This window comes from Dysidea avara, chromosome 6 (assembly GCF_963678975.1).
Source record: "Dysidea avara chromosome 6, odDysAvar1.4, whole genome shotgun sequence".
NCBI classification, from domain to species: domain Eukaryota; kingdom Metazoa; phylum Porifera; class Demospongiae; order Dictyoceratida; family Dysideidae; genus Dysidea; species Dysidea avara.
This window is the reverse complement of record NC_089277.1, coordinates 14,573,098-14,691,519: the sequence shown is the minus strand read 5'-3', so window position 1 is coordinate 14,691,519 and position 118,422 is coordinate 14,573,098. Positions and strand designations below refer to the sequence as shown.

Genomic DNA, 118,422 nt, shown 5'->3' with positions numbered 1-118,422 from the left:
GGAGGCTGACTTTCTGCGGATGAGTCGAGAAAATTTTTCGTTCGAGGTGCTCTACCAGCCAAGAGAAGAGAAGCCAATCCTATCACATAAGATGGTAATGAAGTTGAATGTATAAGTATTCTACACACCAAGTTTGAAAGAGCTGCGACCTTTCTAACCATCTGGCTGGCAGAGATGAAATTTTCAGTGTAATGATCTTCAATGATTTTGGTGGGTTGCCTCCTTCCTACTGTTACAAGCTGTCTTCCTAGGAACTTTAAATCAGGGGAAGATCCAGAAGAACATCTGAGGCTTCTAAGAAGTGGTCAAATCCTTGACTTGTAAAGTTAAAAGGCCATTGCAAGCTACTACTCTAATAGAACATTAATACACTCTATTAGAACAATCATGTATATATGGTCACTACATTTGCCATCTACTATTAGTGTAGACAAGTTGCTTAGTTAATAAAAGTTGCACAGTCATTATAATATTATTGTATAAATAACATATATAGAATATAGTTTCAGATCAAAAACCTTGTGTATTGGTATGTCAATAATCCTGCATAACCTAGCTAGCTAGCAACTTCTTCAATGTTTAGCGCAAAGGCTATAGCTTTAGTCACACTGAAGAACACAATTATGTATAATTTGCAATGTTCGAGGTGCATATTGTGCACTTTGATATCCTCATGCAGTGTGGTTGGGTGTTTTATGTACAAGTAAAGTAGTCCTCCAGGGATGGCATCCCAGACATCCTGCAATGTACATGATGATAGAATCGCTACTAGTTTTCACTAATTGTTGACATGTGTAGTTACATTTTTATCCAAAAGCACTTAGTTATAATTGTAGGAGTGCATCTAGCTATAGTTTCATTTGAAACAATGTGGTATATACTTTACAAAGTTGCACAATGTGAATTTATAGCATTACAATTTCCATTTTGTCATTAGCACTCTCATTCAAGGTGTTAAAGCACAAAAGTGTTCTAGGATAGAATCCCAGACCCTGCCATGTATTTGATCTCATGCTTGGACCAGCACACTAAGTGTTGCATTTCCCTGTGTTCTATGTTGCACACTCATCATCTCACTCACATTACTTTGGAAAGCAGTCACCAAAGCTGAATCATCCATGATAGCTGTCAATGTAATGATAGTTCATGGAATGATTGGCAGTATGATTTTAATGCAGGAATAGCAAGGGCGGACATTATTTAAGGGGGTCTAGATTGATGATGCCATGGTATAGCAGTAAGTTGAAGACCAAAAAAGGTCACTGTACTACCTGCTGGCAATAGTTGCCCTCCACCAACTAGACTATATCTCCTTATTTATAACTACATACATAGCTTGCTACACTGCTCCTCTAAGAATACTGTGACTGCTCTATTAGAGTATATACTTCAATCTTGACTGCTCTATTGTAGTATCTAAATTATTGATGCTATTGAGCTAGGCTCTCCATCACAGCTACAGATAACTTTAGGGGGGCTAAGCCCCCCATAATTTTTTCACAGGGGTTGCAGCCCTCTTTCTCTGCTGCCCCTGAGGAATAGACTGTTTTACCCTAAAGTTGTATTAACAACTTTCAAGTGTAGTACAATAAGCACATGCTAAATTTATAATTATGAGCATAAGTAAGCATGTTTATCACTGCAATGACTCCTTCATAATTAACTCTATAATAATTATCTATATATTCAGTAGTTGCATTGTGCTCAATAAGCAGACAAACTGCCAGATCTTTCATTTCTTATTCCAGCTCCTGCATACATTTCCCACATCCTATTAAGCTATATAGTGAGACATACCATATATACTTGTACATTAACCTACTCACATTCTATAGGTCGCTTCAAGAACAAATTGTGTGATTAGTCTATTACATTACACACATGTAGTCTACAGTAAACAATCATACATGTGCATGACCATACACTTAGGTCACATAAACTCAATCATCAGTTTCTAATCCATCAATACTCAAAATATTGTGCAAGCTTATAGCCAATTATTCTTTACAAACTAGTTGGCTGAATTGATACCCCAAATGATTTGTAATGTTACATTTTAGTCTGCTCTAGCCATGCATTTATTAACTTTGACGACAGCTTCTTACAGCTGCACTCAACAATCAATGGAACAAACAATCATTGATATGATAAGGGAAACAATGACATAGGCAGAGATGCAAAATTAATAGATCTAAATGAACAGAAATTTGGCTTTATAAAGCAGATAACATTGCAGTATTTTCAAATAAGTTTGTTATTTTCAATGGGTGTTGCTACACAGAGCAGTCCAATACATATGGACCTGTGACAAGCAGAAATCAATACAACAGCATAAACGTATTTTTTGGACAATAAAATTCACTAATGTGTTCAAGGAATTATTCAACCACGCATATCTCCTTACAAAGTACTTGCAATTAGGAAATATGCCAGCATAATAAAAAGCATAATATACTGGAGTGCTATGCTGCATGATGCTAGCATATTAGGTGGATATTTCAAGCTATAGAGCTTAATTCCATGAAAATAGATTGATACTCTCCAATAGAACAGTCAGTGCATGGATGCTGCAAGCTGAGCACTCAAATGCATTGTAGATTGATACTCTCTAATAGAACAGTCACTTTAGTGAAAAAATCTAACAGAGCATTCACTGATTTAAATGTTCAAAGATAACTGTCAGAATTGTTGCTAACCTAAGACCATAATACAAGCATAATTGGAACATCTGATGAGCATAATAGGTGAAAATTTAGGGAAATTCCTGAAAGCATTTTGGGCAAAATTTTGAGCATATTTTACTCAGGCCTACTTGCAACTGAAAATAAAAAGTTCTTTAATTAGCCCATACAGACACAGATTCCATCTGGATGCATGCCCCAGGGCTCTGAGACAGTACTTTGGGTGTCACTTTAAAAATTAAGTAGTTTGTGATTGCTCTATTAGAATGATTAAGAGCATGTTGATCTTTTGCTACACGAATTGACCACCAAAACTGGGGGACCATGCATGGCCTGTGGTTCCCTGCCCTATTTTCACTACCTGTGCAAAACATGATAAAAGGACACTGCAAAAACATGTGTAATCTATTGGTCTACCACACTTATCAAGTAATAAACTACTCTAATAGATAGTGCTGGGCGGTATTGAAAAAATAGCAAATGATATACCTTCCATAAAATGTATCACGGTATTACGTATTGATGTAAAAGCCACTGGTATTAAAGTAACTGCCATTTACCTCAATAAAAGCACCAAATACCCATGGTAGCTCAGCAAGCCTTAGGAACCAACTACCACTAACAAACTTGCTTACGTAGTTTGGTTAGCTGACTACATCAGCACCTGCCTACAAACATTGTCACATGTCTGTGTACTTGATGTGTACTTCTTAATGGCAAATCCTCAACCCCAGTAACAGTTACATCAGGGGTACCACAAGGAACAGTACTTGGTCCTCTGATGTTCTTGTTGTATATTAATGACATTACCAGAAGTATTTCATCCCCACTACGGCTGTTTGCTGATGACTGCTTGTTATATAGAGTAACTGATTCCCAGAATGATGCTTCCATCCTTCAGCAAGATCTTGACAGACTATCAGAATGGTACAACTTAGGTCTAATGTATCCAAATGTGTTGTAATAAGATGCACCAGATCTCAGTCACCTATCATTCATAACTATAAACTGAACAACCATACCTTAACAATTACTGATAGACATACATACCTTGGAGTACTCTTGGATAAACATTTATCTTGGTCACCTCATGTATCCAAAATAACAGGAAAAGCATCCAGAACATTAAACTTTCTTAAGAGAAACCTAAGTAATTGTTCTACACAAGTGAAAGCAGCAGCATATTTAGCAATGGTAAGACCACAACTGGAATATGCTTCAGTAGTATGGGACCCTATTTATAACAGTGATGTACTTAAACTTGAAAATATTCAAAGAAGAGCAGCAAGATGGGTATTGAAAGATTACAGTAGATACAGTTCAGTTACTTCCATGCTTCAACATCTCTCCTGGCCTGAACTTAAAACTCGACGCAAGATATCCAGACTGCAGACATTTCACAAAGCACTTCACAACCAAATTCCCTTATCTATCCCATCCCCAATGACCAGAGAAACCAGGCAATATCATCAGTACCATTTCATACTCCCTACAATATCTACTACAGCTTACCAAAAAAGTTTTTTCTCCAGAACAGTTCAAGACTGGAACTCGTTGCCACAATTCCTCATTGATTTAAATGACTCTGACTCTTTCTCAGTTAACATTGCTAATTATTGTAGTAATGTACGTGTGTGATTTTTTTTTCCCGAGTGCATCAGCAGTGTGGCTGCTCAGTAATAATAAATAAATAAAGTCTGGTTACTTTCTAAATATGGGATGAAACAAGCCCACAGGAAAGCCATAGTTCCCAGACGGTATGGTGGTATTAAAAAAACAGGCGGTATCAAAACCGGTATGACTTAAATATCACAGATTACTAACAATACCGGTATATCGCCCAGCTCTACTAATAGAACACATTGACAGATAAAACTGTGAAGCTTTACCTCTATCTCAGTCATGAATCAATAATTTCACAAACTCATAGGCCATATACACAGTAGCATTAGGGTATTATGGCTATACCTGCATTACTGAGTTGTTATTTGTTTAGGCAGTTGCACAAGATACATTATTATTGTTGTTAATTTTCGTATAGAAAACCAGGTATGTAAAATGTGAGGTTAATGAGCTGGTCCTGCAATAAAGTGCTCCAGCTCACACAAAATAATTCTCCATAACAAATGAATGGATTTCAAATACTATTAGACTCTCCAGCTCCTGGACTCTGCATTGCTTGCATCATCACAAGGTTAAAATATCAAGATTTAAACGTCCATAAAATGCACACTTGCCAAGCAATCTATACAGCTGTTCAACTGACACAATCAAAAGCAGATGGTAAATGTAGTGACTACATGGTTGTTCTAATAGAATACTGAATGTTCTATTAGAGTAGTAGCTTCCAATGACCTTTTAACTTTAAAAGTCAAGGATTTGACCACTTCTTAGAAGCCTCAGATGTTCTTCTGGATCTTCCCCTGATATAAAGCTCCTATGGAAGACAGCTTGTAAGGAGGCAACCCACCAAAATCATTGAAGATCATTACACTGAAAATTCCATCTCTGCCAGCCAGATGGTTAGAAAGGTCGCAGCTCTTTCAAACTTGGTGTGTAGAAAACTTATACATTCAACTTCATTACCATCTTATGTGATAGGATTGGCTTCTCTTCTCTTGGCTGGTAGAGCACCTCGAACGAAAAATTTTCTCGACCCATCCGCAGAAAATCAGCCTCTGTGGAAAACACAGGCAAAGTTTTACTCACTTTTATGCATGGTTTGGTAGGCCAACAACACTTGATATCACACTCAGAATCTGGGAGTTCTGGACGTCTTCTTCTTTAGAGCGCACGAAATAAAATAAAGATCAATCACGTGAGATATTGTTTTCGAACAGTTCGCACATTCCAATGAATAACATACTAGGGAATTACCCTGTCACTTTGAGGTTTCTATGGGATATCCAACTACCGGATAACAATCTGTGGACAGAAATTTTACGGAAATTGAATACGCCATTCACTAGTTATTTGAAACCATAGTTGTTATAGGCGCTACCGTTTTGCTCATAACTTGAGGCCTGCTGGTTCGATTTACTTACAACTTGGTACTCAGGGAGAACAAAGACTCCTCTATTGAATGGTCCAAACTGAAAGTGCGTGCGTTGTTGTGGTGAGAAGTTATAGATGTTTGTTAAAATAATTGTAATTTTGCTCGCTTCGTGCCACCGCACATCCACTAGAGCCTCTGGAGCCCTTTACCAATAGAAACCACTGAAGAAAACTGTTGTAAATGTTGTATTGGTGGTCCATACAGCTCTATAAGTCTTTAGTTAGCCTTTATTGGTATTAGTATGTTGAGTAGCTCGCCTAGTGTGTTAAGTTCGATAATACGTACCGTTCGATAATAGGCGACTTACTATACAATGTAATAGCATGACAGTGTAACATCTTAAACCTGCTGTTACAGCGTTACTTTTGGTCCTATATCATATGCCTTAGCATATAACGGGTTATTTTCGAATCTTTAGGAAAACACAGGTTCTTCGAAAATTGAAATTAGTGCAGAGCAGCTAGCTATTTTATTTTGCTTTTATGATTATGATTATGACCTATTTCTCTTACATCTAAGTAATGGAGCATATTGTATTTCATTTCATAATGGAACATCTCAACAGCAATAACATCATTAACAAGCATCAACACGGTTTCAGGCCTTCTCATTCCTGTCAAAGTCAGCTACTGCTACTAACGGATGACATTCTTAAAGCTATGGATGAAAAGAAACAAGTAGATCTGATCTTTTTAGATTTTTGCAAAGCCTTTGATAAAGTGCCACATAGACGGCTATTAAACAAACTAAAGCACTATGGAATTACTGGTAACCTTGTTAAATGGATAGAGCAATGGCTGACTAAAAGAACTTTATATTTGTTTCATGTGCTTGTAAATATGCGTCCTTTATTTTATTTTTAATGATACCTTGACTGTCTACTCACAAGTAACTCTAGAAAATCATGTGTCAAGTAAACTACCCGTAAAGTCTAGAGTTCCACAAGGAACCGTATTGGGACCTCTCATGTTTTTGTTGTACATTAATGACATTGATGAAAATATTTCCTCAACTGTTCGGCTATTTGCTGATGATTGCGTTATGTATAGGATAATTGATTCCTTAGAAGATTCAATGTGCCTTCAAAGAGACCTCAGTATCATTCTTAACTGGACTAAAAAGTGGCAGATGCAATTGAACATTGACAAATGTGTAGTATTAAGGTGTACAAGATCAACATCTCCCATTAATTATGACTATAATTTAAATGATGAAACTCTTCAAGTAACAGAACAACATCGATACCTGGGACTTATTTTTCATGAAAGTTTGCAATGGTCGCATCATATTCAAGCTATGTGCATTAAAGCAAACAGATCCTTAAATTTTCTTTGGCGCAACTTAAGTAAATGTAGTAGCAATGTCAAGCAAAATGCCTACATTACCATTATAAGACCATTGTTAGAGTATGCAGCTTGTGTCTGGGACCCTTATCACGAATACTTAATATATGACACAGAAAAAATCCAATGACGTGCTGCAAGATGGGTCCTTTCTGATTTTAGTTGGTACAGTAGTGTGACAGATATGTTGAACTTCCTTGAATGGCCAACCCTACAAGAGAGAAGACGCATTAATAGGTTAAGCCAATTTCACAAAATTGTTCATCAGCTTACTCCTTCCATACAGCTACCATCTTATTTCTTACCAACTCAGTATCCAACTAGACAGCTTCATCAACATTGATTTATTATCCCAGTCAGTTCCACTGTATCGTATCAGAAAAGTTTCTTTCCAAATACTTTAAGAGAATGGAACACTTTACCTAACAATTTTATTGAAGAGCAATCCACAGAAATTTTTACCAACCACCTTGTCATCACACAATAAATAATTTTATGTTTTTTTTTGTTTTTAATTACCTGGGTCAATTATCAGCTATGCTGCCTCGACCCAGTATATAATCATAATCAAAGTATTATGAAGAGGTTAAAAGGCTTAGTAACAATAGACAGTTTGCTGAATCAGGTGAAATTGTCTTAACTGCTCTTCCTAACCTAAAACGGGGCAGGCCACTACTCATGGGTGACACACTAGATAATCAGGTGCAATCTTATGTTTGTGCCACACGTAGAACTGGAGGAATGGTCACCACTACAATGGTTTTGGCAGCTGGTGAGGTTACAGTGAAGACCCACAACAAGAAGCTTCTGCATGATAAGGATGGGGATAAGGCATCTGCAGGGCCTATCAAATTAACCGGATACTGGGCTAAATCCTTGTTTGATCGTATGTGTTTTGTCAAAAGGAAAACAACAACAGCAGCAAAAATAGATCCATTATGCTTCGTTGACCTAAAGGAGCAGTATCTCTTGGATATTAAAGTGGTTGTGGAAATGGAAAAAGTCCCTCCAGAATTAATATTGTTGCAGAGTCACCATGGACGATGGAGGAAATGGTCAAAAAGGGTAGAAGTTGCTGTGCTTAATGATAAATGACAGAGCATAGCTGTCTTTTGTGCTAGCCTTGCGGGTGAATTTTTACCCTTGCAACTAAGACACCAGCCTGTTTGTCAAGATATGCCTTTCCAAACAACTGGAACATACATTTACAGAAGATGAAGGAATACATTTATAAAATGCACATAATATGATTGTTGTTAAGGTACCAGCAAATTGTACAGACAAACTACAGCCAATGGATCTGTCCGTCAATAAGGCTGAAAAAGATTTCTTAATGAAAAAGTTTCAGATTTGGTATTCACATGAGGTAGAAAAGCTTTACAAGGAAACTGCACCAGGAAATTTCACTCCTGTGGATTTACGTACAAGTATACTTAAGCCACTTGGAGCTGAATGGCTTTTCAATGTCTATCAGTATCTATAGAGTAGGGCCCAAACAAACTTAGCTGAATTCGAACATTCGTTCGAACTAACGAACCTTCGAATGCAGGTTAACCAATTCGAATTATGCAATTAAATAGTATACGGAAAGGTGTACAATAATTTCCGTAGCTTAAAACATGGCGTCCACATCTGGAGGAAGTGTGCGTTTTACACGTGGTTCGAGCGCAAGCCTTATAAGTGAATCTCAGACTGAGGAAATCGCTGAAGACAATCGAGAGACTGAAGAGAGTGAAACAGAAAGTATTTCTGCAGGCAGCGAAGGGCCGAAGCCGAAAAAGTTTCGCTCAGACGTGTGGGACTTCTTTACGAAGGTACCTGGTGGAAAGAAAGTGTTGTGTGGATTGTGCAAGAATGAATACTCTTACCTTGGAGCAACAAGTAACTTGAGAGAACATTTGCTTCGTTATCACAAAGAGAAGTATAAACGAAACGAAAGCGGAAGCAACAAAGCTTCCGATGGCAAGGAACAAACTAGCATGGATGCTTTTTTTACTCGCAGCAAGTGCCCGCCATCACGTGCCAAGAAGATTACAGAATTGATTGCATTCATGGTGGCAAAAGATTTACGACCTGCTGCAGTTGTTGATGGGGAAGGGTTTAAGCGACTTTTATCCTACCTGGAGCCTGGCTATGTCATCCCATCATCTGTACACATAATGGATGTTATTCGTCGGAAGTATACCGTGGCTAAGGAAAAGCTTAAAAGAATTTTAGCTGAAAGTGGAAAAACAACACAGTATTCACTGACAACAGATATTTGGACCAGCTTTGCCAATGATGCCTATATTTCACTGACTGTTCATTTTATTGATGAGTGTTGGGAACTGAGGAGCTATACTCTGACTACATATCCATTTCCAGAGCAGCACACAGGTGACAACATTGTGGAGAAATTGAAGGAAGTTGTTGGTGAGTATGAAATCGATGACAATAGCATATTTGCTATTGTTCATGACCAAGGCTCCAATTTCCAACGTGCAGGGCGTCTTTTAGAAGCTGACAAACAGTGGAATAGTTTGAACTGTGCAGCTCATTGCTTACAATTGTGTGTTATTGAAGGACTTGGCATAAATGCTATAGCACAAGCTTTAGCTGCTGCAAAAGCATTGGTCAAGCATTTCCATCACAGTGCACGGGCTACTGAAGAGTTAAGGAAGAAACAAGAAAGTATGAATCAACCTACACACAAACTGGTCAATGAATGTAAAACACGCTGGAATAGTACATTTTACATGTGTCAGTCCCTTCTTCAAAACAGGTGGCCAGTTTCGGCTGTTATAGCAGATGAATCTGTTACTAGGGTGGAGCATAGAAGGCTAGATTTGTCAAATGCACAGTGGGAGCTACTTGGTGATTTGGTGAAAATTCTTCACCCACTAGAAATAGGAACAACTCATCTGTGTTCTGAGTCTACATCATCTATATCATCCATTCTTCCTGTTCTTTTTGGAATTTTGAAGCACTTAGAGGTTAAAGAAGGTGATTCAACAAATATTAGAAGATTCAAGATGTCTGTCGAATCTCAAATTAAAAGTAGGTGGGATTTGAATGACATTGCTTCTTCGGATATCAAAGTGATTGCAGCAGCCTTGGATCCTCGATACAAAGCTTTAAAATTTCTCTCTGTAGAAAAAATATGTGAAGTTAAAACAAAAATAAGACATAAAATACAAAACCTTCAAATTGACAGTGATAGTTCAAACTCAGAATCACAGGTTCAACCATCAATGAAAAAGAAGGCACTTGACATATTGTTTGGACCAGAAGAAAATGATACATCTGTAAGGTTAGAGGATGAAGTAGATTTGTACTTCTCTGAAACATGCACACCTAGGAATTCTAATCCTCTAGTTTGGTGGAAAGCTAACTCATTACGTTATCCTCGTCTCAGCAAGCTTGTAAAACCTCTCTTTGCTATCCCAGCAACTTCAACAAGCAGCGAAAGGCTGTTTTCAGTAGCAGGCTTAACTGTCACTAGACTACGTAGTAGTTTGAGCAGGGATAATGTAAACGCCTTGATTTTTCTCCACAACAACTACAGTTTATTGGTATGATCACTTCAAGTTATATGTGTGTACTTTTAGAATTATGAACTTGCTACAAGATGTCCATGTGTATACTTTTAAAATTGTAAACTTGTTACTGTAAACCATGTGTTAACCAATTTTACTTCAAGTTCGAAAGGTTCGTGAACTTTAAGTAATGAATGTTCGAACCATGAAAATCTAAGTTCGTTTGGGCCCTACTATAGAGTAACAACTCATTAGCTAAAAATGGATTCTGGGGGGCAGGTATTACCAGTGTTCTTGAACTATAATTGTTTATAGGAACAATATTTTTAGTATTGACTTCTGGAATATAAACTGTATTGACTTTTAGGTAGTTACGCATACAATTTAAATGATTGTTGTATTTGTGGTAATCTATCTTGACAGCTAACTATATAACTCAGCAACTTTGAAGAAAATTCAATATAATCTAATTTTACTGCCAAACCACATTACTATACATACAATTCTGGACAGTTCCAGAATAGAATGAATACAATTACAAGATTGCATCATAACCATAAGTGCAAAGTGTGAAAAAATCACAGACAACCTGTCTGGCTACATGTCCCAAGTACTAAAGGGAAAGGTAAACAAACATCTCCTTCAAAACACTGTACTAAATGTGGACACATTGCTTCCTGGTGGAATGGCTTATGGAGAGCCTGTCCACAACAAATAACTGTGGCAAATGTAATTACAAAAACTCCACAGTCTTGGACACCTTGTTGTTTATCAACCTTGGCAACATCATGTTTGGAGACTCCAAACAATTCATGTATGACCACCTGGGCTCCGTCATCAATGCTGTCATACAGGGAGTCATACACCATCACCTTATCTGATCCTTCTAGGTGAACATTGGAAGCAATAATCCAATGGTTACCACGTGAGTAAATTATTTGTAAGCATTGCCTCGAACATTGCTTGTTCAAAAGTCTGTTCACTGGGCTACTTGGAGAAGGTTAAATGTACATTGTAACTACAGCGGCTTACTTGTTATGAAGTGATGAACAACAGTGAGTGACATCTCCGTGTTTCAAAATTCTTGCCACGTCTTAAATTTAAATTGTGGGTTATCTGTAGTGAAATATTTTGATTGAAAATGGGCAGATAGAATAGTGTTATTTGCCACTTGTGAGAAAAGGTTTTGAAGTGCCAACCCCTAGTTTGTATATTTTCTCATATACTATGGTAACTTGTATATGTGACTGGATAGGTATTACATGTATTTGTGTAGCTTGTGTGTCTTTTAAGAACATATATTGTTGTAGTGATGATAAAGGACATTCTCCTGCGACCAGTGTCACCGAAGGTATTGTAACAATGTGTACGTGTATCTAAAGGCTACAAAATACCAAGTTGAAAATTGATTTGACCTTTAAAGAATTAGCCAGCTGAGCATGTGCAGTAAATTTGACTACCCCAATATCCACCTGTTACAATGGATGGAGAGTCAAGTATGAAATATCTGAGCACCAAAAATGAGTGTTCATTTAGAGTAGTTTGATTGATCATGTTAGAAAAGTGTATGCTCTAATAGAGTAACTGAACAGAACTTTGTGATGAGTTTTACCAAATTATGTTTCTCTGGGCATTTTTGTGATGAGCTGGCCTGTACAGGAATAATACTTTATATGTCACAAAAACAATAACCCCATGGGCTATATGACATATTCAAGAACTATTGTTTCTCTGGTTTGATAGGCAGTGCGTTGAAGTACTCTAATAGAACACACACTTAAATTCTGGTTGACAAACTATATACATACTCTAATGGAACAGCCACAGTGTTGCAGTACACAAATGGTATATCTGTATACAACTGTGTAGTTGCAACTGATAAACTAGCACTGTAGTCCACCACCAGCTATTACTCCTTTGCACACTATTACATTTAGAAACAACTGTTAAATTGTAGACTTTCATCATAGCTCCCTATGATTGTGCAGTCAAGATACACGTATTAATATACAAATATATATATACTCTATATGTATCATCACACCTCAGATCAAAGGAACTGGCCAAGCTACATTCAAAATGTAGTCCAGTTGGTGACTTTGCTTGGGCTACATCTGGGCAGCAATTATAATATTATAGACATTAAGGCCAAAATCAATTGTGGGGTTTGATTAATACTCATGTGATTAATATGCACATTTTGGATTTTACTATGAAAACCACTAAGACGGAGAGCATTTTGTCACCCTTGCTAACCTACAAGTTGAAAAAACGTTGGGGCTAAGTGAGAACTAGTGCTATAGCAAGTGTTTCTACATGTTTTCGAGTACTGATAGCATAATATTACTGAATTAACCACTCTACAATCAAGCTATATGTATGTTGTGATGTATTACTAGTACAAGTACAGTACTTGTGTGTTGTGATAACCAAGGTTCAAGATATCCCGGTATCTGTTGTGTATTTCACTTCACTTCTTAGGAACAAGATTTCTACCAAGAACCGGAGCCTGTTATGGCTGGAGGTGTTAGTGTGGCATCACAAATGGCTGGCAGAAAAGGTAGCTAGTGTTTGATTATGTCAGCCATATTGTTTAGCTAATGGTGGTTGTAGGATTTTTACTGAAAGAAGAAGATAGGAAAAAGCAAAGAGAACAGTCATGCACAATTGTGAAGGATGGTAGACCTAAAACGTAAGTTTTAATTATAAACTTGACTGTTGACTTTGTTAATAACCAGTTGTAAGCAGTTTTAAAAACTGACCAAAGTTGGCCTTATTTTCCATTATCTTGCTATTGTCTTCAGCAATGATATTTAATTTTTATTGTGTATAGCCACAGCCAAAAATTCTGCAGGCTTTTCCCTCTATGCATTGAGAGTTTGTCTTTAGCTGCAAAGGTTTTTCTGGTATGTATGTACAGATAGTTATACCACAAGCACGAGTGCTTTTCCTGATATATACTCCCAGGGGTCACCATGTGAAGGCTCCAACTAACATAGTCTTGATAAAGACTCACATGCACGCATGCACACACATGCGTGCGCACTCACAGACACACTCACGCATATATGTATGTAACATGCGATGTTGTTTGATAGATGACCAACAATCACTTGTACTGGCATGGACTGTCACTACAATACTACAAGAGCAGAGCTCAACAAGAAGAGCAGAAATTGTTAAGACACATGATCAAGATAGCAAGTCAGTGACCGACTACACTCACACTGTATGTTGATTATCAATGTCATTTGTTGTGTAGAATACTTGAAGGATTTGAGAAATTACAATACAATGTTTGTTATACTAAGGTGAGGATAGTGAGTGTGCATGTTGTGTGTGTTGTATGTACGTGTACAAGTACGTCCAACTTGTCTATGTACTAATTTGATGTACTAATCCTTTAGTGGTCTAAGTTATTCACTTGTACAAAGATTAAAACCAACATGAGAAAAAGTTCCTGGAAAATATCGTAAAATGAAGTATGTTGTGAAATTTGTACATGTGATATGGTAATTAATTTGTGATTTCTTATAGGATTTAGAAATATTCATAGACCCCACAGGAAATTTTGTAAAATGCCGTAATCTTAAAGTATCTGATCATCCATTAATACCATATTTTTCAGTGGCCAAGAAGGGTCTCACATTCATCTACCTGGGGAATGACTCAATGGTTGAGAACATGGTATGTAATTTAATTGTGTGGTATTAACATGGATACCTTTACTTGCCATAAATTGTCCTTAGGTCAACTTTGAGAAGTTGAGAATGATAGCTTGAGAAGTGAAGAGCTGCAAAATGTACTGTATGAAGCCAATGATGGTAAGAACCAAGTAACTGGTGACTGTTCTATTAGAGTATTTCACTAGTGTACTACACACATAGCAAATACAGTTCACCACTTCATTAACATTAAGTACATTGATAGTACACTTGTGTTCTTCCCAATAGCCTCCACCAGTAGAAGCTGTTATGGTACATCTGGGTACCCCACCCAAGTCATTACACGGTTCATTGAGAATAAAGTTCAAGAGTCCTACAGCTTATCAAGCAACTGTCAATAATCTTAAGAGAGTTTATACTCAGGTTAGCAAGTTGTTAAGATTTATTATATAGCCTGCTTTGAGGTAAAGAATTTTATTCCATAACACAACTGTGATTATGCCAACTTTTATATATTCACAGCATCAAATGAGAAAAAGAGTAAAAGCCTACGTGGAGCAACCTTACGTAATAACTGATGAGGGTCACCTTGATGTGTTGTTTAAGATTTTAATGACAGGTTTGTCAAATTCTAATTAATGCACACTGAATTTAAGTTGCATAAATGCTATGGTTACTTATGGAGTAGAGCAGTGTAATGCCTAACTGGATCTATAAGTACTTTAGTTTGTTGATATTGTTTTAGTTTGCACACACAAGAAATCAGACAAGAAACCAGAGAGTCCATCGGCAAATTGCAGTCACAGAACATCACGGCAAAGTTCCATACCCAGCAGTATACCCATGTCTCCCAAACAGGGATCAGTGTCTTCAGACTCACCTCCACCATCACCAAAAAAAAGAAGACCAGTACTCTAGGTATGTAAATGCACTTTCAATACGTTACAGTATTTAGTATTTCAACATATTTAACATTTCACAGGTCACAGCTCCAAGTTAGGATCACTATTAATGGAGGCAACAAACCTTCTAGCAAAAGAGCAGCTTCTCGTAAGTTCTTATAGTATACCAGCAGTGTGTGCTTGTATAGTATACTGATGTCCCATATATGTAGCTAGTTTAGGAGTAGTGTGGCTTAGTAACAAAGTGAATAGAGGCTGAGTACTATATTAAGCTTAAGATCACACCCAAGTTGAGTTGGGAGCTAAAGAGAACACTAATAACAACTGTAGCAGAAAGTTGAATAGTACACATCAAGTCAACATGTAACAGAATTTACTAAAAAAAAAAAATGAGGCTAGTTGTTAGAGTAACAACATTTTGCTCAATTGTTAGTGAGGAGTAGGCTAGTCTCAACCAGACAAGTTTTTCACGTGACACTTAATATGGATTAGGGATCATAAGCTGACACTTATGATCTCTAATAAATAAGCACCCTGCTGGGAAATCTGTCTGTGTGTATGAGACTATATAATTGTTGGTAAACAGCACAATGTTCTCTACAGCTGATAACATGTATTAAATCCCATTGTGTGAGAGTGTGTCAGTGGAGTGCTGGGTGATAACTAGACAGAGTGGCTTCACTATTGTACAATAAGTTAGTTGCCATCCTCATTGTTATTACACTAGTCCTCAGCTTCACCTCATAGTAACAATGATGTCACCCTCATAACAGGATATGTGACCGAATTTTGGAAAACCGTCGATGTACACACAACAGTACTTTTGTAATAAAACGCATTTAAAAACTATTGGTAAAAAATGCAAGCTCTAGAAAAAAAATTGTGCAAGTTTTTATCGTCTCGCGGTGAGCGAATTAAGCCTCCAATGGATAAATCCTGGGTATCATCGTGTTTGCCTGTTCATAGGGAGTACAAAAATCTTTGTTTCATCTCCATACACAAAAAGATTCCAAAGTTACAGACGTTTGTTTACGTTGCAGTGACGAAATAATTTACCGACGATCATTTTTCCATGAATTTGCCTTCCTTCTTGAACACAGAAGCATGCCTGGGGAAAAAACTATACCTTGGTGGATGCACAAATTCGTGGTGAACACAATGAGCCAAGATTCAATTCCGTATGTCGTTGTATCGGTAAGTTATGATGGTTTATGTAAGCACCTGTAGATTCTTTTCTCGATAGCTTCTGTACATGTCAAATTATTTGCTCGTCCTGCTGTCTAGTGCTGTATTTCCAATGCTGCTTAACTTAGGAAGCTGAAACTTGGCTAGTCCATTCCTCTGTCCCTGTAGAAAACAAAGAACAAATAAAATGCATTTTGAAAATTGTGCTGATATCGACGGTTTTCTAACATTAGGTGACATATATAACTATAACATATACACCATTTTGACTATCACATATAGCATTATTGTGAATTTTGATTTCTCTTTTCTTTACAGCTAAAATTTGGGCACCATTATAATCCCACAGACTTTTTTGAATGCAATCACAAACCATCGAACATGTCATTTGTACATATTAATATACTATTTTATTGTCAGAGTGTCCTTATAGTTGTTATTGTATAGAGAAGAAGATATGTTAGCACTGTTATAATATTGTAATATAATGTACCGTAATTTGCTTTATTTTTGTGCAAAAAATTTAGTGATTAAAATTTTCGTTGTAAAAGTATTTTTGTATGATTTACGTGAATGACTGTTCTATTAGAGTAGTTTGATCCTTTATAAAAAATTTTGTGCAAGAAATGTTCGTACAAGTTTTTGCATATTTTACAACGAAAAAAAGCTAATTATTGTTATTTTGTATACAACATGTAAAACACACACACATACATTCATTTCCTGTTTTAATATGATTGTTTATACTTTATAATAATGTTCTACCACAAGCTTGTGAAGGGCAGACATACACAGTTGATATTAAAATGATTGCGGTTGGCGGCTGGGGGAAGCCCTCTAAAGCTGTGCACGTGATTAACCCGCAACTTTAGTTGGACGTGAGCATGAAGTTGTAGCAGCATAAATTAGACTCCGTACGTCTATAGTAGCACTGAACAGATCAAGAGAAGCCGTACTTGATTAAACAAGTTTCACTCCTTAAAGTGCACATCAGGTAATTGTATTAGTATGTACATTTGGTACTCATTGAACTGATCGGTAGAACTGTATTATTGTCATAATTGTATTGAACTCTCGCGTGACTCGGACGTGGTCACACGCATTCAGCCTTTCTCTCACTCTCGCACGCACGCGTACGCAGTCATCAATCTCACTCAATTCACTCCTTGGCAGTGGAGGCGGAAGGTGGGAGCTGGAGCCCCCCAACTTTCAGATGAGAGTAGTCTCGCGTGGCCAGACCGCTTTTTTCCGTATATTGGGTGGGGAAAAAAGGGTCTGGTGCAACTCCAATAGCTGTTTACTTCTGAGCCGTCCCCACATTCCGGGGACGCTAATTGAATAACATTGGTCACAAAGGAGGTGCCATGACGTCAGTAAAACTATGAATTATTCCTACACTCCTGCTCCGGTTGTGAGTCTTGTTACACGATGAGGATTAACTTTCAAGACGCTACAAAAGAGACATCGGAGCAAATTAAGATTCGTTTAAAGGATAAACAGATCTCTAGTTAACTTACTGACGTCATGGCACCTCCTTTGTGACCAATGTTATTCAATTAGCGTCCCCGGAATGTGGGGACGGCTCAGAAGTAAACAGCTATTGGAGTTGCACCGGACCCTTTTTTCCCCACCCAATATACGGAAAAAAGCGGTCTGGCCACGCGAGACTAAGATGAGAGGGACAGAGCTCCGCCAATAATTGCCTTGTGTGATGTTACATGTGATTAATGTCGTGGTTTCTAAACTGGCAGCATGTAGTGGAAGGATTCATTGTATGTATGTTGTATGCATAGCCAGACCCTTTTCTTTCTTTTGTGTGGGGGCGGGAAAGAAAAGAGTATGGTGAACATAGTATAGCATCGTCATTGGCCTATTCCGAGATTGACTATGCAGCTTTTGGATTGTTCGTGGGTGTGAATGATGTGTTTTGCTAATCGTTGCATCATTTGTGTTCTGTTGCCATAGATATAAAGCACGATCATAGATATACATACTAGTACCTAGTCTCGTGCCCAGACCCCACCCACTGTATTGAGTAGGGTCTGGTGACAAACGCTGGAGTTTTGGGCCCTATGCCATTTTTCTTTTCCCAATCAGACACTTTAATTCAGCTACAATGCAATTTGATAGGCTAGAATGACGAAGATGACTGACTGGAACCATGGATATGAATACTTAAACAATATGGTGGTGGGCCCAAAAATGTAGCCTAAGTCACCAGACCCTATTAACGCAGTGGATTACAGTACTATAATTTATTGTGATAGTTATTGTAAATTTTTTGACAATAAGTGATAAAATGATAAAACATGTACAAGTAGACACCTTTTATATAGTCACAATCAAGACTACAGAAATTCCAAATCTTAAAAAGGTAAGGAAGTACAACTGTACATAAGTGAGTCAAGAGTTTGGTAACAAGTCAACCAGCAGTTGGAAGTTTTTATTTAGAAAAACAAATGCATCTACATTTTCAGGTTTAAGACAGCTTCCTAGATTGGTCACTGTAAGCCCAGCTGTTGAAAACAGCCTTTCACTTGCTGTTGATGTAGCTGGCACACATAAAATAGACATGGCCACTCTAGACAAGTGTTTGAATTTAGTTCATTCATCTTTCATCATTGCAAGGGATTTGTATTCCTGGTAACCACTTTCTCAGCAAAATACTGACTGACTTCATCTTCACAATCATCAAAAGGATCATCATCTCCTTGAAAGATGTCAAGTACAGTTTTAGTCTTCTTCTTGCATGGCGACTGAACTGATGCAACATGTACTAAGTCTGCTGATTCCACCAATTCTTTCATCAGCCTTGTAATCTCAAGCCTAACATCATCCTTCAGCTTGTCATCCAAAAACTTCAAGTTACGGAATCTTGGATCAATAGCACTTGCTAGCACTAGTATTTCAGTAAGGGGTAAATAGTCAAGCCCCCATCTTTATCGTAAGGCAATAGAAACCTTTGTTTTGAACTCCTTAATGCAGGAGGAATCATCATCATTGACTTCCAGCTTCGTAATCAGCCCATGTACAACTGGCAGCACACCAGAAATTGACACATTTTCTTCACTAAGAAACACTGTAGCAACCTCTAGATGCTCCAACACCTTTGACAAATCCTCCAGAATGACCCAATGTACTGGTGACAACTCTAGGTATCGATACTGATGTTATGTCACACTCTCATCATCAAGCACTGCAGTCAGAGGCCACCTGTCGTGCAGTACACTCTGTATCATGTATAATACACTATTCCATGTAGTAATGCAGGCCTGCTGCATCTTCTTCGGTTCAACAGACATTGCTTCTTGTCATGTTTTGAGTTCAGCAGTGGCAAGAGAAATGTGCCAAAAGTGAGTTACTAGCTTCTTTGCTGCACCTAAAGCTTGCGAAATGGCAGTGAGACTCAAGCCTTCCTCAATGCTAAGTTACAACCGATGTGCGGCACAACTGTAGTTCTGTTTATTACCAGTCTCTTCATGCAATTTGTCACCAGCCAACTCCATGTTTGAGCACTGGTCATGTACCACTGATAGCAAGTGTTTCTTCTCCAAATCGTAATCTGCCATCACCTGCTGCACTTTCTCAACAATGTTGTCTGCTGTATGGTGCTCAGGGAATGGAGATGTTGCCAGAACACAGGTAACCATATTCCATCTGCTGGTAATATAGTGACAGGTAAGTGATAAGTAAGCATCATTGGCTCGACTGGTCCAAATATCCGTTGTAAAAGCAAAGAACTCCACCTCTGTTTGAAGGTAATCTTTGATGGCAGCTTTTCCATTTGCAATCGGTAAGTGTCTATATAGTTCAGGTGTGGTAGTGAAACAAACAAATTGTATCTTTTTGGCTACTTCTGACAATTTAAAATGATACGCATGTGATTAAAAATGTTGTATTTTCCTTTATGGAAGTAATAGCAATCTTATTTGTTTGATCTTCGCTCACGCAAGTGCTTTAACTTTGTGGACTGTCTTCCTTGTGGGGTCTAGTAGTTTATGTTGACGTTGTTGTTTGGGGCTGGCATTCATACTGTATCAGCTGTTGCCACTATTGCATTGGTAGTAGCCCTCTAGAGAGAAGAGTCATTGCTGGTATAATAATGACTGGTCACCTTGAAGTTGGGGATCTGTGTAACAGCAATCTAAGTATGCCATAGGAGGTAGGACTGTATGCTACTTTCTATAATTACATGTTAGTATTTCATGTGAACTACGTGCATGCAGTACAAATATAAAAGTGTGGTTTTGTAGGTCTCAGTAGATGTTTAGTTAGCATTTAACGTAAGCTTCAAGAAATCTATGTTGATTGGTTACTTTAACTGCACTCATGGAAAATTTCAGGGAATTATATGCAAGGATACAAAAGTTATGAAATTTCAAAGTTCAAAAATGGGTCAAATTTTGTTTTTGAAAAAGGTACCTTTTTGTAAATCCGGTTACATTTTAGCACAAAACACATCAGATTTTACAGTACCTATGGTGAAAATTATATGTGTACCTACAACTGTATATCTTGCCAAGCTACATGTACATCCAAATCATTAGTGTGAATCAAATGGTTACTGGGAAATAATCTGACTTGTGAACATAGTCTGGCACCGCCTGCCTTTTTGTAAAAAGTAAGTGTGTGGTGAAATACAGATACCATATAATTTCAGAATGAATTCAATTAGACAGTGTATGTAACTGCTGGATACGTCAGATGATTGCCCTTCAACTTGAACAAAAACATTGTGTTACCAAGGTGATATGTGCAGTGGTGTAGCCAAGGGTGGGCCTGGGTGGGCACGTGCCCACCCAAATTTCCATAAGAGAGCGGTGCCCGCCTGATTTTGTTATTACGAACAAGAGATAAGTAGTGTATACCTTGGTAGCGTGATACAATCGTTGTAAATCAGCAGTTGATATTGGTATAAGTTCAATGATTACATCGCGTGATCCAAATAATTTCGGTTGTTTCTATTTAACGCGCAGCATCACGTGATCCAAATTTTAGGCGGTGAATAGAGGAAGGAGGAATCCAGTCTATTTTTTACATCTGGAACATTGAATTGTGAGCAACAGCACAGATATTCTTTAGGTGTTGGGGTGAAGTGACCTAAAGTGATAGACGAAAAGTGGTGTTAAGTCAGTTGGAGGTGATAAATTGCAATTGGTGGCTGAAGTAAGCCATACGATTATCTGAAGAGTCAGGCATGAGTACAAAGAGTTGTGTACAAATATAGATGAGTGAAAGGAGACAAAGACAAGGAGGTGTAATAAGTTGGTTTCAATTTTTAGCTTCTAAATCATTCATGCAGTAGCATTAGACTAGTGAAATAAGCTGCAGGAACAGCAGCGTATAGCGTATTATTAACTAGCTAGTTACATTTATGCACTTTTGAAACAGTTTTTAAACCAAATGTATGTAGAGTCCACTAAGGATGGACTCACATTTTGTTCTAGTTAGTTGCATGGGGTGAAATGTGTGGGTGAGTGTGCCCACCCATCCATGGAGGCCTGGCTACGCCACTGGATATGTGTGTAAACATCATTGGCACGCATTAATTAGCTACCACCAAATCCAAGCAGTAGAATTAATTTAGAATCTGTAATTCACCAGACTCTTACTTTGTGTGAATGGGCGGGCAGCGCCAGACTGTTGTGAATACTCATTAGCATGTTGTACAGAACCACAATCAACTATTTACTCTCATATGCACTGTCTATTTCCGCTCAATTATTATTTTCAAAACAGCTACAGTGTAGATTGTGTAATTTTCAGCAGTTGTGTCCCTGACAGTGGTGAGGAACACGAAAAGTTTTTAATTGTTATGCAATTATTTTCAATAAAGTCATTTCTACAGGTACTTCAACCATTAAAGGAAGCTTTCCACTTTTGTTTGCCTGTAGCTATGTCTCTAGCCTTAACCTATTGTCTTAGCTAAAACTTCAGTGATACTATAACTGCATCTAAAATAGCAAGACATCTACTAAGGCTTGTACTGTTAATTTAATTGCAATGAATTGATCATTCCAAGTCATACACTGATTGTCATTAGGGGTCAGTGAATAATAGCTGGGTCAGCATTGTAAGTGGGCTGGATCATTTGGGTCACATTTTGCCCGGATGAAGTGGATCTTATCCACGTACTTCACTGAATTCCTGGGTTTCACCTAGATGAGATCACATGTGACTATAAGTTAACAAGCTTGATTGTATTCAATATAAATGCAGTTATAAATGCTCAAGAAAGTTACGTGGAGCCATGCCCACCATTCAGGGATATGTTTTACTGTCTGTGCAGGATATGTAGAGCCACGCCCACTTATCAGAATTGTATCAGCTGTTCTCTGTAAGTATGCATAGCATTACATGCACTTTCGGGATCCATGTTGCTAATTGAAATATAGGTAACTATTCTGGATTGCTGTAGCTGCATGTAGACTTACGTGTAGCCACACCCACTTGATAATACATAGCTTCGTATGTAGTGCTGGGCAATATCACAATATGTGACCGGGCCTGCGAAAACAGGGCATGTGGGCACAAACTACACCCCGTCATTCTACAGGTCATATCTCAGTACTGGAATAGTATTTCTGCATTCTGTAACTTGCATCATGATGCCAATGAAATGTTTACTAAGAGCTGAAAATTGCAAAACCATAGCATAATGGTACAAAACGTTATGAATGATGAAAGTATGAAAAAGTAGGTAAAAATCATGTGCCCACATGCCCTATTATCGCAGGCCCGGTCACATATTATCATATATAGGGATATTTACTTCTGATATCATCTTCAAATTGCAATATTGTCATATCATATTTCAGTAATTCTCTGTTTTTAGTGTAATTCTGCATATTTACACATATTTATGCAATTCTTTGAAGGAAGTGCTAGCCAAATTATATCCAAGAAAATTAGTGCTGGTATGTATTTCTTGGAAAAAATATTTTTGCTACACCACTTAAGTATGGATATCGTGATATTTAGTAATATCATGATGTTTCAGGTGGTGATATATCGTTGGTAGGAAATTGTGATATCGCCCAGCTCTACTCGTATGTAGCTACTTGCTTCTTGCAGACGATCCTTTCTATAGTGTAAAAAATGTAGGGTTAACTAATGGAGCTTGGGACTTGTGGACTTTTAATCTAGTTGTTGAGGCACACCTCTATTTTAATTAGGGCTAAAACGAATATTCTATATTTTAGTGTAATACTGAAATACAGTGTATATGTGTTATTTCTTATTATTTGTATTCAGTTGTAAAACATCATTAAAATTTGGCATCTTAAAACCTCAGTAGGCAGCTTTGAAATGAAGTAGAAGTGTCTGATGATGTAGCTACTAGAGGTGTACCGATAAGGATTTTTCAGTTGTATTGATATCCAATTAATCTGTACCTAAAAGAGCTGATACTGATTATATAGCTACTGATTAAATTATTGTATATTCTGTAAAGTGTAAATCAAATAGAGCTACAGGTGTAGCTACTACATGATGTATACTCTCAGGGGTGGATCCAGGACCTGGCAAGGGGAGGGGCACAACAGGCCAAGTTGTAGGTGGTTGGGGAGAGTCAGCTGCAGATTCTCTTGTTAGCTAGTAGTACCTCACTGTTGATTTTTACCATTTTGGCCTTTGCAGATGATTGTGAAGTCTTAAAAGCTGTTTAAAAGGTTCTGAATGTCTTAAGAAACAGCAATACGATAATTATTTTTAGAGGCACTTAGCACGCAAAAAAAATGCATGGTGACAATTTCATAGCTAATTTGACTTTGGTTTCAGGTGAATTTGTAATAAATGCTAATGAAAAAGGCGCACATTGCATGAGTTATATAGCTGATATATGGCCTGACATAAAGTTTAGTATTTTAATCAGAAGTATGGCTCCTCCACAAGGTGGGGGGGGGCATTTTTCCCAAATGCCCCATCCTGGATCCGTCATTGATTCTAATGATTCGTAACATTGAGAAAATAGAAGTGATGTAACTTTGCTATATTGCACAACTACCTATGTTCTATTACACAACCCAGAAGGCACCACAAAAATAGTATACATTCAGTAGGCACCACAAATATTTTAATACATGCTCCCTTGTCCAGATTACTCTGTGTTTTGATTAGTTACCAAGATGGCTGTTATACACAGATCAGTATAGCTTTCCTGTGGTGTAGTTTTGTTCTTAAAGTGTAACAGCTACTGTTCTGGGTAAAAATATTTCAGTACTTACAGACGCACTCGTATGGCTTCTCGCAAATTAGCGTTTTATGGAATTGTATAGAGAGGGTTTCTCAGTATTTGTTTGTAGTGAGCAAAAAGGCTTTTCATAGTTGTTACTCATATTTGCCATGCTGGCAAACTAATTGGCTCACAGACCATTTGTGCCCATTTGGAAGACATATATCAGCAACCAATCTGATCACGCTCGCGATTACCGATCCGATTGTTGGTATATTTCTAGTCCAGTGTCTGATGTTGTTGCAGTTGTAGAAACTGACAAAGATTCCTCATTATAACTACTAGTGTCCGCCATCTTTACTGTAATTTTGATGTTTCGAATTCCAAGAATTGCTACAAACGGATTCGAATCAAACACGAATTCAAATATTCGGTATATTCGTTTTAGCCCAAATTTTAATTAAACCGGGTCACATGTGGGTCAGATCCGTATCCCATTCAGATTACTATTCTGGTCAGTGGATCAACTGGGTCAACAGTACTGACCCACTTGCAATGCTGATCTGGGTCAACAAACCAGTTTTTATCTACAATGTGTTGGTTTGTATTAGAGAGTGGTATACATAAAATCCTTTGATCTTAGGGAGATAATGAGGTCTATAAAATCCCTTAAGAGACCTCTGGAGAGGTTCTCTAAAATGATTAGAGACCTCCTATCTCCAGTTAAGGGAGTCACCACCAAGCTAATGCTCACTGATCTGCTATGTCTCCTCAGGAGGCAGAGTAGATCAGTGATATACAAAATGTAGAAAGTGATTGTGGGTTTGCATTTTGTGCAAGATATGACGACATGATGACGTTTTTACTCAACCCACAATCAATCTATGTGCAAGTTTTGCCTGCTTTTAAAATTCTTGAAGATCTTCGTGGTAGATCTCTAACTATTACTTACGAACCGTCTATTTGTTGAACACTGTCCTTTAAAGATGGTGCCCATCATGGGGCAATATACTAATTGTAGCCTACAATGTATGCTGTGGTGATTGATGTAATTTAGATACCTACATTTGATAGATACACTTTGTCTTATCTGTACACAATTACTGCATGTACACTGAATTACACAGTACAATACAGTAAAGCCACAGAATATTATTATTGTATCATTTGAGTTGCTACTGTATGTGATCTGTTTACTGTTATCATGTGTGTAATATTTTGTTATTCTTCACATTATAGTGAACAATGTCTGCAGTGGAGGTGAAGAAAGCTCAAAATAATTTAAGTTGTCCAGTTTGTTATCAACTGTTCAACAACCCCAAGTATCTGCCTTGTTATCATTCCTACTGTGAAGGATGTCTGGAGAAGATGCAGGTACAATCCAAGATCATCTGTCCTGAGTGTAGGAAAGAAGCTAAGGTTCCTGCAGGAGGAGTGAAGGAATTTGCTACCAATTTCTTCATCAACCGACTAGTTGATGATTTGATTCTGAAGAAGAAAGTGGCTGGAGAAGAGAAAGTCAATTGTGACGAATGTGATGAGGATGATCCTGTGGTGTCATTTTGTCCTGACTGTAATTCTTTTTTGTGCCATGCTTGTAATGACAGTCATAATCGCCAAAAGAAGTATCGTAGTCACGGTGTTGTACCATTAACTGAACTGAGATCAAACAAAGACCCACCAGCCATCCAAGCTAAGGTGAAGATCCCACTTTGTAAGGAACATGATGAACAGCTGAAGTACTATTGTGAGACATGTGATGAACTGGTGTGTATGTATTGTACTATGAAGAAACACAATGGTCACAATCATGACTCAATGAAAAACATGGCTAGTAAGCACCGGTCTCAGTTAAAGAAGGTCACCACTCCAATAGAAGGAATGATCCAAGATCTGTCTGGTGTACATGATAACATTGACAAGATGGTGAAGAAGATAAGAAAACAAGGTGATGAAGTGAACAAGCAAGTTGATCAACATTATAATGTACTGGTTGAAAAACTGATGAAGCAGAAAGATCAAGTGAAGCAACAAGTACGTGACACAGTGTCACAGAAAGAGAAGGCACTTACAACACAACTTGATGAAGTGGATTCAACACAAGCTGAACTTGTGAGCATGAAGGAACTGAATGATGCTCTAGAGAAGAGCTCTGACCAAGAAGCATTGTCTGCAAAGAAGCAAGTGATTGATGGTATGCAGCAACTAACTGAGAAGTACAAGAAAGTGAACAAACATCCGGTACAATCAGCCTCAATGAAGTTTACATCAAGTAAAGATCCTTTTCCACAGTTTTGCTCTTTCTTTGCTAATGCTAATCTTTCTGAAGTAGCTGATCTTCCACAATCCATCATTGTTGGTAAAAAGGTAGAAGTCACCATCATCACCAAGGATAGCAATGGAGATCATTGTTCCACAGGAGGTCACAAGGTATTTGTCCAGTTAAAATCATTTACAGGCAATGTGACTGTTGGGGAGGTGAGGGATAACAATGATGGTAGTTATGTGGCTTCATTTGTAGGTGAGCAAGTTGGAGAGGGAAAGTTACATGTGTCCATAAATGGTCAGGAAATTAAGGAAAGTCCCTACAGCATTGTGGTTAGGAATTACCAAGCACTTAACCTGCCAAACAAGATAGTGAATAATGATGGTAGCATGGGTTATCCCTGGGGTGTTGCATTTGGTAGGAATGGAGTATGGGCAGTAGTTGACAACTCCAACCATTGTGTGTATGTATTTGATGGTCAGGATAAGTTAGTTAGGAAGGTTGGTAGCAGTGGTAGTAATAATAGTCAATTCAGTCTTCCTCGTGGTGTTGCATTTGATAATGACAATCACTTGTATGTGGCTGATAGGGATAACCACAGGGTACAGAAGTTTGATGTCAATGGTAACTACTTGTTACAGTTTGGAGGTGGTGGTTCAGGTGATGGTAAACTACAGTATCCATTTGGTATCACAACACATAATGGTAGGGTATATGTTGCTGATAAGGGTAACCATCATATATCAGTATTCCAGTACAATGGTCAGTTTTGTATCTCTTTTGGTTCTGATCAGTTAGGTAGACCCTATGATGTAGTAGTTAATGTCAATAATCAGTTGCTTGTTGCTGACCATAGTAATCACTGCATAGTCACTTTTACTCTTGATGGTCATTATGTAGGCAAGTTTGGTACACAAGGATCTAATAGGGGTCAGTTGAATTATCCATATAGTCTTGCCACTGATGTGAATGGCTTCATCTTAGTTAGTGATGGTAATCAACGTGTGTCTGTCTTTGACCATGTTGGTAACTTCATTCATTGCTTTGGATCAAATGGATCTGCTAATGGTCAGTTTAGTTGTCCTGTTGGCATAGCTCTTAGTCCTAATGGTAGCATCTATGTTAGTGACTACAGCAACAAAAGGATTCAGATCTTTACCAACTACTGACCTTATAACAATAATGTATTTATATTTTACAGGAAGTGAAGTGACTATGTAAACTATACACTAGTAGTGTAACACTAACACTGTTGTGTTTTGATGATAATTGTATTAGTAGTTATTTTATTTTATTTATTGTTTGTGGTTATAATATATTCCAATTTTTGTAGCTAGGTTACCTTTATGTGTAATTTATTCTGGTTGTTATAGTTACCATCTTGTACATCACTACACTACATAATATTGTAATGATTTGTATACATCACATTATTGTTTGTATACCATATTTGGATGTTTGTTTCTAAATTAATTAATTTAAAATATTTTAAACTTTACACTTTCATCATTAGTGTACTCTTGTAACATCGTATCAAAAGAAATAATAGCACCAACGTTAACCATGTGTATGCATGAGGCAATAATTAACTACGAAATCGTATGGGTAGGCCTGAATCAAAATAACATGCCTTAGAATTTTGTCCAAACTGCTTAGGAAGTCTTTATCTATATAAATTATATTTAGATACTTCTAAATTCATGCATATATGGAAATAAATGTGAGCAAGAGTTCATAACAGCGTTGAAACCGGGTCACTACTGCTGACCCGGATGACCCGCTGACCCGGATGTGACCCGGATTGACCCGGATTAAATTAAGCCGAGGCGCGCGATAAGAGCTATGTTTCGGGTATTCTCGAGCGAGCGAGACAACGTTTTGAGCGTTCGATTCGTGTTGAGTAAACGAGTAGTTATGTGATAACTAAGCCGGTAAGTTTAGAATTTAAAATCAGTCAGTGGGTTTGGTTCCACGTAGCTACTGTGAGTTTACAGACAGCAATTGGGTGTGGCTTCATACATACTTAGTATTGCAATTTCCCAATATATTAAAATGGGTGTGGCTCACAAAAGTACTTAATATCCTGCTGCAAGACTAGACCTAGACTATATACAACTCATACATTAATCGATTAGTGGGCGTGGCTCCACGTAAGCTTGCAGACAGAAACGGACACAGTTTCATACTACAGACTGCACTTACTAATAAATGGGCGTGGCTGAGCGTATGTTTGTAACGCGATAAGTGGGCGTGGCTCATGAAAGAGCTACGCGACTAGCGTTTATACGTTCCACGTCGTCAAACGATCAATTTCGTTTCTCACATGATCCAATCCGGGTCAGACCCGGATAATTTGTAAACCGGGTCAGACCCGGATGACCCGGAGAAAATGTGACCCGGTTGACCCGACCCGGTTTCAACGCTGGTTCATAATAATTATATATAATATGAACTCGTGTTCCTCAGGGGACAGTCCTCGCTCCCCTATTGTTCCTTTGCTTTATTAATGACCTGCCTAACCGAATTACATCTAAGATAAAACTTTATGCTGATGACGTGCTATTGTATACTACGATTCATTCCCAAGCTGACTGTCACAGATTACAACAGGATCTTAACACTTTAGAACAATGGGCAGCTGACTGGAAAATGTCATTCAACTTACAAAAATGTGAATTTCTTAGAATCACTAACAAGAAGCACCCAATACTAGCTCAATACACACTGCAAAGTAAAACTATAAAAGAGGTAACACATGCTAAGTATCTAGGTGTAACTATCGACAAAAACTTATCCTGGTCAGAGCACATTAAACAAATTACTAAAAAGGCCAATAACACCAAATGCTTCTTGCAACGTAACTTGAGCAAGTGTCCTCTCCAAGTCAAAAGTAACTGCTACAAAGCCCTGATTAAACCTATCTTAGAATATGCAGCCACAGTCTGGTCACCCCACAGGCGAAGAGACATCGATGCCATAGAAAATGTCCAAAGACGAGCAGCACGGTTTGCATTTAACAACTATTCTAGATATTCCAGCGTCACTGAAATGTTATCTAACCTTAATTGGCCTACCTTAGCCAGATGCAGGAATGAACAGAAGGCTACAATGTTATTTAAAATTATATCTCACCAAATCGATATTAATGCTGATGATTTCCTTTTTTCTAATCCTAACCTACATCACACCAGAGGCCATGATAAGAGATTTTTAACCCCAATGACTAGAATTGACTGTTATAAATTTTCTTTTTTCCCCTCTGCAATCAATATTTGGAATTCCTTACCCCAACACGTGATTGATTTAACAGAGATTGACCAATTCAAGCACAGCCTAGCTGGACTAGTAACTGTTTAATAATTTATCAATGTGTATATATGGTCTTGTGTATAGTAAATATTGTATAATTATATAAGTTTGTTTTTCTTTTGTAATTGACAGTAGCAATTGTACCCTTTTTTGTGCACCATACTCTTTTGAGGTCTGCACAACAATCAATAATAACAATCAATAATAACTCTTGATGTAAGCTCCGTAGTTTGAAATATCGACCTAGTGCGATGGCATTACACTGGCAGCTGCCTATTATGCTGGCTACGTCTGAGTCAATTTTTCCCAAAATGCTGTAAGGAATTTCCCTAAATTTTCACCTTTTTGTACTCTTCAGCTGTTCCCATTATGCTTGCATTATGCTCCTAGGTTATATTATAATTAGCAACATTTAATCAGTGACTGCTCTATAAGAGTATTTCACTACAAAGTGACTGTTCTATTAGAGAGTATCGATCTAAGAAGCTATGTACAATGCGTTTGAGTGCTCTAATGCAATTTACAGTTTCCACTGGCTGCTCTATTAGAGAATATTGATCTATTTTCAACTCCATAGTTTGAAATATCTACCTAAAATGCTAACATTATGCTGGCATAGCACTCTATCCTATTACACTTTATAATAATGTGCTGGCATAATACTTTATGTAGGCCTAACCCTGGGCCACATTATATCAATAAGCAATGTACGTATAGTTGCATATTCTTATAACTTTTTGCCTCTATGTAGCTACACTTGAATCAGTCGAAGTCGGCCACACAATAATGACATGAACCTTAATTAAGGTGACCTATGGAATCATTTTGCTCTCTCCAAGTGTCCAATTGTTGGTTACAAAAGTTCAGAGTTATGTGACTCGACAGTCAATAATACCAACTGCAAAAACTGGCATAAACCATTGATGTGCCACGATAAAATTTAAGCCTGTTGATACATATCTGTATAAATAGGCCATCTGTTGTTCAACTGGCCATTCTGCTAATAATATTATTGTCATGCACAAAAATAATGATCTCATCTGTCTTAAAATGCAGTCATGGACTGCTGCAGCTGGTCAGTAAAATTAATTATTGGCCCAAAGGTGACTGGAATAGACAGGTTTTATGTATACTGTACTGCAAACTAGTCAAGCTTGAGCTGTCAATAAAAACAAAATTCACTGTACCAAAAACTGAAGTGTCTTGTGGACACCAAAAATGCAGACACTGCAATGTTACTAGTGATGTCCCAACATTTTCATGTCCTGTGGACACTTCAGCTTTTACAGTTTGGGACACAGTTGCAGAGGACAAGGTACACGTGCAAGCATGATGTGTGCACTGTATGTATTCTGTGACTAAAGGTATACACCTGTCTGGCTGACTTTTGGGATTGAACCAGCTAGGGAACTACGAAGGTATTGTGATTATTTCTTGTGGGAATTAGAAGGTGCAAACTTTCATTATAGTGTATCATTATAATATTATTATAACTGTATGTGTACATGTTATAATTATGTAAAATGTTTTGTTTTTGTAACTCCAACGGCTTAGCTGATTGTTGAGAGGTCAAAGTAATACTCATTCAATCTAACCAAATTTAAACTTAACAGACAATCAGCTGGACTTCTACAAAAAATAATCTGTGCCATTCAAAGTCTATAAACTGCAAAAGCTTTGGATGGCTATGGAGCATGTACAACACTGGATTTCAGTTTTATTAATTGTGTCCTGAAGGGTACAGAAGGAGAGGGACATACCCAGGCTAAGATGTAAAATGTCAGAGAGAAAAAGTCTAGATTGGCAATAGAGTTGTCTAGTGTTAGGCATTCAATTTATTCAAAAGTTGTAACACGTTAAATATCTTGTGGAGTATAGAAACTTTCAAACTAGTACATGCATGATAGTGATGGTTGTAAAGTTTTTTGTAATTACCTATGAAATTCTTTTTGTACACAACTTATTATGAATTTAGCCACTCATGGTTGTAAATATGAACACTTCTGGTAAAGGAGGTACTCTTGTGGTTACTGTCACTCCTACAAGTAGATCTTTCAAGTTGTGTATGGAAGTAAATACTAAACTAAATTACTATAGTACTATTTGTGTGTCAACTATAGAAAGTTACAGTTGGTGAAGTCGTATAGAGAGAGCTGTCCAAAAGATTTTCCAGATGACCTCCTCCAAGATTTCGGATGGCATGTTGTGATGTCTAAGTCAAATCCATTTAATATGTGCCATTTTATCTGCTTAGGAGTTACTGTATCATGGTGGCCAGCATGGAGGGACCAGTCCATAACTCAGCACTAACGTATACCATGCACACACTTGGCTGATTTGCATGTTGTTTGAATTAAATAGACAAATTCACTACTAAAAGTTTTAATAATTAACATACAATCCTCATACTTTGGTGCTATAGCTTTGGTGTGCAGTGTTTAAAGATAGAATGTTTGTAGTTGTAATGTTTTGAGAAAAGAGACACATTGGCAGTTGTCATACAAGAAGAGGTTCAACAGGTGAGAGTGAGACATGTCTTAGAGATAAACAGTGATTATCTTCATTGTTGATCCTTTAGTAAATGATTGTGGAGAGTAAGAGACCTATAGATATCAAGTTAGATTCACAAGTCATCACAGAGGAGTTTACCAACATAGTATAAGTGTGGTATAATGTGTATGGTCAATTCTTGTGTGGATTTTGAAGGATTAGTATGATTTGTACTCTATCCACAAGGACATGCAGTAATGCTGTGATAAGTTAATTATGCTAGTATCTGTTTATTTCTAAAATTGTATTTCATAAATAGTGTCAACACCAGAAGGTGTTGCCTTGTGTTTTGAAACTGTATGCTTGATGATGACATGACTAACATTGTTGAGAGAGAGGTCAATAATTTGAAAGTTATCTTTACTGGTGTAGCAAGTGGATAAGAAACGATCTGACAGGGGAGCAATGCTCCCACCTTCATGGCTACATATGTACATGCTCAGACACACTTACGCTCTCTGGATATGCACATGTATAGTGTAAGTCGCCAATTATCGGCAGGTATCAATTATTGGCACTTGTAAACTATGGAGGCTAAGGGGTATATGGAGGTTACCAAGTTCCACAATTAATGGGCTGTTATATCCTCTAAAACATTTCTTAGAATCATTTTCATTCGGTGATTATTGTTGTTAAAGCGCTATACAAGCTATGCTAGGTAAGCGTAAAAATAATTTTATATTAAAAATCAGTATGTTTTTACGTCTAACCTGAATATCTCTTGAACGGCTGGCCTCATCTTTGTAAAACTTCTGTGAAACAAAGCTATCCAAGGACTGCATCTCCCTGGTTCTCCCATAACAAATTTCACAAAGAACCAAAGAGGCATCATGGAGTTACACACAAAATCACACACTGTGCCGATAATTGGTCAATCACGAAAGTATAGTTGCCGATAATAGGTACCCCATGCCGATAATTGGCACATGATAGGCATTGTGATTTTCCTTATAACAAGATGTTCTCTCACGTGAGATAATTAAAATTTGGTGTGCTAAGAAATGAAGGACTACTCTGTTGAATGGTTCAAACCGGAAGTTCATACATGTAGCAAGGCAAATACCTTGAGAGCAGCAGATACCAAATTGGCAGCTCACCAGCATTCAACTTCCACCATGCACTCAAGGGGATCAAACTGATCACTGATGTCACATCAGCTGTTTTTGCTAGGTATTGTAACAAATCACTTTATAATGATGGTATTTCGTGTATAAGAAATGGAAACACTTGTAATGTATCCACCGTTTCATCATTGGATAAGTCTTAAGGAGTGAAAACAACTGCTTTAAACGTCTGTAAACTAGTGGTGCTAAGTTGTCGACTGAAGTATATACAATGCCAGGCTGCATGCAGTTCTTAGCATGCTGTCTAAGCCAGAGGTGTAGCAACAATGTAGGCAAGTGAGGCAGTTACCTCACCAAATATTGATGACTGAAACCATTGAACTGAAAGCTACATTGGACCTTTTAGATGCATTGAAAGCTTGCATTAATAAAGTTTATATGGCATTTAGTAAGAGTCCATCCATAAGAGGTTAGCTACTAAGGTTTTCAGAAACTGGTTAGATCGATATACTCTAATAGAGCAGTCACCCTAACAGAGCACTCACCCTAACACAACAATCAAGCAAATTAAACTACTTAAATTGCCCTCACAATCAATCTCTAACTTTCCTAGGGAAGCATAAGCTGGCCCAGACCCCCTGGATTGACATGATACCAGTGCTATATACATGGTCTGAGCAACATGCATAAAATACCACAACGTGCATTCTATGCTATTACCATCATAGTAGAACTAAAATTACCTCCACATTCAGTCTTGTAGCTCTTAAAGTTTCAAAATTTTCCTGGGCAATGCCCCCCCCCCAAGCTTGAGCATGTTACACTTGCTAATTGTACTTACACACTAGAGTACGTGCATCATTCATAATATTGCAAGGTCTGCCTCACCTATTTAAAATTTCTAGCTACACCCCTGTAAGCCTTATTTCCTTAATTGTGTGAGACCCTTTTGATATATAGTTGATTACTGTGTTTGGTGGATGACCGATCTCCACCTCTTTTTCCTTTCATTTCTACTCAAGCCTTCATTCAGCCATGTCGAAAATGTAGCGGTCTGTCTATACTCTTAACTATTTATACTGCTCACGTACTCTAGTACAGTTTGGCGGCAGCAATCAGCTTCACCAGGATTCCCGTCTCTGGTGCTCCCAATCCAATTGAAGAACACTAACTAAAGTGTAAAAGGAAACAAAAAATTGTCACTCGCCTCTTCGGGTACTGTGGTACCAACGAATTCTCGTCTGGGAAGCGAGCGTCTCTTAACATAGCCTTGCTCATGTTCGCGAGTGTAGTAGCTGACTGGATCTGTAGGTCACTGCGTCGTGATCGGCTCGAAGGACATGCATAAAGCATGTACAGACGATTTCGGAATCTATGCAACACAGGAATTCAATGGAAACGTGAGCTGGAAACGTGAGCTTGCTACGTAATTAGGCAACTTTTCAAAACAAATGGATCACGTTTTCGGTTTTCGCTTGACGGTTTTTGTTGCAAAGATCGCGCAATCGTCTGTACCACGGAATAATATGACTTCACAGTGCTACTACTAGTCTCGTGATCAAGCGGCTGGGGACGAGACTATGCTACTACAACGTGGTCAGTCTCAGCTTATAGCACCGTGGCGTGTGATAGGTGCTCAGAGTCGAGGATCTTTGGCTGTTGCGAAGGTTGTCGTTTCGTGTTGCAGATATTGAGACACAATTGGTGAGTTAATTGCCGTGGTATCAGTGGTGTGTTGTTAAAAATTAATTGTAAAACGTAAGCAAAGTTCATTAAATTAGCACATACCATGACAACATATATTTTGTACAGCTGAGTCTCTATCATGATAGCATAAAATTATTGGACATTGCACCAGGGTGAAAATTTTACTCAGTGCTATATTTGAAAGTTTTCCGGAGATGACACTGTAGTATCCCAGTGTTATCTTGATAATGTAAAGAACTTTTGGGAAATGCATATTTACACAACATGGGCATGGCCATGGCAACACTGGATGGGATAACTTATGTTGCCTACAACTACACACTGGTTAATAGTCTGTCCACTGGAGAAAAAAATAAATGTACACAGTAACTACAATGGCTTACTTGTTATGAAGCGATGAACAACAGTGAATTGCATCATGTTCTAAAATTCTTGCCACGTGTTTAATTTCGATTGTGGGTTTACTCACGTGAGTCATATATGGCCTGATAAAAAATTTAACGGTGAATCAAACGGAAGTTGTTGAAAATTGATAGGAGCAACCACCATCGAGTTATGGACAATTTCATAAAGGGTTTGCATGTTTCCTTACCTAAAAGTTATTTTCATGGCTAGTTTTGGCCTCACCATTTAGTGTTAGGGTAAAACCCTAGGTGTGATTTTAATCCTTGTTACATCACAAGTAGAATGACATAAACTGCATAGCCATAGGATGGATGCTATGAAAGTTACAGTGCTTTGTGCAAAGCATGTGTATTAAGTTTAAATCCAGTGTTGTGAATTATACAGGCTTAAGGGTTAAGGAGGTGGCTGCAAGCCACTTTGTACCCAGTTGGCACATGGGGGGATTTTTCAATGGCCAGTTTAGACAGGTGACAGGTTTTAATGTCATACTTAAAGGATATATGAAACCAGAAGCATATGAACACAGAAGATTTAACCATGCAATATTTATATAGTGCAACATTGCCTTACTTGGAACACCACAAATCCACAGGCCAATTGGTAAGAAGCGTTTGCAATGTTCTTGTATTATTAACTGGCTGTAGAGAGGGATTTAGTGATGGATTTTTATGTGTGGCAGTGTGTGAGACAGGGCAAGTGTTGCTAACTAACGTATTAGTAAACGCTAAAAATGTTGATCCAGATAGACTATGTCATCACAGATGGAACATTTCAAATGTTGGCTGTAATGGCTGGCAGTCCAAAGTGTAAGAATTTTCACCTTTGGTGTGTATAAGCTCCTGATTCCATAGAATATCTGGAAAGATATTTTTCAGGATATCCATTTCAGCTCTACTACAGTGGAACCTCTCTATTATAGGCATTTGGGACCCAGAATTTTTCATCACTTTTTGCTGTACTATAGAGGTTTTGCTGTACTATAGAGGTTTTCCTCTTTCAGAGGTATAAAATGTATTAGCTGTGCCCCATCTACTAATTTCACATAAAACAAAAATTTTAAATGGGGAAGAGCTTAATGATGTTATTATAACATGTAATTCACTCAAGTGGTAACCATTGGATTGTTGCTTCCAATGTTCACCTAGAAGGATCAGACAAGGTGATGGTGTATGATTCCCTGTATGACAGCATTGATGACAGAACCCAGGTGATCATACATGAATTGTTTGGAGTCTCCAAACATGATGTTGCCAAGGTTCATAAACAACAAGGTGTCAGAGACTGTGGGGTTTTTGTAATTACATTTGCCACAGTTATTTGTTGTGGACAGGCTCTCCATAAGCCATTCCACCAGGAAGCAATGTGTCTGCATTTAGTACAGTGTTTTGAAGGAGGTGTTTGTTTACCTTTCCCTTTAACACTTAGGGAATGTAGCCAGACAGGTTGTCTGATTTTTTCACACTTTGCACTTATGGTTATGATGCAATTTTGTAATTGTATTCATTCTATTCTAGAACTGTCCAGAATTGTATTATAGTAATGTGGTTTGGCAGTAAAATTAGATTATGTTGAGTTTTCTTCAAAGTTGCTGAGCTATATAGTTAGCTGTCAAGATAGATTCCCACAAATCCAACAATCATTTAAATTGTTTCCATAACTACCATAGTCAATACAGTTTATATTCCAGCAGTCAATACTAAAAATAATGTTCCTATAAACAATTACAATTCAAGAACACTGGTAATACCTACAGCCCGGAATCCATTTTTAGCTAGTGAGTTGTTACTCTGTAGATACTGATAGACATTGAAAAGCCATTCAGCTCCAAGTGGCTTAAGTATACTTGTACATAAATCCACAGGAGTGAAATGTCCTGGTGCAGTTGTCCGGTAAAGCTTTTCTACCTCATGTGAGTACCAAATCTGAAACCTTTTCCTTAAGAAATCTTTTACGGCTTTATTGACGGACAGATTCATTGGCTGTAGTTTGTCTGTACAATTTGTTGGTACCTTAACAACGACATTATATGCTTCAAGCAATGAAAATATAGCTGGAGTGAGTCGCCCTTTGGATTCATCATAGATTGCAAGTGCTGTGTGGTTTGGTTGAAGCTTCAAATATTTCTGCTTGGCTGTAACATAAGGAATAATTATTTTATGAATGTATTCCTTCATCTTCTCATTACAGCAGTGGTTTGGAGTAAACGTTATGTTCCAGTCATTTGGAAAGGCATATCTTGGTAAACAGGCTGTTGTCTTCCTTGGTAAATTAGTTGCATGTTGTGGGTCTTCACTGTAGTCTCGCCAGCTGCCAAAACCATTATAGTGGTGACCATTCCTCCAGTACTACATGTGGTGACCATTCCTCCAGTACTACATGTGGCATAAACATATAGATTGCACCGATTATCTAGTGTGTCACCCGCAAGTAGTGGCCTACCCCATTTTAAGTTAGAAAGTGTAGTTACGACGATTCACCCGATTCAGCAAGCTGTCTGTCCTTACTAAGCCTTTTAACCTCTTCATAATACTTTGATTTCCAAGTACTAAGTGTGCTCTCCTTAAGCTGGATACAGAACTCCTTGTTGTAGTACTCAATTTCTGCCTTGTTTCTGTTGTCTATAACTGATTATTTGTCCCCATAACTGATTGATTAACCGATTAAATTGTGTGACAGTGTAACAGCCAGTATTTTAGTATCTGGCTATCCCTATGTAACAGTGTATCAGTAACAACTTAACAGAGTAGTAGACATCGTATAAGTTATTATTTTTATCCCTATGTATGTAACAGTGTAACAGTTACATGTAACAGAATAGTGAACACTGTATTAAAACTTATTATTTTTTATCTCTATGTAACAGTTACAACATAACAGAGTAGCAGATGTCCTATAAGTATTTTTATCCCTACATACGTAACAATGTGACATGCAGTTACAATGTAACAGAGTAGCAGACATTGTTTAAGTTACCTGTGTAACAGTAATAGAGTAACAGCTAAAATGATGTTACAATGTGTTTTTTGGTCCTATATCTTGCCACACATGTTTACATGATATGTTGAGTGTAGCTGATGATAGCCATTCCACAAATGACAATGTGGATGAATTTTCTTCAGATTACATGGCTAATGGTATTGATAACATACCAGTATAGTTTCTTCATTAGTGCAGGTCTCACACTTGATGACTCAATACCCACATTACTATTATCAGTACAAGTAACAACGACATCTCACATTACTAGCAGTAGTTTGCCTTCATTTAAATAAGTGTACCACTTTTGTTGTTGGTGATACAAACATACGTGTTTAGGTACTGGTTATATTTGTGTTTTAACTGTGTGTAAATTCAATAATCTGCAGGCCTAAGCTGCAGCTGGCTGGACAAATTTATTATACATTTTTGATGGGGAAGCTGTTTATCATGTGTGTATACTGTAGGCTGAAAAGGATGTTAAACTGAAGAACAAGAAAGTGGACTACAATCCTTATAAGGATGACGAGTATGGGAATGTAAGTACTCACTCATATCTACATGCTAGTGTAGTGTGTGTACATATTGGTGTAGTACCAGCCTAAGGAGATACCGAAGAAATACAAAGAAGAGTTTGAAGGTGTAAAGAAGGCGTCCATTGTCCTGGGTAAGCAGGAGTGTATGTATTTAGTATCCTGCATGTGTCTATAGTAGTTCTATTCTTCAGTTTACAGGCGTATATTGTACTGTAAGGATAATACGTGTACTAGTTATTGACAAATAGCTGGGGAGAAATTCTTATAGGACTGTAAGACCCTGTTCCAATAGATCACTGTAATAAGGTCTGACTTGAGAATCCCCCGAATGTGTCTAGTGTACTGTCCATTGGTACTACACAATCGATACTTGTCATTATGATCTTCACAGGAGAAGGAGGGTTGTATGATGCAACTGAGGAAAGAGAGAAAAATTATTAGAGACTGTCTGAGAGCCAATGCTGTATGTGGTATTTTATAATTTGCTGTTTGTGTTATCTAAGTTCATACATTGTCTGAATTTAAAAATTCTAAAACAATACCTTTTCCCTTCATGAGGTACACACCATGTATTACAACATACATACTGTACAGTTACATATATTCTTTTAGTCCATATTATAATAGTGTTTTTTTTTTCCACTACAGGCTAGTCTAGGAGGTGTACAACTAGAGTTGTATCAGAATATTATAGTGCTGGTGAGTGAAGTGAACACTTGTGTGATGTATGCACGCATCATTTATGTAATATTATGTAAATGTACTGTACGAGTTGTATCATCTATACTGCACGAATGCAGTGATATATTTGTGTGTGTGCGTGTGTGCGTGTGTGTGCAGTGAATTTCCCCCAAAATCTGCAAACTTATTTGGGACACCTTTTGTGGCTTTTGAAGTGAGGTTTCAGGGTCAACATGTACGTATTTGTCCAATTATACAAATGGGACTGTAGACAAGTGTCCTGATTATCAAGGTGTTGTCCATGCATATTTTGTTGTCCATGCATATTTTATGGCCTTTGATTTTGACGAGGTTCCGCTGCATTTGAAGGATTTTACTTCATCAGAACATCTGTTTTCATACGCCAACCACCTACATTGTTTGTACTGTACTTGTGTGTAAGTTATTGTGATAAGAACTTCTGTGTTGTTTCTTGTGCAGTTGAAGTTTAAGAAGCCAAGGAAGAAGACAAAACTCAAGAAGCAAGCCCTAAAAATAATTATTTTTTGTTGTGTGTTTCTGTATGTTGTTATATGGTATATATCAGTTGGTTTTATATTTGGTATGCAGCCAATGCCCACACAACTGGACCATTACTCTAATGGACAGATTTGTCTGGCATTGCTTTTGTTTTGTTTTATACAATGACATGTAACTACATGTGTAGTGCACTTCTGTCATTGTAACTGCTGTGTTGTACATATTTGACAGCACTGATGACTTTGCCACTGGCTGAAAGTGATCCCAGTGAGTTTGACCATGGATCAAGGTGTGTGTAGTGTGTGTGTGTGTGTGTGTGTGTGTGTGTGTGTGTGTGTGTGTGTGTGTGTGTGTGTGTGTGTGTGTGTGTGTGTGTGTGTGTGTGTGTGTGTGTGTGTGTGTGTGTGTGTGTGTGTGTGTGTGTGTGTGTGTGTGTGTGTGTGTATCAATATTTTAAAAAATGTGTACATTGCATGTGTACATTGCATGTGTACATTGCATGTGTGCATTGTACTTACATACAAACTTACATGATCCTGTACACACTTCATGTTTAGGAGCACAGGCAGGAGAAGGCTATATCAAAATGGAAATAGATGATGCCATCGTAAGTAGTCATACACACATGCACGCACACGCACGCACGCACACACGCACACACACACAAACACACACACACACACACACAAAATATACCTATATATATTAACAATCAATGTATGTATTTTCTTTTTTAGATGGTATAAATTGGAACATGGAGCCATCAGAGCCAGTAGTCACTATAGCACTAGAAAAGTAACATGATTGTGATTGTTGTATGTACGTTCATATGTAAGTGAGACCTCTTTATAATCATTGCCATTAATTGGACTATTACTATAAACCGTATCTGTGTGTCCAGTTTCTTTACAACTGCTTTGTGCATGTGTAATAATGCAGTGTCTTCAAAAATTCCCTTACAAGTTCTATACCACCATGTAAAAGTTTCTAGTAAATACTGGGATTTTTGAATTAAAATAGCGCTTATGTAGTTTAAGAATTTTAGAAATGGAACCTTTTATCAGTCATGTGTGCATGTTTGCTAAAAACTCGCACGAGTTAATCTCAACTTGTCATGGTAAGCTATGTGTGTAGGTACTCAGTGTGAAGCCTAAAGTGTACCAGTATTCTAAGTCAGTAGCCAGTAAATACAAAACTCAGAATGGCCATTGTTACATAAGAGTCTTGTCAATTCCTCTCTAGAATTTACTTGATGGGTGACCGCTGCTTTTTTTTTGTTTTTCAGACAAACCACTTCTGATAATCTGCCCTACAAAATAACTTTAATTGTCCTCATTAATTGTAGTACATTAGTAACATTACCATGATGGTAGTGAATGCCTTAATGACTTACTCTATTATATTGCTATTCAAATTTTGATCTCTACTCCTTTGTAGCTAAATTGGGTGTATCTGTACTTACATAAAAGAAAGTTGCATTTGAAAGTTTAATTTCATAGACAAACAGAAAAGAAAGTCCTTCATAATGTACATGTATCCAAAATAAAACCCTTTACATCTACTGTATTTATATGTATTTGCCAAATCCATAAATATTCTCCTGTGAAGAAGTACCGAGTACATGTATCAAAACACACTCATAACAAACTGGAAGTCAAACGCATGCCTAGTATAAATGGTGGCCATTACAACTTCACTGCAAATTAGAGAAATAGAAGTGAGAATTAACTACTGTACATATCAGGATGTAGGTAAAAATGAATTAGAGCACTGCAGATAGTAGCAGGAGAAACAAGTTATAACACTGGTTCAATGTAGGTGGCCACTATAGTGAAATGTGTGCTTATTGATGAGATCCTTAGCTATGTTTGGGACCTACTTGACATGGTCACTATAATGAGGTGGTCTTTTTAGTGAGGTCATGAAGTACACCTTAGCTATGTTTGGGACCTACTTGACATGGTCACTATAATGAGGTGGTCTTATTAGTGAGATCATAAAGTATACCTTATCTACGTTTGGGACCTACTTGACACGGTCACTATAATGAGGTGGTCTTATTAATAAGGTCATGAAGTACACCTTAGCTATGTTTGGGACCTACTTGACATGGTCACTATAATGAGGTGGTCTTATTAGTGAGATCATAAAGTATACCTTATCTACGTTTGGGACCTACTTGACATGGTCACTATAATGAGGTGGTCTTATTAATAAGGTCATGAAGTACACCTTAGCTATGTTTGGGACCTACTTGACATGGTCACTATAATGAGGTGGTCTTATTAATGAGGTCATGAAGTACACCTTAGCTATGTTTGGGACCTACTCAACATGGTCACTATATTGAGGTGGTCTTATTAATGAGGTCATGAAGTATACCTTAGCTATGTTTTGGACCTACTTTACATGGTCACTATAATGAGGTGGTCTTATTAATGAGGTCATGAAGTATACCTTAGCTATGTTTTGGACCTACTTTACATGGTCACTATAATGAGGTGGTCTTATTAGTGAGGTCATGAAGTATACTTTAGCTATGTTAGGGACCTACTTGACATGGTCACTATAATATGGTGTTGAAACGAATAGCATTTTTTACTATTCGATTAGTTGAGAACAAAACAGTGATTATTAGATTAATCTTTAAACATGAATAAATACTGATATCTTTGTTGGGCAGTAAGGTAAAGCTTTAGTACTATTTCTATTTCTTCTAAAATAGAATTTTTCAGTATGAATATGTCACTTTGTACACAATCTCAAGTTTCTAGGTTGGCTTTATTCATCTGATCACAGTTTACTAAAGAATATTTGAATAGCATGTTAATGAATTGAATAATTGAATATTGATTTTGAAAATATGGGCTTCAACAAAATTTTTGAGCATCGAATGAAGGTCAAATTCAAATAGTTGCCACATCAATTTTATGATTTCCAAATCTGTGCACTGAAGTATGCGAGCCACTAGTGTGCACTACAGCATGCTGTATGTATGATAAATACTATTGCAGCTTATGAATATACTTCACTTTTCTAAAATTTGAATGATGAGGCAGCATGTTACAAAGAAGAGAATTTTGCTTCAGCAATAACATTTAATTTTGTTAGGGGTATGGTGTTTGATAAAGAAGACTAAATAACTGGAGAAATAACAAAATGAAGCAACCACATTAGTTGTATTCATACTGTACACATACAATTACTGTGAGGCTAAGACAAGGACAAATAACAACTCTGTACTATATATGTGTAGTTAGGTAATCCTAAGGCTGCAGCACATGTTGCTGTCAGACCTTCAGTGCTGGTCACTGTAAAGTGCTAATAATAAATACTTTAGGTTTAAGGAAGAAAATCCATCCCTCCTGGAGGAAGACTGAGTGTGGCCCCGACTAGACATTGGGTGACCTGCAGTTCGAATCCTGGGGTTGGAGGGATTTTTTTCCTTACTTTGGCCCCTTTTCTGTTACACCTTATTCAGTAGTAAAGTCAAGTCACTAGGTCTAAGTCCTTGTAGGTTAGATAATCCTAAGGCTGCAGCACATGTTGCTGTCAGACCTTCAGTGCTGGTCACTGTAAAGTGCTAATAATAATAATAATAATAAAAGTATCATTAACATCATTGCAGCCATTTCATGGCCGTCACTTTTAATTTCACAACTTTTTCACCCAGGCTTTTGAAAACATCATGTTTAGTTCTGTACTATTACCTTGCCATTATTGTCTGCTCAAAGCTGCTTGGAATTATGAAAGTGTACACACACTCAGTTGTATTACATATTTAAAGGGCCTTGCTTGTGCCATATTACATATTCAGTACCGTCAAGAGCCCATAAGTGCTACAAAGCACAAACACACCTTTGGTGAATTTTTGTACTGCTGATCTCTTAACCCTTAAACCCATGTAGGCCAGAAAGCTGGCCCCAATATACATGCCTTGCACAAAGTGCTGTAACAAGTATCCATCCTATGGCTACATAATCATTTTACTTGTGATGTAGCAAGGATGTAAATAATACCAAGGGGTTTTTCTCTAACGTTAGACATTGAGACCAAATCTAGCCATGTAAATAACTTTTTTGCTAAGGAAACATGCAAACCCTTTACATACCTTTATAAAATGATCCATAACTTAATGGTGGTTGCTCCTATCAACTTGAAACAAGTTCTGTTCATTTCACCATAAATTTTTCTATCCGGCCATACACCTGTATATGACTCACATGAGTGAGGGATGGTCCATTCACTCCATTGCCCAGAATTGATCCATTCACTCCATTACTCTATATATTTACACGTGTGGTTTCCATGGTGACAGATTTATTGATTTTCTTCTAATGCAATATTGTTTTGCTATAACAAAACATAAGAACTTGAAGGCTATCATAAGATATTTTGTTGATTTACTTCCTTATCCCTTAAACCCACAAAGAACTTTTGTATTACACAATATGGGCATGTGTGGCAATGTTAGGTGGGGTAACTTAATTCTTATGACCTAAAACAACACATTGTTCAAAAGTCTGTCCACTGGGCTACTTGGAGAAGGTTAAATGAACACTTTAACTATAGTGGCTTACCTGTTATGAAGCGATGAACAACAGCGAGTGACATCTCCGTGTTTCAAAATTCTTGCCACGTCTTTAATTTCAATTGTGGGTTATCTGTAGTGAAATATTTTGATTGAAAATGGGCAGATAGAGTAGTGTTATTTGCCACTTGTGAGAAAAGATTTTGAAGTACCAACCTCTAGTTTGTATATTTTCTCATATACTATGGTGACTTGTATATGTGACTGGATAGGTATTACATGTATTTGTGTAGCTTGTGTGTCTTTTAAGAACATATATTGTTGTAGGACTTCAGTGATGATGGAGGACATTCTCCTAAGAGACCAGAATCACCGAAGGTATTGTAACAATGTGTACGTGTATCTAAAGGCTACAAATACCAAGTTGAAAATTGATTTGACCTTTAAAGAATTAGCCAGCTAAGCATGTGCAGTAAATTTGACCACCCCAATATCCACCTGTTACAATGGATGGAGAGTCAAGCATCAAATATCTGAGCACCAAAAATGAGTGTTCAATTAGAGTAGTTTGATTGATCATGTTAGAAAAGTGTATGCTCTAATAGAGTAACTGAACAGAGTTTTGTGATGAGTTTTACCAAATTATGCTTCTTTGGGCATTTTTGTGATGAGCTGGCCTGCACAGGAGCAATCCTTTATATGTCACAAAAACAATTACCCCATGGGCTATATGACATATTCAAGAACTATTGTTTCTCTGGTTGATAGGCAGTGTGTTGAAGTACTCTAATAGAACACACACTTAAATTCTGGTTGACAAACTATATACATACTCTAATGGAACAGCCACAATGTTGCAATACACTTTAAATGGTATATCTGTATACAACTGTGTAGTTGCAACTGATAAACTAGCACTGTAGTCCACCACCAGCTATTACTCCTTTGCACACTGTTACATTTAGAAACAACTGTTAAATTGTAGACTTTCATCATAGCTCCCTATGATTGTGCAGTCAAGATACATGTATTAATATACAAATATATATACTCTATATGTATTGTCACACCTCAGATCAAAGGAGCTGGCTAGGCTACATTCAAAATGTAGTCCAGTTGGTGACTTTGCTTGGGCTACATCTGGTCAGCAATTATAATATTATAGACGTTAAGGCCAAAATCAATTGTGGGGTTTGATTAATACTCACGTGATTAGTATGCACATTTTGGATTTTGCCATGAAAACCACTAAGACGGAGAGCATTTTGTCACTCTTATTATCCTACCGAGTTGAAAAAACGTTGGGGCTAAGTGAGAACTAGTGCTATAGCAAGTGTTTCCACATGTTTTCAAACACTGATAGCATGATATTACTGAAATAACCACTCTACAATCAAGCTATATGTATGTTGTGATGTATTACTAGTACAAGTACAGTACTTGTGTGTTGTGATAACTAAGGTTCAAGATATCCCGGTATCCATTGTGTATTTCACTTCACTTCTTAGGAACAAGATCTCTATCAAGAACCGGAGCCTGTTATGGCTGGAGGTGTTAGTGTAGCATTACAAATGGCTGGCAGAAAAGGTAGCTAGTGTTTGATTATGTCAGCCATATTGTTTAGCTAATGGTGGTTGTAGGATTTTTACTGAAAGAAGAAGATAGGAAAAAGCAAAGAGAGCAATTGTGAAGGGTGGTAGACCTAAAACGTAAGTTTTAATTATAAACTTGACTGTTGACTTTGTTAATAACCAGTTGTATGCAGTTTTAAAAACTGACCAAAGTTGGCCTTATTTTCCATTATCTTGCTATTGTCTTCAGCTATGATATTTTATTTTTATTGTGTATAGCCACAGCCAAAAATTCTGCAGGCTTTTCCCTCTATGCATTGAGAGTTTGTCTTTAGCTGCAAAGGTTTTTCTGGTATGTATGTACAGATAGTTATACCACAAGCATGAGTGCTTTTCCTGATATATACGCCCAGGGGTCACCATGTGGAGGCTCCAACTAACATAGTCTTGATAAAGATTCACACACACACACACACGCACGCATGCACACACATTCATGCATATAATCATGCATGTAACACGCGATGTTGTTTGATATATGACCAACAATCACTTGTACTGGACCGTCACTACAATACTACAAGAGCAGAGCTCAACAAGAAGAGCAGAAATTATAAGACACATGATGAAGATAGTAAGTCAGTGACTGACTACACTCACACTGTATGTTGATTATCAATGTCATTTGTTGTGTAGAATACTTGAAGGATCTGAGAAATTACAATACAGTGTTTGCCATACTAAGGTGAGTATAGTGAGTGTGTGTGTGTGTACATGTATGTCCAACTTGTCTATGTACTAATTTGATGTACTAATCCTTTAGTGGTCTAAGTTATTCACTTGTACAAAGATTAAAACCAACATGGGAAAAAGTTCCTGAAAAATATCATTAATGAAAAAAGTATGTTGTGAAATTTGTATGTGTGATATGGTAATTAATTTGTGATTTCTTATAGGATTTAGAGATATTCATGGACCCCACAAGAAATTTTGTAAAATACCGTAATATTCTTAAAGTATCTGATCGACCATTAATACCATATCTCCCAGTGGCCAAGAAGGGTTTCACATTCATCTACCTGGGGAATGACTCAATAATTGAGAACATATGGTATGTAATTTAATTGTGTGGTATTAACATAGATTTACTTCACATAAATTGTCTTTAGGTCAACTTTGAGAAGTTGAGAATGATAGCTCAAGAAGTGAAGAGCTGCAAAATGTACTGTATGAAGCCAATGATGGTAAGAGAACCGAGTAACTAGTGACTGTTCTATTAGAGTATTTCACTAGTGTACTACACACATAGCAAATACAGTTCACCAGTAGAAGCTGTGATGGTACATCTGGGTACCCCACCCAAGTAATTACATGGTTCATTGAGAATAAAGTTCAAGAGTCCTACAGCTTATCAAGCAACTGTCAATAATCTTAAGAGAGTTGATACTCAGGTTAGCAAGTTGTTAAGTTTTATTATATAGCCTGCTTTGAGGTAAAGAATTTTATTCCATTTGCTAACACAACTGTGATTATGCCAACTTTTACATATTCACAGCATCAAATGAGAAAAAGAGTAAAAGCCTACGTGGAGCAACCTTACGTAATAACTGATGAGGGTCACTTTGATGTGTTGTTTAAGATTTTAATGGAAGGTTTGTCAAATTCTAATTAATGCACACTGAATTTAATTTGCGTAAATGTTATGGTTACTTATTGAGTAGAGCAACGTAATGCCTAACTGGGTCCATAAGTACTTTAGTTTGTTGATATTGTTTTAGTTTGCACATGCAAGAAATCAGACAAGAAACCAGAGAGTCCATCGGCAAATCGCAGTCACAGAAAATCACGGCAAGGCTCCATACCCAGCAGTATACCCATGTCTCCCAAACAGGGATCAGTGTCTTCAGACTTACCTCCACCATCACCAAAAAAAAGACCAGCACTCTAGGTATGTAAATGCACTTACAGTACGTTACAGTATTTAGTATTTCGACATATTTAACATTTCACAGGTTGCAGCTCCAAGTTACTATTAATGGAGGCAACAAACCCTCTAGCAAAAGAGCAGCTTCTCGTAAGTTCTTTAATGTATACCAGCAGTGTGTGTGCTTGTATAGTATACTGATGTCCCATATATGTAGCTAGTTTAGGAGTAGTGTGGCTTAGTAACAAAGTGAATAGACCATATTAAGCTTGAGATCACACCCAAGTTGAGTTGGGAGCTGTGAGAGATCAGGCCAGATTCAACAGGCCCAGCAACCATATAGGGACTGAACATTGTTATTTGTATCATGATATAACAATCTAGACTATTCTAGAACATTCTGAGAATTTTGTATAAATAGAGCTGTGTTGTACAGTATATTTGCCTTCTCTTATTTCATTTGAATGAATGATTGCTGCTGTATCCCTGGTGAAGCTGTTGAGGAGACTGCTACTGTTGGCTAGCTCGGTGCTGTTCCTATCACATTTGGTGACAGGAGTGGGATTGTCCTCCGTGCAGACGTCAGAGGAGACCTACCCGTGTATGCTCCGTTCTGGGAAACGCTATCAGCCAGAGATGAGCGAGGTCACTGAGCTATTGAAGGCCTGGAAGGAGGAGCGAGAGAAGGAGAAGGAAGAGCAACGAGCAGAGCGAGAGGAGGAGAAGAGGCGGTACGAGGGACGCCTAGAACAGCAGCAAGAACGTTTTGAGAGACGTATTGAAGGTCTAACGGCAGAGAGAAGGCCGCGTCGCGTGGAAGTAGGGCCAGAATCACTGAAGTTGACAAAACTTACGGAGAGTGACGACATTGAGGCTTTCTTAACAACTTTCGAGAGAGCAGTGGAGGCTCATGGGGTGGACAGAGATAAGCGTGCTGCTATCCTGGCACCTCAGTTGACGGGGAAAGCTCGTCTGGCCTACGCCACGATGACTGACGCCGATGCTAGAGACTACGACAGAGTGAAGGCAGCCATTTTCCAGCGTTACGATATTAATGAGGAGACTTACCGACGACGCTTCCATTCTATCAAGCCCTTGGAGAACGAGACGCCGGTGGAGTTGGCAATTCGAGTGAAGGACCTGGCAGAGAAATGGCTAAGGGACTGTCGAGACAGGGAGGCTGTGGTAGATGTAATGGTGAAGGAGCAGTTTGTGGAAGTACTACCAGAGGAGGTAAGGGTCTGGGTGAAGGAGAGGAAGCCTAGAAATACACAGGAGGCTGGTAGACTGGCAGAAGACTACCGTCAAGCCAGGAAGGTAGAGCTGTGGGCACCTGCTCAGAAGACTGGTGTTAAGAAAGGAACACCTGGTCAGAGGGGTTGCTATTCTTGTGGACAGCTGGGACACATGGCTAAGGACTGTAGCAGTAGTGGTAAGAAGGTGAGCCCATCCACTTCCAAGGGTGAGGATGTGCTGAAGGTGGAGAAGAGGCTGAAGAAGGATGAGAAGCCTTTCCTATGTTACAATTGTGGGGGACGTGGACATACTTCAAGGCAGTGCCCCAGTGATGCATTCTTCTGTGGTGCAAAGAGATTGAGAGACCATCGTGGGAAGAAGCCACTGGTAAGACAGTCATTTCGCTGTAAGGGGTTTGTAGAAGGTCAGTATGTTAATGACATGGTATTAGATACTGGTTGCTCTAGAACTTTGGTGAGGAGAGAACTTGTAAGAGAGGATAAGTTGAATTTGGAGAAGTCGGTTACGGTGCAATGTGCACATGGAGATGCTGTTGAGTACCCTGTGGCTACTGTAGAGATTAGTGGGCAGGGGAGAGTGATTATAGTGGAGGCAGCCGTGTCAGACAAGTTGCCACACTCAGTATTGTTAGGTACTGATGTTCCAGAATTGGTGAGCTGGTTTAAGAGTGAGGACCAGGCTCTTATGGTGGTGACCCGGAGCCAAGCTGGCAGGCGGAGCAGGAGTCAGCCTGGGCAAGATAGGGGGGAGCATGATGTAGCTTTGTCAGATAGTGGAGAAGTGTTGGATAGCGGAGAATTGGTAGAGACTACTTCAGTTAGCGGAGAGGTAGCAGAGGAGCCAGGCAACAAGGAGTTCAGAGCAGAGGCAGAAGAGGGTAATATGGGTGTAGGATTGCCCTTACAGGAGCTCGAAGAGGAGTCAAATCTGCCTGTTGATGGGGATGTGCTGGCAAGTGAGTTTAATTTGAGTGATGATATGTTTGTAGGTGGTGAGAAGGACAAGGGCCCAAGAAAGCCTAGGTCTGAGAGAAGGAAGATGCGTTATGAGCACCCCAGAGCTCAGAGGGCATGTGTTGGGGATCTTAACCCAGCTATTTCAAAGGAGGAGTTACGGAAGCTTCAAGATGCTGATTTGATGATTCAGGATCTGAGGGAATTGAAACCGGACCAAGTAGTGGAGCAAGATGGCTTGTGGTACCATTTATGGGTAAAGAGGCAGCCACCTGGGCAGACGGTGAAGCAGTTGCTTTTACCCAAACCATACCATCATATTGTTTGTAAGTTAGCTCATTCTATTCCAATTGCAGGACACCTTGGCCGGGATAAGACAGTCTGTAGAATTACACAGCGGGTTTATTGGCCCACAGTATTCCGAGATGTAGCAGAATACTGCAGGAGATGTCCACAGTGTCAGAAAACTGCTAGAGGGAGTCAACTCAGAGTACCACTTGTTCCCTTACCAGTGATGAAGGAACCGTTCGAGAGGATAGCCATGGACATTGTGGGTCCATTACCACGTAGCAGGAGAGGTAATCAATACATTTTAGTATGTGATTATGCAACGAGGTACCCGGAGGCTATTCCTTTACGTTCCATTGATGCTGGGACAGTGGCAGAACACCTCATACAATTGTTCTCTAGAGTTGGCATTCCCAGGGAGATCCTGTCTGATCAGGGTACTAACTTTATGTCGCAGTTGTTAAAGGAGTTGTACAACTTGTTGAATATCACCCAAATCCGTACTTCACCATACCATCCACAAACGGACGGCTTGGTGGAAAGATTCAACAAGACCCTTAAATCAATGTTGAGGAAGTTAGTAAGTAAGGAGGGTAAGAATTGGGATAGTTTGTTGCCATATGTGTTGTTTGCGTACCGTGAGGTACCTCAATCTACCACAGGGTTCTCGCCATTTGAATTGTTGTACGGTAGAGAAGTGAGGGGTCCATTAGATGTGCTGAGAGAAGAGTGGGAGGCGAGTAAGAAGAGTGACGAGAGTGTATTGTCCCACATCCTGCAAGTGAGAGAGAGGTTAGAAGAGATGTCAGAGTTGGTAAGTGAGAATGTGAGAGAGGCACAAAGGTGTCAGAAGTTATGGTATGATCAGAATACTAGAGAGAGAGTGTTAGAGCCTGGAGAGGAGGTATTAGTGTTGTTGCCAACTTCAAGCAACAAATTGTTGGCTAAGTGGCAGGGACCCTATCGTGTGATACGCAGGGTAGGGGAAGTAAACTATGAGTTGTCCATGCCAGACAAGAGGAGGAGGAAGGCCATATTTCATGTGAACATGTTAAAGAAATGGCACCAGGCAGAAGATACATGCTTGTGGGCGGCTAGTGTTGATTCTGAAGAAGAAGAGGACACACCTTCATGGAGAGGGGAGAGTGGTAAGTCTCCCTCTGTAGGTAGTCAGTTGACTGAGCAGCAGAAGGGACAGTTATTGGAGCTACTGACTGAGTTCAAGACAGTAATGAGTGGGAAGTGTGGGAGAACCTCCATTGGTCAGCATCGTATAAGAACCGTGGAAGGACTACCGGTACGACAGTGGCCATATCGGATGCCACACATTTACAGAGAGGCAGTTGAGAAAGAGTTAGAGATGATGTTGGAAGAGGGTGTGATTGAGCCATGTGTCAGTGAATGGGCATCTCCAATGGTGATCGTCAAAAAGAAGGATGATACCATTCGACTGTGCGTAGATTACAGGAGACTGAATGCTGGAACACAGCTGGATGCATACCCTATGCCAAGGGTCGAAGACATCTTAGATCAGCTAGGCCAAGCTAAGTATATCACCACATTGGATCTTGCGAAAGGGTATTGGCAAGTTCCTGTGGCAGAGGAGGACCGTCACAACTGAAACAGCATTCATCACCACTAAAGGGCTATACCAATTTAAGATGATGCCATTTGGGCTCTGTGGAGCACCCGCCACATTCCAAAGAATGATGGACGAGGTTATCCGGGGAATGGACAAGTTTGTTAGCGCCTACCTGGATGATCTCATTGTGTTTAGTTATAATTGGGAGGATCATCTTACACATCTAAGAGTAATGTTGAACAGATTGGGAGAGGTGGGGCTAACAACCAAGCCCTCCAAATGTCAGTTGGCTATGGCAGAATGTACATATCTGGGGCATGTGGTTGGCAATGGAGTGGTGAAGCCAGAGGCAACTAAGTTACAAACTATAGAGCAGTTTCCTTTGCCAACCACAAAGAAGCAGGTCAGATCGTTTTTGGGGCTAGCTGGCTATTATCGCCGTTTTATTCCTGACTATGCAACCATTGCTGCTCCATTGACTGAATTAATCAGGAAGTATGAGCCGGAGAGAATTAGTTGGTCAGAAGGTTGTAATAGGGCGTTTTGTGAGTTGAAGGGGAGGTTGTTGTCTTATCCTGTGTTAAGAAATGTTAATTTCTCCCTTCCCTTTACTTTACAGGTAGATGCTTCTGATGTTGGGGTGGGAGCAGTTTTAAGTCAGATTGATGAGGAGGGCATGGACCACCCAGTTGCATACTTCAGCAGGAAACTATTGCCCAGGGAACAGAAATATGCTACCGTTGAAAAGGAGTGTTTGGCCATCAAACTGGGAATAGAGAAGTTTTCTGTCTACTTGATGGGGAGAGAATTTACAATCCAGACGGACCATTGGGCACTGCAGTGGCTCTCAAAGTGTCAAAATTTGAACAGCCGATTGACACGGTGGAGCATAGCTTTACAATCCTACAAGTTTAAAGTGCTCCATCGAAGAGGAACAGAGAATGCTAATGCTGATGCCCTCTCACGGATCTCGGTTGCCATCAAGATAAGGGGGAAGGGGTGTGAGAGATCAGGCCAGATTCAACAGGCCCAGCAGCCATATAGGGACTGAACATTGTTATTTGTATCATGATATAACAATCTAGACTATTCTAGAACATTCTGAGAATTTTGTATAAATAGAGCTGTGTTGTACAGTATATTTGCCTTCTCTTATTTCATTTGAATGAATGATTGCTGCTGTATCCCTGGTGAAGCTGTTGAGGAGACTGCTACTGTTGGCTAGCTCGGTGCTGTTCCTATCACAGGAGCTAAAGAGAACACTAATAACAACTGTAGCAGAAAGTTGAATAGTACACATCAAGTCACCATGTAACAGAATTTGCTAAAAGAAAAAATGAGGCTAACTGTTTTAAACAACATTTTGCTCAATTGTTTGTGAGGAGTAGGCTAGTCTCAACCAGACAAGTTTTTCACATGACACTTAATATGGATTAGGGATCATAAGCTGACACTTATGATCTCTAATAAATAAGCACCCTGCTCAGGGCCGGAGGAAGCAATTCTAAAGTGGTCAGGCCAAGGGGTAGGCACTATGAAATGCTGAGTACTTGATTTGTGAATGCTAGGAGGTCTCCCAGGAAAATTTTCAAAATTGCATGCTCTAAGATTAAATCTCATACAGACTATTTTCAGCTGTAAATTACCTAGCAAATTATTGACTAACACTTGTGTTAAACTCACTGCATGTAGCTACATCATGTGTTCACATTAATTTCTTACATTATACAGTTGTAACACATGTAAATACAGTATTGTTCCTTTTGTGTTATAGTTAACTACATATGCATGCAGTACGAGTCTAACATTTGAATCTGATGGCTTTATGTGATGAAGTCACAACTCAGTGAATAGCTAGCTGGGCACTAATCTATATGCTTATATTATGCTATGCTGCAGTGCTAGAATATTCATCCAATTATGTACACTTCCACACAAAGCTATTTATATTTCGTATTTGCTAGCTTCATAAAGTGTTTAACTAATAAATCAGTATGAAGTACCTGAATGCTGAGACTGTTCTATTAGAGTGTTTCGATCTTTTCCATGATGATTGTCATGGGGAATGATTTTAAAGTATTATGTAGCTAAATATTCTACTGGCATTATATCACAATGCTTGCAAGATGCTTTAGGCATCTATCATTCCCAAAAACATGCCAGCATAATCGGCCAGTGCCTATCAGTGACTCGGATATATATTTTTAAAATTGATGCTGAAAAAGCAAGCTATGGCCTGACTGGCCGGACCGCTTCCTCCAGCCCTGAATTGTTGGTAAATAGCAAGTCAGCCACAATGTTCTCTGCAGCTGATAACCTGTATTAAATCCCATTGTGTGAGAGTGTGTCAGAGTGCTTCACTGGGTGATAACTAGACAGAGTGGCTTCACTATTGTACAATAAGTTAGTTGTCATCCTCATTGTTATTACACTCGTCCTCAGCTTCACCTCATAGTAACAATGATGTCACCCTCATAACAGAATTATATAACTAGGGCTGAAACGATCATGGTTTTTTAGTATTCGAGTACTCTCTAGAGTTAACGATTGAGTACTCACGAATACTAGCTATTTGTAGTCATACCCATTTGACATGTTTTGTACCAATTGCAACCTTAAACAGTTTATGGCTTTTCAAGTAACAACAATGATACACACACTGTATTAAAGTACTGATATTAGTGTCCCAGACAGAAAAAAATATGCTAATCAAAACTCTACAGCCTTAATTCATTGTGTCACTCCCTGATGACAAATACATCATGTGAGCTGGGTCACGTGATCTTAACGAGTACTTGAGTACCAATTTTACTATCCGAGTATCAAATCCTTAACGAGTATTAGTATTTGTTTCAGCCCTATATATCTATAACATATACACCATTTTGACTATCACATATAGCATTATTGTGAATTTTGATTTCTCTTTTCTTTACAGCTAAAATTTGGGCACCATTATGATCCCAATAGCAACAAACTTTTTTGAATGGAATCACAAACCATCGAACATGTCATTTGTGCATATTAATATACTATTTTATTGTCAGAGTGTCCTTATAGTTGTTATTGTATAGAGAAGAAGATATGTTAGCACTATTATAATATTGTAATATAATGTACCGTAATTTGTTTTATTTTTGTGCAAAAAAATTTAGTGATAAAATTTTCGTTGTAAAAATATTTTTGTATGATTTACATGAATGACTGTTTTATTAGAGTAGTTCGATCTTTTATAAAAAATTTCGTGCAAGAAATTTTTGTACGAGTTTTTGCATATGAAAATTATTTTACAACAAAAAAAAGTAAATTACTATATAAACAACATGTACAACATACACACATACGTTCATTTCCTGTTAGTTGTAAAATTATGTTTTGTCTCCTTTTTTAATATAATGATTATTGATGTTTATAATAATGTTCTATCACAAGCTTGCGAAGGGCAGACATACACAGTTGATAAGGTAAGGGCGGGCGTTTCCGTACAAAGTTTGTACATGCATTAGAAAAGTATTTATTTCTCCTCGACAGAAGATCTAACATGCTTGGTACCGAATTTTAGCCAATGAAATAGGCTATCGGTGGTATAATTTGTGAGTGGTAAGGTGTAGGGTGCTAGGAGAAAGAACGGTCTAAACTTGCATTTTGAGAAAATGCTAAAAAATTACGCATGTGGCTGGGGTTTCCGGACACCAGTATAAGTAGGCGTACCTGGCATTGCTATGGGAATTGCTGCACACCATTGAGTGCCGTGGCCCAGCAGAGACTGATAGCGTTCTGTTTGGCTGGTTACTTTGTTTATGGCAGCGATTTTTTTGCAGCAGAATTGTGTTATGCTGCTTCGGACCTCGCAGTTGTCTTGCAACGCTTTCAAAGATGCGACACTTGATCTACTGCCTGGAAATCTGTACCAGCCCTTACCTGAACACAGAAACAGCATACTGGCCCAGCGGATCCTTGCTGCAGGCTTCTCCGGGTTGCTGGTTGTGTTGATTGCGCATTCAAGTTGATACGACGCAGGTAAGGCCAATGAAACTTGATTAGTAGTTTCGCGTCATTGCCCGCATACTTTTGATACACCCGCATAGGATTTCATTATTGGAATTTCAGATTGAAATACTCTAATAGAGCAGTCACTTTTACTCTAATGAAGCAATCAGCTATACTCTAATGGAAAAATCATTTGTTATATGGATTAGTAATGTACTTTAGCTATTTAATGCAAGAGTAATCAATGTAGATCTCACTTTTTTTTGGCAGAAATCTTCATGTTTGGGATGTGTGTTGTGCTTTTGGAAAATAATGAATAATGAACAATAACCGCCCGCCCTCATCAAATTTTCAAAAATCTGAGCGAGAAACTGGTAATCAAGTTTCATTGGCCTAATGGGCTTGGAATCCAGTTGTACTATCTCTAAACCATATATCCGTTCACTGTATAGTGTGATTGACAATTTTTGGTGCATATGGTCGCTCAGAATTACGAACGATGACCTCAATATACTGTTAACACGCGTATAGAAAGTTTTTTACACAATAATATTCTACATGCGCAAGCAAATCGTGACGAATCTCACAAATCCTTGAAGCTATCGAGATAAAACTTTGGTATTTTATAGCACACAAGTGGAGTACTTAGGTACTCAAACCATAGCCTGATTCGTTTCCATTCCATCCTTCAGTAGCGGATTAAAAACGAAGTGTCCGGAATACCCAGCTGTCCGGAAACCCCCTTACTTACCTTATTAAAGGCGGCTGGGGGAAGCCCTCTAAATAAAGTTGTGCACGTGATTAGCCCGCAACTTTAGTTGGACGTGAGCGTGAAGTTGTAGTACCATAGATGAGACTCCGTACATCTATGGGTAGCACTGAACAGATCAAGAGAAGCCGTACTTGAGTTTCACTCCTCGAAGTGCGCATTAGGTAATTGTATTAGTATGTACATTTGGTACTCATTGAACTGATCAGTAGAACTGTATAGAGCAGTTTCAAAACCATGGTAACCAAAAATTACGCAATGGACCACACCCAAATCGCCATGTTTTTGTACCAGATTGCTTGATGTTGCAAGTTGAATTCCTCGCTAAATCCATGCCAAGACTTATTGGGGGCGAGCCTGAGCGAGCCCCACACTAGCGAGTCGCCCACGTAACTTTCGTCTCAGCGACCATGCCCAAAAAACTACAGAAGAAATCGGAAAGAGACCCTGAAATAAACGGACTTACCGTGAAATAAACGGCGTAAATCACAGCACTTCCATATATGTTCGTCTCATCGACCATGCCACGGAGAAATATACGACGTAGATTACAGCACTTCCATATATGTTCGTCTCATCGACCATGCCACGGAGAAATATACGACGTAGATTACAGCACTTCCATATATGTTCGTCTCATCGACCGTGTCACGGAGAAATATACGACGTAGATTACAGCACTTCCATATATGTTCGTCTCATCGGCCATGTCACCGAGAAATATACGACGTAGATTACAGCACTTCCATATATGTTCGTCTCATCGACCATGTCACGGGGAAATATACGACGTAGATTACAGCGTACTAGGCAGATGCTAGCAGCATCGTGGGGCGAGCCTGAACTGAACTTAGAAGCTATAGCTAGCTAATGATACTATGTATACTTTTACAGGCACTGCGGCAAGATGGCAAAGTCAGCACGAGGAGTCAGCATATTGTTGTAAATACATTTTGATGATGTAATGTGTAATGATGAAATGCGCTAAAGTATAGCTATATATGATGTATGAGATAAACGAGTGGGAGAGTGCGCACGTGGTGGCACATGTGCATTGACAAAAAAGCTTCAAAGAGGTGGCACACTGTCGCAAAATGAATCGAGAAATGGATGTATCCAGCATGAATGAAAGCGATTCTGCAACAGTACATGGAGTGTTTGTTGGTGCTGTAAATGGTTATAAGTGTATGTGTGTGAGGAACATTACTTACAATAAGTTCTGGTGGAACTGAACCAGGATCCATATTATTAGCAGCAGAAAATAGCTTTGGTACATGGCTATCATTGTGACAACGCCTACAGGTACTCGTGTCATTTAGTGAAATGCTTGGGAATTTTTCAAGACATATTGAACACCTGACTGTATCCAATGAAGCCAATTCAGCATGAAATTCCCTAATCTTGGCAATGACTGCAGGGTTGCTAATGTCAACTGGCACCTGACACTGGAGATGCTGTGATTGGTCCACATTCACATGAGCATTTGTTACTACACCAGCATTCAAACCACTATCAATATAAACTACTGAATAAATTTAATTAAAACGTACTAATCCTGCCTTCTCTGCTGTAAGATTGTGTCCCTTTGCTGTTGTGTCAATTGAGTACGTCTTCTTCTGCTACTTTCTCTGTTTCTCCTTCGTCTTTCTTCCGCTTGCTCTGGTGTTTCGCGATCTCTTCTCAATCTATACTGCTTTCTTCTTCTTCTAAGCCGTTCTTCTCTATCCATTATGTACCATCTATAGCCAATCTCACCGTGATAACACGTGGCATGGTTGAGGACACGAGCAGTGCTGTACCATGTATAGCCAATCTCAGCGTGACAACACGTGGCATGGTTGAGGATACGAGCAGTGCTGTAATCTACGCCGCTTATTTTTCCGTGGCACGGTCGACGACACGAGCATATATGGAAGTGCTGTAATCTACGCCGTTTATTTTTCCGTGGCACGGTCGATGACACGAGCATATATGGAAGTGCTGTAATCTACACCGTTTATTTTTCCGTGGCACGGTCGACGACACGAGCATATATGGAAGTGCTGTAATCTACGACGTTTATTTTTCCGTGGTACGGTCGACGACACGAGCATATATGGAAGTGCTGTAATCTACGCCGTTTACTTTGCCGTGACATGGACTACAGTGGGCATTAATTCGGTAAGTTTTCCGATTTCTTTTGTAGTTGTTTGCGCATGGTCCATGACACGAAACTTACGTGGGCGACTCGCTAGTGTGGGGCTCGCTCAGGCTCGCCCCAATGAAACACGTGTATCAGCGCGTGAATATGAAAATCACCTAAGGTTGGCTAAATGAATGCAGAAGAACGGCTTAGAAGAAGGAGACAGCTGTACAGATTGAGAAGGGACCGAGAAACACCAGAAGAAGCTGAAGAAAGACGAAGGAGAAACAGAGAATACTCCAGAACAAGATATGCTCGGCAAAGGGACACAATCTTGCAGCAGAGAAGGCAGAATTAGTATGTAAAATAATGAATCAGTCACACAACAATAACATTGATTTATCTACATAATAATTTTGTTTGCTTGCTTATGCTTTACGTTGTGTTATCAGATTTGTATATGTACCATGCTAACATTGATTTTATTTGTTTTGATAGTGCTTCGAATCTCGGTACAGACACAAATCCTGATGTAAACATCAACAGATCACAAGATGCTGAATTGCCAGCATACAATGACCCTGCTGTTATTTCTAAGATTGCGGAATTTCATGCTGAATTAGCTTCATTGGATCCAGTCAGATGTTCAACCTGTTACTAGCTATTTGTGTGTTTTGATAGCCTATGGCTAACTCGGTACTTCATACTACACCTGGCTATACTAATAGCTAATACCCAAGGTATACTATTATACCTTTGTGTAGATGGTGTAGATGATCATTTCTTATAAATTGACCACTGTACAATCATGTCTATAACATTAAAGGGATTTACAGTTCCTCTTATTTATAGATAACAAAAAATCTGCTGAGTTCACCATCCAGTTGAACACTGCATGACAATCAGTAGCTGGCTACCTAGAGAATTGCAATAGCTATAATGCAGTTAATATAGCATATATTATACCACTTACAAACATGCAGTAGCAAGATCTCATTTGAGCTATCTCTGTTTCATCACATCGTGCTACCACGTTCACTTGAATATATACTCATCATAAACTACCTATTGCTACTATGCATACTCCCATTAAATATGTTCAGGCTCGCCCCACGATGCTGTTTGCATCTGTCTAGTTAATTCGTGAGTAAAATAGATGCCAGTGATAGAATAAAATGTGCAGGTGAGTTATTAGGCATTAAAAGATACGCACTGCCTCCCAACAGGGCAGTTTCGAAGGAAAGAGAAATGCGTAAAAATGGACTTGGCCAAATTACGACCTATTCACCGTCCAAAGGCGGTTAAAACTAGGGGAAACTTACAGTATAGGTCTTTACCCAGCACCACAGCAGCGTACAGCCACATCCAGCTATCCCAGGATTAGCCAGAGCTCCTGAAAGGCACGAGACCGGTAATGGCGTACTACCAAACTGTGATAAAACGCCAGCAAAAGAAGACTCTTAGTGGTGAATTTTGCTAGAGTTAAGTTTTATTGTCGAAATCAACCATCAGTTAAACTTTAGCGGTCTTATTTTGCTGTCTGATTTTTCACACGAAGTGGGAATCCCAGCACATGAGCGATTCTGGCTAACTCGGGGATAGGTGGATGTGGCTGTACGATGCTGTGGTGCTGGATAAAGACCTATACTGCAGGTTTCCCCTAGTTTTAACCACCTTTGGGCGGTGAATAGGTCGAAATTTGGCCAAATCCATCTTTACGCATTTCTCCTTCCTACGAAACTACCCTGTTGGGAGGCAGTACGGATCTTTTAATGCGTAATAACTCACCTAAATGTTTTATTCTATCACTGGCATCTCTTTTACTTACGTATTAATAAGTATTGGCATGAATTTAGCGAGGAATTCAACTTGCAACATGAAACAGTCTGGTACAAAAACATGGCGATTTGGGTGTGTCCATTGCGTAATTTTTGGTTACCATGGTTTTGAAACTGCTCTATTGTTATCATAATTGTGACTCGGACGTGGTCACACGCATTCAGCCTTTCTCTCACTCGCTCGCTTGCACGCACGCAGTCATCAATCTCACTCAATTCACTCCTTGGTAGTGGAGGCGGAAGGTAGGAGCTGGAGCCCCCAACTTTCAGATGAGAGGGACAGAGCTCCGCCAATAATTGCCTTGTGTGATGTTACATGTAATTAATGTCGTGGTTTCTAAACTGGCAGCATGTAGTGGAAGGATTCATTGTACGTATGTTGTACCTATAGTCTCGCATAGCCAGAACCTTTTCTTTCTTTTGTGTTGGGGTGGGGAAAGAAAAGGGTCTGGTGAACATAGTATAGCATCGTCATTGGCCTATCCCGAGATTGACTGTGCAGCTTCTGGATTGTTTGTGGGTGCGAATGATGTGTTGTGCTAATCGTTGTATCATTTGTGTTCTGTTGCCATAGATATAAAGCATGATCATAGATATACATACTAGTACCTAGTCTCATACCCAGACCCCAGCCACTGTATTGAGTAGGGTCTGGTGACAAACGCTGGAGTTTTGGGCCCTATGCCATTTTTCTTTTCTGACCAATCAGATGCTTTAATTCAGCTACAATGCAATTTGATAGGCTAGAACGACAAAGATGACTGACTGGAACCATGGATACGAATGCATAAACAATATGGCGGTATGCCCAAAAACATAGCATAAGTTACCAGACCCTACTAACGCAGTGGATGGGGTCTGGGCGCAAGTACCCGGGATTGGAATCATCTCATGTGAGCCCATTGACTTCAATCATAGATAATATACCCCCCTGGATTGGAAACTAGTAAGCGCCACTGGTTACAGGCTGGTTTCGTACCCCTTCAATGACAAGACAAGTTTCTCTGGGCGAAACAAGACTCACCACTGATAAAGGGCTCTTTGTCAAGATGTTTTGGAAGCCAACAGCAAGTTTCGAGGCAAATTGGCTCTTTGTTGTGCAAATGTTAGGAGCAAAACTGAACACAAGATGTGATGGTTTGGACACATTCAAAGAAAACAACTAAACCCTGTACAATATGCCCTTCACACCCAGACCATATCTCTTTCTTTCTTATCTCTTTCTTCACCAAGAAGGATGTCAAGTGCAGTTTTAGTCTTCTTCTTGCATGGCGACTGAACTGGTGCAACATGTACTGAGTCTGCTGATTCCACCAATTCTTTCATCAGCCTTGTAATCTCAAGCTTAACATCACGCTTCAGCTTGTCATCCATAAAACTTCAGGTAATGGAATCTTGGATCAATAGCACTTGCTAGCACTAATATTTCAGTAGGGTTTAAATAGTCAAGCCCTCATCTTCTTCGTAAGGCAATAGAAACCTTTGTTTTGAACTTCTTAATGCAAGAGTAATCATTATCATTGACTTCCAGCTTTGTAATCAGCCCATGTACAATTGGCAACACACCAGAAATTGACACATTATTTTCTTCACTAAGAAACACTGTAGCAACCTCTAGATGCTCCAACACCTTTGACAAATCCTCCAGAATGACCCAATGTGCTGGTGACAACTCTAGGTATCGATACTAACGTTATGTCACACTCTCATCATCAAGCACTGCAGTCAGAGGCCACCTGTTGTGCAGTATACTCTGTATCATGTATAATGTACTATTCTATGTAGTAATGCAGGCCTGCTGCAACTTCTTCGGTTCAACAGACATTGCTTCTTGTCTTCTTCTGAGTTCAGCAGTGGCAAGAGCACTGTGCCAAAAGTGAGTTACTAGCTTCTTTGCTTCACCTAAAGCTTGTGAAATGGCAGTGAGACTCAAGCCTTCCTCAATACAAAGTTGCAACCGATGTACAGCACAACTGTAGTTCTGTCAATTACCAGTCTCTTCATGCAATTTGTCACCAGCCAACTCCATGTTTGAGCACTGGTCATGTACCACTGATAGCAGGTGTTTCTTCTCCAAATTGTAATCTGCCATCACCTGTTACACTTTCTTGACAATGTTGTCTGCTGTATGGTGCTCAGGGAATGGAGATGTTGCCAGAACACAGGTAACCATATTCCATCTGCTGGTAATAAAATGACAGGTAAGTGATAAGTAAGTATCATTGGCTCGACTGGTCCAATTATCCGTTGTAAAAGCAAAGAACTCTACCTCTGTTTGAAGGTAATCTTTGATGGCAGCTTTTCCTTTTGCAATCGGTAAGTGTCTATATAGTTCAGGTGTGGTAGTAAAACAAACAAATTGTATCTTTTTGGCTACTTCTGACGATTTAAAATGATACACATGTGATCAAAAATGTTGTATTTTCCATTTTGGAAATAATAGCAATCTTATTTGTTTGATCTTTGCTCACACAAGTGCTTTAACTTTGTGGACTGTCTTCCTTGTGGGGTCTAGTAGTTTATGTTGACATGGGTGGTGGTTGCTGTTGTTTGGGGCTGGCATTCATACTGTATCAGCTGTTGCCACTATTGCATTGGTAGTAGCCCTCTAGAGAGAAGAGTCAGTGCTGGTATAATAATGATTGGTCACCTTGAAGTTGGGGATCTGTGTAACAGCAATCTGAGTATGCCATAGGAGGTAGGACTGTATGCTACTTTCTATAATTGCATGTTTGTATTTCATGTGAATTTCAATAACTGCATGTAGTACAAATATAAAAATGTGGTTTTGTAGGTCTCAGTAGATGTTTAGTTAGCAGCTTCAAAGAAATCTATGTTGATTTGTTAGTGCCCCTAGCAAAACAATGATTATTGCCAATAAAGTCTTGTGAAACAAAATAGCTTTTAAGCATTGAAATGTATATACAAGCATAGTTTGCAGGTTTTATACTGCAACTATTGAGACTCACATGAAATACCAAATAGTAATATGGCATTAAAGTAAGCAGCACTCACAATGTATGTTCTACCTCCTCTGTGACTATGCTGTAGTAGCTATTGACAAGTCTTTACTGTGTACTACAAGGAACTGGATTGTATTGGTGAAGGTACATATTCCCAGTTGAGAGTATACAAGGGGTCATTCAGTGTTTGTTGTGTCACTGTTGGTTCCTTAGCAAAGTAGGACTAACTGACTAACTGTTTACAAGTGCAAAGCTGACAAGTCGATGTCTTGAGCTTCTCCGTCACTGTTCTTCATACCTGTATGAAGACCATGTGACCTTTATGGTAGTGGAGAGGAGGAGTGCGTGTACGTATGTGTAGTGTGTGTGTGTGTGTGTGTGTGTGTGTGTGTGTGTGTGTGTGTGTGTGTGTGTGTGTGGAGGGTGAAAATAGCGACAAAGTTTTGAGGATCACAGGTTTTAATCACATTATCCTCATGTCTATGATCCTTTGACATCTAAATGACAAATGAAGGATATAGGACAAGTCTGTTTGAAGTCATGTAGAATTGTCTCCTCACCCCCACTCTCTATACCTCCTCGTTATTAATACCACTGAAAAAGGTTGAATCGTTTGTGACCGGATTTGCGAAAAGGTACCTTTTCCACACATTTTACATGCCAGCAAACAAAATGATGTAACACTTGACTTCTTATATGTAACTGATTAACTTGCTCTTAGTTTCAAAATGTAGCCAGTTACTTTAGCTGCACGCATGGAAAATGTCAGGGAATTATATGCAAAGATACAAAAGTTACGAAATTTCAAAGTTCAAAAAAATTGGATCAAATTTGTTTGTGAATAAGGTACTTTTTTGCAAATCCGGTCACATTTTAGCACAAAACACATCAGATCTTACAGTACCTATGGTGAAAATTATATATGTATACCTACAACTGTATATCTTGGCAAGTTACATGTACATCCAAATCCAATATCATTAGTGTGAATCAAGTGGCTACTGGGAAATAATCTGACTTGTGAATATAGTCTGGCGCCACCTGCCCTTTTGTAAAAATTAAGGGTGTGGTGAAATACAGATACCATATAATTTCAGAATGAATTTAATAAGACAGTGTATGCAACTGCTGGATACATCAGATGATTGCCCTTCAATTTGAGCAAAAACATTGTGTTACCAAGGTGATATGTCTGTGAACATCATTGACACGCATTAATTAGCTACTACTGAATCCGAGCAGTAGAAATTAGTATCTTGTAATTCACCGAACTCTTATTTTTTGGTAAAGGGGCAGGCAGTGCCAGACTGTTGTGAATACTCATGAGCATATTGTACAGAACCACAAACAACTATTTACTCTCATATGCACTGTCTATTTCTGCTCATTTTTTTTTTCAAAACACAGTTACAGTGTAGATTGTGTAATTTTCAGCAGTTGTGTTCCTGACAGTGGTGAGGAACATGAAAAGTTTTTAATTGTTATGCAATTATTTTCAATAAAGTCATTTCTACAGGTACTTCAACCATTAAAGGAAGCTTTCCACTTTTGTTTGCCTGTAGCTATGTCTCTAGCCTTAACCTTTGTCTTAGCTAAAACTTCAGTGATACTATAACTACATCTAAAATAGCAAGACATCTACTAAGGCTTGTACTGTTAATTTAATTGCAATGAATTGATCATTCCAAGTCATACACTGATTGCCATTAGGGGTCAGTGAATAATATCTGGGTCAGCATTGTAAGTGGGCTGGATCATTTGGGTCACATTTTGCCCGGGTGAAGTGGATCTTATCCACGTACTTCACTGAATTCCTGGGTCTCACCCAGATGAGATCACATGTGACTATAAGGATCTGCCATTGATTCTAATGATTTGTAACATTGAGAAAACAGAAGTGATGTAACTTTGCTACATTGCACAACTACCTATGTTGGTGTGGCCTCTATTACACAACCCAGACATGTAGGAAGGCACCACAAAAATAGTATACATTCAGTAGGCACCACAAATATTTTAATACATGCACCCTTGTCCAGATTACTCTGTGTTTTGATTAGTTACCAAGATGGCTGTTATACACAGATCGGTATAGCTTTCCTTGTGGTATATTTTTTTGTTCTTAAAGTGTAACAGCTACTGTTCTGGGTAAGAATATTTCAGTACTTACACACATGTATAGCTTCTAATAAATTAGCATTTTATGGAATAGTATAGAGAGGGTTTCTATTTGTTTGTAGTGAGCAAAAAGGCTTTTCATAGCTGTTACTCATATTTGCCTGCCGGCAAACTAATTGGTTCACAGACCATTTGTGCCCATTTGGAAGACATATATCAGCAACCAATCTGATCATACTCGCGATTACCGATCCGATTATTGGTACATTTCTAGTCCAGTGTCTGATGTTGTTGCAGTTGTAGAGACTGACAAAGATTCCTCATTATAGCTACTAGTGTTCGCCATCTTTACTATAATTTCGATGTTTCGAATTACAAGAATTGCTACGAACAAATTCGAATCAAACATGAATTCGAATATTTGGTATATTCATTTTAGCCCTAATTTTAATTAAACCGGGTCACATGTGGGTCAGATCCAGATCCCATCCGGAATACTATTCTGGTAGTGGGTCAACTGAGTGACCCACTTACAATGCTGATCTAGGTCAACAAACCAGTTTTTACCTACAATATGTAGTTTTGTATTAGAGAATGGTATACATAAAATCCTTTGATCTTAGGGAGATAATGAGGTCTATAAAATCCATTAAGAGACCTCTGGAGCGGTTCTATAAAATGATTAGAGACCTCCTATCTCCAGTTAAGGGAGTCACCACCAAGCTAATGCTCACTGATCTGCTATGCCTCCTCAGGAGGCAGAGTAGATCAGTGATATACAAAATGTAGAAAGTGATTGTGGGTTTGCATTTTGTGCAAGATATGACGACATGATGACATTTTTACTCAACCCACAATCAATCTATGTGCAAGTTTTGTCTGCTTTTTAAAATCCTTGAAGATCTTCGTGGTAGGTCTCTAACTATTACTTACGAACCATCGATTTGTTGAACATTGTCCTTTAATGATGGGACCCATCATGGGGGAATTTACTAATTGTAGCCTACAATGTATGCTGTGATGATTGATGTAATTTAGCTACCTGTATTTGATAGATACACTTTGTCTTATCTGTACACAATTACTGGTATCTTGAGCACAGTAGGGATATAACAATTCTTATTGTTTTACTGTGATTTAATATCGTGTACTACTCCAACTTGTTTCTGTACTTTTTATCGACGTGCTATGGTCCCTACTCCAGTTGAAAATTTTTTGTGTACTTGTTTGTTAACTTTTTTTTATTATTATGACTGATGAACCGCAAAAGAAGTGGCACTGCGCATCCCAGCTATATTAATTACCGTCTGAAAAGTGAAGTATCTATTATGCTTTGTTGTTGGCTATGTTCAACCCATTACACAGTAATTCAAATCAAAAGGCACCTCTGCAATCAAGACAGCCACTATGAAAAATGTGGATGATTTCCACTACGAAGGGAAGTCATCACATGCTATCGCCGAATCAACACTTTTTTGCTGTCAGCAAAGATGTATGGGGCACAAAGGAGGACACTGGTAAATCCATGAAGAATGCATTGTACATACTGTGGTTGAAAAAATCAAGTCTGTAGCCTTAGTCATTATCGAGTTATACTTGTATCAGTCAGTCAGTCAGTCAGTCAGTAGAAAAATTCTGTTAAGGCTGCAAGCAACTATGTCCTATGGCTTCCGTGAATAAAATTATGTGTTTTATATGAAGCTGTAAAGCCAACACAGATACTGTTCTCCACTTGATGAATAACACATGTTGTAGTTGAGACATTGAACTTCTGTTTAGTGCAAATCTGAGTGAAGTATGTACAAATTATGGCGTGGTTATAAAACACTGTAATTTTAACACTAAAATCGATTCTCCCCCTACAGCTAATTGTGAAACTCCCCAAAAATTCTTGCAGTGGCTTGTAATAACGTTATCTTTAAAAGTATGGAAACAGGTTTTTAGGAATGACTACTATGGCTTCAAAAGAGGAGATAACTGTTTTTCATAGAAAATTTAAAGAGTTCAATAGCTCAATTGATAAAATACTTCAAAAAATTACTTCCATACTTTTGTTACAAACATACTTAGGTGGCAGATGACAAAGTTTAAGAAGCGTAGAATTAAAACTGTGAGACTAGATCCAAAATTTGTTGAATTCTCATTCTTTAGGTCTAAAATACTAAACTGAGTCATAAAGTCAGTACTTCTAACTGGAGATGGTGATTTTTAATTACCACAAACACAACTGATGCAAAAGGGGATGGAAAGCAAGCACAGATCAATGAAAACCAAGATTTTGCATGTGAAGCCATAGGAATTAGTAGCGTGCCCCCTTAAATAAATTATTTTTAAGCTTCTGTTAAATAAATTATTTTTAAAATTCCATAGCAACTTGTTGAAAGTGTTTCGGGTCGATTTGAAAGCTTGTTTGGGCTTAGTTTTACTTAACTAATACTGCCTCATCATCAGGGAAAATTGGCCCTGGTTTTTGGGTGATGTTATTTTGTGGGCCACACCTTGTAGTTTTAAACTTTTAGCTACCTGCATTATTGTTTTTGATGGATACACTTGTCTAACCGGAACACAATTACTGCAAGTACACTGTATTACACAATACACTATGAAATACAATTTAACAGTAAAGACACAGAGTATGTTGTTGTATCATTGTAGCTACTTTTGTGTAATCTGTTTACTGTTATCATGTGTGTAATATTTTGTTATTCTTCACATTATAGTGAACAATGTCAGCAGTGGAGGTGAAGAAAGCTCAAAATAATTTAAGTTGTCCAATTTGTTATCAACTGTTCAACAACCCCAAGTATCTGCCTTGTTATCATTCCTACTGTGAAGGATGTCTGGAGAAGATGCAGGTACAATCCAAGATCATCTGTCCTGAGTGCAGGAAGGAAGTTAAGGTTCCTGCAGGAGGAGTGAAGGAATTTGCCACCAATTTCTTCATCAACCGACTAGTTGATGATTTGATTCTGAAGAAGAAAGTGGCTGGAGAAGAGAAAGTCAATTGTGACAATTGTAATGAAGATGATCCTGTGGTGTCGTTTTGTCCTGACTGTAATTCTTTCCTCTGTAAAGTTTGTAATGACTACCACAAGCGTAGCAAGCAGCTTAGTGGTCATGGTGTTGTGCCATTAACTGAACTGAGATCAAACAAAGAGACACCAGCCATCCAAGCTAAGGTGAAGATTCCACTTTGTAAGGAACATGATGAACAACTGAAGTACTACTGTGAGACATGTGATGAACTGGTGTGTATGTATTGTACAATGAAGAAACACAATGGCCACAATCACGACTCAATGAAAAACATGGCCAGTAAGTACCGGTCTCAGTTAAAGAAGGCCACCACTCCAATAGAAGAAATGATCCAAGATCTGTCAGGTGTACATGATAACATTGACAAGATGATGAAGAAGATAAGAAAACAAGGTGATGAAGTGAACAAGCAAGTTGATCAACATTATAATGAACTGGTTGAAAAGTTGATGGAGCAGAAAGATCAAGTGAAGCAACAAGTATGTGACACAGTGTCACAGAAAGAGAAGGCACTTACAACACAACTTGATGAAGTGGATTCAACACAAGCTGAACTTGTGAGCATGAAGGAACTGAATGATGCTCTAGAGAAGAGCTCTGACCAAGAAGCATTGTCTGCAAAGAAGCAAGTGATTGATGGTATGCAGCAACTAACTGAGAAGTACAAGAAAGTGAACAAACATCCTGTACAATCAGCCTCAATGAAGTTTATACCTAGTAAAGATCCTTTTCCACAATTTGGTTCTTTCTCTAGTATTGTAAACCTCTGTAGTTCTGAGGTAGCTAATCTTCCACAATCCATCATTGTTGGTAAAAAGGTAGAAGTCACCATCATCACCAAGGATAGCAATGGAGATCATTGTTCCACAGGAGGTCACAAGGTATTTGTCCAGTTAAAATCATTTACAGGCAATGTGACTGTTGGGGAGGTGAGGGATAACAATGATGGTAGTTATGTGGCTTCTTTAGTAGGTGAGAATGTTGGGGAGGCAAAGTTACATGTGTCCATAAGTGGTCAGGAAATTAGGGGAAGTCCCTACAGCATTGTTGTGGTTAGGAATTACCAAGCACTTAACCTGCCTAACAAGATAATGAATAATAATGGTAGCATGGGTTATCCCTGGGGTGTTGCATTTGGTAGGAATGGAGTATGGGGAGTAGCTGACCAATCCAACGATTGTGTGTGTGTATTTGATGGTCAGGATAAGTTAGTTAGGAAGGTTGGTAGCAGTGGTAGTAATAATAGTCAATTCAATTGTCCTCGTGGTGTTGCATTTGATAATAACAATCACTTGTATGTGGCTGATAGTAATAACAACAGGGTACAGAAGTTTGATGTCAATGGTAACTACTTGTTACAGTTTGGAGGTCATGGTTCAGGTAATGGTCAACTACAGGGTCCACTAGGTATCACAACACATAATGGTAGTGTATATGTTGCTGATACTAATAACCATCGTATATCAGTGTTCCAGTACAATGGTCAGTTTTGCATCTCTTTTGGTTCTGGTCAGTTAGGTAGTCCCTATGATGTAGCAGTTAATGTCAATAATCAGTTGCTTGTTGCTGACTTTAGTAAACACTGCATAGTCACTTTTACTCTTGATGGTCATTATGTAGGCAAGTTTGGTACACAAGGATCTAATAGGGGTCAGTTGAAGAATCCATATAGTCTTGCCACTGATGTGAATGGCTTCATCTTAGTTAGTGACAATAATCATCGTGTGTCTGTCTTTAACCATGTTGGTAACTTCATTCATTGCTTTGGATCATATGGATCTGCTAATGGTCAGTTTAGTAGTCCTGTTGGCATAGCTCTTAGTCCTAATGGTAGCATCTATGTTAGTGACCACAACAACAAAAGGATTCAGATCTTTACCAACTACTGACCTTATAACAATAATGTGTTTATATTTTACAGGAAGTGAAGTGACTATGTAAACTATACACTAGTAGTGTAACACTAACACTGTTGTGTTTTGATGATAATTGTATTAGTAGTTATTTCATTTTATTTTTGTTTATTGTTTATGGTTATAATATTCCAATTTTTGTAGCTAGGTTACCTTTATGTGTAATTTATTCTGGTTGTTATAGTTACCATCTTGTACAACACTACACTACATAATATTGTAATGATTTGTATACATCACATTATTGTTTGTATACCATATTTGGATGTTTGTTTCTAAATTAATTAATTAAAAATGTTTTAAACTTCACACTTTCATCATTAGTGTACTCTTGTAACATCATATCAAAAGAAATAATAGCACCAACGTTAACCATGTGTATGCATGAGGCAATGATTAACTACAAATCGTATGGATAGGCCTGAGTCAAAATAACATGCCTTAGAATTTTCCCAAAATGCTTAGGAAGTCTCAATCTATATATATAAATTATATTAACTACTTTTAAAAATCATGCATATATGGAAATCAATGTAAGCAAGAGTTCATAATAATTATATAATGAACTCTTAATGTAAGCTCCATAGTTTGAAATATCCACCTAGTACGATGGCATTACACTAGCAGCTGCCTATTATACTGGCTAGGCCTGAGTCAATTTTTCCAAAAATGCTGTCAGGAATTTCCCTAAATTTTCACCTATTATACTCTTCAGCTGTTCCCATTATGCTTGCATTATGCTCCTAGGTTATAATTAGCAACATTTAATCAGTGACTGCTCTATTAGAGTATTTCACTACAAAGTGACTGTTCTATTAGAGAGTATCGATCTAAGAAGCTATGTACAATGCGTTTGAGTGCTCTAATGCAATTTACAGTTTCAACTGGCTGCTCTATTAGGGAGTATTGATCTATTTTCAAGGAATTAAGCTCCATAGTTTGAAATATCTAACTAAAATGCTAACATTATGCTGGCATAGCACTCTATCCTATTACACTTTATAATAATGTGCTGGCATAATACTTTATGTAGGCCTAACCCTGGGCCACATTATATTAATAAGCAATGTACGTATAGTTGTATATTCTTATAACTTTTTGCCTCTATGTAGCTACACTTGAATCAGTCGAAGTCGGCCACACAATAATGACATGAACCTTAAGGTGACCTATGGAATCATTTTGCTCTCTCCGAGTGTCCAATTGTTGGTTACAAAAGTTCAGAGTTATGTGACTCGACAGTCAATAATACCAACTGCAAAAACTGGCATAAACCATTGATGTGCCACGATAAAATTTAAGCCTGTTGATACATATCTGTATAAATAGGCCATCTGTTGTTCAACTAGCCATTCTGCTAATAATATTATTTTCATGCACAAAAATAATGATCTCATCTGTCTTAAAATGCAGTCATGGACTGCTGCAGCTGGTCAATTATTGGCCCAAAGGTGACTGGAATAGACAGGTTTTATGTATACTGTACTGCAAACTAGTCAAGCTTGAGCTGTTAATAAAAACAAAATTCACTGTACCAAAAACTGAAGTGTCTTGTGGACACCAAAAATGCAGACATGCAATGTTACTAGTGATGTCCCAACATCTTCATGTCCTGTGGACACTTCAGCTTTTACGGTTTGGGACACAGTTGCAGAGGACAAGGTACACGTGCAAGCATGATGTGTGCACTGTATGTATTCTGTGACTAAAGGTATACACTTGTCTGGCTGACTTTTGGGCTTGAACCATCTAGGGAACTATGAAGGTATTGTGATTATTTCTTGTGGGAATTAGAAGGTGCAAACTTTCATTATAGTATATCATTATAATATTATTATAACTGTATGTGTACATGTTATAATTATGTAAAATGTTTTGTTTTTGTAACTCCAACGGCTTAGCTGATGTTGAGAGGTCAAAGTAATACTCATTCAATCTAACCAAAATTTATATGCTTGCATAAATCTTTAAACTTAACAGACAATCAGCTGGACTTCTACAAAAAAATAAACTGTGCCATTCAAAGTCTATAAACTGCAAAAACTTTGGATGGCTATGGAGCATGTACAACACTGGATTTCAGTTTTATTAATTGTGTCCTGAAGGATACAGAAGGAGAGGGACATACCCAGGCTAAGATGTAAAATGTCAGAGAGAAAAAGTCTAGATTGGCTATAGAGTTGTCTAGTGTTAGGCATTCAATTTATTCAAAAGTTGTAACACGTTAAATATCTTGTGGAGTATAGAAACTTTCAAACTAGTATATGCATGATAGTGATGGTTGTAAAGTTTTTGTAATTACCTATGAAATTCTTTTTGTACACAACTTATTATGAATTTAGCCACTCATGGTTGTAAATATGAACACTTCTGGTAAAGGGGGTACTCTTGTGGTTACTGTCACTCCTGCAAGTATATCTGTCAAGTTGTGTATGGAAGTAAATACTAAGCTAAATTACTATAGTACTATTTGTGTGTCAACTATAGAAAGTTACAGTTGGTGAAGTCGTAGAGAGAGCTGTCCAAAAGATTTTCCAGATGACCTCCTCCAAGATTTCAGATGGCGTGTTGTGATGTCTAAGTCAAATCCATTTAATATGTGCCATTTTATCTGCTTAGGAGTTACTGTATCACGGTGGCCAGCATGGAGGGACCAGTCCATAACTCAGCACTAATGTATGCCATGCACACAATTGGCTGATTCGCATGTTGTTTGAATTAAATAGACAAATTCACTACTACACAAAGTTTTAATAATTAACATACAATCCTCATACTTTGGTGCTATAGCTTTGGTGTGCAGTGTTTAAAGATAGAATGTTTGTAGTTGTAATATTTTGAGAAAAGAGACGCATTGGCAGTTTTCATACAAGAAGAGGTTCAACAGGTGAGAGTGAGACATGTCTTAGAGATAAACAGTGATTATCTTCATTGTTGATCCTTTAGTAAATGATTGTGGAGAGTAAGAGACCTATAGATATCAAGTTAGATTCACAAGTCATCACAGAGGAGTTTACCAACATAGTATAAGTGTGGTATAATGTGCATGGTCAATTCTTGTGTGTATTTTGAAGGATTAGTATGATTTGTACTCTATCCACAAGGACATGTAGTAATGCTGTGATAAGTTAATTATGCTACAGTAGTAACTACTGTATATTTCTAAAATTGTATTTCATAAATAGTGTCAATACCAGAAGGTGTTGCCTTGTGTTTTGAAACTGTATGCTTGATGATGACATGACTAACATTGTTGAGAGAGGTCAATAATTTGAAAGTTATCTTTACTGGTGTAGCAAGTGGATAAGAAACGATCTGACAGGGGAGCAATGCTCCCACCTTCATGGCTACATATGTACATGCTCAGACACACTTACGCTCTCTGGATATGCCGCATGTATAGTGTAAGTCGCCAATTATCAGCAGGTACCAATTATTGGCACTTGTAAACTACGGAGGCTACGGGGTATATGGAGGTTACCAAGTTCCACAATTAATGGGCTGTTATATCCTCTAAAACATTTCTTAGAATCGTTTTCATTCGGTGATTATTGTTGTTAAAACACTATACAAGCTATGCTAGGTAAGCGTAAAAATAATTTTATATTGGAAATCAGTATGTTTTAACGTCTAACCTGAATATCTCTTGAATGGCTGGCCTCATCTTCGTAAAACTTCTGTGAAACAAAACTATCCAAGGACTGCATCTCCCTGGTTCCCATAACAAATTTCACAAAGAACCAACGAGACATCATGGAGTTACACACAAAATCACACACTGTGCCGATAATTGGTCAATCACGAAAGTATAGTTGCCGATAATAGGTACCCCATGCCGATAATTGGCACATGATAGGCATTGTGATTTTTCTTATAACAAGATGTTCTCTCACGTGAGATAATTAAAATTTGGTGTGCTAAGAAATGAAGGACTACTCTGTTGAATGGTTCAAACCGGAAGTTCATACATGTAGCCAGGCAAATACCTTGAGAGCAGCAGATACCAAATTGGCAGCTCACCAGCATTCAACTTCCACCATGCACTCAAGGGGATCAAACTGATCACTGATGTCACATCAGCTGTTTTTGCTAGGTGTTGTAACAAATCACTTTGTAATGATGGTATTTGGTGTATAAGAAATGGAAACACTTGTAATGTATCCACCGTTTCATCATTGGATAAGTCTTAAGGAGTGAAAACAACTGCTTTAAACGTCTGTAAACTAGTGGTGCTAAGTTGTCGACTGAAGTATATATACAATGCCAGGCTGCATGCAGTTCTTAGCATGCTGTCTAAGCCAGAGGTGTAGCAACAATGTAGGCAGGTGAGGCAGTTACCTCACCAAATATTGATGACTGAAGTCACTGAACTGAAAGCTACATTGGACCTTTTAGATGCATTGAAAGCTTGCATTAACAAAGTTTATATGGCATTTAGTAAGAGTCCATCCATAAGAGGTTAGCTACTAAGGTTTTCAGAAACTGGTCAGATCGATATACTCTAATAGAGCAGTCACCCTAACAGAGCACTCACCCTAACACAACAGTCAAGCAAATTAAACTACAGTGGAACCTGTGGTACGGTCACCTGGATTAAGCGGTCACCTCTACATAACGGCCATGGACACGAGGTCCTAAATATTTTCCCATACAAATGTATGCATTGTTGTCTGCATTAAGCGGTCACCTGTCTAACGCGTATAACGGCCAACTAAGAATTCGCCTCTGAATCACTGTATACATAACTTTCTCCTCATATAGCGGTCGCTACCTTTTATGGTGGCTTGTTAAGCCAACTGTCTGGCACCACCGCACCGCTTCAATCATAGATAATTAACGAGTTAATTACCTATGTTTCAATTAATGCACAATTATTACACTTCCTGCCTTTCAATGAATACTATATAATTATCAGGCTTCGTTGCTTAAACGTATTCAATAGCTATAACCAACATTCATAACAAGCTCACCTTGTGCTTTCTGTACTAAAATATTACTGCATTGTGGTTGGCACAAGCCTTTTAATAATAATCACTCATTTATAACGGCCATAACCACTAAAATGCTGCTGACCACCTTATACAGGTTTCCTCTAAAACAGCCACCTGTATATAAAGGCCAGATATATCTGGTCCCAAGATGACCATTATAGACAGGTTCCACTGTACTTAAATTGCCCTCACAATCAATCTCTAACTTTCCTAGGGAAGTATAAGCCGGCCCAGACCCCCTGGATTGACATGTTACCAGTGCTATATACATGGTCTGAGCAACATGCATAAAATACCACAACGTGCATTCTATGCAATCACAGTACCATCATAGTAGAACTAAAATTACCTCCACATTCAGTCTTGTAGCTCTTAAGTTTCAAAATTGTCCTGGGCAATGCCCCCCCCCCCCCCCCCCCTCAAGCTTGAGCATGTTACGCTTGCTGATTGTACTTACACACTAGAGTACGTGCATCATTCATAAAATTGCAAGGTCTGCCTCACCTATTTAAAATTTCTAGCTAAACCCCTGTAAGCCTTATTTCCTTAATTGTGTGAGACCCCTTTGATATATAGTTGATTACTGTGTTTGGTGGATGACCGATCTCCACCTCTTTTTCCTTTTTCTACTCAAGCCTTCATTCAGCCATGTCGAAAATGTAGCGGTCTGTCTATACTCTTAACTATTTATACTGCTCACGTACTCCAGTACAGTTTGGCGGCATGCAACAATCAGCTTCACCAGGATTCCCGTCTCTGGTGCTCCCAATCCAATTGAAGAATACCAACTAAAGTGTAAAAGGAAACAAAAAATTGTCACTCGCCTCTTCGGGTACTGTATTAATTATTATCAATTTTTCCAAAGATGGGTAACACAAAAGGCAATACTGTGGTACCAACGAATTCTCGTCTGGGAAACGAGCGTCTCTTAACATAGCCTTGCTCATGCTCGCGAGTGTAGTAGCTGACTGGATCTGTAGGTCACTGCGTCGTGATCGGCTCGAAGGACCATGCATAAAGCATGTACCACGGAATAATATGACTTCAGTGCTACTACTAGTCTCGTGATAAGCGGCTGGGGACGAGACTATGATACTACAACGTGGTCAGTTTCAGCTTATAGCACCGTGGTGTGTGATAGGTGCTCAGAGTCGAGGATCTTTGGCTGTTGCGAAGGTTGTCGTTTCGTGTTGCAGATATCGACACAATTGGTGAGTTGCCGTGGTATCAGTGGTGTGTTGTTAAAAATTAATTGTAAAACGTAAGCAGTGTTGCCAGATGATTTGCTCCAAACGTTCATGTGAAAAAATAAATTTGTTCATAAAAAGTTACCACCTAAAATTGCCAAAAGTTCATAAAAAGTTCACAGATTACTCCAGGTTCATAAAAAAGTTCATAGATTATTTCAGGTTCACAAACAAGACAAAAAGTTCATAAATCTATGAACTTTATTCACAGCATGGCAACACTGAACGTAAGCAAAGTTCATTAAATTAGCACATACCATGACAACATATATTTTGTACAGCTGAGTCTCTATCATGATAGTATAAAATTATTGGACACTGCACCAGGTGAAAATTTTACTCAGTGCTATATTTGAAAGTTTTCCAGAGATGACACTGTAGTATCCCAGTGTTATCTTGATAATTTAAAGAACTTTTGGGAAATGCATATTTACACAACATGGGCATGGCCATGGCAACACTGGATGGGATAACTTATGTTGCCTACAACTACACACTGGTTAATAGTCTGTCCACTGGGCTACTTGGAGAAAAAATTAAATATACACTGTAACTACAATGGCTTACTTGTTATGAAGCGATGAACAACAGTGAATTGCATCATGTTCTAAAATTCTTGCCACATGTTTAATTTCGATTGTGGGTTTACTCACATGAGTCATATATGGCCTGATAAAAAATTTAATGGTGAATCAAACGGAAGTTGTTGAAAATTGATAGGAGCAACCACCATCGAGTAATGGACAATTTCATAAAGGGTTTGCATGTTTCCTTACCTAAAAGTTATTTTCATGGCTAGTTTTGGCCTCACCATTTAATGTTAGGGGTAAAACCCTAGGTGTGATTTTAATCCTTGTTACATCACAAGTAGAATGACATAAACTGCATAGCCATAGGATGGATGCTATGAAAGTTACAGTGCTTTGTGCAAAGCATGTGTATTAAGTTTAAATCCAGTGTTGTGAATTATACAGGCTTAAGGGTTAAGGAGGTGGCTGCAAGCCACTTTGTACCCAGTTGGCACATGAGGGGATTTTTCAATGGCCAGTTTAGACAGGTGACAGGTTTTTCACAGCATTTAATGTCATACTTAAAGGATATATGAAACCAGAAGCATATGAACACAGAAGATTTAACCATGCAATATTTATATAGTACAACATTGCCTTACTTGGAACACCACAAATCCACAGGCCAATTGGTAAGAAGCGTTTGCAATGTTCTTGTATTATTAACTAGCTACAGAGAGGGATTTAGTGATGGATTTTTATGTGTGGCAGTGTGTGAGACAGGGAAAGTGTTGCTAACTAACGTATTAGTAAACGCTAAAAATGTTGATCCAGATAGACTATGTCATCACAGATGGAACATTTCAAATGTTGGCTGTAATGGCTGGCAGCCCAAAGTGTAAGAATTTTCACCTTTGGTGCATATAAGCTCCTGATTCCATAGAATATCTGGAAAGATATTTTTCAGGATATCCATTTCAGCTCTACTACAGTGGAACCTCTCTATTATAGGCATTTGGGACCCAGAATTTTCCATCACTTTTTGCTGTACTATAGAGGTTTTCCTCTTTCAGAGGTAAAAAATGTATTAGCTGTGCTCCGTCTACTAATTTCCAGTGTTGTGAGTAACGCGTTACTTATGTAACGCGTTACGTAATATTATTACTTTTGTGGTAACAAAGTAATATAACGAAATATGCTATAAAAACAGGTAATATAACGCAAGTTACTTTACTTACAAATGTAAGGCGTTACCTAAGTAATATAGTTACTGTAACGAGTCTAATATTACGTAATATTATTACTACAAGTAACGAAGTTACTAATCCCGTTAGTTATCCTCTGAGTAATGCCAAGCCACAACGAAGTAATGAGGCCTACTGAATGAAGCTTATTCACCAGCTTCTTACTTATAACCAAAATTTGCATATTGTCCAACAACGCAATCGTGTCACGTGATAAGGTGGTAGTTTCACACGTGACAGCTTAAGGCTGTGGACACAAAGTAATGTAATATGTAATATTATTACAGTTACTTTATTTTATGGGTAATATGTAACTGTAACTAAATAGTTCAGTTGCAAGTAATATGTAATATGTAACTAGTTACTTTTACAAAGTAACTTGCCCAACACTACTAATTTCACATAAAACAAATATTTTAAATGGGGAAGAGCTTAATGATGTTATTATAATATGTAATTCACTCAAGTGGTAACCATTGGATTGTTGCTTCCAATGTTCACCTAGAAGGATCACACAAGGTGATGGTGTATGACTCCCTGTATGACAGCATTGATGACAGAACCCAGGTAGTCATACATGAATTGTTTGCCAAACCTGATGTTGCCAAGGTTCATAAACAACAAGGTGTCAGAGACTGTGGAGTTTTTGTAATTACATTTGCCACAGTTATTTGTTGTGGACAGGCTCTCCATAAGCCATTCCACCAGGAAGCAATGTGTCTACATTTAGTACAGTGTTTTGAAGGAGGTGTTTGTTTTCCTTTCCCTTTAGCACTTGGGGAATGTAGCCAGACAGGTTGTCTGTGACATTTTCACACTTTGCACTTATGGTTATGATGCAATCTTGTAATTGTATTCATTCTATTCTAGAACTGTCCAGAATTGTATTATAGTAATGTGGTTTGGCAGTAAAATTAGATTATGTTGAGTTTTCTTCAAAGTTGCTGAGCTGTATAGTTAGCTGTCAAGATAGATTACCACAAATCCAACAATCATTTAAATTGTTAGCATAACTACCTAAAAGTCAATACAGTTTATATTCCAGAAGTCAGTACTAAACATATTGCTCCTATAAACAATTACAGTTCAAGAACACTGGTAATACCTACAGCCCGGAATCCATTTTTAGCTAATGAGTTGTTATTCTGTAGATACTGATAGACATTGAAAAGCCATTCAGCTCCAAGTGGCTTAAGTATACTTGTACATAAACCACAGGAGTGAAATGTCCTGGTGCAGTTGCCCGGTAAAGCTTTTCTACCTCATGTGAGTACCAAATCTGAAACCTTTTCCTTAAGAAATCTTTTACGGCTTTATTGACGGACAGATTCATTGGCTGTAGTTTGTCTGTACAATTTGTTGGTACCTTAACAACGACATTATATGCTTCAAGCAATGAAAATATAGCTGGAGTGAGTCGCCCTTTGGATTCATCATAGATTGCAAGTGCTGTGTGGTTTGGTTGAAGCTTCAAATATTTCTGCTTGGCTGTAACATAAGGAATAATTATTTTATGAATATATTCCTTCATCTTCTCATTACTGCAGTGGTTTGGAGTAAACGTTATGTTCCAGTCATTTGGAAAGGCATATCTTGGTAAACAGGTTGTTGTCTTCCTTGGTAAATTAGTTGCATGTTGTGGGTCTTCACTGTAGTCTCGCCAGCTGCCAAAACCATTATAGTGGTGACCATTCCTCCAGTACTACATGTGGCATAAACATATAGATTGCACCTGATTATCTAGTGTGTCACCCGCAAGTAGTGGCCTACCCCATTTTAGGTTAGAAAGAGTAGTTACGACGATTCACACGATTCAGCAAGCTGTCTGTTCTTACTAAGCCTTTTAACCTCTTCATAATACTTTGATTTCCAAGTACTAAGTGTGCTCTCCTTAAGCTGGATACAGAACTCCTTGTTGTAGTACTCAATTTCTGCCTTGTTTCCGTTGTCTATAACTGATTATTTGTCCCCATAACTGATTGATTAACCGATTAAATTGTGTGACAGTGTAACAGCCAGTATTTTAGTATCTGGCTATCCCTATGTAACAGTGTATCAGTTACAACTTAACAGAGTAGTAGACATCGTATAAGTTATTATTTTTATCCCTACAGTATGTAACAGTGTAACAGTTACATGTAACAGAATAGTGAACACTGTATTAAAACTTATTATTTTTTATCTCTATGTAACAGTTACAACATAACAGAGTAGCGGATGTCGTATAAGTATTTTTATCCCTACATACGTAACAATGTGACAGTTACAATGTAACAGAGTAGCAGACATTGTTTAAGTTGTTATTTTACCTGTGTAACAGTAATAGAGTAACAGCTAAAATGATGTTACAATGTGTTTTAAAACAATTTTTGGTCCTATATCTTGCCACACATGTTTACATGATATGTTGGGTGTAGCTGATAGCCATTCCACAAATGACAATGTGGATGAATTTTCTTCAGATTACATGGCTAATGGTATTGATAACATACCAGTATAGTTTCTTCATTAGTGCAGGTCTCACACTTGATGACTCAATACCCACATTACTATTAACAGTACAAGTAATAGTAACATTATGACGACATCTCGCATTACTAGCAGTAGTTTGCCTTCATTTAAATAAGTGTACCACTTTTGTTGTTGGTGATACAAACATACGTGTTTAGGTACTGGTTATATTTTGTGTTTTAACTGTGTGTAAATTCAATAATCTGCAGGCCTAAGCTGCAGCTGGGTAGACAAATTTATTATACATTTTCGATGGGGAAGCTGTTTATCATGTGTGTATACTGCAGGCTGAAAAGAATGTTGAACTGAAGAACAAGAAAGTGGACTACAATCCTTATAAGGATGACGAGTATGGGAATGTAAGTACTCACTCATATCTACATGCTAGTGTAGTGTGTGTACATGTTGGTGTAGTACCAGCCTAAGGAGATACCGAAGAAATACAAAGAAGAGTTTGAAGGTGTAAAGAAGGCGTCCATTGTCCTGGGTAAGCATGAGTGTATGTATTTAGTATCCTGCATGTGTCTGTAGTAGTTCTATTCTTCAGTTTACAGGCGTATATTGTACTGTAAGGATAATACGTGTACTAGTTATTGACAAATAGCTGGGGAGAAATTCTTATAGGACTGTAAGACCCTGTTCCAATAGGTCACTGTAATAAGGTCTGACTTGAGAATCCCCCGAATGTGTCTAGTGTACTGTCCATTGGTACTACACAATCGATACTTGTCAATATGATCTTCACAGGAGAAGGAGGGTTGTATGATGCAACTGAGGAAAGAGAGAAAAATTATTAGAGACTGTCTGAGAGCCAATGCTGTATGTGGTATTTTATAATTTGCTGTTTGTGTTATCTAAGTTCATACATTGTCTGAATTTAAAAATTCTAAAACAATACCTTTGCCCTTCATGAGGTACACACCATGTATTACAACATACATACTGTACAGTTACATATATTCTTTTAGTCCATATTATAATAGTGTTTTGTTCCACTACAGGCTAGTCTAGAAGGTGTACAACTAGAGTTGTATCAGAATATTATAGTGCTGGTGAGTGAAGTGAACACTTGTGTGATGTATGCACACATCATTTATGTAATATTATGTAAATGTACTGTACGAGTTGTATCATCTATACTGCACGAATGCAGTGATATATTTGTGTGTGTACGTGCATGCGTGCGTGCGTGTGTGTGTGTGTGCAGTGAATTTTCTCCAAAATCTGCAAATTTATTTGGGACACCTTTTGTGGCTCTTGAAGTGAGGTTTCAGGGTCAACATGTACGTATTTGTCCAATAATACAAATGGGACTGTAGACAAGTGTCCTGATTATCAAGGTGTTGTCCATGCATATTTTATGGCCTTTGATTTTGACGAGGTTCCGCTGCATTTGAAGGATTTTACTTCATCAGAAATAGATGTAGTGTAGTGGAATATACAGGTACATTTGTTTTCATACACCAACCACCTACATTGTTTGTACTGTACTTGTGTGTAAGTTATTGTGATAAGAACTTCTGTGTTGTTTCTTGTGCAGTTGAAGTTTAAGAAGCCAAGGAAGATGACAAAACTCAAGAAGCAAGCCCTAAAAGTAATTATTTTTTGTTGTGTGTTTCTGTATGTTGTTATATGGTATATATAATGTGGGCAAGTTAAGTATTATATTTGGTATGCAGCCAATGCCTACACAAGTGGACCATTACTCTAATGGACAGATTTGTCTGGCATTGCTTTTGTTTTGTTTTATACAATGACATGTAACTACATGTGTAGTGCACTTCTGTCATTGTAACTGCTGTGTTGTACATATGTGACAGCACTGATGACTTGGTGCCACTGGCTGAAGGTGATCCCAGTGAGTTTCACCATGGATCAAGGTGTGTGTAGTGTGTGTGTGTGTGTGTGTGTGTGTGTGTGTGTGTGTGTGTGTGTGTGTGTGTGTGTGTGTGTGTGTGTGTGTGTGTGTGTGTCAATATTTTTAAAAATGTGTACATTGCAGACATGGGGCCAAGTACATTTAAAAGTACTTAAGTAAAGTACAAGTACTTTTGAATTTTCCAAGTACAAGTACAAGTACTCCAGCAGCAATCAAGAGAGTACTTAAGTAAAGTACAAGTACATGCTGGAAGTACTTAAGTAAAGTACAAGTACATTTTGCTGTAGTAAAATATATGCTGTATTCAGTGTATTGTAGTATGTAAGTGCGCCTAGGGGGTTGGTTTTTGTCAACCATTCTCTCTCTTAAACTCTTAAAATTCACTGACTTGAATAGCAGCATTGTTTTTGTTTGCCAGAATGCTATGACATCATTAATTGTGGCAACATGGTACATAGTAAGGTTGGGGAAGGCAGTAGAAGAATCGCAAAAAGTTGCAAACTGCACCTTCACCCACTGTGTACAAACTACGTACAATGTTTGCAGTACTTACAAGTACTTAAAAGTATTTTAAGTACTCAAGTACTTAGCAAAGTACTTGAGTATAAGTACAAGTACATTGGGGAAATTAAGGAGCACAGGCAGGAGAAGGCTATATCAAAATGGAAATAGATGATGCCATCGTAAGTAGTCATACACACATGCACACACGCACACACACACACATACACACACACAAACACACACACACACACATACACACACACACACACACACACACACACACACACACAAAATATACCTATATATATTAACAATCAATGTATGTATTTTCTTTTTTAGAAAGTATAAATTGGGACATGGAGCCATCAGAGCCAGTAGTCACTACAGCACTAGAAAGGTAACATGATGGTGATTGTTGTATGTACATTCATATGTAAGTGAGACCTCTTTATAATCATTGCCATTAATTGGACTATTACTATAAACTGTATCTGTGTGTCCAGTTTCTTTACAACTGCTTTGTGCATGTGTACTAATGTAGTGCCTTCAAAAATTCCCTTACAAGTTCTATACCACCATGTAAAAATTTCTAGTAAATGCTAGGATTTTTGAATTAAAATAGCACTTATGTAGTTTAAGAATTTTAGAAATGGAACCTTTTATCAGTTATGTGTGCATGTTTGCTAAAAACTCGCACGAGTTAATCTCAACTTGTCATGGTAAGCTATGTGTGTAGGTACTCAGTGTGAAGCCTAAAGTGTACCAGTATTCTAAGTCAGTAGCCAGTAAATACAAAACTCAGAATGGCCATTGTTACATAAGAGTCTTGTCAATTCCTCTCTAGAATTTACTTGATGGGTGACCGCTGCTTTTTTTTTGTTTTTCAGACAAACCACTTCTGATAATCTGCCCTACAAAATAACTTTAATTGTCCTCATTAATTGTAGTACATTAGTAACATTACCATGATGGTAGTGAATGCCTTAATGACTTACTCTATTATATTGCTATTCAAATTTTGATCTCTACTCCTTTGTAGCTAAATTGGGTGTATCTGTACTTACATAAAAGAAAGTTGCATTTGAAAGTTTAATTTCATAGACAAACAGAAAAGAAAGTCCTTCATAATGTACATGTATCCAAAATAAAACCCTTTACATCTACTGTATTTATATGTATTTGCCAAATCCATAAATATTCTCCTGTGAAGAAGTACCGAGTACATGTATCAAAACACACTCATAACAAACTGGAAGTCAAACGCATGCCTAGTATAAATGGTGGCCATTACAACTTCACTGCAAATTAGAGAAATAGAAGTGAGAATTAACTACTGTACATATCAGGATGTAGGTAAAAATGAATTAGAGCACTGCAGATAGTAGCAGGAGAAACAAGTTATAACACTGGTTCAATGTAGGTGGCCACTATAGTGAAATGTGTGCTTATTGATGAGATCCTTAGCTATGTTTGGGACCTACTTGACATGGTCACTATAATGAGGTGGTCTTTTTAGTGAGGTCATGAAGTACACCTTAGCTATGTTTGGGACCTACTTGACATGGTCACTATAATGAGGTGGTCTTATTAGTGAGATCATAAAGTATACCTTATCTACGTTTGGGACCTACTTGACACGGTCACTATAATGAGGTGGTCTTATTAATAAGGTCATGAAGTACACCTTAGCTATGTTTGGGACCTACTTGACATGGTCACTATAATGAGGTGGTCTTATTAATGAGGTCATGAAGTACACCTTAGCTATGTTTGGGACCTACTCAACATGGTCACTATATTGAGGTGGTCTTATTAATGAGGTCATGAAGTATACCTTAGCTATGTTTTGGACCTACTTTACATGGTCACTATAATGAGGTGGTCTTATTAATGAGGTCATGAAGTATACCTTAGCTATGTTTTGGACCTACTTTACATGGTCACTATAATGAGGTGGTCTTATTAGTGAGGTCATGAAGTATACTTTAGCTATGTTAGGGACCTACTTGACATGGTCACTATAATATGGTGTTGAAACGAATAGCATTTTTTACTATTCGATTAGTTGAGAACAAAACAGTGATTATTAGATTAATCTTTAAACATGAATAAATACTGATATCTTTGTTGGGCAGTAAGGTAAAGCTTTAGTACTATTTCTATTTCTTCTAAAATAGAATTTTTCAGTATGAATATGTCACTTTGTACACAATCTCAAGTTTCTAGGTTGGCTTTATTCATCTGATCACAGTTTACTAAAGAATATTTGAATAGCATGTTAATGAATTGAATAATTGAATATTGATTTTGAAAATATGGGCTTCAACAAAATTTTTGAGCATCGAATGAAGGTCAAATTCAAATAGTTGCCACATCAATTTTATGATTTCCAAATCTGTGCACTGAAGTATGCGAGCCACTAGTGTGCACTACAGCATGCTGTATGTATGATAAATACTATTGCAGCTTATGAATATACTTCACTTTTCTAAAATTTGAATGATGAGGCAGCATGTTACAAAGAAGAGAATTTTGCTTCAGCAATAACATTTAATTTTGTTAGGGGTATGGTGTTTGATAAAGAAGACTAAATAACTGGAGAAATAACAAAATGAAGCAACCACATTAGTTGTATTCATACTGTACACATACAATTACTGTGAGGCTAAGACAAGGACAAATAACAACTCTGTACTATATATGTGTAGTTAGGTAATCCTAAGGCTGCAGCACATGTTGCTGTCAGACCTTCAGTGCTGGTCACTGTAAAGTGCTAATAATAAATACTTTAGGTTTAAGGAAGAAAATCCATCCCTCCTGGAGGAAGACTGAGTGTGGCCCCGACTAGACATTGGGTGACCTGCAGTTCGAATCCTAGGGTTGGAGGGATTTTTTTCCTTACCTTGGCCCCTTTTCTGTTACACCTTATTCAGTAGTAAAGTCAAGTCACTAGGTCTAAGTCCTTGTAGGTTAGATAATCCTAAGGCTGCAGCACATGTTGCTGTCAGACCTTCAGTGCTGGTCACTGTAAAGTGCTAATAATAATAATAAAAGTATCATTAACATCATTGCAGCCATTTCATGGCCGTCACTTTTAATTTCACAACTTTTTCACCCAGGCTTTTGAAAACATCATGTTTAGTTCTGTACTATTACCTTGCCATTATTGTCTGCTCAAAGCTGCTTGGAATTATGAAAGTGTACACACACTCAGTTGTATTACATATTTAAAGGGCCTTGCTTGTGCCATATTACATATTCAGTACCGTCAAGAGCCCATAAGTGCTACAAAGCACAAACACACCTTTGGTGAATTTTTGTACTGCTGATCTCTTAACCCTTAAACCCATGTAGGCCAGAAAGCTGGCCCCAATATACATGCCTTGCACAAAGTGCTGTAACAAGTATCCATCCTATGGCTACATAATCATTTTACTTGTGATGTAGCAAGGATGTAAATAATACCAAGGGGTTTTTCTCTAACGTTAGACATTGAGACCAAATCTAGCCATGTAAATAACTTTTTTGCTAAGGAAACATGCAAACCCTTTACATACCTTTATAAAATGATCCATAACTTAATGGTGGTTGCTCCTATCAACTTGAAACAAGTTCTGTTCATTTCACCATAAATTTTTCTATCCGGCCATACACCTGTATATGACTCACATGAGTGAGGGATGGTCCATTCACTCCATTGCCCAGAATTGGTCCATTCACTCCATTACTCTATATATTTACACGTGTGGTTTCCATGGTGACAGATTTATTGATTTTCTTCTAATGCAATATTGTTTTGCTATAACAAAACATAAGAACTTGAAGGCTATCATAAGATATTTTGTTGATTTACTTCCTTATCCCTTAAACCCACAAAGAACTTTTGTATTACACAATATGGGCATGTGTGGCAATGTTAGGTGGGGTAACTTAATTCTTATGACCTAAAACAACACATTGTTCAAAAGTCTGTCCACTGGGCTACTTGGAGAAGGTTAAATGAACACTTTAACTATAGTGGCTTACCTGTTATGAAGCGATGAACAACAGCGAGTGACATCTCCGTGTTTCAAAATTCTTGCCACGTCTTTAATTTCAATTGTGGGTTATCTGTAGTGAAATATTTTGATTGAAAATGGGCAGATAGAGTAGTGTTATTTGCCACTTGTGAGAAAAGATTTTGAAGTACCAACCTCTAGTTTGTATATTTTCTCATATACTATGGTGACTTGTATATGTGACTGGATAGGTATTACATGTATTTGTGTAGCTTGTGTGTCTTTTAAGAACATATATTGTTGTAGGACTTCAGTGATGATGGAGGACATTCTCCTAAGAGACCAGAATCACCGAAGGTATTGTAACAATGTGTACGTGTATCTAAAGGCTACAAATACCAAGTTGAAAATTGATTTGACCTTTAAAGAATTAGCCAGCTAAGCATGTGCAGTAAATTTGACCACCCCAATATCCACCTGTTACAATGGATGGAGAGTCAAGCATCAAATATCTGAGCACCAAAAATGAGTGTTCAATTAGAGTAGTTTGACTGATCATGTTAGAAAAGTGTATGCTCTAATAGAGTAACTGAACAGAATTTTGTGATGAGTTTTACCAAATTATGCTTCTTTGGGCATTTTTGTGATGAGCTGGCCTGCACAGGAGCAATCCTTTATATGTCACAAAAACAATTACCCCATGGGCTATATGACATATTCAAGAACTATTGTTTCTCTGGTTGATAGGCAGTGTGTTGAAGTACTCTAATAGAACACACACTTAAATTCTGGTTGACAAACTATATACATACTCTAATGGAACAGCCACAATGTTGCAATACACTTTAAATGGTATTATCTGTATACAACTGTGTAGTTGCAACTGATAAACTAGCACTGTAGTCCACCACCAGCTATTACTCCTTTGCACACTGTTACATTTAGAAACAACTGTTAAATTGTAGACTTTCATCATAGCTCCCTATGATTGTGCAGTCAAGATACACGTATTAATATGCAAATATATATACTCTATATGTATCATCATACCTCAGATCAAAGGAGCTGGCCAAGCTACATTCAAAATGTAGTCCAGTTGGTGACTTTGCTTGGGCTACGTCTGGGCAGCAATTATAATATTATAGGCGTTAAGGCCAAAATCAATTGTGGGCTTCGATTAATACTCACGTGGTTAGTATGCACAATTTGGATTTTGTCATGAAAACCACTAAGACGGAGAGCATTTGTCACCCTTTCTATCCTACGAGTTGAATAATGTTGGGGCTAAGTGAGAACTAGTGCTATAGCAAGTGTTTACACACATTTTCAAGCACTGATAGCATGATATTACTGAAATAACTACTCTACAATCAAGCTATATGTATGTTGTGATGTATTACTAGTACAAGTACAGTACTTGTGTGTTGTGATAACCAAGGTTCAAGATATCCCGATATCTGTTGTGTATTTCACTTCACTTCTTATGAACAAGATCTCTATCAAGAACCGGAGCCTGTTATGGCTGGAGGTGTTAGTGTGGCATTACAAATGGCTGGCAGAAAAGGTAGCTAGTGTTTGATTATGTCAGCCATATTGTTTAGCTAATGGTGGTTGTAGGATTTTTACTGAAAGAAGAAGATAGGAAAAAGCAAAGAAAACAGTCATGCACAATTGTGAAGGGTGGTAGACCTAAAACGTAAGTTTTGATTATAAACTTGGCTGTTGACTTTGTTAATAACCAGTTGTATGCAGTTTTAAAACTGACCGAAGTTGGCCTTATTTTCGACTATCTTGCTATTGTCTTCAAGCTATGATATTTTATTTTTATTGTGTATAGCCACAGCCAAAAAAATCTGCAGGCTTATCCCTCTATGCATTGAGAGTTTGTCTTTAGCTGCAAAGGTTTTTCTGGTATGTATGTACAGATAGTTATACCACAAGCACGAGTGCTTTTCCTGATGAGTTTAACTTTGCATAAATGCTATGCTTACTTTAGTGAGTATAGCAGTGTAATGCCTAACTGGGTCCATAAGTACTTTAGTTTGTTGATATTGTTTTAGTTCACACACACAAGAAATCAGACAAGAAACCAGAGAGTCCATGCATCAGCAAATCGCAGTCACAGAACATCACGGCAAGGCTCCATACCCAGCAGTATACCCATGTCTCCCAAACAAGGATCAGTGTCTTCAGACTCACCTCCACCATCGCATCACCAAAAAAGACCAGTGCTCTAGGTATGTAAATGCACTTACAGTACATATGTATTTAGTATTTCAACATCTTTAACATTTCACAGGTTGCAGCTCCAAGTTAGTATCACTAATATAAATGGAGGCAACAAACCCTCTAGCTAAAGAGCAGCTTCTTGTAAGTTCTTATAGTATACCAGCAGTGTGTGCTTGTATAGTATACTGATGTCCCATATATGTAACTAGTTTAGGAGTAGTGTGGCTTAGTAACAAAGTGAATAGAGGCTGAGTACTATATTAAGGAGATCACACCCAAGTTGAGTTGGGAGCTGAAGAGAAGACTAACAACAACTGTAGCATGAAGTTGAATAGTATAAATCAAGTCACCATGTAACAAAATTTGCTAAAAGAAAAAATGAGGAAAAATAACTGTTAGAGTAACAACTTTTTTAGTGAGGAGTAGGCTAGTCTGCAACCAGACAAGTTTTCTACATGACACTTACTATGAAGCTGATCTCTAATCAATAAGCACCTTGCTGGGAAATCTGTCTGTGTGTATGAGGTTGGTAAACAGCTAGTTAGCCATAATGTTCTCTGCAGCTGATAACATGTATTAAATCCCATTGTGTGAGAGTGTGTCAGAGTGGAGTGCTGGGTGATAACTAGACAGAGTATTGTACAATAAGTTAGTTGTCATCCTCATTGTTATTACACTAGTCCTCAGCTTCACCTCATAGTAACAATGATGTCACCCTAGTAACAGAATATATAACTATAACATATACACCATTTTGACTATCACATATAGCATTATTGTGAATTTTGATTTCTCTTTTCTTTACAGCTAAAATTTGGGCACCATTATGATCCCACAGACTTTTTTGAATGCAATCACAAACCATCAAACATGTCATTTGTACATATTAATATACTATTTTATTGTCAGAGTGTCCTTATAGTTGTTATTGTATAGAGAAGAAGATATGTTAGCACTATTATAATATTGTAATATAATGTATTTTGTATGTATGTCCTGTACAAGCAACATGTAAAACATACACACACACATTCATTTTGTGGTTGTTGTAAAACTGTGTTCTTGCAGTGTTTTGTTTTGTCTCCTTTTTTAAATAATGATTATTGGTGTTTATAATACTCTTCTACCACAAGCTTGTGAAGGGCAGACATGCACAGCTAGCTACCTGTATCCGTGTATCTACCAGTCTGGCGGCGCCCGCCCCTTCGCATACGAAGGGACGGGCGCCGCCAGACTATGTATTACGTCTGTTGAACGTGATAATTAAGCTGTGCACGTGATTAACGCGCAACTTTAGTTGGGCGTGAACGTCAAGTTGTAGCAGTGAACTGAACAGACCAAGAGAAGCCGTAGACTACTTGATTTTTTAAAAAGTTTCACTCCTTGAAGTGCGCATCAGGTAATTGTATTAGTGTGTATATATTTGGTAAGGTAAATGATGGTATTTACGGACACTCTGATAAAATCGCTCTAACATTGCACTCCCAACAAGTAAGCACAAACTCTAGGAATCGTTTTAAAGCCTATCTTATGGTGCATCTGCAGTACAAATTTCGTTTTGATACAATCAACTGCTGAGGAGTTATGAGCCAAAATTTAACAGCGTGTAAAAATGCAACATGCGGCTAATTCCGGACACTTAGAATAACAATCAAGTAGCGCCCTTCTACAGGTTACCAATCCTCTTTAAAAGTATAGAGACTAATGTACCACTCATCTGCAGCTTATATATCAAGTAGAAAGTTCATACCTTTTGGGAGGAAGCAGCAGTGCGTATTTTAAAAGCAGGGCCGCCCACAGGGGGGGGCAACTGGGGCACTTTGCCCCGGGCCCCAGCCTGAAAGGGGCCCCAGGAGGCCCCCCTGAATACCTGTTTAAAAGATCGATATACTCTAATAGAGCAGTCACAGTATTCTTCAGAGGAGCAGTGTAGCAAGCTTAGAGATATGGTTGGTGATGGGTAGTTATTGTCATTGCCATCAGGTTGTGACCTCTTTTTTTTTTTTTTTTTTGGTCTTCACCTTACAACTTGGGTCAAGGGCCCACTTTAACTCTTTGCCCTGGGCCCCTTAATTTCTCTGGGCGGCCCTGTTTAAAAGGTTTATGTAATTCACGAATATTGAAAAATCGACTGCTACTCCGCCTGTGCTGCATGAATTCTTATGATATTTGCTATGCAATTACCCTAGGGTACGATCTTCTTATAAACCTTTGACAATCGAAAATATGAGTTTGGCTGCCTAACATTTTCGGTTTTGAACAAAAATACCCATGGTTAGGCTACAAATTCGTGTCAAACTTCGCGATGGAATAACGGATTCGCTTCAATTTTGGTTTGTAGATAGGCCATAGGACACTGCATTAGTATAACAAATTATAGGCCCGGGGATTCTACTGTTGTTGAGAACGATCTAGGTGTCTGGAATTACTGAACTGATCAGTAGAACTGTATTATTATCATAATTATAACTCTCGCGTGAGACGTGGTCACGGGCATTCAGCCTTTTTCTCACTTGCACACACGCAGTCATCAATCTCACTCAATTCACTCCTTGGTAGTGGAGGCGGAAGGTGGGAGCTAGAGCCACCAAACTTTCAGATGAGAGAGACAGAGCTCTGCCTTGTGTGATGTTACATGTGATTAAATGTCGTGGTTTCTAAACTGGCAGCATGTAGTGGAAGGATTTGTACATATGTTGTACCTATAGTCAGACCCTTTCCTTTCTTTTGTGTGGGGGCGGGAAAAGAAAATGGTCTGATGAACATCATCCTGAGATTGACTGCACAGCTTCTGGATTGTTTGTGGGTACAAATGATGTGTTTTGCTAATCGTTGTGTCATTTGCATTCTGTTGCCATAGATATAAGGCGTGATCATAGATATACTAGTACCCAGGATTGGATCATTTCACGTGAGTCCATTGACTTCAATGCAAACATGTTTGCCAGATCATTGTTACCCCCTTTGAAAAAGGTGGGATAGTGAAATACGTCATTCACAATACGTTTCTGTAAAATGTCAATAAGTGAGAGTGTTTGTTTAGTTGTTGGTAAGCCTTCCTCGCAAAAGGGGGTGGTAAATTAGTGGTAGGACCTGGTTTGTAGGTGTGTCTCTCGATGCGGCTGCCAATACATAGCCACCATTAATGAAGGAATCAGACTTATAGTACACAGCAACTAATTATTAATGTTTTGAGAAGTAGTCTCAAGAGTAGAACTAGTTTTCTGTGTGATAAATTTGAAGATATTGCTAATTCCGGTAACAATGATACGGCATGAAAAACTGGGTGATTCAAATCCCGGGTACTTGTCTGTATATCTATGGTGTGATCTGCTGACCTTCGCATCATTTGCATTCTATTACCATAGCTACTGCTTTATATCTATGGCAACAGGATGCAAAATGATGCAGAGATTAGCAAAACACGTCATTTGCACCCACAAACAATCCGGAAGCTGTGCAATAGAATCCCCACAATCTCGGGATAGGCCAATGACGATGCTATACTATGTTCACCAGACCCTTTTCTTTCCCCGCCCCCACACAAAGAAAGAAAAGAGTCTGGCTACACGAGACTATGTTGTCCCTGAAAGATTTTAATTGACTAGTTTTGTAAAAAGTGTCACCAGATTCAATCTCGCCACTTACAGTATTTTTTAGTGTTGGGTGATATATCGATATTATGTACCACTCTGTGTGGGCAGTTCAAAGGCACCCCAGTGTCATAATTTGTATATTGCACTGCTGCAGACCACAGCGAGTGCATTATAACTTATAACGCACTGGTTGCGGTTTTGTAGACCACAACGAGTGCATTATAAGTTATAATGCACCGCAATATACAGATATTGCACTGGCTGCGGTTTTGTGCAGCATAGCACAAGTGCCGGTGGCGAAGACCACTACGACACCTCACCTAATAGGTGGAAAGACACTTCACAGATCACTCGAATTCTTTTATAGCCTGACATGTAAAGGTCGATTGTGGGCCATAACGTCACCAGTACGTATAACGTTTTCAAGCAGCCAATGGCGATTGAAAAAGCCAACGCAGGTGGCCACAACTCTAGTCTACATATATAAACGTACTTATACACCTTACTAGTCTGGTGCCATCCGTTAGCCCAGATTAAACTGTAGTCCACTTCGACAATGACTCAATAAAACAAATATATTCTAAATAATACTAACCTTTACGTTGGATTGTGGGAACCAGTTTTGTCATGCCACCAGATTTGAGTTTAGCCAGTGTAAATAGTAAGAATTAGACTAGTATCGTTTATTAGTTAGGTTTTGTTTGCTTAAACCGTCTATTTAGCTGCTTTTTTTCGCTCGAGAGAATCACTATGGTGATTAGTCTGGTGCTTAGTCTATATGGCACGCTGGCATGCCGATCACTACATGATGAGAGTCGAACAACAAATGCAGGTTAGTGATATAACCCATAGCGTACTAGCTTTCAACATATCAGGTGGCTGCAGTACTGCAGGGGGAACGTCATCGCAATGTCTGGATTGGTTACCCACAATCGATGTTAGAAACCTGGCCTTTATAAGTGTTCAGCTGTCTTGCGAGACTCTCCCCACCTATTAGGTGAGTGGTACATAACAGTTATACAACGTGCACTCGTGCTCTGCCTGTATAAACACACTTGCCTTCGGGCCTGTCGGCCCTCAGACTCGTGCGTTTATATCAGGCAGAGCACTCGTGGCCGTTGTATAACTATATAAAATGTATCATTTGATTTTTGCCAATATCGAAAAGTATCGATATATCTTTTAGATTGTGATATTTCGATACAGTACAATTTATCACATGATCTGAATTAGCTTTAAAACATGTATTTGAGCTTATTTAATAGTTGATTGTAGCTTTCAGTAACTTTCAAATCACTCAGTATGTGGGCAGAAAAATCCCCATTGTGTATAGCCATATAGCTAAATTATGTAAGAAAACTAGCTATTTACTCATGCAAATTCTGTTACAATATTGTATTGAAAAGTATCAATTTCGACCAATTTTAGTCAATATCATATCGATATCATATCGATATCATATCGTTCTGATAATCCTGTTATCGCCCAGCCAGCTGGCCATACTACTTTTTCAAGACTTTAAAACTTCTCCTGGGGAGGGGGGTGCCATGCCCCATCCCCTAAAAAATGAGCATGCCACTGAGTGTGTTTCGCGCATTGTATTGTTTATTCACTACAACCATGAGCCAGCCTCCAGCTTCCACACAAGTGTCAGCTAAAATACCCCCTTGGCCCTCCATCCTTTCGGGAAGGTATAAAAACTGGAACAGAACCAATTAGGACATGTGCCTACTTTAATATTGCTTTTCAACAAGTTGTAAAAGATTTTCAGCCATTGCACAATGGCTATATTCCAATGATAGCGTGTATTCCAAGCTTTTTATAACAATTAGGCTGGTTTTCTGAACTTACTATTATTTTAGCTTATTGGTTTGCTTTTGCACAGAGTGATATGTTTATTGTGAAGAACTGTACATTAGGAGACTTGAAGATAGCCTTTTGCAGTGTAAGCTAAGATGTAGAGTTATAATAATAAATGTTTGTGTGGTGGATGTTAAATAGAAACTACATGTAGACAGCTTCTTATGTCTGTAGGTAGAAATAACGAAGATTACAACACAAACATTATGATGTTTTACCTGCTGTACAACTAAAGTAATTCTACCCCATGATTGTCCTTCAATGGAAGGATTCGCCAAAGAAAGCATGCAGAATGCGGGTGATATGGGCATTTAATAGGTATTAAATAGAAATTCAGTGTAAACAGTTTCGAATGTAGCTGCAGGCAAGTTCAGGGTAATATTGCAATGGTTGGGGAAGGTGTATAAACTTGTCAAAATGATTTTAAAATTGGCGCACGTCCTAATTTGTTTGGTTCTGTTCTGGCTTTTATACCTAGCTTCCCCATCTTATCTACTTTCCTTTGCCTCTGCTTTGTGCAAGCAAAAAATCCATGAGGTGTAGAATAAAAGGCAACAGTCTCATGTGATCTGTACCCATAAAAAATAAGATGTTACCACCATGTAGCACGAAGTGCAGGAACAGAACCAAAAGTTATTATACAGGATACTTCATAGTTTAATTTTGTGGGTGCATGACCTCAAAATCTGCTTTCTAAAGTTGAGATTAGTTGCACGTGATCTGGCAGTCATACTCGAAGATGGGATGGAATGGTGAAATGATGTGTTAAGATTGCAGACAGAATTGAATCTGCATTGAAAAATCTATAGATATAGCATATAATACAATATATGAAGTGCTGGGCTTTACCAGCCACGGTTATCACCCCAAAACCAGCCTCAATTTCCCTTCATGACAACTTGGCAGTTAATTCAAAAATGTCTTAAGAGGAACCCCAAACCCCTCCAAGAAAGTTTCTATGGAATTTTAAACATTCTAATTGCAGAATTTTTTGCTGACAAACTGTTGTCTCCAAGCTAACCCTAAACTCCAGTCTTTATAACCATTCTGTAGGTATAGGCAACCTTCCTTGTTCACCACTGTTTAGCTATTCCCTTGTTTCACTACTTTTTTCTTTAATCCTTAATCCAACTTAAAATTTGTTCTACTTGTATATAAACAAAGGCATAGGAACAATTTTCAGAGTGTGTGTGTGTGTGGGGGGGGGGGGGGGGAGGAGGAGGACAAAGTTAGCCATAACCAGACACCCAAGGTTCCATTGATACAGCTTCTTGTACCCAGATCATATGTGTATTTATATAAAGGTGTTATGGAGTGTGTTATCACTAGCTAATAACTCTACACCTATACTGCATAGCTATATCTACATAGCTATCCTGCTAATGGCTGCTATGCTCCTCTATACCTACTGCATGTGCTTGATGTATGTATATATCACATGAGAAATCATGGTTATGTGAAGATCTTCTCTTTATGCTATCTTTACGTACTTCACACTACAAGGATTACAACATTAATAGTTTTACCCGCAAAGTGAAACACCGTTACCTTTAAGGAACTACAAGCTAGGATGCCTGCTCTAACAGGTGTTCCAAACTGAGTGTAGATCACGTGAATACCACACTGCCTTCACGGTTGGCCACTTTTATTTTCAGTATCTTGTATATTTCTCTTTAGACTACTTTCTTCTTAAGAGCAGGGCTCAACCCAGAATATTAACCTAGAGGGGGCAAAGTAAGTCGCTTCAGATTCTAGGGAATCTGGGGGCATGCTCCCCCAGGAAAATTTTGAAAATTTAGGTGTAAATATACTCAATTTGGTGAAATTTTACTGTGATGCCATTGAATATTGACCATTGGATTATACAACTTTAGGATCAATTAAACCTTTCCATTTCTCAAGGCTTTAGGTATAAACCTGGGGAGGGCAATAGCTAATCCCCCCCCCCCCCCCCCCCCCCCTAGATTAACCCCTGAAGAGTCTAGACTACTTGATAAATCAACTTCTGAATCACCTAATTCTGGTTTATTTGTCAGTAGTCAGTAACTCCCATACACTTGTGAGACTGCCCTCTTAGATCTGTTACCACCCTATCAATTTTGAGTTAAATATCATATAAAGCCACATACATGGCGCTCTTTCTACTATGTAAACTTCTCACTGCATTGGATCCAGGAAATATTTGAACAACAGATATCACATGCAAGCATGACAGAAATAAAATTACAGGTTTTGTGTTTTATACAGTACAATGAATGGCTTGACAGTTGTGGTGAACTGGTGATGCCACACCCCAGAGAGTGCTTTTGTGTGATGGTTGTATGGCTTCTTGGCCCAAAAGTGGGGGAGCCAAAACATGCTTTTCAAAATAGTGTGAGGGCCATGGCCCCCCTACCCCCCTCCCCCCACCCCAACCCGGTTCCAACGCCCTTGTATATAAATATAAATCCCATGTACAAAGATTGTATGCAGTTCTCAGTGAACGGGGGTTATGCTAGTGCACGTGAGACCAGCCAGAAAGTACAGTTATCTAGGCAGGATTGGCTAGTTGAAATAACACGCACAAAGTTTAACCATGCATATTATTCTGTAATATACCCACATGTAGCTGTATCTAGTTAAACAATAGCTATGTAGCCACAGTACAGTGTAAATGTATTGGCAAACAATTTTGCTATAACTAACACAGAGAAACCATGCTGGTATAATGACATGGAATCCTACGCTGCTAGTTATGAAGTTGGTTGCATGCTGCAGTTTCGTCACGATCATGGTTTGGAAGAATTTCACTTATTCTGTATTGCTCAACTTGACAGCCCTGAACATTAACGTAGGCTTTCCTCATTACTGCAGGAGGCTGAGTTTACCCTAACCACTCAAGTCTACGTTGTCATAGTGATTCAAACAATGCAAACATCAGTGTAGTGAAGAGTACTAGTACATGTACTAGGGCATGAACAAATGTTGATTTTAAACATTCAAATATTCTCTCAAAATCCGTAACGAATGTTCGAATGTTAAAATTCTACCAAATACACCACACACACATCACCCATGTCATAATTTTTGTAATATACAGTACTATAATTTATTGTGATAGTTATTGTAAATATTTTGACAATAAGTGATAAAATGATAAAACATGTACAAGTAGACACCTCTTATATAGTTACTTCAAGTCACAATCAAGACTACAGAAAGTCCAAATCTTAAAAAGGTAAGGAAGTACAACTGTACATAAGTGAGTCAAGAGTTTGGTAACAAGTCAGCCAGCAGTCGGAAGTTTTTATTTAGAAAAGCAAATACATCTACATTTTCAGGTTTAAGACAGCTTTGTAGATTGGTCACTGTAAGCCCAGCTGTTAAAAACAGCCTTTCACTTACTGTTGATGTAGCAGGCACACATAAAATAGACCTGGCCACTCTAGACAAGTGTTTGAATCTAAGTTCATTCATCTTTCACCATTGCAAGGGATTTGTATTCCTGGGAACCACTTTCTTAGCAAAATACTGGCTGACTTAATCTTCACAATCATCATGAGGATCATAATCTCCTTCTTCACCAAGAAGGATGTCAAGTGCAGTTTTAGTCTTCTTGCATGGCAACTGAACTGGTACAACGTGTGCTGAGTCTGCTGATTCCACCAATTCTTTCATCATCCTAGCTTAACATCACCCATCCAAAAACTTCAAGTTATGGAATCTTGGATCAATAGCACTTGCTAGCACTAGTGTTTCAGTAGAGTTTAAATAGTCAAACCCTCATCTTTGTTGTTTGTTGTTGTCACACTCTCATCATCAAGCACTGCAGTCAGAGGCCACCTGTTGTGCAGTATACTCTGTATCATGTATAATGTCCTATTCTATGTAGTAATGCAGGCCTGCTGCAACTTCTTTGGTTCAACAGACATTGCTTCTTGTCGTCTTTTGAGTTCAGCAGTGGCAAGTGCACTGTGCCAAAGTGAGTTACTAGCTTCTTTGCTGCACCTAAAGCTTGTGAAATGGCAGTGAGACTCAAGCCTTCCTCAATACAAAGTTGTAACCGATGTGTGGCACAACTGTGGCTCTGTTAATTACCAGTCTCTTCATGAAATTTGTCACCAGCCAACTCCATGTTTGAGCACTGGTCGTGTACCACTGATAGCAGGTATTTCTTCTCCAAATCGTAATCTGCCATCACCTGCTGCACTTTCTCAACAATGTTGTCTGCTGTATGGTGCTCAGGGAATGGAGAAGCTGCCAGAACACAGGTAACCATATTCCATCTGCTGGTAATAAAGTGACAGGTAAGTGATAAGTAAGCATCATTGGCTCGACTGGTCCAAATATCTGTTGTAAAGCAAAGAACTCCACCTCTGTTTGAAGGTAATCTTTGATGGAAGCTTTTCCATTTGCAAACCTTCCTTGCCACTTCAGCAATATGTGTAGCAGATGGCACACGATGTCCAGGTTCAACAATTCATAAGAGCCTGAAACACTATTTCTTCTATCATGACAGCTGGGCGAAGATCGCGTACAACCATGTCAGTGATGTGCTCTGTTATTCTCTTCGCACAACCCTCTGGGCACTTAGCTTTTGATAAATATTCATTTAGACAAGGTTGATCCTCTGGCGGATGCAACTTTGAAGGGTGAGCACAGACCAAGTGGTCTTGCAAATTACTGGTTCCTCCGTGATGAGTGTATTCATTTTTACAAACTTTACACAAGGTTTTCTGCCCTCTTTTCACGAAGAATTCCCATAAATCTGATTGTTTTCTTCAGCTGAAGTTGACGTATCAGTGTCATTCGAGGTGTCATTTTCCTCAAGGTTATCTTCGTGGCCTTCCACCTTTTATCATCGTCATGTTTTTCAACAGTGATGTCATGATTTCATTTATGCGTGCACTTGCGAACATTCAAATCTTGGCTTTTCCATTCGAAGTTTACTTAATTTGAATCATTCAACAAATATTCGACATTGTTTCATGCTCTAACATTTACATGTTTTAGTACCGTGGGATGATGCTAAGGGCGGTAAGCAGTGTGTATCATCTGAGTGGTAAGTAACAACCTGAAATTTTGTAGTCACCTCAAATTATTTCCTGAAGTTTTGAAAGATGGAAGTTGATGATTGAAAATTTACAGAAAACTAAAACTTATTGATTTGCTAATTTGGGACACAGATGGGCAATACTAGAGAATTTTTGATCTGATCCAATATTCAGTACTTAAATCCCAGTGTATTAGAAACTGAGCTAACATTCTGCTATGCAATCGTGCTAGCTGTCAAATTCTTAGTTTACTCCAAAGGATTTATTAATTACTACAGGATGTGTATCTTACTACAATGATTCTAAACTGCCAGTGTAATAATTTTAGTACAACAATAACCGTAATAAATTTTGCAACATCAAAATATGTCAACACTGGTATTTGCTTTCTCACTACCAGGATACTACCTAAGGCTGTAAAATGCATAGCTAGATCACTTGCACATGATTGCATAACAATAGAATATATAAATATTTGGATGGATCTAGCACCCATAAAGAAAAAAGCTACATGCCATTCTTCACTTCGTCTATTCTGCAAGTGTAATAGGATTCCAAACTGTAGACTGCTATTTGCAGACATTTGACACAATTTCAGGGACGCCCTGGACCAAGTTTTCTAAAAGTTGCAAATACTTCCCAAATTTGTTTTATTATTGTACCACCAAGTGTCACCAATATGATTATCCCAAGTTTTGAATTACTGCTGAAGGTGTTGATGTGCACACATTGGCAACAAGTAGTCTCATCCTCAGCCACCCATGCACTTGATCATGCAAAAGCCACCTGATGACATTAGTCCAACTTCTTGGCCCAGGAAGTGTGCATTAATAAATTATATATCTGAAAAAGCAGCGTAGTAGTTGTCTAAAGGTCTTCTTTATTGTTCCAAGTTGAATATTAAGGAGGTTTTCATACATCACGTTTTAATTGACATTTATTAGTCACGCCAGCAATTTTATAAAGTCACACTCTAAACAGCTGGAAGGTTTTTTCATTTGAATGTAACACAACAAGAATGTTTATAGCAATATCTCACTAGAGCCAAGAAGTCAAGTGTGTTATTTCTAAAAGTACACTGAAAAGCATCTTTTCTATACAGGTACTGTGCTGTGAGATGTAACACAAACTATTGTTGCTACACTGTTACTACCTTGATGTCGTGGATTGTATTCCTTGTGTGGTCTGTAGTTTATGTTAATGTGGGGCTGGTATCAGCTGTTGCCACTATTGCAACGGCAGTCCTCCTCTAGAGAGTAGAGCTGGTGCTACTATAATAATCAATGATTGGTCACCTTGAAGTTGGGGATCTATGTAACAGCAATCTGAGTATGTCATAGGACGTAGGACATGCATGGCCTGCCAGCTATATTAATTATTGTCTGAAAAGTGAAGTATCTATTACACTTTGTTGTCAGCTGTGTTCAACCCATTACATAGCAGTACAAATCAACAACTGTTCAGAAAGCACCTCTGCAATCAAAACAGCCACTATGAAAAATACGAATTATTTCTGTTATGAAGGGAAGCCATCATGTGCTATCGCCAAATCGACACTTTTTGCTATCAGCAAAAATGTATGGAACACAAAGGAGGACACTGGTAAGTCCATGAAGAGTGCATTGTACATATTGTGGTATGCCAAAAGGCACCTCTCGGGCTGAAGCGATGTCGAACAGTGAAAATAATCAAGTACGTAGCCTTAGCCATTATCAAGTTACACTTGTTTGAAGGCATCAGTCAGTCAGTCAATTAGTCAGTAGAAAATTCCGTTAAATAAATTATTTTTAAAATTCTGTAGCAATTTGTTGAAAGCGTTTTGGGCTGATCTGAAAGCTTGTTTAGTTTTACCTAACCAATACTGCCTCATTGTCAGGGAAATTGAGATTTGGGTGATGTCATTTCATGGGCCATGCCTACTCCTTTGTGGTCCCTACTACACAGTAGTATCGTGATACTTCAACCATTAATGTAACTGTATACTGTGGTGATTGGTGTAATTTTAATATTTTAGCTACCTGCATTATTGTTTTTGATGGATACACTTGTACACAATTACTGCAAGTACACAGTACACTATGTAATATAATTTTACAGTAATGCCACAGGGTATATTGTTGTATCATTTGAGCTACTTTTTATGTAATCTGTTTACTGTTATCATGTGTGTAATATTTTGTTATTCTTCACATTATAGTGAACAATGTCAGCAGTGGAGGTGAAGAAAGCTCAAAATAATTTAAGTTGTCCAGTTTGTTATCAACTGTTCAACAACCCCAAGTATCTGCCTTGTTATCATTCCTACTGTGAAGGATGTCTGGAGAAGATGCAGGTACAATCCAAGATCATCTGTCCTGAGTGCAGGAAGGAAGCTAAGGTTTCTGCAGGAGGAGTGAAGGAATTTGCTACCAATTTCTTCATCAACCGACTCTAGTTGATGATTTGATTCTGAAGAAGAAAGTAGCTGGGGAAGAGAAAGTCAATTGTGACAGCTGTGAAGAGGATGATCCTGTGGTGTCATTTTGTCCTGACTGTAATTCTTTTCTGTGCCGTACTTGTAATGACTTCCACAAACGCAACAAGCAACTAAGAAGCCATGGTGTTGTGCCATTAACTGAACTGAGATCAAACAAAGATACACCAGCCATCCAAGCTAAGGTGAAGATCCCACTTTGTAAGGAACATGATTATGAACTGAAGCACTACTGTGAGACATGTGATGAACTGGTGTGTATGTATTGTACAATGAAAGATCACAATGGCCATAGTCATGACACTGTGAACAAGATGGCTAGTAAGCACCGGTCTCAGTTAAAGAAGGTCACCACTCCAATAGTAGGAATGATCCAAGATCTGTCTGGTGTACATGATAACATCAACAAGATGGTGAAGAAGATAAGAAAACAAGGTGATGAAGTGAACAAGCAAATTGATCAACATTACGTTGAACTGGTCGAAAAGCTGATGAAGCAGAAAGATCAAGTGAAGCAACAAGTACGTGACACAGTGTCACAGAAAGAGAAGGCACTTACAACACAACTTGATGAAGTGGATTCAACACAAGCTAAACTTGTGAGCATGAAGGAACTGAATGATGCTCTAGAGAAGAGCTCTGACCAAGAATCATTGTCTGCAAAGAAACAAGTGATTGATGGTATGCAGCAACTAACTGAGAAGTACAAGAAACTGAACAAACATCCTGTACAATCAGCCTCAATGAAGTTTACACCTAGCAAAGATCCTTTTCCACAATTTGGTTCTTTCTCTGCTGTTGTAAACCTCTGTAGTTATGAGGTAGCTAATCTTCCACAATCCATCATTGTAGGTAAAAAGGTAGAAGTCACCATCATCACCAAGGATAGCAATGGAGATCATTGTTCCACAGGAGGTCACAAGGTATTTGTCCAGTTAAAATCATTTACAGGCAATGTGACTGTTGGGGAGGTGAGGGATAACAATGATGGTAGTTATGTGGCTTCATTTGTAGGTGAGCAAGTTGGAGAGGGAAAGTTACATGTGTCCATAAATGGTCAGGAAATTAAGGAAAGTCCCTACAGCATTGTGGTTAGGAATTACCAAGCACTTAACCTGCCAAACAAGATAGTGAATAATGATGGTAGCATGGGTTATCCCTGGGGTGTTGCATTTGGTAGGAATGGAGTATGGGCAGTAGCTGACTATACCAACAATTGTGTGTATGTATTTGATGGTCAGGATAAGTTAGTTAGGAAGGTTGGTAGCAGTGGTAGTAATAATAGTCAATTCAGTTATCCTCAAGGTGTTGCATTTGATAATGACAATCACTTGTATGTGACTGATAGGGATAACCACAGGGTACAGAAGTTTGATGTCAATGGTAACTACTTGTTACAGTTTGGAGGTCGTGGTTCAGGTGATGGTAAACTACAGTATCCATATGGTATCACAACACATAATGGTAGGGTATATGTTACTGATAAGGATAACCATCGTATATCAGTGTTCCAGTACAATGGTCAGTTTTGCATCTCTTTTGGTTCTGATCAGTTAGGTAGTCCCTATGATGTAGCAGTTAATATCAATAATCAGTTGCTTGTTGTTGACCTTAGTAATCACTGCATAGTCACTTTTACTCTTGATGGTCATTATGTAGGCAAGTTTGGTACACAAGGATCTAATAGGGGTCAGTTGTATAATCCATATAGTCTTGCCACTGATGTGAATGGCTTCATCTTAGTTAGTGATTATAATCATCGTGTGTCTATCTTTGACCATGTTGGTAACTTCATTCATTGCTTTGGATCATATGGATCTGCTAATGGTCAGTTTAGTGGTCCTGTTGGCATAGCTCTTAGTCCTAATGGTAGCATCTATGTTAGTGACTACAGCAACAAAAGGATTCAGATCTTTACCAACTACTGACCTTATAACAATAATGTGTTTATATTTTACAGGAAGTGAAGTGACTATGTAAACTATACACTAGTAGTGTAACACTAACACTGTTGTGTTTTGATGATAATTGTATTAGTAGTTATTTCATTTTATTTTTGTTTATTGTTTGTGGTTATAATATTCCAATTTTTGTAGCTAGGTTACCTTTATGTGTAATTTATTCTGGTTGTTATAGTTACGATCTTGTACAACACTACACTACATAATATTGTAATGGTTTGTATACATCACATTATTGTTTATATACCATATTTGGATATGTGGTTTAATGTAATAATTAAATGTTTTAAATTTCACAGTTTCATCATTAGTGTACATGTACTATGTATCAAAGGAAATAACAACACCAGGTGTGTACATGTGAGACAATAACTTATACATACACCCTGTGCCACATTAATAAGTGATGTGTGTATAGTGTGTAGTTATGTTCTTATAATTTTCTGCCTCTACACTTGAAGTTAGCCACGTGATGACATGAATGTGGCCTAGAATCATTTTGCTTTCTCCAAGCTCCAAGCTTATAAGCCTCCATATTGGTGTGAATGTGGTATATACAAAAAAATAAAATAAAAGTTTAGAGCTATATATATGTAAAAGTCAATATGTGACTGGATCTTCGAAAAGGGGTATAATAGCCTTTCATGATCAATTGCATGTACATGCAATCCATAACTTGATTTGTGAGTACGTGTAGTATATGTACCAGCCTGAAATTTGGTCACCTTATAATTACACTCCTAACATAGAACTATTCCTTGATGTAATTTTTAGACAATGGGTTAAACACATGACGAGTTCTGATTAATTTTGTCAAACTAATTGTGACCGAATTTGACAAAACAGGGCTTCCACACATATCTACTTTTATGACTTTTAAACATCACAACTTAATGTAGGAGTATGCCATTAGTTTCAAATTTTGACCTGGTATTTTACAATGCTATGGAAGAATTGTTGGAAAATTTTAGGTCCATAGCTTGCTGATCAGTCAAGTTACAGTTGGTTAAAGTCAGAAAATTTGATATGTGTGAAAGCCTTGTTTTGTCAAATTTGGTCACAATTGGAGGTTTGAAAAGGCTACATGACCCCTTTTCACAGATCCGTCACATGAAACTGCAAAACGTAAACCATTGATGTGCCACAGTAATTAAAATTTAAACCTATTGTCATATCACCTGTGTAAATAGGTCACCTGTTGTTAAACTGACCATTCTGCAAATAGGTCAAGCACAAAAATAATGATCTGTCTGAAATTAAAATGCAGCCATGTACCTCCAGCTGGTCAACAATTATTGGCCCAAGTAACTGACAGGTTTTACATAATATACTGTGCTGTAATCTAGTCTGAACATCTTAAGCTTGAGCTGTCAATGAAGACAAATGCACTGTAAAACTGAAGTGTAAGCCTCAAGGAATTATGCCTGCATAATTTTGAGCATAATGACGGGGTAAAAGAATTGGGAATTATTCCAGCATTTTGAAGCAATTAATTTTAAGAACATAGTTGGCATAGTAAGCAATTGATATACTCCAATAGAGCAGTCACCTACTTTAATAGAGCATTCAGCAAAATGATGTTTAGTCAGCTGCACATGTTTTAACAGTAACAAAGTGACTTGCCAGCTAAAAGCTAGCTTTCCTGTCTAGCAGAACAGCATGATCACTACTCCCAAATGTTGCTAAACATTATAAATTATAACACTGAGTTTGGAATAATTTTGAGAATAATGAGTACATTTTGGAAATAATAAAAGCATAATGTTTTGAGAAATTTGAAATAGCATAATGATAAAAATTTGGAGTATAATCCCCCGAGGCCTACTGAAGTGTCTTTTGGATGTCAAAGTGGACACCAATGTTACAATATTGTGGTGTCTGTATTGACACTTCAGGCCTGAGTCAAATATGATCAAAGTTTTGCCCAAATGCTTTCTCGAATTTCACCTATATTATGTTCTTTGGTGTTCCTAACTTCCCATTATGCTTGCAGTATGCTCCTAGGTTACCAACATTTCTTACCATTTTAAATGGTGAATGCTCTATTAGAGTATTTCACTACAAAGTGACTGTTCTATTAGAGAGTATATCAATGTCTGTAGTACAATGAATTTGAGTGTTTTATTGCAGTCTCTACTGAGTGGTTTATTAAGGAGTATTGATCTATCTTAAGCCCCATAGTTTGAATATCCACCTATTATGGTGGCATAACACTACTCCAGCATATTATGCTGGCATTATTTTGACACATGCAGGCCTATTTTACAGTGTGGGACACAGCTGCAGAGTTTAAGGTAATTCCACATGCAAACATGATGTGTACTACTGTTTGTATACATTGACAAAAGGTATACACCTGTACATGTGTAGCTGACTAGTGGACTTTGTAGCTGATTTTTGGTCATCAGAATTTTGTGAGAATCAAAAGGTACTATAATCTTCATGTAGTACATACAACACTACCATACTGTATGATTAGTTTTGTAATATTTATAATTGTATATGTGACCGAATTTTGGAAAATCACCCTTATGGGTGCATGTGACACATTAAATATCTAGTTCTGAAATACAGCATTATAAGTTAAATTCCTATCCAATTAAGGGTAGAATAACCATAGATACCCTGAATTACAAGAACATTTTTAGAAATATTTGAAAAGCGCTTTCTGCTATTAACAGCACCATGCTAGTTTCAAAAATTCTAATTGTTTGAGGCGCAACCATAAGGGTGATTTTCCAAAATTCGGTCACATGTGTGTACAAATGTGTTGTATACATATGCAAAAATATTTGTTCTTATTTTGTAAAATGTCCTTTTTTACAGTGAAGGTATTTTGGGAGGATATTATGCATGGACTCTGTTTGTGAAATATTCAATCCAGTGATTCCCTACAAGTGAGCTGCATGGTCCTAGAGTGAAATTCACTGGTCTCAATTAGCTATAAAGGGTTTCCAGGACATTAGATTATTTAAAATATATTTAGACAGGGCTCTATACTTACTGCAAGATAGTGGTTTGTGTATGCTCTTTCCTTTACTTTAAGCTCTTCAAACTTACACAAGCATTAAATTGATCAAGGTGCTATAAGTAATCAAGGCCGGCTCCAGGAATTTCGGTGACAGGTTTCCAATTTTGTTACTTGTTAACTTGGGGGTCTGGATGGGGCAATTGGAAACAGTGGAAATGGAAACCAGAAACAAAAAGTGGAAATGGTCAAATTGTCATATAAATGTATGCTAGAGTAAACCCTTGTTTAGTGGCCACCTCTGTACAAAGACCACATTGTAATTAGATCTCAAAGAAGGCTAAGGACCACTTTATGGTCACCTTTGATAAAGGCCACCTCGTTACATGGTAGTATTTGGTAGACTTCAAACATGTATTTCATGACTAAAATCAGTTATCTTTTTGTACACACTCCACTCAAGTCATATAAAATCATCACTTAGTTTATACCAGCATAGATAATACTGTGGTACCAGAATGTGTCATACAAAAATATTCCACGCAAGTGAAATGTAGCTAGTACACTATCCAACCTACTGTATCAACAAAGAGCTTAATCTTTTTACCTGTTTTGATAAAGTGGTCTGAGGTATGATGTTTGGAACCTAGCTAGCTATTATTGCAATGTGAATTAAGAGGTGGTCTTTGCAAAGAGGTCATCTTTAAAAAAGGTGATCATGAAGTGGTCAGTATGCCTTCGAGATCTAATTATAATGTGGTCTCAGTGGTCTTTATAAGAAGGGTGGTCTTTAAGAAGTGGCCACTAAACAAGGGTTTCACTATAGGGTAGTGACAATTTGACCATTTCCAGTTTCCATTTCCATGCACTGTTTCTAATTGCCAGTCTGGAGGTATGCTCCTCCAGGATATCATGTAGTGAATGATCAGAGATTAAATCTGATAAAAATTTTCACCAAAAATCTTTAAAGCTAAACATGTTAGGATTGAACTGATTGATATAGGCTAAGTTATAAGAGGTGGAGCTGTGTGAAGTTTAAAGCATACAATGAACACACCAACATGGATGTCATTCTGGGGTCTGGGAAAATTTTCAGGTTTTAAACATGTTGAAATAAAACTAGTTTTACTGTGTTGGTACAGGAAAAATGAGTAACTTTTATAAAATACAAAAATAATATGACTGTTCTATTAGGACTGGAGTATTTCAATCTCTAGATACCTACATGTATATAGTAGACATGCATTACTCAATTGTTTGTGTACATGTACTGCATCAAATTTTGATCATGATAGTAATACCAATGGTCGTATAATGGACATCGTGTGAATGTGATTACTTACTCCTTTGGTATAGTGCCTTTGATGTATAATAAACATTATTCAGTCATGATAATTCTGTGCTACAGTTACATAGTAGCTATAAGCTAGCACCTTAGGTCATCTTTCCTTGGGGTATACTACTTCCAAATATGGATGATTGATAGTGGACATATTTTCTTCCATTTTTGGAATATGGTACATGATAATAATTATACCAATTTCTTCCAAAGTGGGAAATGAGCAAGTAAAGTACTATATTCCTAATACTTTACTGCATGCAGATTGTGTTGTATAGCTAATAGTTACATCAAGAGTCCATAATAATTTATAGAGCAGACAATCTGTAGCTAAACTTGTACAAACAAAACCAGTGCCATTCAAAGTCTATGAACTACAAAAGCTGTGGATGGATATGAAAAGTTTTGAAGTGGAATTTCCAGTCAGTCAATTTCCGCATTGCAAACTAACTATTATCAGTGGACATCATAATGTACATCTCACAGTGGCAGCTATTTTGAGAGCATGTACAGATCCACTGGCTGGATTTCAGTTTTTGTAATAAATTTAGTAAGTATGTCCTAAAGGTGGATCCAAGATACAGAAGGGGAGGGACATACCCAGGCTAAGATCCAGGTAGTCAGGGAGAAAAACTCTAGCTTGGCAATAGAGTAGTCTAGTGTTAGGCATCCAATTTTATTCAAAAGTTGTTATCACATCTGAATGGTCTAAATGGATTTTAAAGATCTTGTTGAGTGACTCAGGATTATCCACTGATGGTTGTAAATATGAACACTTCTGGTAAAGGGGGTACTCTTGTGGATACTGTCAAGTTACCAGGTATATATACACACTGGATCACTCCTGCAAGTTTATAAGTATCTCTCAAGTACGCGTATCATTTTCCTGTTTATATAGGAATTCTAGTATCACAGTGGCTGGCATGGAGGGTATATAACTCAATACTATACCCAAACACCTGGCTGACCTGCTTTTTATTGGATTAATAGCAGGTAGTACATAATTTTATTCACTCCCACACATATTGTACACAGCACTCAGTGGTAGCTAATATTATCCTTATGTTCTTGCTCATTCTGTGTTACAAATGGGAGCCTTTGATCTGCCCACACCCTATACCACAAATTAGTTAGAACACACCCATTCAGTTTGTATCTGATTTGTAAATAATTAACTCAACACTCGGGTGTCATGTTTAACAAATCAGATACAAACCTCATGGGTGTGTTACAACTATTACTTGTATTCTGTTCACATGTAGTAATACTGTGATATGCTGTCATCCATTTCATTTAAATTTTATTTCACAAAAAGTTAGTTAGGTGGCTTAGCAAAAAAATGTGGACACAACTGACAAAAAGCACCAATGTGAGTTACTTACCACATAAGATTAAATTTTTTTGATTGGATCCACCTCAGGCATGCCTCTTGGGAAGCCATTAAATGCTCTGAAATGTGCTCTTTTGCAAATTTGATGTTTTTAAGTAGAAACTTTAGAATAATCTAGAGTATTTAAAGTGACATTAAATTATAAATTATGTCATTACATTTAATTAAATATTTATCAGCACATCTATATTGTGTTTTATTCACAATTACTCTATTAGAGCAGTTGGACAGTACTGTTCCCTCCTGTAAAACAAAGATAAGCACATCTCCACTCTGCTTTTTACATACACTTGAACCACAATCACTTAAAGCATCACCACTACAAGTATCCCTAGGCTATGTTGCACCCCACAGAGAAATCCATATGCACTCTCCTTAAGCATGTACTATTTTGATAGATGAAATCTTTAACTATGAATTGTACAATTTCCAGCCTAGGGTCCCAGATCTAGGAGCATTTACCTCCTCAGAAATTTGACCAAGTACTTGCTATAGGATAAGCTAGTAGAATACATTTCATCAATTGTTTGCTTATGATACAACATAGCAATCATATCACAATATTAAATGTGGGAATTTGTAAGACTAATATTGCTAGAGCAGTCAACATCTATAAAGTTCTGCTACACAGTGATAAAATTACCATCATGACCACTGTGCTCTTCTTAACATGTAGCTTCAGCACAGCTATCTTACCCAATTGTGTCAAACATATCATAGTTGAAATTCTACACTTTTGATTACCTGATCAATGGAAAATTGCAATTCTTTGATTGATTGATTGATTTATTATAACTTCACAGTACTGCATACATAGAATAACGGATAAACAATTAATAAAATCTTTAGGGTACAATACTGATAGTCCGCTAGCTCAAGGCTACCAGCCATTAAAAATCTAAAATTTACTTACCCTTTATTCTTTATATCCTAACCTAGTATGCCAAAACTATCTATGTGTATTATCTTTGGCTACTAAGTTTCACGGTAATGGTGAACGTAAACTGCAAATTCCCATTTTTAGCAGCTACAGACTTGAGTAAAGCAATCTTAACTTACATGGGTGCAGTATACAGCTGTACTGCTGGATTAATGGTATGAAGAACCACACTGTTGTGGTCATGCATGTGATTTCAGCATCAATGCTTTGTCATGCATGCAGCGATAAAACTTGTTTTCATACTAAATAACAAGAGCTGGTGTAGTAACAGCTGGTACGTTATCAAGCTATAGCTACTTTGCAAACAAGCACAAAATGAATTCTGTAAGATGCATCCTGTGACATCTGAATGACTACAGTACATATAAGAGATATTTCATTTCTATACATATCACAAACTAATTACTGCAAATATTAAAGTGTATGTGCAGTGAGCAACTATAGAGAAATTCCTCTAAACAGTTGCGGATCATAATAAAACTGTACAGCTACACTGCAATATATTGTGAATGAAAAAAATCACTTGTCTGCATTGAACAAAGCTTGTGAGAGTATTATTACTGTTTATTAAGCCTTGGTTTGATGTGTAACTGTGCACAATGTTCTCTTGCATGATAAAGAGTGAAATCCACACTTATATGGCTTACCGATTTTAAAATTTCTTTAGTTACATAACTTTAAATGCTTTTATCTTTTTAGAATAAGATGGATCTTAATCTAAATTTAAAGTTAAGGTTGTATGATATATGTGGAGAAAGTTTGGTGCTTTTGTCCCTTGTGTCCACAATAGTTTTAAACTTTAAGCAACATAACTATGTTAATACCGGAAGGTGCTATCTTGTGTTTTGAAATTGTATATGCTCAATGATGACACGACTAACATTGTTGAGAAGTAATAACAAAACTGATTTGAAAGTTATCTTTACTGGTATAGCAAGTGGATAAGAAACAATCTGACAGGGGAGCAATGCTCCCACCTCCACGGCCACACATGTTATATATGCTCACAGACACACTTACACTCTCTGTATATGCACACGTATATACTTGACATGAAATAATATTGCCATGTAGAATACTTGAAGGACTTAAGAAATTACAATCAATGTATGTCATACTAAGGTGAGTAAAGTGTATATGTACATGTATGTCCACTTCTAAAATCTGATGTCTTATCCTATAGTGGTCTAAGTCATTATTTAACTTGTACAATTACATAATAATTCATAAACAACATGCCAAGATATTCTAATAGAACAGTCACTATGTACTCTAATAGAGCAGTCATGTCCAAAATTACTCTAATAGAACTATCAAAATTTATCCAATGCAAGGTTAGCTAGGGCTCACGCCTATTAGCCAAATAATGTGAAATTCATAAACTCTTGTTCAAGACACTCCCATGTACACTCTCTACGGTTGTCAGATAGTGACTGCTCCCTTACATACACCTCTGGGAGGTGTTATATAATAACACTTCTGTTTCAACTACATGTTCACATGGTATGAGGAGGCATAGCTATATCATACACATGATATGCAGCCATGTAACTGTTCTATCAGTGGTGTAGTGTTTTTGCTTTGGTTCAGCTTCTTACTATATAGGTTATTGTTTACATATAGAAAGAGTCAAAATTTCAGTGAGCTGGCAGCTAGTAGCAGTAGCACAGTGGATATAGCTAACAACACGCAATCTGATGTATCATAAGTAAGTAGTGAGTCAACCCCAATAGCTACTAGAAATTCAGTTTCTATTTTTCCGCAGTTTTTTTATACATTGCATAGCGGCAAGCTAAATTAAAGGTCACTGCACTATAAACAAATTCCAGAACACACTGCCATAGCAGCACATCACACATGTGACCTGAATGGTGGCCTATAAAATGTTAGGCACAAATACAGCAATATACTTCACTGTGGGAGTTTCAGTCAAGTGATGGCAGCTGGAAACTGCAACGAGCCTCAGCCGGAACAGCAATGCGACATGATCATTAGGATAATGTACCACAGAGAAATGGGTGAGGTATTGCTGTGTTTTTGGTGTCACCATGTTTTAATTTTGTGTAATACACTGTAGCTCAATAGAAAGATTTACACACTACGCATACTAGATCACAAGGTGAGATATAGCCAAGGTTTTGCTTTACAATTTGCTTAATATAGAACAAGAAAAAGACTTGCGTTACATCTATGACACATTGGTGCAAATGAACAAGCAAATTAAGGAAGCAGGAAGCATACTGTGAAACCATCCAAGTAGTGAAGCAGACGAAGTACATGACCGCCACACTTATAAATGGTTTTGTAACAAGCTCTGTACCCAACCACCTGAGATACCTGCCCCTGGTTGTCCGAAACTGTAACAGTAGATATTTTATTATTAATGAAATATTAAAGAAACATTCGCATTATTCAGAGATCACATAAGATCATATGATTTGAAAGTTATCTTTACTGGTATAGTAAGTGGTAAGAAACAATCTAACAGAGGAGCAATGCTCCCACCTCCACGGCTACACATGTATATGCTCATAGACACACTTACGCTCTCTATAGACTTGACATGAAATAACATTGCTATAATATTGTTTTATAGCTGACCAACAATCACTAGCACTGGATTGTGACTACAATGATAGAGCTCAACAAGAAGAGCAGAAATTATAAGACACATGATCAAGATAGCAAGTCAGTGACTGACTACACTCACACTGCATGTTGATTATCAATATCATTTGTTGTGTAGAATACTTGAAGGATTTGAGAAATTACAATACAATGTTTGCCACACTAAGGTGAGTATAGTGAGTGTGCATAGTCTGCATACCGTGTGTGTGTGCGTGTGTACGTGTATGTCCACCTTGTCTATATGTGGTAAAATTTAATGCCTCGTCCTATAGTGGTCTAAGTCATTCACTTGTACAAAGATTATATAAAACTGACATGGGAAAAGGTTGCCAGAAAATATTATAAAATAAGAAAAAGTATGTCGTGAAATTTGTACTACATGTGTTATGATGTATATATGATGATTACAGGATTTAGAAATACATCATGGACCAGAAAAGTATTTAACCTCATCAAAGTATTTAATCAACCATTGATCCCATATTTCCCAGTAGACAAGATCTTATTTTCATCTACCAGCATGGGGAATGACTCTATGATTACAGCTGAGAACATGGTACATATGTAATTAACATGGATACTTTTAATCTTTTAAATTGTCTTTAGGTTACATCATTATGACTGGTGAACCCGCGCATACCACACCATAAGAAAGAATGGCACCAGAATTAATGTTTTAGTCTGAACATGCACCCCACTATCAATTACTGACTTAAAAGTGAAGTGGCCATTACACTTGGTTTCAGTTATGTTCAGCCTGTTACACAGTGAAGAACATTAGAAGCACCTCTACAATCAATTCAGTCACCATAGAAACTATTGATGATTCCCATTTACAAATGTATAGGGAAGCCATTGCGCTACCACAATTTGATACTTTGGGCTGTCAGCAAATAGGACACAAAGGAGGACAAAGGTAGGTCTATGATTGTATGTACTGCGGTATGCTAAAAGGCACCTATTGGGCTGAAGCAATGTTAAACAGCAATAAAAAAATCAAGCCGGTAGCCCCTTAGCCGTTATCAAGTTATGCTTGTCTGATGGCATCAGGCAGGCCAGCAATTAGTCAGTCAGTAAAAGAAATATTTCATAACAATGTATTGGAACACATTTAGGGTTGTGCTGAAGGCATTTTTGGGCTGAATTATACCTGACCAATATTGCCAAGGTGCCAGGTAGGTATGTTGAAGCTGGTTTTAGGGTGATATTTTTCTTTCCCAAAAAAATCCAAACCTCTATGATCCCTAATAATAGTATTACCGTATACTGTATGATACCAGCAGTGCGATGGTACACTGATGGTCCCATATAACAGCTACTGTATATATTTCAAGGAATAAATTTTTGCTGATTTTGCATTTTTGGGGGTTAACAGCAAACATTTTATCCTTGAAATATTTAGACATCCATATTATAGTCTAATACATTTTTGGAGTGTTGCAAATCTGCAAAAATTTAGACAAATCTGCACGACATATAATCTCTGATCAATAAGCACCATGCCTAAGAAATCTGTCTATCGGGAGTGTCACTGGACAATAACTAGACAGAGCAGGTTCACTATTGTGTGATAAGTTAATCTTCTCCCAGTGTTAACTTCTCACCTTGTATAATCAGGTAATAATATTACACTCATCCTTGGCTTTGCCTTGTACAGTATAGCTGTGTAATAATGATGATATCATAACTATAACATGTATACACCATTTTGACTATCACATATTATTGTGTTTTCTCTTCGAACATTGAACATGTTATACTATTTTATTGTCATAGTGTCCTTATAGTTGTTATTGTATAGAGAAAAAGATATGTTAGCACTATTATATTATACTGTATTTCTATATTTATAAACCATTAAAAATATTCTGTTGAAGCTAGCATCCGATGAAAATTAATTCCGCTAAAATTTTCTACCTACATGATATTCAAGAAGTTGAATGAATTCGGTTAACTGCTTTCTGGCCACCTGGATCGAGGCTTGGTCATTGACATGTCAAGCTTATGTCGCATGCCATTCCGTGATAGACAGCTACTACAGGACACATGTACAAATATGCCAATAGCATGGAATGAGCTTCTAGCTCCAGCAATTCCACTCCAGTCCATTGCTTGATTTGTGAAGGCTAACTTCTGAATCTGGGGTGCAGCCTCCATGGAACGGAGACGCCACACTTCACACATGAGTTTCGCTGCTTGTCATTTTGCTTCTCCTATATACAAAAAAAGGCCGTATAGAATTAATAAAGTTATGTAATTCATTGTTAAAATATTTTTGTCGCTTGAGGATCCACAGGTGAAAAATTTTTAACACGAAAATTTAACTCGTGAAAATCTCTAGCAGCTTAATACGGTAATGTATTTTGTATGTATGTCCTGTATAAACAACATGTAAAACACACACACACACAGACATTCATTTCGTGGTTGTTGTAAAACTGTGTTCTTGCAGTTTCATTTTGTCTCCTTTTAAAATAATGATTATTGACATTTATAATTATCTTCTACCACAAGTTCATAGTTTACTTAAAAAAAACATGTTAAAAGTTATTAGTGTTTGTCCCCAGCAGTTCAGTCATGTATGTAGGCGGTGGGGACAAGCCACAAAGTCATCGTTCTATAGTTGGGGTGTGAGTGTAAAGTTGCAGAAGCCGTTGTTGATTTTAAAAGTTCTGCTGCCTTGGAATCAGGTAGAGTCTATATGTGTAACTTAAAACTAGGCTTGTAATCCCGGTATACTGACATTTGTAGTACAGCAGATTGTAAAAATTGCATCACAAATGCACTACTTTAATACATGTTTTTAAATACAATCCGATTGTGAGACTCTAATGGAACAGTCAGTTAATCTCATAGGCGTAAACCCACACAAATTGTTTGCTAATCACAAGTACAGACAGTGCTTAATGAAACACAAAAGTACCATGTTCAAAATAGCAGCCACTTCCCATTTAAAAATGAAATCTTACTAATTGACCATGTGAGCTACTTGTATCAGTATGGTATCGAGACTCAATTTTAATTGTATCATATTGGTGGTATCGATACTATTGGTATCATATTGGTGGTATTGATACTATTGGTATCATATTGGTGGTATCGATACTATTGGTATCATATTGGTGGTATCGATACTATTGGTATCATATTGGTGGTATCGATACTATTGGTATCATATTGGTGGTATCGATACTATTGGTATCATATTGGTGGTATCATATTGGTGGTATTGATACTATTGGTATCATATTGGTGGTATTGATACTATTGGTATCATATTTCCCATCCCAAATTTGCAGAGTCTTGAACATGCGGTCTTGAAAGATGAAAGCTCATAGACGTGAGTCATTGCCTACCCCTCAGCATCATCGTGCTTGTGTTTTTACACACAACACAAACACCATTACTACTTGTGATGAGTATTATAGAATTGGTTGTGTGTGACTGTATCCAGCACAAATTTTAGTTTTAAAGCACTTTCATGGGTGAAGATCAAACAGAGTGCATACACCACTAAAGGAAAACAAAGCACTGTGTATGGAAAATACAGCATGGTTGATCACTTGAATAACATTTTAAGTAGCCAGAACGAAGTAGCCAAAACAATACCATCTGTTTGTTTTATCACCAAACCTCATGTAGACACGTACTGGTTGTCTGATGGCTGAAAACTGACGTGGTTCAAGTTTAGAAAATGAACGCTATGAACAAGATGATCAGAAAGCACTTTCAATC

The 118,422-nt window shown here is 37.9% G+C and overlaps 6 protein-coding genes and 2 long non-coding RNA genes across 24 annotated transcripts; all 8 read left to right on the top strand.

Annotated features, from left to right (window-relative positions):
• The first annotated feature begins 8,698 nt into the window (after nucleotides 1–8,698).
• LOC136259275 (E3 SUMO-protein ligase ZBED1-like) lies at nucleotides 8,699–10,636 on the top strand. The gene has a single exon (XM_066052764.1). It carries the CDS (start codon nucleotides 8,699–8,701, stop codon nucleotides 10,634–10,636), a length of 1,938 nt encoding a protein of 645 aa, XP_065908836.1.
• Nucleotides 10,637–12,611: 1,975 nt separating this feature from the next.
• Nucleotides 12,612–13,905, top strand: LOC136259193 (uncharacterized). Its single transcript, XR_010703238.1, has 4 exons — nucleotides 12,612–13,154; nucleotides 13,208–13,286; nucleotides 13,693–13,798; nucleotides 13,857–13,905. It is a non-coding gene; the product is annotated as an uncharacterized lncRNA (long non-coding RNA).
• A 232-nt stretch (nucleotides 13,906–14,137) lies between these two features.
• Nucleotides 14,138–17,045, top strand: LOC136259185 (uncharacterized). Its single transcript, XM_066052647.1, has 6 exons — nucleotides 14,138–14,281; nucleotides 14,344–14,418; nucleotides 14,548–14,682; nucleotides 14,782–14,878; nucleotides 15,005–15,177; nucleotides 16,665–17,045. Exons 2-5 carry the CDS (start codon nucleotides 14,395–14,397, stop codon nucleotides 15,175–15,177), a joined length of 429 nt encoding a protein of 142 aa, XP_065908719.1. The 5' UTR covers nucleotides 14,138–14,281; nucleotides 14,344–14,394; the 3' UTR covers nucleotides 16,665–17,045.
• A 150-nt stretch (nucleotides 17,046–17,195) lies between these two features.
• On the top strand, nucleotides 17,196–28,283 carry LOC136258533 (E3 ubiquitin-protein ligase TRIM71-like). Its single transcript, XM_066051850.1, has 2 exons — nucleotides 17,196–17,340; nucleotides 25,759–28,283. The coding sequence occupies exon 2, from the start codon at nucleotides 25,765–25,767 to the stop codon at nucleotides 27,952–27,954; it is 2,190 nt and encodes a 729-aa protein (XP_065907922.1). The 5' UTR covers nucleotides 17,196–17,340; nucleotides 25,759–25,764; the 3' UTR covers nucleotides 27,955–28,283.
• Nucleotides 28,284–38,862: 10,579 nt separating this feature from the next.
• Nucleotides 38,863–91,616, top strand: LOC136259187 (U4/U6.U5 tri-snRNP-associated protein 1-like). 17 transcript variants are annotated; one of them, XM_066052669.1, is made up of 16 exons: nucleotides 77,241–77,589; nucleotides 79,887–79,945; nucleotides 82,177–82,248; nucleotides 82,304–82,376; nucleotides 82,637–82,708; nucleotides 82,891–82,941; nucleotides 83,430–83,483; nucleotides 83,710–83,769; nucleotides 84,402–84,451; nucleotides 84,612–84,669; nucleotides 88,577–88,627; nucleotides 89,763–89,834; nucleotides 89,888–89,966; nucleotides 90,331–90,507; nucleotides 90,570–90,640; nucleotides 91,307–91,616. In XM_066052669.1, the coding sequence occupies exons 2-5, from the start codon at nucleotides 79,901–79,903 to the stop codon at nucleotides 82,684–82,686; spliced, it is 240 nt and encodes a 79-aa protein (XP_065908741.1). In that variant the 5' UTR covers nucleotides 77,241–77,589; nucleotides 79,887–79,900; the 3' UTR covers nucleotides 82,687–82,708; nucleotides 82,891–82,941; nucleotides 83,430–83,483; nucleotides 83,710–83,769; nucleotides 84,402–84,451; nucleotides 84,612–84,669; nucleotides 88,577–88,627; nucleotides 89,763–89,834; nucleotides 89,888–89,966; nucleotides 90,331–90,507; nucleotides 90,570–90,640; nucleotides 91,307–91,616. The 17 variants fall into 17 exon arrangements, with proteins under 17 accessions (XP_065908739.1, XP_065908738.1, XP_065908737.1 ...); XM_066052668.1 differs by having other exon boundaries at nucleotides 79,884–79,945; XM_066052667.1 differs by lacking the exons at nucleotides 77,241–77,589; nucleotides 79,887–79,945 and adding an exon at nucleotides 38,863–38,954.
• Nucleotides 41,285–46,777, top strand: LOC136259192 (uncharacterized). Its single transcript, XR_010703237.1, has 4 exons — nucleotides 41,285–41,327; nucleotides 45,391–45,441; nucleotides 46,572–46,650; nucleotides 46,704–46,777. It is a non-coding gene; the product is annotated as an uncharacterized lncRNA (long non-coding RNA).
• LOC136258452 (tripartite motif-containing protein 2-like) lies at nucleotides 69,159–71,696 on the top strand. Its single transcript, XM_066051762.1, has one exon. The coding sequence runs from the start codon at nucleotides 69,165–69,167 to the stop codon at nucleotides 71,361–71,363; it is 2,199 nt and encodes a 732-aa protein (XP_065907834.1). The 5' UTR covers nucleotides 69,159–69,164; the 3' UTR covers nucleotides 71,364–71,696.
• Nucleotides 91,617–91,774: 158 nt separating the features above from the next.
• On the top strand, nucleotides 91,775–105,661 carry LOC136259179 (E3 ubiquitin-protein ligase TRIM71-like). Its single transcript, XM_066052635.1, has 2 exons — nucleotides 91,775–91,898; nucleotides 103,186–105,661. The coding sequence occupies exon 2, from the start codon at nucleotides 103,722–103,724 to the stop codon at nucleotides 105,387–105,389; it is 1,668 nt and encodes a 555-aa protein (XP_065908707.1). The 5' UTR covers nucleotides 91,775–91,898; nucleotides 103,186–103,721; the 3' UTR covers nucleotides 105,390–105,661.
• The last annotated feature ends 12,761 nt before the right edge of the window (nucleotides 105,662–118,422 follow it).

Excerpts from the sequence above, each read along its gene's own strand:
- LOC136259179 (XM_066052635.1), top strand. The coding sequence starts at position 103,722 with ATGTATTGTACAATGAAAGATCACAATGGCCATAGTCATGACACTGTG.
- LOC136259187 (XM_066052653.1), top strand. The coding sequence starts at position 89,789 with ATGGCTGGAGGTGTTAGTGTGGCATTACAAATGGCTGGCAGAAAAG. Across the intron at positions 89,835-89,887 it reads ACAAATGGCTGGCAGAAAAG|GATTTTTACTGAAAGAAGAA; the intron begins GTAGCTAGTGTT and ends TGGTGGTTGTAG. Across the intron at positions 90,508-90,569 it reads AAAAAAGACCAGTGCTCTAG|GTTGCAGCTCCAAGTTAGTA; the intron begins GTATGTAAATGC and ends AACATTTCACAG.
- LOC136258533 (XM_066051850.1), top strand. The coding sequence starts at position 25,765 with ATGTCTGCAGTGGAGGTGAAGAAAGCTCAAAATAATTTAAGTTGTCCA.
- LOC136258452 (XM_066051762.1), top strand. The coding sequence starts at position 69,165 with ATGTCAGCAGTGGAGGTGAAGAAAGCTCAAAATAATTTAAGTTGTCCA.
- LOC136259275 (XM_066052764.1), top strand. The coding sequence starts at position 8,699 with ATGGCGTCCACATCTGGAGGAAGTGTGCGTTTTACACGTGGTTCGAGC.
- LOC136259185 (XM_066052647.1), top strand. The coding sequence starts at position 14,395 with ATGTACTGTATGAAGCCAATGATG. Across the intron at positions 14,683-14,781 it reads TTAAGAGAGTTTATACTCAG|CATCAAATGAGAAAAAGAGT; the intron begins GTTAGCAAGTTG and ends ATATATTCACAG. Across the intron at positions 14,879-15,004 it reads GTTTAAGATTTTAATGACAG|TTTGCACACACAAGAAATCA; the intron begins GTTTGTCAAATT and ends ATATTGTTTTAG.